Here is a 120,972-nt window from a genome sequence, read left to right on the forward strand (position 1 = left end):
CAGCCTGCATTTCTTTATTTCTAACCCTTCCAAAGAGCCAGACTTTTGTAACTTTTAAAAGTGGTCCTTAGTAATAACTCTATGGGCTTTCCGAAGGTCTTCTTCAGTCATTTTCAGTCTGTCTGTTAGGCCACCTAACACTGACCTATGAATAATACGAGCATAAAAAAGGCTAAACCAGCGTTGTATCTACAAATAACGGCCAGCTTCAAAAAGAACCAGTTTTTCAGTTGTATCTTTAAGCATGTTGTTACTAGCAACCATTTACAAAAACACATAGTTTGTTTCCATGTCTTTTGTTGAATCTAAATGCCAAAGATAACAATTTAAGAACCATAAAGTAATAGTTGTGCACCAACAAGATGATTCCCAAAGAGCTATTAAGTGAAATGTTGGCATATCTCAGCATGGTGTGAAGAAATAGTTGAAGAAACTGGACAAGTGGAGGATAAAAGAAGAAGTGGCACATGTAAAAATATCTGCAAAACATGAGCAGATGAACGCCATGTCCTTCAGAATCAGGAAAAAAAAGAACCCAGATGTTCCTGTCTACTATACCGGCCACTGGGTTATGCGTATATGCCCTGTGTGCTAGCGTCTTGCATCCTGTGGTTGTGTGCTGGATTGTCTCCGGGGTATCTGCACAGCCTGCTCCTGGGCTCTTGTCTGGTGAGTTAGGGTCCAGCGTCTATAGATCTTGTGCTTACAGTTCGTTCTTGTGCTGTTTTGATTCGTGCCTCTGTGCTGTCTTTCAGTCCAGCTTTCTTCAGCCATTAGTAGCATGTTTCGGTATCAGCCAGTAGTACGTGCCGTGCAGGGGCTCGTCCTTCTATGATGGTTCCTGTTCTTGCTTCTCTTCTTTCTCTGGTTTTTGCTGCCTGACATATTCACTAAGCACACGATCAGTTGTGGCCATCTTCCTGGTGTACTCATTGGTCTTTGTTGTTTTATCCTAGTGGTTTTGACACTCACTAGTCCTCGACCTCCTTCCTTCCACTTAATGTACAGCCTCAGGGTGATGGACTTGGGGAGAAACCCTCCTTGCATGGTAAGGAGCTTTCTTGTCTTAATGTCACAGGGTGCTATCGCTTCCTCTGACCAGCTTATTATTCCAGCAAAGTATCTGATGACCATCAGGGCATTGGTGCTGATTGCCCGGTTGTTGCTTTTCCAATTCAGCTGACTCCTCAAGACAGAGCAGAGAAGACCAGTCGCTGCACCACCGAGATTTACTACAAGAAAGCCTTTGATTCAATCCCTGACACGGGGATCCTGGAATGGCTTGAACTGTACAAGACCAACAGGGCCCTAAGAACCTTCATCAGGAATTCAATGTGGTCAACAACACTACAGGCCAAGTTCAAGACAATTGCACAGGTCACCATCAAGTGCAGGATTTACAAAGGAGGAGCCCTGTCCCCACTGCTGTTCTGCATAGGCCTGTTCTGCCTCAGTGAGATCATTATGGATACTGACTATGGAATGGTGCAATCGTTAGCTGCCTTCTCTACATGAATGACATCAAGCTGTATGGATCAAACTAGGATCTACAGCAACAACATCGGAATGTCATTCGGATCGGAGAACAACAAGGAGAGGGAAGGTAATCAGAACTGAGTGGATTGCACTACCAGAAAGCATACACTGAGGACAGCTACAAGTAGCTGGGAATCCCACGGGGAAATGGAAACCATGAAGAGGAAAGCCACAACCACCAAAAACCTGCAGAGAGTCAGGCAAGTCCTGAGGAGTCAGCTGAATGGGAAGAAAACAATCTGGGCAATCAACACTGACTGCTGGTCATCAGATACCCTGCTGGGGTAATAAACTGGCCAAAGCAGGACAAAGAAGTTACTGACACCTCCCAAGACCCCAGAAAGAAGAGGAGTTAGAGGAGGAACCATCATGGAAGGACAGGCCCCTACACGGCATGTACCACCGCCAGATCTGTGTTCTAATCAGTCTACTAAAAACTCACTTTAATACATTTAGTTCAGTTTTAAAGTTTTGAAATCACTTCAGTCTCAACTTCACACCAGCTGGTGCAGGTGCAGCAGGAGGGGAGGAGTCAGAGAGAAACTCGGTTCGTAGAAGAGAACCTGCCCGCGAGCAGGTTACGTCGCAGCGTCTGTTACCCTGGTAAGTGACTCAGGGTTAAAGTTAACTCTCGTTCTGGAACTGAGAACCCAGAATTCCCCTCATCTCGGGTCGTTAGCTAAACCTGTTTCCTGGAATAGGACCAAAATGCTTTTGATACCCATCAGCAAGCTTCTAACATAATTCTGGTTGGATATTTGACCACTTTTCTTATCTGGCTGGTTTACTGGTATGAACCTGACTTTTAAGTATAGTCCACATGCCCATGTATAGCCCATGTTAATGTCAGCCTAGTTTATTTATTCCAAAACCAGTTTTTATGTGTGTTTGGGATCATTGTCCTGTTGGAACACCCAGCTGTGTCTGAGTTTCCAACATCTGTCGATATGATGTAAAGTTAAAGAATTAGGAGGTAATCCTCTTTCTCCTTTATTTCACCCATTTTGTGCCACGTACCAGTATCACTGGCAGTAAAACAGCCCCAGTGAATCCTGCTTCAAGTTAAGCTTGAAGGTGTTGTCACAGTCTCCGTCCATGGCAATGTAAAGCTGGTTTCATTATGGGCGGTGATGCTGGCATTGCAGCAGCTTTCACTTATGGCAGGCTTGAGTCCTGGTTGTTCCTGAATATCCTGGGCAAATTCTTTTCTATCTGAGGACAAAAGTTTGGGTTTCTCCTGGGACTTCCAGAAAGATGACACATCTAAATCACTAATTACATATAACTGCTTGAACAGATGATCATGGAATCTGCAACTGTTTAGAAATGGCTCCAAGAGACCCTCCCACTTTGTGCAAATCTTCACTGAGCTCCTTAGACACATTGTTACAAGCGTTGCTCTCAAGCAAGTTATTTTTATGTTGCAAAGAGAAACTACCAGCTGTAGTCAGTCCTGATCACTAATGTGATTTTAAAAGGCCTGGGCCTTGTCAAATTAAAAGACATAAGTGAGTGTGCATCTATATTTGAGTCCATACGATTACTTTTGGCCATGTGTGGATTGGAGAAAATCCCAAATAAATTCAAACCCAATTCTTGTTTTTTAAAATGATTGAAGGTGTGTTCTGTACATTCATTCCACTTTGGAAAATCAACAGTTCAAAGAAACTGTTAAAAGCAAATTTACCATAACATTTATAATAATTGTGTGTACACTTCCGGCCACACAGCGTATGTTTTGTCAAAACTGTGGGAGTGTATTCAGTCTGGACTATTTTCAGCTGTTGATGCCAGTGTCATTATAACTCTGTATTGACAATAAATTACCTGTAAAAATGCAATAATGATAGTTTAACATTAATGTATATATTTAGATAATTCATTGTCTATGAAAAAAGCCTTTTGTAAAGCTTGGACATCTTATTTACTTTAAAATAAGTTTAGTCAGGATCACATAAAGTCAGCTTCAGTTATCAATGAGTCCATGAATTTCTTTTAACCAGTTTTTAAAAACATATTCATAGTTGTCCCACAGATTTATCTTTCTGTACAGCAACTTTAAAAAACTCCTCGTATTGATATCGACACGTCTCTGTGATTAAGCTTTCTGAGTAAACGTCGATAATTACTTTCCCACTATTACTAGACTTGATAAAGTGTTTGGTTCTGTGCTCGTCCTGTTGCATTAAATAATGTTGACCACTGTTTGATCAAAACTCAGATTATTAAACTTTTCCCTAAACCAACCAGTGGAACCAGCTCCCAGTTTGGACTGGGTTGACATCCCTACTTTTAAGAGTACACTTAAAGGTTTTCCTTTTGATGAAGCTCGCAGTCGGGGCTGGATGAGGTGATGCTGCAATGGGACTTGGCTGCTGTGGCTTCCCATGATGCAGTGTTTCTTTTTCACTCTTCATGTGTTTGGACACCACTACTGTATGTAATCATTAGTAATTAATTTTAAACCATGGGTCTCTTTCCCCTCACCCCCACAGGCAGCCTCGTTCTGCCTGTTTCTCTTTGTTACAGGAAACTTTCCTTCCTGCTTGCTCATGGGGTTGTTAGGGTTGTCTCTCTAATATTGTGGGATCTTTACTGTATAATATATGAATGTGAAATGAAATGGGATTGCACTGAACTTAATAAAATAATGTTATAGATTAGCTTGATTGATAGAATTAATCAATTAGTATTATTATTTTTTCTAATGCGCCATTAATTTTATGATTTTTTTTTTTGACCAGGATAATAGTCACTCTGACATTTAGTGTGAGGAAGAAGCTGTTTCCAGGTTTAGTCTTTGTTTTGCTTTTAATGCGATTTATTCACAGAAAAAAATAATGAAATAAAACGAGTAAATCAAAAATGACTGTTGCTGATGTTATTGATTAAAAGCATCACTAATATGGAATAATTTTCTTTAATGTGACAAACAAATGACTTGTTCTCTGACATGCTAGGCCATTTGGACCCTGGATACATGACCCTTTCAGTCATATGGTCAAAGTCTGATTCTTTTATATCAAAGAAATCTATTTTATTTCTCTGATCTCTGCAAATTTCTCTTGAGGTCTGCTTAAAGCAGTGGATGGAGCAGTATTTTCTTGAGCTGTACTGCTCCATCCATTATCATTTAGAATCAGCTAGTGAGTCGTTGGAGCATGAGCTGGCTGAAATCAGCTTTGAGCCTCACCTTGCCAATGAGCTTCCCTCTCTTGTTCATGCAGATGTATAGGTCAGTCTCAGCTCCCCTGATGCGCACTCGACTTCCAAAAGTATCTGTTTCCACAATGAGTTTAGCTACAGAGATCAGACAAAAGAGTTCAGTCAGCAACTACAACACAGAGATGGTTTCTGTGCCTTTTGTTAGACATTTTGCGTAAACATTAAATTCTGAATAAATGACTTTGCAGACTATGCAACCAGAAAAAATGAATCAAAAACACACACAAAAACGCTTGCATGTATTTCCAAGCATACACACTCATTCACAGGGAAGCCTATGGGACCATTCCTGGGGATTCATGCAAGTTGGAATTTTTGCAAAATGATAAAACCACGTGTCTCCTGAGCCTTTGAAACCTAAAGAGGCGATCCTGGCAGTCTCATTAAGACTCCCTTTTCAAATAATTCAGCACTGACCTCATGCATAGAGCGGCACATTTATCTCTATATCCTGAAAAGTACTGAAAGACATAGGAAATACAGGATTTTCATGTTTATGTTACTTTTTTACCCAAATACAAAAAATATTAGTAAATTCTCCTGTTGAAATAGTGCACCGTATTTCTATATCTCCTGGGTTTGCAGTGCATTCCTCTGACATTCACACACATATTATTTCAGAGCACCTTAAGACAACAGCAGATTGTCTATAACATTAAATAAACAATGTTTCAACAGTCACATTGTTTTAAATAGATTAACTATTGAGAAGCAGCAGTTACAGCTGAGCTGAACGATGGGCAGAGAGAATGTAGAAAGCACACAGACTTCCCCTTTCTCACTTTCTCTTTCATTCAAAAATGTACTTCAGGTGATCCTAGTTCGGACACACACACACACACACACACACACACACACACACACACACACACACACACACACACACACACACACACACACACACATTCTGCAGCAGCAACATTTTAGGCTCCTGTACAGACAGTAGTAAGAAGGACACTAAACACTATTGATGCTTAAAGAATAAGTAGATTAGCTCCATGGAAGACTCGAAATAAAACAAAGAGTGTAAAGCTCGATGAGGCCCATTAGATTCTGAGGCAGGACAGAGAAGGGTTAAAGGTGGGGGCTGACATGGGAGCAAGAACTATGCAGGAAATGTTCAGGAGGCATAAGTAGGATGGCTTCTAATAGCTCTTCCAGATCTGCATGATCTCTAGAGGATCGCCTCCAGCACCATCCACAGCCAACTGGACAATTTTTCTAGGCCTCTTCCCCTCGAATAGTACAGACTGAATTCAGATAGAGTGCAAAGAGGCTACAAGTAAGTAACTCAATACTAAGTAAATAATACTTAGTATTGAGTAAAAAAAGAAGATAATGTTGATATCGTTGCCTTTCTTGGGAAATTTAAGCATCTTCAGACAAGACAGAAACACACGGCTCCGGGATTAATGATTGAAACGAACTGACACATTTATAATGCACGTAATGTACTTGACGATGTTTAAAGGATCTTACTCTTTTAAAATAATTTCAGACATTTAAATACAAAAGGTGATTTTGCAACTATGTTAATGTTCTCTCTCATATAGTACAGTGGCCCACCTTTCACTGTTAACATGGTTGAATTACAGTGAGAAACAAAACCAAACAAACAATTGTGAAATATGTCAAATACTTCGGAAGCTTAAAAAAGAATGAATCAGGTTTCATTTGTAAGACTATAGTTTGATAAGCACAAATTATGGTAATGTTTAAAAGTAACTGAAATCTACCTAAATGAACGCAGATAAATCAGGTTCCGCGGCCTCTGCGCTGTGTGAAAGCGATTTTAGAGAGTTGTCGGTGCAGTTATTACAGCAGGAGTTACTGGATTTCTCTTACCGTGCGCATCTCCATCCTCGGCCATGGCGTTGATCTTCTTGTTGGGCAGGACCTGTACATGTTTGCCGCTGGTCCGGCTGTAAAGCTGGTAGATCCGGATCAACCTGCGGCTCGTGCGGTCCGTCACTTTGCTCTGTTCGCTTACATGCTGCGTGAAATTAGGCGGGGACTGATTGGTTACCTGTCAGAAATTAGACGGCATTACTTACTTATTTATTTAAAATTTACAAGGTCGGTCGCGCGGCTTCGGGTCGTTGACGGGACTGAAGCGCAGAGAGAAAACGCGTCCGTTTGTTTTTCTCACTTCTTTCTTTCTTTCTTTGGGTTTTTTGTTTGTTTGTGTTTTGGGGTGGTGGTGGGGGGTAACTGTAACAAGTTCCAGAAGAGCGGCTGCCAGATGAAATTAACAGGTTCCAAAAAGACGCACGGTGTGATAACAGGTTGTGCATACAGGAGAATGCGCGCCGCAATGCCCAGAAGAAGAAGAAGGAAAAAAGACGTCGTATGATTGAAATAAAAGCTCCACTACTCATTCATCATGGTGTGAAATATTATGAAACTACTTTAACTTCGTTCTTAATGTGTGTTTTTCTTTCACTGCACTCTCTCTCCGTCGCGTTCCGCTGTGATGGAATGAGTGGAAGTAACGGAAACGTTGGATCTTTCAACCCCCAATCTGTGCCCGAGCATCTTGTGCCAGGGCCAATATGTTCATCAGCAACCTGTCAGCAGGCCGCGCGCCGTGGGAGCCATTCGATACTGCCGTATTACAACATGTTATGTTACCTTTCCCCTCTCTTTATGATTGCTGCGCATCGCTCGCTTGGACTGACGGTTTTTAACCTAATTCTTATTTTTGCAACTAAAATAATTTGCAGTATTTTAAAGACAAATTGTAGTAATGACATACCTGCGCGTAGTAGAACAATGCAAATAAGTGCAGGAACCTGCAAAAGAAAGAATACCGTGCATTCAGTGACTTAATACGGGGCTGCGTGGAAAAACATTAATAGTGCGTAAAGAGTCGAGGTTAAGCAGGACAGCACTCACACACAGCTGAACCTGGATGGGATGGGTCGCATGTTGGATGAAGTCAATTTTTACTAGGATCCGTTAATAAGAGCACACAATCTACAAAATAAGCAACCAAGTCCAAAGATTTCAAAGGGATCCAGAAAACGGTCAGATGCGCTGACAGACAGGTTTAAAAAAGCACAAGGGACACATTCTTCATTACATCTGTGACCTTCGCCGACAAAATCTTGCTCAGTTGAAACGGCAGTTAGTGCTCATAATGTGTCACTAAGGTATAGCTGCCCGCGTCTGTCACAGAGCTACCCAAAGTGCACTTGGAGAAGAAAAGCTCTGCGATGAAGTTTCTTTCTTGTTTCTACGTACAGCCCGTCACTATATTCCTCCTGCTTTATAAATCCTCGTGGGTCCTCTACGGCCTTCAGGTGTGTTTGCAGAGTGAGCTTACTCGGTGTTGTTGCACTGGCTCGATGCTGCAGCTCCGCTCGGCTATGGCTGGACTACAGACAGGACTCTCCTCTCTCTGCTCTCATCCCGCAAAGCTCCCGTGTCAAGCCTCTCGCTCAGTGCTCACACACCCCCGGTAAAAATGGCAGACTGAGAACAAGCCCCCTTTTTCTACAGAACAAAAGCGACCCCCCACACCCCCAGCCCCACTCTTTCCTCCCTTGCCTTGATGCGAAACATCTCTTTACCTGAGTAGCGCTCCGGACTTTGTTGAGGAACAAAGAGGCGAGGAGGAGCCCTGGCTGCCCTAGGGACTGCATGAAAAATTAAAACCACCAAACAAATACAGTAAATTACAATAAGGCATCAGGGTGATGAACACTTTTCTGCGGGCTTTACCTGTTTGTCACAAAGGCGATTTGATGACCCCGCAGACGCTCGCGTTGATCAGTTCTGGGATGCAAACATTGAACAAACAAACCAAAACAAAAACACCCAAATACAAATACAAACAATTAAAAAAGAAAACAAAATCTGATAAAGACCACAGCCTCTCTTTCCTGCAACATTTAACTAGACTGCAGTGACTATCTGGCTTTTAAAGCCTTAATCTCATGGCAGAGGGAGACATTGGTTCATTAAGGCAAAGCAGACAGCAGCATGTGACCTTCGCACCTCACAGCCTCCCGAGTTATATTTAAGAAAGCCCTTAAAGACTTAAAATGGCCAGTGAGAACTTTATATTGCTTTGATGTGTGAAAGGAGGCGGTTGGATGAGGAGGTGCGGGTTAATTAGATCAGGTGGAGTCATTCCTCTTTTTTTTAGATTATAAGTAATGTCCAGGTTTGCTCTGATGAGTTTTTGTTAAGAACACCCTTAAACCTCATTAGACCAAAGCCCCCCAGCCACTGAAAGAAGATGGTTTCAGTGAAGCATGTCATACAGACTGAAGCCACCAGTGGGTGCTGCAGCAGAAATTATTAGGTGTAGGAAAACACTGGTTGCCCCCAGTGTTCGTAGTGACAGTATACTGAATGACAGTTTAAAAAGAGAGTGACATTTCATCTATTATCTGCTCTACTGACAGGCTTCATGTTGGCACATAGTTTGTTTTTCTGTTTCCTCCCCTCCCTCTCATTAGCCTCCTCTGCTCCGTGGATGTGCGCACATGTGGATATACATCTGTGTGCAGCGACAAGTTAAACATGTAACCTCAGTTGAAACATTACATGGGTCAGTGTGTGAGGTAATGTGTGTATTGTGGCTGAAAACTGTAATAAAACTTTTTGCATGTGTCCTTATGTGTATTTGTGTCAGTATTTGTGTTAGATGAGTGGCAGGTAGCTGCTATTCTGTGTCCTGGCTCAGGGTCCTGTTGCCCTCCCCTTAACCCTGGGGGCCCTGCATCCATCAGCAGCCCTGCAGGGGGCAAACACCCTTCCCCCTTTTCTCTTCCTCTCTCTCCTCTTCTTCCACTTGTGATCACAGACACACCATTGCATTTATGAAAGCGCTGTGGTTTGAAGACGGTGGAAATGCTAGGAGTTTTATTGGGAGAGACCGGAGACGACAGGATAAAAAAATGAGTATATTGGAGGGACAGGTCAGGTTGAGGAGTTTGGAGACAAAATTAGAAAGCCAAGGTGAAGATGGGTTGAACATGTACAAAGGTGGGATAGCAAATATTTTGGTCAGAGAAAGTGAAATATGGAGCTGCTGGCCAAGAAGAAAGGAGGAAAACTGGTAGTGCAGAACTTGCAAAGAGTTGGTCTGACTGAGGAGGATGCTGGGATGGCAGCGGATGCTGTGGTGACCCCTGAAGACAGCCAAAAAAAGAAGATGACGAAGTCTCAGGCTTTTCAGGGACCCCCTATCACCCCCTCTATCCTTTTCACTACTAAACATTTGCCTTCATTAGATGTTGTTAACTTTAGTCTGTTATTTGCCAAAGTTTATGTGCTTGTTTGTGGTATCACTTTTTCTTCGTTCCTTCAACATTTAACCAGCCTTGACAGATGAGTGCCTTCCTAAGCATCTTCCAGTAATCAGATCAGTGTCTGTGTTCAACATATGCAGGGTATCTTTCTGTTATGTAGATTCACTTCCCCTAACATTGGCGATCAGGATCAGTTACAAAAAAAGATCAGTCAAAACCACAAACAAAACAAAACAAAACAAAACAAAACAATCATTAACATTAGGTAAGTCCTTGTTAGAACGTGAATTAATAGTTGATCAACGTATGGATTCACTCTGCCTTACAGCAGGTTACCCCTGAGTCCTACCAACTGTCACAATTAACAAGTGGCATAGAAACATTTAACAGTATTCCACAAAAACCCTCTTTTGTCTGATTATTTACTAATTAAATTTAAATTTACAATAATGGATTACGCCAGTCTCTCACAGCAGGCCTACTTGTTGTTCCTAGAGTATTTAAAAGTAGAATGGGAGGCAGAGCCTTCAGTTTTCAGGCCCCTCTTCTGTGGAACCAGCTTCCAGTTTGGATTCAGGAGACAGACACTATCTCTACTTTCAAGATTAGCCTTCAAACTTTCCTTTTTGCTAAAGCATATAGTTAGGGCTGGACCAGGTGACCCTGAATCCTCCCTTAGTTATGCTGCAATTGGCCTACAGTTTCATGGTCCTCCCTGGCTCCCTGCTGGAGTTTGGTCCTTTTGCTTCTCTCTCCCTCTTGGTCTTCTCTTTGTTTATTTTTGTTCTCTCTGTCTGGCCTTTGGCCAAGACACCTGGGCCCTATTTCAGGAAGCCGGTTTAGAAAACTCAGAGTGAAAAATGATACTCAGGGTTGAGTAACCCCGAACTGTCCAACTCGGAATATTCGGTTTCAGAAAGGCTGATAACAAGTAGTTCAGTCAACGCGGAGTTGCTTTAACCCCAAGTTAAGCGCGCGCACGAGGATACATAAAGCCCTGATTAGTGGAGCACAGATTAAGCGAGTCACCATGGAGACGGAGGGAAAGAAGGCGCGGTCAATGTATTTTACAGCGCTTGAGGCCGAAATTCTGATGGCAGCATATGCCGATAACATGCAAATTCCGCGGAAAAAAAGTAACACAGGCTCAGCTGCAAAAGAAAGGGAGCATGCATGGCAAAACATAGCCGACAGAGTCAATGCGTGAGTGTTAATTTAAACATTGATCGAGGGATTTCCACCCATTTAACACGTTATTTTATTATATTTTATTTTTTATTTCATACATTTTATTTTGTGATGTGATGTGAGCGCAGGTGCAACCCAACAGGTCCCAAACGTTCCTGGCAGCAAGTAAAAATGAAATATAAAAATATAGTCCAAACAGGTGGTGGAATTGTATTATGAGCCATAGTGCTTGGTCTGTTTGTCCGATGTAAATCAATTGCAGTTAGAGGCTACATTAATTTCCCCTCTGTAAGCACTTATTGAAATTATCTGAGCACATTACAAGTACATATTTGCTTACTCTGTATGCTCAAATGTGACCCGTTATAGCCAACAGAAAAAAAGCGGAGGCCCGAAAAACAGGTGGGGGTCCTCCACCACCACCACCACTCACAGAGGCTGAGCAGTTGGCTTCCACATTTGTGATAATGTTGGCAGCATCACATATGATCTTCACAGTGCAGAGAACACAAATTAGCATCCATTACTATAATGAAATAATTTGTTAGTTTGAAATGCTACAGGGAACTATGTACCTGTACATTAATGCTGTGGAAAGACTTCCTGTTCACATAGTCTCCTTCATTTACTGAAGGAGCAATGATTGGAATGTGAGTGCCATCTATACAGCCAATCACGCCTGGGAACCGTGAGAATAAATGTAAAATTTAAGTAGTAGTTCAAATATCACCACATCATGAATTAAGTTTTGTTCATCCTGCTACCTGCAATTTTGTGGCATCCCTCTTTGATAAATCTTGTGGGTCTATGACCGGGGAACACCACAAACGAGTACAGGAGACGTTTCAGTGCAACTGTAACATTCCTGACTGCCCGACAGACGGTAGCCTTGGAAACGTGCTCAGCGTCACCAATATTATACAGAAAGCTCCCGTTTGCAAAGAAACGGAGTGCAATACAAATAATATGCAATGAACTGAGAGCATGTCCGCGATGTGTCACATGAGCAATATTAGGCCTGAGGATGTTATTCAAATAAATTATAGATTGTGCTGAAAAACGGTAACGTTCACACAGAAAATCATCAGGAAATGATAAAATGTCCGAACGCACTCTGATCACTCTCTCCCGGCGGAGAGCTCTGCGGAGAATTTGGGCTTCAACATCTACTGGCTCTTCAAGGAAGGGGCACGCCATGTCTGACACTTCCTACAGTCAGGTTTCCGACAAAGAGGCGGAGAACGTCAGGGTTAGTTGAAGTAAACCTGCTAGGGGGCAGGTTAGCTTCACGGAGTGTGTCGTCATAGTAACTCACTCAGAATTAATCTAAACTCGCTTTGTGAAACCGAAAACCCAGAGTTTTCGTTAACTCAGGGTATACTTACTCAGAGTTTGCACTAAACCGGCTTTCTGAAATAGGGCCCTGCTGACAATTAGCCACCTGCAACTGACACCTGACCTCATCACTGCTGCCACTACTTTAGGTGATGGCTGAGCTGCAGTCTTTGCTGCATCATTGTACTCACTCTACAGGGAGTGCAGAATTATTAGGCAAATGAGTATTTTGTCCACATCCTCCTCTTCATGCATGTTGTCTTACTCCAAGCTGTATAGGCTCGAAAGCCTACTACCAATTAAGCATATTAGGTGATGTGCATCTCTGTAATGAGAAGGGGTGTGGTCTAATGACATCAACACCCTATATCAGGTGTGCATAATTATTAGGCAACGTCCTTTCCTTTGGCAAAATGGGTCAAAAGAAGGACTTGACAGGCTCAGAAAAGTCAAAAATAGTGAGATATCTTGCAGAGGGATGCAGCAGTCTCAAAATTGCAAAGCTTCTGAAGCGTGATCATCGAACAATCAAGCGTCTCATTCAAAATAGTCAACAGGGTCGCAAGAAGCGTGTGGAAAAACCAAGGCGCAAAATAACTGCCCATGAACTGAGAAAAGTCAAGCGTGCAGCTGCCAAGATGCCACTTGCCGCCAGTTTGGCCATATTTCAGAGCTGCAACATCACTGGAGTGCCCAAAAGCACAAGGTGTGCAATACTCAGAGACATGGCCAAGGTAAGAAAGGCTGAAAGACGACCACCACTGAACAAGACACACAAGCTGAAACGTCAAGACTGGGCCAAGAAACATCTCAAGACTGGTTTTTCTAAGGTTTTATGGACTGATGAAATGAGAGTGAGTCTTGATGGGCCAGATGGATGGGCCCGTGGCTGGATTGGTAAAGGGCAGAGAGCTCCAGTCCCACTCAGACGCCAGCAAGGTGGAGGTGGAGTACTGGTTTGGGCTGGTATCATCAAAGATGAGCTTGTGGGGCCTTTTCGGGTTGAGGATGGAGTCAAGCTCAACTCCCAGTCCTACTGCCAGTTTCTGGAAGACACCTTCTTCAAGCAGTGGTACAGGAAGAAGTCTGCATCCTTCAAGAAAAACATGATTTTCATGCAGGACAATGCTCCATCACACGCGTCCAAGTACTCCACAGCGTGGCTGCAAGAAAGGGTATAAAAGAAGAAAAACTAATGACATGGCCTCCTTGTTCACCTGATCTGAACCCCATTGAGAACCTGTGGTCCATCATCAAATGTGAGATTTACAAGGAGGGAAAACAGTACACCTCTCTGAACAGTGTCTGGGAGGCTGTGGTTGCTGCTGCACGCAATGTTGATGGTGAACAGATCAAAACACTGACAGAATCCATGGATGGCAGGCTTTTGAGTGTCCTTGCAAAGAAAGGTGGCTATATTGGTCGCTGATTTGTTTTTGTTTTGTTTTTGAATGTCAGAAATGTATATTTGTGAATGTGGAGATGTTATATTGGTTTCACTGGTAAAAATAAATCATTGAAATGGGTATATATTTGTTTTTTGTTAAGTTGCCTAATAATTATGCACAGTAATAGTCACCTGCACACACAGATATCCCCCTAAAATAGCTGAAACTACAAACAAACTAAAACTACTTCCAAAAACATTCAGCTTTGATATTAATGAGTTTTTTGGGTTCATTGAGAACATGGTTGTTGTTCAATAATAAAATTATTCCTCAAAAATACAACTTGCCTAATAATTCTGCACTCCCTGTAGTTAGTGTAGCCAGTAACCACCTCGTGCTTTCATTGTCGTGCTTCTGTGTGCTAACGCATTTTTCCTCTCCCTGGATTATTCCCTTCCCTCTTGGACTGTGGTGAGCGTGTGTTCTGTGAGGGTGAAGAGTGCTGGAGACTGGATGTTTGTTAACGGTTACCTGGATCCCCGGAGCCAACCTGGTGGTTGCACTGTCAATAAACGCACTTCTAATTGTGAAAGTCTCGAGTCCTGCATCACTTGGAAGTAATAAATGCATGAACTAGTTTTTCAGCTTCACTCTGAGACAGGATATTTCTAACTTTAGAGATGTTGCACAAATGGAAGAAAGCAGTCTTACATATTTGTTTAATATGTGCGTTGAAGGACATGTCCTGGTCAAACATGACTCCAAGGTTCCTCACAGCGTTACTGGATGGCATTACCTTGGCCTCCAGTAACGCTGTGAGGAACCTTGAAGTAAGCTTTTGAACCCTGTGGAACTCCATAATTAACCTCAGTGTGTGAAGAGGACTCTCCATTTACATGCACAAATTGGAGTCTATTAGATAGATATGATACAAACCACTGCAGTGCAGTACCTGTAATACCTACAGCATGTTCTAATTGAGTCAGGTACTTCTGATTAGAGACCTTAGTTTTCACAGGAGCTACAGTATCCAGAGTTGTACGTAGTGAGGAGGTGAAATTATTAACAAGATGATCGACCTCTGTTGGGGCAGCGTTCAGATAGCTGCTCTGCTCTATGTTGGTACAGGGCATTGAAGATGATAACAGTGGGTGGATTATATTCTTAAACTTAGTTACAGCGCTTTCAGAAAGACATCTACTGTGATAAAGTCTACTCTCCTCTGCTGTGTAATCAATTATTGTAAATGTAAATGTTATCAGGAAATGATCAGACAGGAGAGGGTTTTCAGGAAACACTGTTAAATGTTCAGTTTCTATGCCATATGTTAAAACAAGATCTAGAGTGTGATTAAAGTGGTGGGTGGGTTCTTTTACATTTTGACAGAAACCAATTGAGTCTAATAACAGATTAAATGCCATGTTGAGGCTGTCATTTTTAGCATCTACATGGATGTTAAAATCACCCACAATAATTATTTTATCTGAGCTCAGAACTAAATCAGATATAAAGTCTGAGAAATCAGAGAGAAACTCTGTGTAAGGTCCAGGTGGACGATAGATGATAACAAGTAAGACTGGTTTCTGAGTTTACAGCTGGGGTGGACGAGGCTAAGCATCAGGCTTTCAAATGAATTAAAAGTCTGTCTGGGTCTTTGGTTGATTAACAGGCTGGTGTGAGAAATTGCTGCCACACCTCCCCCTCGGCCTGTGCTTCGAGGTTTCTGGTAGTTAGAATGACTCGGGGGTGTTGATTCATTTAAACTAACATAATCATCCTGCTGCAACCAGGTTTCTGTAAGGCAGAGTAAATCGATTTGTTGATCAATTATTAAGTCATGTACTAACAGAGACTTGGAGGAGAGAGACCTAATATTTAATAATCCACATTTCACTGTTTTACTCTTTGGTTCAGATGTGGATACTGTATTGTTCTTTCTTTGTGTTTTTATTTTATTTTTTTATGTTTAAGTTGTTTATTTCAGATTTTTAGTTTGTTTGTAGTGTGTTTGGGAGCTGGGGGTCCCCAATTATCTATGAAGCCCACATCGTTTCTGGGACACCACTCAGACAGCCAGCAATTTAAGGAGAACATGCAGCTAAACATGTCACTCCTGGTCTGATTGGGGAGGGGACCAGAGAAAACTACACTGTTAAAAGTCCCAACATTGTTTTGGCAAAGTTGCACACCGATTCAATATTGATTTTAGTGACCTCCGATTGGCGTAATTGGGTGTCATTACATCAATTGGATCACAAAAGCGTGGATAAGTTTTTCAAGGTCCCTGTGTGGTATATAATGCTTAGCTTTAGAAATCTGGCACAATTGAAAGAAGCCAGATTTAACTGCAGATGACACTTGCTCATCGAGCTTAAAGGAGCTGTCCAAATAGACACCCAGGTTAATTAGAGAATGGCAGGGCGACCTGAGTCAGCAAATACAAGAAGATCATTGTAGACGCTTAGCAGGGCCGTTTCAGTACTATGGTGTGACTGAAATTTGTCAGTGATATTATTTGCTACTAAGTAGGCCTGTATTTGGAGAAAGACGACTTTCTCTAAAATTTTTGATACGAACGGAAGTTTAGAGATTGGCCTATAATTTGCAGGGTCTTTCTGATCGAGGTTACTTTTTTTAAGCACAGGGTGCACTGCCGCATGTTTAAAAGCAGTCTGGACACAGCCCACTAACAATGATAAATTCATTAAAAATAAGATGCAAGGCCCAATTTCCACAAAACCTTCCTTGATAATGTGGGACAGAAGGATATCGTGCACAGAGTTTGAGCTTCTCGATCGTTCAATTAATCCCTTAAGAGTAGGGAGTGACAACAGCTCTCTTACTTTATTGACATCAATTTAAAACAGACATTAAACTAAAAGAGCCATTAATTCAGCTGCACATATACTGTTCCTTGATTCAGAGCTGTGGTTTACCAGTGTGCAAATGGGAAGCCAGATGAAGACAAGGACATGGAAGATCCCAACACCAAGACACCCAATCACTTCCACTTTAGGTCTTCGGCTTCTGAATAAGAAAAACACAAGTTGTTAATATATTCAAAACATGAAAACAATCAAATTAACCCTCTGTGTAGCTAACCCTACTGCAGCAACACACTAGTGATATGCATAAGTTGTTACTCAACTTTAAGGACCTCCTTAAAGTAACAACAAAAGCTGGAATTGCATGGATGTTAAATTTACGGATTTCGGTACGTGTCCACACAGGGCTCTAACAGTGGATGTTAATGGGGAGGCAGTGTAGCTAAATAAGTGTAACATGTGAGTAGTCTGAAGACTTATTCAGCCTTTTCAACCACCTGCAGCTATTCCAAAGAGGTTTTGTCTTGTCAAAGCTTGTGGTCACAGGTGAGGGCAGGAATTAACCAGTAAATCTACAGTGATCCTGTAAATGTCCCATTCCAATCTCCCCTTACTTCTGAACAAGACTTGACTTAAACTACTCCACTTGGGACAATTCCAACCTGGAGTGGCTGCTCCACCCTTTCCCTGCTCAGAACTATGGCCTCAAACTTGGAAGTGCTAATTCTCATTCCCACTGTTTCACACTCAGCTGCATCTGACACAGTGTGAGCCAGAGGTTACTGCCTGATGAAGCCAAAATCACCACATAATCTGCAAATAGCAGAGAGGAGCACCTAAAACTTCTGTTTATAATTGGCTCCAGCTGGAAGTGTACTGGGAATTATTGTAACTTCCTACCAGCAATACAAACCAAGCTCCCACACCTCTGGTTTCCCAGACGCAAACAGCGATTGTTTAGCTTTTTCTTCAGCTTGATGACCATTTTCATGCCCTGTGTCCCCTAGTTCAAGGATTGTCACCTCAACAGGTACCAACCACCTTGCAGCAGCAACTACTTGTAGCCATTTCAGCAATGAATTCTGTTGTCCCAGGCTCATCTGTATGGAGGACCACATGGTTCGAATTTGGTGCTTAAATAATGAATTGTAAAATAAATGATGTATATGTAAATAAATTTACAAATGTATTTATTAACTTATTTTATTTATTCAAACATTACTTAATAAATGTATTATTTAATAATTTAATTTAAAATAAAAACACTATTTTTAAGTAAATTTTTCAAAATGAATTCTACATCAATAAATACTTCACAAATTCTCAATAAAAACACAATCCCAAAAACCATTTTTGTATTCCAAATAGAAAAAAGGATTTTGTTGAAATAATTTTCATAGAGGTCTAAAAATCACTGCCGATAATCTGGTTGTTTTAAAACACTTAAACATTTTTAAATGTTTTTGTGTGTCTGTAGGTCTGTTTGATGATAGTTTGGACTCCTCTGGGAGATGAGGACACACCCACATCCGTTCCATACCACAGTCATGGTCACAGCTCTGAGTCAGCTTTGTGGCATCAGACAGCCACACAGGAAAACCAGCACTTGGACTTCATATGGGAGAGAATTTACTTAGGAAGTCTGTAACTTGTACTTTTATTTGTTTTATAAGTTACATTTAAGAAAAGTAAAGTTATTCACAAATTTTTATTCCTTTGTATTATGTACCACAGTCATACTGAACTTTACAGACCAGTTGTCAGCCACCTCCTGTACATGGATGACATCAAGCTGTATGCCAAGAGTGAACGAGACATCGATTCATTGATCCACACCACCAGGATATACAGCAATGACATTGGAATGTTGTTCAGACTGGAGAAGTGTAGTCGGATGGTAACAAAGAGAGGGAAGGTAGTCAGAACTGAGGGGACTGAACTACCAGAAGGCAACATTGCAGACATAGAGGACAGTTACAAGTACCTGGGGATCCCGCAGGCGAATGGGAACCATGAAGAGGCCGCTAGGAAAGCTGCAACCACCAAGTACCTGCAGAGGGTCAGGCAAGTCCTGAGGAGTCAGCTGAACGGTAAGAACAAGATCCGGGCCATCAACACCTACGCCCTGCCCGTGATCAGGTACCCTGCTGGGACAATAAGCTGGCCAAAGGAGGAAATAGAAGCCACGGACATCAAGACAAGAAAGCTCCTAACCATGCATGGAGGGTTTCACCCCAAGTCCAGCACCCTGAGGCTGTGCACTAAGCGGAAGGAAGGAGCCTGGGGGCTCAGGCAGCAGAAACCCAAGAAAGAGTAGGGAGAGGAGGAACCATCATGGAAGGACAGGCCGCTGCACGGTATGTACCACCGGCAGATAGAGGAGGTGGCTGAAATTCAGAAATCCTACCATGAAACCAGATAACAAGCCAATTAGTCAAACTGCTCTGTGTAATACGGTGACTACCCAAATACTTACCCTGTATGGCATTACTTTGGCCTCCAGGAACACTGTGAGCATATGTCCTTCCATGTGCATATTAAACAAATATATTGCATTGTTTTCTTGCAAACTTAGAAAAATTCTGAGTGTGGCTGAAAAATTACTTCATGTGTTTATTATTTCTGGGCTAGACTATTGTAATTCATTTTCATCATGTGTCCTACAAAATCCCTGAAAAACCGTCACTTGAGCCAAAGTGGTACTGAGCAGGAAACAGAGACTATATTCATTACATACTGGCCTCTCGTCACTGGCTCTGCACTGAATCAAATTTAAAATCCTTCAATTCCTCAATTACAAGCTCTTGAGATAACATCCCATCTTATCTTAAACATCTTATAGTACCCCAAAAGAGCAATTCACTCTCAGACTGTTGGTTCACTTGTGGTTCCTAAAAGTAGTACGTGAGGCAGAGCCTTTGGGTTCCACACCCATCATCTGTGGAACCAATTTGATTAGGGGGAGTGCCAACCCCTCAGTTTTTAAGATTAGGTTCAAACTTTCTTTTATGATAATATTATAGTAAGGGCAGAACCCTGGTTCTGCCATGGGTTGCTTCCTGTTAAAAGGGAGTTTTTCCTTCCCACTGTCACCATGTGCTTGCACATAGTGTGTTGTCTGATAGTTGTCTTTTTTCTTGTGGCCGAAATGTGGTCTTTGGGGTCAAGGTCATTCACAAGGATGAACGCAATTGGGATCGCTGGTTATGCCCTCTGTGGTTTGCAGTGCAGGAGGTTGCCCCAGGCCTCCATGGGCAAGGGCCCTTCATGGTGACATGGCGAGTATGCGATGTCGAATCAGAAGGTCGGTGGTTCGATCCCAGGCTGCCTCCTGGCTGCATGCCAAATATCCTTGGGCAAGACACTTCACCCGTTGCCTACTGGTGGTGGTCAGAGGGCCCGGTGGCGCCAGTGTCCGGCAGCCTCGCCTCTGTCAGTGCGCCCCAGGGCAGCTGTGGCTACAATGTAGCTGCCATCACCAGTGTGTGAATGTGTGTGTGAATGGGTGGATGACTGAATGTAGTGTGAAGCGCTTTGGGGTCCTTAGGGACTAGAAAAGCGCTATACTTTACGCTATGCTTTACGCTATGCTTTACTTTTACACTAAGCTCTCTGTTCACCACAACAAACCTGTACAACATCTCTCCCAATCTCAAGTGGACACTTCACCCTTTTCCAACTGAAAGCCATGGCTTCAGACCTTGAGGTTCTAATTCTCATCTAAACTGCTTCATGCTTGGTTACAAACTCTTGGTATGAGCTGAAAGATGTTCCTCGGTGAGGCAGACAAAAATCAGATCATCAAAAAGACGAGATGCTAAGACCACCAAACCTTTCAGGTTTTACAGCTATGGCTAAAAATGATTACGACTAAGAATTGGTGACAAAGAATGGTAATAAATAAGTAATAAATGGTGGATGAAATGTGGACCGAGCTCTCAGTGCCTGTGTGTGGACCTGGTACTATTCAACAAGGGGCCTGACCCCCATATTAAACAAAGAACTGGTGCAGTGTTCCACACTGTTCCTCCCTGATCCACGGTTTGACACCAGAGCTCTGGCACAGACCTTCCCAACGAGGCTGAGAAGTGAAAACTCCGAAGTTGCAAACACGTCTTCTTCATTTTAAAAAATCTACCAAAGGAATCTAAAGTGACCAGTACTGTTAAAGAAACATGAGGATTACAATATTGATTTCTACGTATGCTTTAAAACAAAAAACGAATATTTAATTTTTAAAATTTATTTATTTATGAACCAAATGTGTAATGCAGAGCATAGGATGATCTGATATCCTCGTGTTGGTGTTGTTCCCAGACCATCATGAAAATGTTGTTCCAGGTTCAACATTGCAAGTGACCAATCACATTGTTGTGACGTTATTCTTTTGCGCGCCAAGCCATTCGTGCATTTATGAAATTCCAATGTTGCAAGGACAATATCAGTTCTGCTTACTGTTTAGGGTCAGGGTCCGTTGATCGGCGGACAGAGGCGGTTTCTCGCAGCTTAAGTACAGTTTTTTGTTTTACGCTGGTTTTTCCCGAAGTCGCAAAAGTATGACGTCACAACATTCTTGATTGGTCACTTGCAGTGTTGATCCTGGAACAACATTTAGTATGATGATCTGGGAACAACACCAACACGAGGATATCAGATCGTGCCAGAGCATATGCCTCCTATCCAGTACTAACAGGAAGGAATTATTTCACTGATCTTTCTGTAACTGTAAGACAGACCAAGATAAAGGATTTGCTATGTGATGGTAAGCTAAATGTTTTGGCTGTTCTCTTGGTGTGTGTGTGTTCATGTGTGTTTGTTGGGGGTAGGAAGTGGGCTGTACTAGTTGATACATTTGATTTGGGATGAGTCGCCTCTGACAGCAGCTGTCACAGGAATAGCAGGGGATAGTCCTTATCAATCAACCCTCCCCCTAGCTGCCAATCAAATCCCCTGACTACAGCAACTAGGGACCTGTTATCTACACAGCTGTCAGCCCTCTCTCTGCCCAACATGAAGAATGATGCAAATGAGTCAGGGATGGGACAGCGTCCCTCTGGGCCTGACATAATAAATGTGTCTTTTTGTTCTCAGCGTTATGAATCTAAATGTGAAACTGTTAAACTGGGAAAAGTTTTATTTTCCCACCATATCTCATTAGAGACCCCTCAGACACTGAGACGGTGCATGAAGCTGCATGGCTGTTTAAAGGAGAAGCCAACATGAATATATCTTTGGGCTGTTTCCTTCATCTGTGTGCATACATATTTACAAACAGTAGAATTAAATTGACCTGAACCCTCTCACAATATTTGGCAATATTTCGTTTTGCTCGTTCCCAAAGTCATGATAGAATTAACAAAAGAAACGTTTAGAATCTCTTTTCACTGGAATAATGCACACAAGGATCGTTATCGTTGCAGGACAGGTTTGAGAAAATTTTACTCTTCATTGAGGTCATAGCGCTAAAATTGGTTACACTGCACAGTTTTTAAAAATGTGTTACACAGTGTGTCTCTCTTTCACACACACACACACACACACACACACACACACACACACACACACACACACACACACACAAAGACACACACACACGCACACGCACACACACACACACAAAGACACACACACAAAGACACACACACAAAGACACACAAAGACACACACACACGCACACACACACACACACACACACACACTGCACTACAGTAACAGAGAGAAAGGCAAACTATTCCTTTTGTTGAACTGCAGCAGAATGAATATGTAAAAAAGGCCTCATCAGAGAACTGAAAGAACCCCAGCAGAGTCTGTGCTGACACACACACACACACACAGACACGCACACGCACGCACACACACACACACACAAAGACACACACACACACACACACACACACACACGCACACACGCACACACACACACAAAGACACACACACACACACACACACACACACACACACAAAGACACACACACACACACACACACACACACACACAAAGACACACACACACACGCACACACACACACACACACAAAGACACACACACACACACACACACACACACACACACACACAAAGACACACACACACGCACACACATGCACACGCACACACACACGCACACACAAAGACACACACACACACACACACACACACACACACACGCACACACAAAGACACACACACACACACACACACGCACACACATGCACACACACACGCACACACACACACACAAAGACACACACACGCACACACACGCACGCACACACACACACACACACACACACACACACACACACACACACACGTACACACACACACACAAAGACACACACACACACACACACACACACACACACACGCACACACACACACACAAAGACACACACACACACGTACACACACACAAAGACACACACAGTGGTCTTCTAAGGGACAACCAGGATCTAGCAAAGGTCTATATTTGAGGGATGTTTATGGATCAGTCGGCTTGGATGAAGCTAACAGAACGATGCATGTTGCCTCCTTCCCTTCCCATCTACCTAGTCCTGGCCTTACAGCAGTTATCTACTTCACCTCTGCCACCATCAGGGTCCCACTTCCTGCCATCATTGAAGACTTTGTATTTCAATGAATTCTGTTAAGTTTTTTTAAACGATTCTTCGTCCTTTTACAGCTGCTCGCTTTAGTGTCACCACAGTGGATCATAACATTTTCATGATTGTACCCATCTCACCATATCCCCCTGTCTTCTTCTGTCACAGCAACCCCTTTCCAAGTCCACTTGGTCTTTCTCTTTTCCACCTGCCTGGCTGCTCCATATCTAATATTGTTTGTCCAGTATGGCCAGTACCCTTCCTCTGTACATGTCCCAACCACCTCAGCCTTGCCTCTCTAACTGTCTCCAAACACTCAACATGAGCTTTGTGTCTGATATCCTCATTTCTGATTGCTGTCCATCGTTTCACTCCCAGTGAAAATCTTAACATCGTCAGATTTGCCACTTACAGCTCAGCCTCCTTTTTGTCAGTGCCGTCATCTCCAAATTATACATCATAGCAGGTCTCACCACAATCTTGTAAACCACACTTTCAGTCTCACTGCTACCCTTCTGTAACAAAGCACCCCTGACACTTGTCTCCAGCTACTTTAAGTTGTCTACACACGTGTGAACTTTCTGGCAGCTGCGGCTCAGGTTGTAGAGCGGGTTGTATAGTAGTCAAAAGGTTGGTGGATTGATGCCCGTATCCTTGGGCAAGAAAATGACCCCACTGGAGTATGAGTGAATGTTAGATAACACTGCTGTGGTAGCAAGTGCTGTGAGAGCTTCGATTGAGTACAAAGGTGCTATATAAGTATTGGTTCATTTACTGTCAGTCGTTTTAAATGGTTGACCCCAAGTATTTAAATTCATGCACCTTTGTTGTCTCTACTCCTTGCTGCAGGAGTGCGGTCGGACAGCAGGACAAGCTCTGAAACACAGCAGATCCACCTCTGATGGCGAGAAAAAGGTTTTTCAATAGCTTATAAAAGTGAATTGAATTGCCACAGTGTGTCAACAAAGTGGATTGTGAATCGGTGCAAAGGAAAATCAACGAGCAGAAAGTGTGTGTTTGTGTGTGACTGTGAGAGGAAGGAGAGGTTCAGCATAGCAACATAGTTGAAATAGGTGATGTCAGTTTTTGTAGAGTCGGAAACGCTGCATAGACACATGTGTGTGTGGTCATGTGTTTGTGTTGCTCTGCAGCCGCACTGTGCTGTTTGTCTCCAGTCTGTGGATCCCCGCCATCATCTGCAGAGCCCTGCCAGCCTCTCAGGCGTTCTCTCTCCAGCTGTGTCCCTTCAGTATTTCAACTTTGGCCAGTTTTATCGATTTATTTGCAACAATTATGAATCAGTCAAAAACATTTTGAGGAAAATTAAATTATGCCTTAGAATTTCATTGTACAGGGTGGGCCGTTTATGTGGATACACCGTAATAACATGGGAATGGTTGGTGATATTAATGGTTGGTATATGTGTCTTTCTGGCTGCTGTTACAACCAAATTTCCCCTCGTGGGACAATTAAAGAATTATTCTATTCTATTCTATTTTATTCTATTCTAAAGTCCTGTTTGTGGCACATTAGTATATGTGAGGGGGCAAACTCCTCAAGATGGGTGGTGACCATGGTGGCCATTTAGAAGTCGGCCATCTTGGATACAACTTTTGTCTTTTCAATAGGAAGAGGGTCATGTGACACATCACACTTATTGGTAATGTCACTTCTGTACAATTAAGAAGTACTGCTACTTAGTGCTGGCTGTTACTGCTTTCACAAAGGACATGAAAACTGGACTGACATCATATTGCAGTCTAAGCACAAGACAGATTAAACGTGGTCAAAGCCACAGAGGCCCTGATTTCTAAGAATTGGTTCCAGCACCAGAAAACAAGAATTTTGCATTAATACAGTTCTTTATCTTCCCTCTGCTGTCCCTTTGAAACGCCATCACGTCTGGCCTCATGTGGTAACCTTTGGTTTCCTGCTTGCATTAACCTTGATGACATCAACAATGATGTCACTGGATTTTTATCACAAAAGTATAGAAAATACAGTGACAAGCAGCACATTTATTATATTCGTCCACACATTGAGCTTTCATATTCTCTTCTGCTCTCATTTTCCTCCTACCAATCCTGCCAGCTCCCACCAGTCATTATTGTGGCCTCCTGGCCACTGCTGGTGCTGTAATCATCATAGCTGTGGTGGCCTGCTCATTACACAAGGGCTGAGCTGTGATTTGGACAAATTGTGATGAGATGTCTTCTCTTTTCCAAGGGTAAAAAACACTGGTTGGAACACACGAAGCTGGATCAGGAAAAAAGAATATAGACTAGAAAGGGAAGAGAATGTCGTTTTAGACTTAGGCCCTTATTTTTGGATATTCATGCTGAAGTGCAGCCATGTGACAGGGTGTTGCCTGAATACCTGTGTCTGTGTGTGTGTGTGTGTGTGTGTGTGTGTGTGTGTGTGTGTGTGTGTGTGTGAGGTAAGAAGAAATAAGCTCCATTCAAAGACTTCAAAGTCAACTAATGAACAAACATCCAATTAATGGAAGTTGTGTTGAACACTTTGGTGTTTTTATTTTTATTGACTGAGTCAAGTCTCAGTACTTGACTGAGACTTTTTATGGTAAATGGTAAATGGCCCGTCCCCCCTGGGGACCCCAAAGCACTTTACACACTCAGTCATCCACCCATTCACACACTGGTGGAGGCAGCTACAGTTGTAGCCACAGCTGCCCTGGGGCAGACTGACAGAAGCCAGGCTGCCATATCGCACCATCGGCCGGGGCTCGAAACGGCAACCTTCCGATTACAAGGCGAACTCCCAACTCTTGAATACATAATCATAAAAAGTCTCCTAACCAGTCTCCTGGATGGATCCGACTCAGTTACTTTACTGTATTTAATGTTTTTATTAAGAAAGTCATTGGTATTAAATCCAAGTGAGTTGGACAAAACGAGCTACAGCCAAGTCCGATGTCCACAGCAGTGTATTTGATTTGTTTCTGAGCTTCTGACCCTGTGTTTGTGTTCCTCATTTCATGTTACACATTTCTCAAAGCATACATTGGGACCTCATCCAGAAAAACGTTGTTTTTTATGATAGAATACTGGCTTCAGAGTTCACCTAGGTCAACCTCACAGATCGTCTTGGCCAGGTTCAGAATGTGGCCATTGTTGAAATCATAGGTTAGACCTGGTCAGTTTGTGCTGGCCTTTACGTGGACCGAGCTGCACCCAACAAGGTCGGACACACCTCTGACCGCAGCGCTTTGGGCCAAACCCACACTAACTGCTTTTGCCTTTGTTGTGCTGTTGTACAGACCATGTCATCCACAAACACAAGTTAATAAATTATTTGATCATTTTAAAGTTTTGATAACTTGTCTCGGGAGTCTCAACTAAAACTCTTGGAAAAAGAGCAAAATAACCTTTTGATCTTCAACATGTTTACTCATTCGAGCTTTGATGTCCTCTGCTGTGCAGTTTCTTCAGTGCTATTCAAATATCCACATTATATTTGACTATTTCTCTCTAGACAAACAGAATTAAAAGAACAAACTGTTGTGTGTCATTGAATGCAGTGTCCCCCAGCTCGTGTTTTTGTTTGTGAGAGCTGTCAAACACCATTATAGCTACTGAGAACATCACCACCTTCTAGCTGTCAACTGAACATACTACCACCTGCAATTGTCTCCCATCAGTGGAAATTGTTGTAATTTTCCTTCACACAGACTTGTACTCTGAAGACCATTCACTATGTAAATGTCATGAACATGTTGACAGGCTTATCTGTCAGGTAACGTTTGAACGTTTTGAGGCTGCAGTGCACGAGTGTAAACAAATCTGGAACTATATCTGCTTTGAAGGTTGTTGAGTTTGAATGTGATATCAAACATTTAGATGTTAGCCTTAAACATGTAAAGAAGCCGCTGTTAACAGCCAATCAACCCAAGGAGGGAAGTGTACTTTTACATCCATCATAGGAGAAACTAGAGAGGCTGCTATTGTTGTGTTTTGTGCATTAGTGACCATAAAGAGCTCTCAGAGGGCCCAATAGACCCACTGCTGGATTCCTTACACGGGGTCACAACTGTGAAACTGCATTGTTATTCAAAGAGGCTGACACTCAGGTCTTCTTTTTGAGGGCTGTTGGGGGATCCAACATTACAGGTAGTTGTGAACTACTACTTGTTGAGATGAGAACTTAGAATACAATGAAGTGCTGAAGGGCACAATGACTTCAAATACACTTTAAAGCAAACTCCCCTTGCACAATAGGAGGGCTGAGGCACTTCAAGTCACAGACACTGAGCTGCTTTAGGTATTGAACTGTATATTGATGATTTGTTGTTCTCTGGGTTTTTAATGTTGTAAACGAACAAAATAATAGCACGTCTGTGCCACATTTACTAGTGAAAGGAGAGTGAATGGAGGTGGCTCTGGTGATGTTTTTGTGACCCTGCAGAACAATAACGACGTGAATAATGCTGGGAAGCTGCCTGAGAGCCTGGTGCAGTTAGCAGCAGTGTGACTGAACTGTAAAGATGCTGTCACACGTTTCATTTCCACCTGCTGCTCTTTTGTCCTCGCAGCACACACTGTGTCATTAACGGCCTCTAGTGGCAGTGAAGTGTAGTTCAGGACAAGTCACCTCTTCATCTGTCTCCAGTCATTACACCACTACATACAGGGTGGATATATAATGTAATTATGTTTGTGGTGATGACTAAGTTCGGATAAATAGCACTCTCTTTAATGTTGTGGCTCATATATAGAGTTTTCTCAGTAATTACCTGAAGTAGCTCCAGTATGATTGTTACAAAAATACTGTGTTTAATGGGGACTACTTATTGTGAACTGAATTATTTGCATTTGGAAAAAACGTGTGTTGGTCAAAATACAGAGTATGTATTTTATAAAATATGTCGTCATTGTTGGCCTGAATACTTATATCTACAACATCTTCACTCTTACGCTTGATTTGTTTAGGGACACGTGTTGAATGAACCATGCCACATTCGGCAGCATTCATACTCTAGGCTACTTTTCTTAGTTTCAGTCTATATAACAAATACAAACATGCAGACACACTAGCACAGGACACTGATTGGAGTGCAATCAAACAAGTTACAGCAGTTTTTTCATGACCGGGTTAAAGAAAATCTCCCCTTCGTTCAGGGTCCAGCTTTATAGGTAAGGAATTCCACATGTTGATATCGCTAACAGGAAATGCTGTTTGCCAGATGGAGGATTTCTTGAATTGCACCTTGGACTTTCCTACAACTCTGCACTGCTGAACCACAGAGTCATTGGACACTTGGAGAGCTTATGTTTGGAAATATTTGTATATTCGTTTTAGATTAGCAAATATAATGAAATTAACAAAGCCTTCTACAGAACACTGCAGCTGCAATATAAAAACAAATAGGGATATGACTTGATTTTGACTGACAAGACCAATTATGTGATCTAGGACTAGTTCTGAAATAGTTTATTCATTAAACTAAATTATGATGCCAATTTTTATGGCCTGCAAATATTTCTATGTAAAATATTTATTAGCAGTTTTATACAACTGACAAATGAAATGCTTGAAAGCACATCAGTTTTTTTGGGAAACCAGTAAATGGTTAATCATTAAACTGACCCTGACAATAACTTTACATCTTCACTCTCACAACACTAGACATCAAAGCTAACAGGTAGAACAAGGCCCTAACACATACACATTGAGGAATGAAAGGCTACGGTCAATATACGACTGCCTTTGATGACGCAGGAGAATAAACATGTGAGCAGTGAAGGAGTCAGCCCTCAGATGTTTATTGGGAAGCCTTGTTAACATGTCAGCCTGTCTGTGGCCCCAGGGCAAAGGCAGTGCAGATTATCATTGAAAACTGAACCAGGACCAGTTAACACAAAGGTAACACAATCTGGCCTTCGCTGTAGATCCGATGCACTGCACAGGTTTGCAGAACAGCACCTGTAACGTACAGACCAACATGTATGTGTTGTAACGTGTTGTAACTGGCAGTGTGCACTTCTTTCATCGTGACACCTGCCCTTGTTTCCAGTGCAGTGAAACTGTTGCAAACTATTACACCGTGCCTTCAGTTTAGGTTTTTTCTTGTTGTTATTTGCATACAAGCGCATCTTTTCATCCACTTAATAGGTTCAATTCCAATATTGCTTCTCTCACTGCAGATCTGTGACACACAACAGAGGGAACTGGCCTTTTATTTATGTCGATGTTTCTTTCTGAAATGCAGCATGTTACCCTGTAAGCTTTGTTGTTTCTTTTAAAAAGAAAAAGCTGTTCTTCTTCTCTTGATGATGCGTACAAGCCTCAATCCGAACTCTTTTCATTTTAAATGTGAAGGTTACAAACCTTCCTTTGCTGTTGAGCTTTGACGGTGAAAAATATAATGAAATGGTAAATTTAGTTGACAGCAGCTTAAAATCAATCAGGTATCCACCAAGTATAAGAAAGGATGAAAGAACTGAGAAGTCTTGTAAAAAGTCGCATTATTTACTATAATAACTTTTCGTAAGTATCTCCCTCAGTGTGTCCCCCCCCCCCCCCCCCCCCTTTGTTTGTTTCTGTGAGCTGGTTTTATATTAGAAATTGAGGTGTTGTTAATTTTGCAAAAATGACAGATTTTGAGCAGAGGTCTTCTTTAATTATTAATTCTTTAATAGGATGAAAATTTAAGCAGATAAACCAAATCACATCATTATGGTGTTTATCAGGAGTTTGGCCCCTTATATCCAGTAAATGTTGCTAAGACGTTTTGAACAATTCCAGGCTCCCAATAGCAGCAAATCTACAAACACAACCGGAAACCCTCTCTTAGCTCACATATAGTTACAGTTCTTAGCAGGTCAACATCATGTTGTGGTTTGTGGTTAAGAGCAGTTGTAAAAGATTTTATATCTGGATTTGTGAGTACTGCTGTGATTCACCTTAAAGCTGGCCGATCAGTGTCTGTGTGTGTCAGACTGGCTGTAGGAATGTGGAAGATAAGAAACGTGTCTCTAGCCAATCATCATGCATGAAGCACAGAATCATTCTTTACATTGAAACTAATCAGACAATAATCTAATATAGGTTAAGCAAGATAATGAATAAGCAAATATATTCCGAATATTGAAATGATTCTAACAACAGGCCTCTGGAGGAGCTGGTTTGTGCTAGATGACCTTGGGGTTTGTGTGTAAGAAGGATGGGGGGGGGGGGCTTAATTATAACGTAACGGCTTAATTATTGTTCCGAGGATGTTTAAAAGTAAGTGGGCAGGCAGAGCCTTCACCTTTCAGGACACTCTCCTGTGGGACTAGCTCGCAGTTTGGATTTGGGAGAGAGACACCCTCTCCACTTTTACGATTAGTCTAAGAACCTCTCTTTTAGTTAAAACATGTCTTAGGGCTGGACCAGGTGACCCTGAATCATTTTAGGCTGCAATAGGCCTAACTGCTCGGGGCTTCCCTTAATGCACTGAGCATTAAGACTAAGTGTTTATACACCACTCATTTAGTCATCTTTGGGCGGGGCCTTGTAATTGCCAAATTAATGTTTTGGTATCAGCCTGAGGAACTTGGAAACAACTTGAAGTTCTGGACTTCAAGTATCATTTCACGTCACATCAGAGAAGCTTCCTTAGGTCTAAAACCAAATGGTGGAGAGTCACAGACATTTAAATCTCCATCTCATTTATTTTCACTGTGGCGTGTGAAGACCAATATAAACTATCCGATTAAACACTGTAATTAAATAAAATATTTTCTTATTCAAATGATTACTGACATATAGATGAGAGAAAGAGAAAGGGAATCAGCACTACTGGGAATCAGCACTACTGGGAACCAGCGGCGGAGCCAGATATTTGAAACGCCCGGGGCTTAGCCCAAAAGGGTAGTATGCATGTGGGATTTGGTTGTTTTTTTTTTTGTTTTTGTTTTTTTTTTTTTGGGGGGGGGGGGGGGGGTAAGAAATGACTGAAAGATTAATAGGCTCTGTTTTGAGTTTTGTTCAAAAAAGAATGACTTCATATAGGGAAAAATATATATCACATGTGCAGGACACCTTAAACTAGTTTTTTAATTAAGCAGCGAGGCAGAACAAGGTCAGGGCTGCATCAAGACACGAGGACTAAACCCCAATTCAACCAGACCCAGAACTGATCCAGAATTAAATCAGGACTACTGAGGACTTAACCAAGACAGAACCAGAATCAGAACTAGATGATAGCAGCACTAAAAATCATCATAGACCTGCACTACACTATTTTTTTAATTCTACCAAAGTCCAATATTTAGATTGAGAAAAGTTTATATAATTATTCAGCCTTGTTGTGCAAACAAGCTGCAGAACTTAATAAATGTAGAATTTGAAAAATAACAAACCTAAAAAGAAACACTAGGTACGAGATACATGAGGACCTATGATACGATGATACTTTTGGTAAACAACCATTTGACTAACATGTGTGTCTCACCTGCTCTTGTTCATCTGTTCTGTCCTCATTCTCCATCTCCCTCTCTCTCCCTCTTTGTGCTGACAATCATCAAATATACAGTTGAAACCAGATATTTACAAACTCTTCAGATAAAAACACTTTTTTAATTGTAACATCAAGCCTGGGGCTCGCTCAGGCCACTTTGGAGGTGGGGTGCCCCCGGCCTCTCGGCCTGGGGCTCGGTCACTCAGGCACAGCTGGCTGCCGGCGGAGCTCACGGGCGCGTCACTGCAACCCCCCTGACTTCTGCTCCGCGGCTGCTGAGTGAGCCCTCAGCTGGGACTCTCCCCAGCTCTTACTGGGACAGTGGCGCGGCTGCCCCTCTGTTGGTCTTCCTTGGTCTCTTGTGTTCTGGGGGCCTCTGGATGTCTGGAGTTTTGATCTCCTCCATACCTGCTTCATACCCTGGAGGACGGGGCTGTGGCTCCCCACACTCCCTAGCAGATCGTTACATGGAGAAACCTTTGGAATGCAAGCATGCTGATCCACACAGGTATGCACACAGGTGTACACACGGGTGTTCACAGACGCGGACTACAGCTTTCTTGGCTGCTGCCTCAAAGCACACTGTGCGCTGTCTATCTTGCATGCTGCACAATATCGTTTATTATTTAGTATCTACTGATATCTACTGCTAGCTAGTTTATTGTGATTGTGCCGTTTTTTTTTATTATGTTGCTCTTTGCTGTTTGCTTTCTCTTCTGTTTTTTTTCTCCATAGAGGTGACCCAGGTGCTTTTTTTTTTTTTCTTTCTTCCCCCCCTTCTCACCGTCTCTTCTCCCCTTTGGTTTTCTCTCTCTCCTTCTTTCATTCTTTCTCCCTGTCCTATCCCCCAGTCATGTCTGTCCCGTTTGTAGCAACTGAAAATAAAACAAATTCATAATTATAATAAAGGTCAATCAAATGGACCAATATGGCAAGGCCATGATGATCCACTTGGTAAAATAAATCCGCTTGGCATCTTTCTTGGCCTTAAGACAACAATTCTGATGCTAAAGATCCAAACGGGACACAAAAAAAGAAAAAAAAAATTGTAACATAAAATCAGACTAAATGTTTATTTTTTTAGATTGATAAATATAAAAAACATATTTGTTAACTTTAAGCGTAAAGAGAGAAACTGTCTGCATTTCTTAATTGTAAATGGCACCAAATTGTATTCAAACTGAGCCACACTTATGGAGCTCCACAGTTCTCTTCCTGGTGTTTTGTTGACATCTCCTGATGTCCCCATGTCACAGAAACAGGCTCTGTGTTTTGCCTTATATGCATCCACAGCTGTGCCACCAGTTTACTCACATGGACTCTACTAACCTATCAGAAGCTTCTTCAGCTCAGAATGGAATCGTCTGGAGTTTCTTATTAATTAACAAACTTAGTGTATATGTACTCCTAAATTGGATCCTATGGATCAGGGCTGACGGGAACTCTCAAAGTGTAATCAGATTACTGTGAAATCATGGTTCCAGCTCCACAGAGGACCAAGCTTTGTAGATTTAATCACCTTCTAGTGCCACCCTCTGCTGTGATTAGCAGAGCTGCCTCTAATAAACATTGTACACTCAAATCTACCTCAATCGTTACAATAAACGTTCAGTGATAATAAATAGAAGCTCTGTCTCTCTTTATTCTGACATTTAACTAATTCAAAAGATGTTTCAATATTTATCTAAAACAAAAGTTTACTCTAAATTGATGTTGTGCAGTAAAAATGTTTTATGTTTTCTCCCTAAAGTGTAAATATCTGGTTACAAATGTGAATATCCTGCTGTGTACTGAAACCCCTCTTGGGCTACGTCCACACGTACACGGGTATTTTTGAAAACGGAGATTTTCCGCTTCCGTTTAAAAAAATAATCCCGTCCACACGTAAAGGCAGAAATGAAGGAAAACGCTGCTATGAACATGCCAAAGCAGCAGGTGGCGCTAGATTCCTAACTGTGTAGAAATGTTGGCCAATCAGAAGTCGGCGGGAAAAAGTAAACAAAGCTGGGGCATAGAAGCAGAACCGTGTGGAGGGACAGTAACTGTGTGCATATGTAAGCATTTAAACACTGCAGAGAGTAGAATTAACAGTAACAGTATTGTAGAAATTCATTTCACCGAAACAATAACGTGGCGCACAGTGTGACGTCAAAAAAGGCGCACATCTTTGACGCTGCGTTTTCTCCATTTTTCTCGTCCACACGTAAATGCAAAAACTGAGTTTTAGAAAATATCCACCCTGCCCGGAGTTTTTAAAAATCTCCGTTTTCAGTGACCAAAAACGCCGTTTACGTGTGGACGAAAGGTTCAAACACATAGAAAAATCTGCGTTTTCAAAAATACCCGTGTACGTGTGGACGTAGCCTTGTTTTGCATAGAAATATACTGAACAACATACAAAGCATAATATATAAAATAACATTTACCTGAGTTTTTTCTTTGAAAGAAGCCTCTCATGTCCATTCTTATCTTTCAGTGTGTAACCGGTGTGATTCTGCGTTGTGTCTGATAAAAAAGGTAAAAGAAAGAAAGACCTCCAAGTAAATAATTTGCCCACTCCAGCTCCTCTCCCACAGGGGAATTGTAGAAAAAGGGGAGAGGCAAAAGGGGTACACTGTATTTATAGTATTGCACCAAAGAAGAAGAAAAGAATGAGGAGGGGCTCTAACTGATAATGAACACAACTACAGGCTTGGAGGTCCTAAAAGTCAGGTATAAAAGGAGCAGTTTGGGGGTTTAGAACACATTTTGTGTAATTATAACAATGTTATTTATGACTCTGTTACATTCACCCCCCAAGAATTACACAAAATCCTAAAGGGTACACCAAAAAAAAAATATAAACCCACAATAACAGATACAGTGGCCTCAAACAAATTCACATCGCATATACAATGAATTAGATCAGCAACATAGCTTCCTCCAAGGAGGATAAGAGACCTGAGACCTGCTCGGCGCCTAGCAAGGTCCCAGGACTTTCTATAGACAAAATGAGGTGCCATTTACACCACACAAAACAGGCCATAATATCTATGGGCGTCACCATCAGACTGCACAGACTGACAAAATACAATGAACTCTGTGCCTGTATTATTCTTTTCCAAAAACAATAGCAATGAAAAACATACAGAAATAAGCAAATTCACACATCAATAACCGCTGCTTGAACAGGTTCAACACCAAGGAGTGTTTCAAGTTGAGCCATTGATTCAATCAAGCGACGAACTGGTTTAATGATTCTACCAAAACGTGTGGTAAGTCCTTGATCCACGTCCACATTTTTGGGTTCAAGAGAATGAAAAGTGTGGGACGGGAAAGCAGCAGGGGAGCCTGGGGAGGCTCCATCACCAGCCAGCCCACCAAGATCAGAAACACCCATTATGGGAGGGGTCCCATGAACGCCATCTTCATCCGGGTCACGGCACCAAGTGTAACCGGTGTGATTCTGCGTTGTGTCTGATAAAAAAGGTAAAAGAAAGAAAGACCTCCAAGTAAATAATTTGCCCACTCCAGCTCCTCTCCCACAGGGGAATTGTAGAAAAAGGGGAGAGGCAAAAGGGGTACACTGTATTTATAGTATTGCACCAAAGAAGAAGAAAAGAATGAGGAGGGGCTCTAACTGATAATGAACACAACTACAGGCTTGGAGGTCCTAAAAGTCAGGTATAAAAGGAGAAGTTTGGGGGTTTAGAACACATTTTGTGTAATTATAACAATGTTATTTATGACTCTGTTACAAGTGCATAACTGAAACCGATTTAGTCGGGGAGGGTAAGAACTGAGAATATGAAATAAACACACGTAAGCTAAGACTCTAAAAAAAATAGCATTTGTTCGGCTTTTCATTTTGCCATTTGTTGATTCACTTGAAGAGCAAGTAACGTAATATTAGTCTAGTGATCAGTTTGATATCAATCTTTCGTGATGCACCGTCATATTTACATTATTTGTACGGTACGAATGATTTGCTTTGGTACCTGGTCAAACTTAAGCTCTCCTTAGTATGGCTGGCTCCGTCTCTCCAACAGCGCACTCACAGGCGGCAGCTGCCCCGCCCCCTCACTCAGTCGCTTAGTGCCTGAGCTCGGATCATACCAATATCAGGGGGGATTCACGCACAGTCGTAAATTCCCACAGTGTGCACTATGTGCTTCGAATATTGTGTGTACTTTTTGTTTTATACAGTTGTCAGCCAGGCATCTAACTATGAAAAAATTACACTCCAAAATACCCCGGGCTTAAGCCCAGTAAGCCACCCCCACGCTCCGCCCTGCTGGGAACCAGTTACCAAGAGACAAGTCAGAAACAGATAGAAGACAAAAACCTAGAGCAGAAGCTAAGTAGGACTGAGGGACCATGACACTGCCTGCTTATAGAGTCCACCTATTGGTTCTTGCTAGTGATGGTGTGATGAAGCCCTGTGAATGTGCCGAATCTTTCCAGCCAAACTCCAACTTACAACGCCTCCTTCTCACCTGCACCCGTTTTGCACACACCCTACAGTAAAATGGAAAATGACAAAGTTCACAGGTTGGGGTCAAATGCCAATTATACATATTCTCTCCTCTGTAATATGCTTTGTCAATATTTTTGATATTTATAATTGAGTGATTTGTATATATTAGTGCTATTTCTTGAATTTGTAAACTCTGCAACATATTGTATTGTGTTGTAGGAACTGTAACCCACACAATTTCCTTAGGGACTAATAATGTGATCTGATTCTGATTCCTGATACTGAATCGAGCAGATCACACAAAGACCTGTTTGACAGCTCATTTGGATGTACTGACATCTACTGGTTATTCGAAGTACAGCAGCCCTGTTGTGATAATACATGGCTGTGTCCCAATTCAGAGACCGCACGCTTGACGTACGCATTTTCACCGCCACGCGACGACGGCTGTCTCAATTCGAAGTGTACTTCAAATGCGTACTCCAAATGCACCGTCGATTTCCCCAAGCGTGGTCCGGTGCACGCTTCGTGGTCCCATATATCCCACAATTCATAGCGCGGCGGTGGGTGTGGATAATTTTGCCGCAAAATACCTCACAAGAATGGCGCTCCCAGTGGCTGCAGCCAGACCCTCCAAAATATGGCAGACAGCAGAAGAGTGAACTGTCAAAGTAAGCACTGAATATGATGTCACTTACTTATGTGCAAATGTTTAATAACAAAGAACATTAAAACATTACTGTTGGCCACATGTCGGCAAAGTTATGTGACATTAGTGATGTTTGTACTTTCAGCGTTAACTTGGTTTTAAAGCCTCTCTCTCTCTCTCTATATATATATATATATATATATATGCACTAGGGCTGCCACAAACAATTATTTTGATAGTCGACTAGTCACCGATTATTTTTGCGATTAGTCGACTAATCAGATCATCATCCATTGGACGTACAGTGTACAGCTTATTGCACCAGCAGCATCTGCTCTTATATAACTATCATTAGCTTACAGCTTGAAGTGTTTGTGCTAACTAAAAATAAAGACAAGATGATAGTTTATTCAATTTTAATGAAATTTGCAGATTGTTTCGGTGAAGTTTAATAAACTCCTTGCTATCTAAAATATAACAGGACACCGGAGTAAATTCTCCAGCGTCTCACACTTCTGATAATCAGCTGTCTGCTTGACAGTTTTAGCTGTGCAAAAACTATAACTTTAATCTCAGACAAACCGATTTACTCAGGAACAAATAAAATACAAAAGAAAGCCAAACAATAACATTTTTAAGTTATCTAAGTAACTTATATATCATGTTTAACCTGAGTAGCAAAAGACGGCGGTGGGTTTGAAAACGATTTGCCGGGAGTCCGGTGTTCTCACGGCTCTAGTGACCTAGCCCCCGGCTAGCTATCGAGCTAGTGGGTAACAGACGTCTCCGAAAACGTCGGAGCGCTTTTGAAAATATGTGGTGTCCTGATAAACTGAGCAGATATTTGAGGTTTACACAGCTACATTCTCGCCTGAAAATATGTTAAACGTTTATTTTGTGACCCAGAAAGAATAATAAGAGTAAAGTTAAAACTAACTAGCTGCCGCCATTGTTGGAAACTGAGCAGGGCTGCGCTATGAATTCTGGGACACAGCTGCTTCTTCTTCTTCGGGGTTTAACGGCAGCTGGCATCCTTGTACATGCAGTGCTGCCATCTTCTGTTTCAGTCCGTTATTACACTCTTAAATCCTACTACTCATTCCTGCGTCCTTTGTGATCTTACAAAGCTTCAAACGATGTGTCGACTATTAAATTAGTCGTCGACGATTTTAATAGTCGACGTAATCGTGACTAGTCGACTAATCGTGGCAGCCCTAATATGCACACAAGGGCAGCACGGTGGCTAGCACTGTTGCCGCACAGCAAGAAGGTCCTGAGTTCAATTCCACCATCAGGCCGGGGTCTTTCTGTGTGGAGCTTGCATGTTCTCCCCGTGTTTGCGTGGGTTCCCTCCGGGTACTCCGGCTTCCTCCCACCGTCCAAAGACATGCAGCTTGTGGGGATAGGTTAATTGCTTAATCCAAATTGCCACTAGGTGTGAGTGTGAATGGTTGTCTGTCCCTGTGTGTTGGCCCTGCGACAGACTGGCGACCTGTCCAGGGTGTACCCCGCCTTTCGCCCTATGACAGCTGGGATAGGCTCCAGCGCCCCCCGCGACCCTGAAAAGGATAAGCGAATGGATGGATGGATGCACACATAAAACCTGAGATAATGAATTTTCATCAGCTTCACTGAAGCTTCAGGTATTCTAGATCTTTGGGTTATTTAACTCTCCATATGTGAATGAAAAGCAGATATTTTGTTAAGGCTTGAACACACATTTGATTGTGTTATTGAAATTTTCTTTAAATGTATATGATAAAAAAGACGAGGATTGTTGGCCCCTGGATGCTTTTTTCCACATGCAAACAGAGCAAGTGTGGGTACAGGTGCACAGTTCTGTTAATGGGGTCACACTATTTCAGCAGTCAGAAGGTAGTAATAGGCCAAGATAAGCAGCAGTGCTTAAATATATTTTTAAAATGTGTAAATGTTCATAATTTTGGCATTGTTTACATTGTTTACAAGAATGGTTTTTTCAGTTAGACTGGACTAGCAGACACTTCTTTTCTGACCACTAGAGGTCAGCAGGGAGTTAGATTTGTGTTTTTGAGGGTGAATAAAAAATCCAGTGCCTTGGATTCTTTTGTCTTTCCTACAGTTTAGATATGTTAGTAGCATAATTTTCTTATTACTGTACAATGCTGCTGGAACATGACAGTCAACTATGCTTGGTAATGAAAACACAGAAAGCACAGTGGTATAGGACTTCATTTATGTAGTTATCTTTTGACAATTCACAACTTTTAGACTTATGTACACATTTTCATGTATTTAAACTGTTTCACTTTCTGTATAAATTATATTTTAGCAGACTTTGCAAAACAATTCAACCAGCACAGCGTAATGACACAGTCTAAAATATCAGGACCAACTTGAGAAAACATCATGTTTAACATCAGGTAATATACATATGGAACAAATGGTGACATTTAACAACATGCAGTTTGTTATTTGGATTTCTTAGATTGTGACTTACTGACTACAAAAGATTAAAAAAAGATGTATTTCTGTCATGTACTGTGTGTGGTACTGTGCACAACCCGTTTCTTACAGGCTGTTGTGTCTACAAGCTCTTGTTTCCTACTGAAAGGAAGACAGTTTATTCTGTGCATGTCCGATTTCATTTCACTCATGCTGGCTAAAAAGCCAATTTACAGAATTTACCACCCAAACTGTCTGCAGTAAGCATCTTTTAAAATATACATAAAAGTGCAGTAGCAGTAACAGTATCCACAGCATCTGAGGTTTTTCATGATCAAAGAAATAACAATTTGTTTAATATTTATTATTTCTATAAAGCTGGGTCAATCTCATCCTCTCATGTTTTCTTTGTCCCAACAAAGATCTTATCTAATTAATTGCTTCCCATTCCACATGCTAATGCTGACTAAACAGAATATGAACTTGTCAGTTGTAAGAAACTAACAACCTAAACAACCATCAGCTGCTTAAACCCAAAAAATGTAAAATGACACACAAAAGGGACAAACAGCTGGTGTCTGAGCTCCTTCTGGGACAATTATTTTTTCACTTGTATTTTGGTTAAGTGTAGAACCCAAAATGACTGGTTACAGTGAGGAGAGAAATGAAGTTTACCTTTCAGAAGAATTACTAGCTGGGCTTTATTTGAAAATGACCTGTTTTTCCATGACCCCAGAGGTCATTTGTATTTTAGTTTTTCATGAAAATACTTTCCCTTCCACAGACAACATAATTAAAACGGTTATTATTTTTTTAAGTACAGTTGTGGTTACAATTTCTTGCAGTTGTGCACATCACTGCTAACATTTTTCATAGCACCGTACTCACCAAGATAATCAAGGTTGAAATCATGACTGACATAAAAACATATTTATTTGCTGGGTCGAGATAGAACAAGGGCACTTACCTAATGTACCTCAGGGAAACTGAAACTAGTATTTTAGTGTAGAACAACCATTGAAACTCTGTATAACACTCTCGTCTATTTTCTTACCCAATTATCAAACTAGGGTTGTTGGGAGTTACAGTCCGTTCCATAGGCAGATCTGGTCCATTACAGCAGGCCAAAGAGGAAATGGGTTTTTCAAATGTAATGACATTTGTCTTAAGTCTGCGTACCATACAGGTTGATTGTTTCCAACCTGTCTGGCTGTTTCACTATATGTATAGTCCTGTGATGTCACCATGCTCCCAGAGTAATACTTTTGAATTAGCACCCATGAAGTAAATTTTCTTACAAATCTTGGATATAAATATTCAGTTGACAGAATAACTTCACTCAGCTATAGCACACTGGGTACAGGTGAGGTGTTGTTTTGTTACAATGTACATACCAAAGGAATGAATTGGCTGTGAAGTCTGAGTTAAGGTACAGACAAAGAGCTGTCAAACTCCACCGAAGCATGTTCTAGACCACCGTAGCCATTCAGCTTCCGCAGCTTTAGCTGGTCAACATGGATCAGACTCTGGGTCTCTAAGACTGCTTCTTTCTTCGAGAACATCTGGCTGATTTCCATGAAGGTCTTGTTTTTGGTCTCTGGGATCACAATGTAGACATAGACGGCAACAGATGCACAAATGGTGGCAAACACTAAATAACAGTAAGCTCCGGCTGACATCTGGTGGTTGGTGTTGCAGGTAAATGGAAGAAAGAAAGAAAAGGACAATTGGTTTTAAATCAAAGGTGACCCATGTCACTTTGAGTAAACTGACATTGTGTATGTCAGAATAGGTAGTTACTCTTACACTCTGACGTTTCCTTGGACTACAGGGAGTAAGAAACTGAGAAGGATTTCTGAGGCATTCACAGTGATATATCGACTTGAGGGAGATAAAACAAAGCGTAACACTGCATTACTCCCATTATGCAAACTGAGCATTAGTTCTGAAGTCGAGCTCAGCCAGCAGCACATCAGCTCACGACTGCACCGGTGTCCTTCTGTCTTCATTTAGCAGGATCGATGTAGGCGAAGCACTTTGAAACCTAGAACTACCCCGGTCTCCTCCACATGCTGTTAGTGGCTTCACCAGTATCCTGTCTGCTGTCACTGACAGCTGCTCTATTCCATCCTGTGTGCTCCCCCTGATTTAACAGCTCCCTGACTTTATGCTTTTAATAGATTCTTAAGGAATCTATTAAAAGCATAAAGACCTAAACTGGATCCTGGATAAGTGGGTACTCGAGGACTACATCAATCAGTTCTCTGCATACTACGTTTGTAAAGAAATCCACGACCGTGTATAGCTTCTACCTGTAAGAATGGGAAGACGAATCCCACAGTGAAGTTGGACAACCAGTTGAGTGAGCCTCCTATGATGTAGGCTGCAGGTCGGTGAGATTGTTTAAACAACTCTGCCGTGACCAGAAACGGCACTCCAGCTGCAACAGGAAAAAGACAGGACTTACCAAACATCAGTCACACATTGCTGTTGGATGCTCTCGCAGCGACTTCATAGTGTTCACAAGTCATTTAGTCTCACATTTGAGACAATTTATAAGTAACAAACACAATCTGACTCTTTTGGTCTCTAGTTCCAAAGTTCTTCATCCTATAGCTCCAATTATTGATCAGGATAAGGCACTTTGTCCACCTTACATCCATATGCAGCTTTATAACATGCACCTGGATGAAGCCGGAGCATCCAGAGGAAACACAGAGATAACAGATAGTTTTTATGGCAAAACTAATGTGCAGATTAACAGGGTGTGTGCAAGCAATTATATTATTTATGTTCATGATTTTATAATACATGTTCATTTATCATCTCTCGTACCAATACAGCCTTTGGGCCTAAAAATCCGCATATGGACACGAGAAACGTGTCAAAGAATGCATATCATTAATATTTAACTGTTATAGTCAGTAAAAACGGCTTTATTTGTCTCTCTTACAGAAGGTCCTAGAACCTAGAGTCAAATATACAGTCAGGGAACTTCAAATTAGAACATTTGAATGCATATCACTTTTATAAATAATTGCATTTATTAAACTTTTAAATGTCTGAATAAATGAAAATGTAACTAGAGCTGCAGTACAAAAGATTTTCAGAGACAAATTAGAGACAAATTTTTAAAGGCATGACCTGCAGAGGGTGCTGTTCAACCACTACACAGAGCAACCCAAACCTCCTGCAACTCACAGGTTACAAAAGAATAACATCACACATCAGCTGCAATCAGAGCAGACTACACTCACCTGTTTACTACTCTAGAAACTATTGTCATCCACCTGTACAAAAGCTTAAATTACATTCTGGTTTATATAACTCTTAAAACTCTTTTAGCAGCAATCAGTGATAGTCTGTTTATCTGAGATCATGCACGAGTCTCTAAACACCAGAGGTGGGACCAAGTCATTGTTTTGCAAGTCTCAAGTAAGTCTCAAGTCTTTATCCTCAAGTCTCAAGTAATGTCAGGCAAGTCAGAGTCAAGTCTCAAGTCACTGGTGTAAAAGTCCGAGTCAAGTCACAAGTCTGAAATTTTGAATTTCAAGTCCTTTCGAGTCTTTAAAAAAAACAAACGAAAAAATAATGTTGCAGTTATGCTAAATGTAAATATTAGACCATGTAATTTTAAAATCTGTGTTTTTCTCAACACATGACAAAATAGTGAACTTAGAAAATATACACAAATTGTGAAATTGCACCTCTTTAAAATGCAGCTCAATTAAACCTAGCTCCAAGAATAATTTTCACCGACAGTTCTGAGATAAGCTGCATGTTATTCTTGGATGCGGTTGTAGGACCGGCTTTAAAATCGCATGACAAAAATATCATACATAAATAAATGATTTTTTTTTAAAATATCATTTAAAAAAAACTGCATCACCAACGTAGCCTGGACAACATTTGCTAGTTAGATGAAGTCAGCTATCTCATCGTAGCATATTTATATGCATATTTATAATTATACGGTTCTTGGAGTGAGTGCATACACTCATGAAGTTTAGTAACTTCCGGTCACTGCAACAAGCCCAGGTACAGTTTACCGACGGATGGGTGCAGGACCTTGAAATGCACCGTGTAGAACGAAAGACCATCGTACGTATCATAAGTTTACCAGTCTCACAAATCGTCCTCATAAATACACATTCATTAACCGTTTATTAATAGGACCTTTGAGCTCAACGGTAATTAATTAGTAGTGGAAATAATTTCTGGTAGCATCACAGAAATGTAGCAGTGACAATAATACTGTATGCTGTAATCGTACTGGGCAATTAGTGATACAAAAAACCTGTTTTATCCTGTGAATAAAAGTATATGTTTTTGTCAGTGTACCATAATAACAGAAGCGAAACGCAATATTGTGTCAGGACAATTCACTATTTATGCACAATAAATAAAGGAGCATAGCGCGACAATTTCTGTTCTTGCTTGTAACCTATATCACCAATTATGTTAAGAAAAGTGACGTACTAACTACTAAAAAACACTGACCTTCGTGTAAATGCTTGGAGCAGACTAACCTGTGAGCTGGAGTGTTCTGGGACGTTATATTTGGTCTTTGAATGGCTGCAATCCAGTCGCGTCTTTGTTACTTCGGAAACATGAACAATTTCTCTTCAACGACGTAATCCGATAACAACCGATCTCTTTACCCGTCGGCTTCCCGTGGCTGTCATGCGACCGGCTATTGCAGTTAATAATACAACGGCTTCTTGACATTTTTGTGTTTCTTTTTATCGCTGTATAACTGATTTTAATTGAAAGCCTGCGTGCGCTAGTACCGCTTGCCACGAGTTCCCAGAATCCTTTGCGGTTCTACCCGTGAATGACGTCACATTTTCAATCTCTATATAATATGCATGTTAAATTTTATATTTGGGGTAAAATATCAAGTCTTTTCAAGTAAACCGGTTCAAGTCCAATTCAAGTCCCAAGTCATTGGTGTAAAAGTCCAAGTCAAGTCACAAGTCTTAGAACATTTTTTCAAGTCAAGTCTAAAGTCATAAAATTAATGACTCGAGTCTGACTCGAGTCCACACCTCTGCTAAACACACTATTGTTCATGGCTCTGCCCAGCAATAGTTCACATATAACCCATCCACAAATCCTGGCTAGTAAAAGATTCCAGTTTCCAAACACACGCGTTTAAATGGATATTAAACATACCAAAAATTCCAAAGGTTTCTAAAACATGTGGGAAAAAGAAAATCGTTTCGCCTGTAGCTGTATGAATGCCATGCCTGCTGACATAATGTTGTCTACTTGATATTAACCCTCTCCAGGCAGGCGTTGCCGATTTCCAACAGTTAAAAACTAACAACCTGATTACCCCACATACATATTTTATGAGTTTCTTTTACCACTGCAGGACTTGGTTGTGCATTAGCAACAAAAAACTTGAGCCTGAGGGGGTTAAAACCATTTAATCACTGTCAAATATGAAATGGGCAGCAGTTAGATTTTTGCAGGCAGCCACCGCTTTGATGCATCAACTAGTTTGTTTTTTGGCTCTTATGTTTTGATTTTTTCGTTTTTTGCTTCTGTCGACATCATGTGATAACCACACCAAAATAATACTTTGAACAGGTAAATCTGTTAATAGTTGTCATTTAAATGAACCAGTCCTTTAACATGCAGTATAAAGCAACTTGCCTGGGCCAATACAGAAGCCAGCAATAATGCCCACCACACAGCAGACACTGATGTAGCGCATGAATGACAAATGAGCCTGCAATGAGAACAAACAGCAGAACATTGAAGAAGTCTGACAGTATTTATGTAGCTTCTCTAAGCGAAAATGAGTCTTTTTGTTAAACACTGCTTTAAATATGTATTCTCTCTCTCTCACACACACACACACACACACACACACACACACACACACACACACACACACACACACACACACACACACACACACACACACACACACACACACACACACTTACCTGTAAAATGAGGGCCAGTGTTATCCCAGTACTGCAGATACCCATCATAGCAAAACCCCCAATCATGAGAGGCCTGCGGCCCAGCTTCTCTATAGTAAAACACTCAATAAGGAGAGACAGATGCTTTATTAGACACTACTGAGTGGAACACATGTGTTTGTGTTTCGACTCAAGGTGTGTTTACACCAACTTAGCATACAAAATGAGAAGCACTAGCCTAGCTCACCTTAGAAATACAGAGTCAATGGGCTAATGATGATGTTTAAAATAGCAGTTTGGATGGTCGTTAGGTGTGTCGCAATACTAGAGTTTCACATTTGATGCTAATATACAGGATACTTTGGTACCATAGGGGGGAAAATGACGACAACAACAAAAAAACATGCTGTTGCTGATCAGGGCTTCGTTCCTTTTGCTGGAAGCTGAATGTTAGGACTTGGAATGATGTCACTCCTCAGTTAACCAAATGTCAGAAGCAGCATGAAAGAACTTGTGGAGCCAATCATCCATTTGCACCACTGTGACAATCTGTTTTTGTTCCAACTTAAATGCAACATCATTTGAGTTGTTAAGGAACCTATGGCGTTATTTTTGTGCCACTATTCTGAGCGCATGTAAAAAATGTTTGCAGGTGCAAGTTTTGCATTTTGAGGAGAAATTTACTTTGAGCGAAGAAAAACTAAATTTGAATGAACAAAATTCATTGCTGCGTGCAAAAAGTGTATTGCAGTGTTTGCTATTATCCACACACACACACACACAACAGCAGCCCCTCTCGCTCAGTTTTTGCATTTGCGCTCGCTCACAACGTGTTTCTCGCGCTCTCAACATTTCTGCCCGTGTGCGCTCAACTTTCTGTACACCGTTATATTTGTGCCACAAAACCAGCCAATCACAGACTTGGATGCAAAAAAATCTGATTGGCTGTTTCCAGCAAACATCCGCTGATACTAGAAAGTAATATTAAATCAATTCTAACAACAGCTGATCAAGCTTAAACGTGCTGCTGTTGTTCAGCGCGACATCCACTGGTTTCCTCTTTCTGGCGCAAAGTGGGCGATAAACAAGAGAGACGGGACTTGTGATCTTTGATCAGTTTCATGACTGAAGTAACAACAGGAGAGGGAGGGGAGAGAATGAGAGAAGAAGAAACAGCTGTGCAGCAAAAACACAGAATAACTCCAGCTTTGTGTCTTTTTCATTGTAGCTGAAGTACCACACAAACTGTTCCTCTTCCCCTCAATACGGATGTGTTAATCAGTGTTGGTCAAGTTACTTGAAAAAAGTAATCAGTAACTAATTACTGATTACTTCCCCCAGAAAGTAATCCAGTTACTTTACTGATTACTTATTTTCAAAAGTAATTAATTGCTTAGTTACTTAGTTACTTTTTAAAAACACGATTTACAACCTGAAGAGGTGATAGAGCGATAGATCTTTCAGCCCAATTCTACTTTTTCTGCATAATCCATCATACAAAATGTAATCAAATGGAAAAGTCTCTTTTTAAAACTTGTTTTATTAGTTTTAATCTTTTAACTTTATGCATCAAGCAAAAATTTAATTATCTGCAACATTCTCTGACTGGAATAAATTAGTTTAACATTTAAAGCTATTTTCTGCACATTCCAGCACATAAAATAAAATATTTTTGTGTTTACACTCAGTCTTTCAAATAGATGCAAGTAAAACACAGCAGAAAATAAATAAAGTCAAAGACTCAGCGGTCCTGTTGCTCTATTTTCACCTGTAAAGCAGGAGTGGGGTAGGCGGAGGTTTACCCTGGTGCAGGTGTGCCGCGGTCAGTGGAAGAATCCGCGAGTTTCTCTGTGAGTTTCCCATTACGTCGTAGCTACTCGGTGCTTGTTGGAAGTTTAGGGGTTTTTTCGCTGTAAAAAGAAGTTTTCTTCCCACGCACAGCGGACACTAATGTTTTTGTCACTTTTTATGGAATCAAACTCAAAGTAAGGTCAGTACTTCCACGCTTTAAACGCTGCACGCTCATACTCTCTCTGCACTCGATATATGATCCATTGTTGATCTGCACACAGCTGTTGTCACGAACGGCGCACTCGCTTACGTCACTGTCCTGAGACATTCTCGCAGAAAAATCACGGTTTTAGTAACGCAGTAACGCAGCGTTCCTACGGGAAAGTAACGGTAATCTAATTACTGTTTTTGCAATAGTAATCCCTTACTTTACTCGTTACTTGAAAAAAGTAATCAGATTACAGTAATGCGTTACAAGTAACGCGTTACTGCCCATCTCTGGTTGTAATTGGTCCAGCCCAGAGTTGATGATGACCAATTGACTAATCCACCACCTTTCATTGTTTATACCAGGGGTGCTCACACTTTTTCCGCATGTGAGCTACTTATAAAATGACCAAGTCAAAATGATCTACCCACTACAAAAATCCAAAACATATACTTATTTATAAATATATTGAGGATTCTTTATATCTACAATGTATATACATGCATAACCGCAATATCCAATATTTCACAACACAATTAACTATGTAAATTTTTTGTCATTACCTGAGTTTACTCTGATGACTTGCACTGAATTGAATCAGCCAGGGATGCATAGTCCGGACAGTAGCTGCTGACGGCCAGGTTTAAGAGAAAAAACCGAGAGCTAAAAATTGGAGTTAACTCGCTGACTAGCTTGTCAGTTTTACTACACTTCGCGCCGCTGTTTGCGCATGCGCAGCGACCTAAGCGTCAGAAAAAATCTGCTGTCATCTGACTGGCTTCCCTGTATCAATCAAGTGACGGGATGGATGATAGGCTGGCATCTATTTTTTTTAATGCCATGCGATCTACCAATACTACCTTTGCGATCGACTGGTCGATCGCGATCGACGTATTGAGCACCCCTGGTTTATACTGTTACAAAAACAAACAAACATAAAACTTTGGCCAGTCCAGCTGTGCGGTCAGCTGGTGGGTAACAGGCATCTCCGAAAACGTCAGAGCACTTGTGCAAATATGTGATGTCCTGATGAATCGAGCAGATATTTGAAGTTTACACAGAAACATTCTCGCATGAAAATATCTTTAAAGTTTATTTTGTGACTCAGACAGAGTAATATTTCAAACTCCGCCCCTCTGTGTTCCTCCGCGACTGCCTCGTTTGAGTTTTGGACAAATGCATTCTGGGATATTGCATTTCGTCATTTCGAGCTGATTGGAGACCAAAACAGCCAATCAGATTTTTTTGCATCCAAGTCTGTGATTGGCTGGTTTTGTGGTACAACTATAACGATGTACACAAAGAGTTGAACGCGAACAGGCAGAAATGTTGAGAGCGCGAGCAACACATTGCGAGCGCAAATACAAAAACTGAGCGAGAGGGGCTGCTGTTGTGTGTGTGTGTGGATAATAGCAAACACTGAAATACATTTTTTGCAGGCAGCAATGAAGTTTATTCGCTCAAATTCAGCTTTTCTTCGCTCAAAATAAATTTCTCCTCAAAATGCAACACTTGCACCTGCAAACATTTTTTACGTGCGCTCAGAATAGTGGCACAAAAATAACGTTGCTGGTAAACTTTTCTCAGACGTTTCCAGTTTCAGTTTTGGACATAAGACTTTTTAGACAACAAATATTAGTATTATGCTATCATGTGATGACTGTGTATTCGCATTAACATATGGGCAGTATGATAAACTTGCTTCCTTGCTTAGCACTGGTTAGCACCATTGCATGCACCAGTTTTTTGGAGCCATTCTGTACGGAGTCTTCATGCACTCCTACTTCCTTTCACAGGTCAGAGATGTGTTATGTTAATTGGTGATTCCAAATTTTCTGTTTCATATACATTACCTATAAAGGCCTATCAACAACTGGATTTTCACCATTTGACCATTTGTCTGATAAATACTTGCAGCAGCATTTGCAGTGTTGTTGTCAGCTACTGTTCATGTGTTCAGCTTTGCGCCACCTTGTCTGCTGCAATGCAGTGTGAGTCAGTGTGTGTCAACTGGAGGACGATGGTGCTGTTGCTATCGACACTGTTGCAAACTAGTACCTAATGTGATGGACTGATTCTTATATAGTGTTTTTCTGATAAACTCGAGCACTCAAAATATTTTGCAACAATGGAAACAGCTAGGCAAGGTGTTTCTCTCTGCTTCCCTCCTTTAAGCTAAGCTGGCCCCAAAATCACTTCCTGATTTCAGTTCTGTACATGATGAATATCTGTTTTTGTGGAAATAAAATGCAATACAACACTAATACAAAGGTAACATCAACTGCTATATAATTGCATGAATTCTAATTTGTATGCTTACCCCAATGAGTCCAGCAATGATCTCTATAATTCCTGTTCCTGCTGTGGTATACTGGATCTCTGGAGCTGGAATTCCAGCATTTTCAAAGATGCTGTTGGTGTAGAACCATATCTGTGGTGAAAGAGAAATGCAGGTAAATATCTGACAGTCAGTCAAGGTGTGATTGAAATGCTCACTTCCATATTTAATACAGTGGGTTAAAGACAAGTATTGCATAAAGTGTATGGAATATTTCTACATACAATGAACAAAAATATTAACGCAAACTTTTGTTTTTGCTCCCATTTTCCATGAGCTGAACTTAAAGATCTGAAACATTTTCTACAAACACAAAGAAGCCATGACTGTCAAATATTGTTCACAAATCTGTCTAAATCTGTGTTAGTGAGAACTTCTCGTTCGCCGAGATCATCCATCCCACCTCACAGGTGTGCTGATTGGACAGCATGAATATCGCACAGGTGTGCCTGAGACTGCCCACAATAAAAGCCCACTCTGAAATATGCAGTTTGATCACACAGCACAATGCTACAGATGTCGCAGCTTTTGAGGGAGCGTGCCATTGGCATGCTGACTGCAGGAATGTCAACCAGAACTGTTGCCTGTGAAATGAACGTTCATTTCTCTGCCATAAGCCATCTTCAAAGGTGTTTCAGAGAATTTGGCCGTACATCAACCGGCCTCACAATCGCAGACCACATGTAACCACACCAGTCCAGGACCTCCACATCCAGCATGTTCACCTCCAGGATGGTCGACCAGGTGGAGACCAGCCACCCAGACAGCTGCAGCAACAATCGGTTTGCATAACCAAAGAATTTCTGCAAAAACTGTCAGAAACCGTCTCAGGGAAGCTCATCTGCATGCTCGTGGTCCTCATCGGGGTCTGGACCTGACTGCAGTTTGTCACTTTAACCACCTTGTGTCAGGTTTCAGTTAACGGACTCAGGCGCAGACCGGGACTCCTTACAGGATTTACAGATTTTATTTACACAACAACACCAGGTGATGCTATTTACAAAGTGCTGGAGGGAGGGGAGGGGGGTCCAGGGTTCCGGGGTGTGTGAGGGAAAAGACGGGAATCTGACGCCCTCCAAAGGCTCTCTCTCTTCACTCCCCACACTGGGGAAACACCATCCACTCACTCGTCCACGGGATGACAGGCCGGCTGGGAAAGGTCCGGGATAGATCTGTACACAGAGATTATAGTTAGAGGCGAACAGACGGAACGAACTCACAGATCCTTATTTACAATCTACTGAGCGACTGACGCTGATAACTCAACGATCCAGCGACGAGTGACACAGTGCTGCTGTCTTAAATCGGCCTTGTGATTATCCCGATAGGCAGCAGGTGCGTGGGCCAGGGGCGGGAGCCCATAATGAGCATCGCCCCGGCAGGAGAGAGAGAGAGAGAGAGAGAAAACATGTTGCCTAATACAGAATCAGCTGGTGAGGCACAGGGACCATGACACCTTGAGTGGGCGAATGCTCTCATTTGATGGCGTCTGCCACGTTGGAGAGGTGTTTTGATGACAGATGTTTTTACTGTGCAGGGCAGATGGCAGACAGCTTGTGGCGTTGTGTGGATGAGCAGTTTGCTGACGTCAGCGTTGTGGATTGAGTGGCCCATGGTGGCGGTGGGGTTATCATTTATCCATGACCATAAGCTCATGTTACAGCATGATAATGCACGACCCCATATTGCAAGGATCTGTACACAACTCCTTGGAAGCTGAAAACATCCCAGTTCTTGCATGGCCAGCATACTCACCAGACATGTTTGGGACGCTCGGCTCGGCGTATACGACAGCGTGTTCCAGTTCCTGCCAATATTCAGCAACTTTGCACAAGTATTGAAGAGGAGTGGACCCACAATCAACAACCTGATCAACTCTATGCCCAATGCACACCATTTGCCTCACGCAGGCAACACATCTCCATTGGATGTGTTGCACTGTGTGAGCCAAATGGTGGCCACACCAGATACTGACTGGTTTTGCGACATCTGTAGCATTGTGCTGTGTGATCATACTGCATATTTCAGAGTGGGCTTTTATTGTGGGCAGTCTCAGGCACACCTGTGCGATATTCATGCTGTCCAATCAGCACCATGACATGCCACACCTGTGAGGTGGGATGGATGATCTCAGCGAACGACAGATAACACAGATTTAGACAGATTTTTGAACTATATTTGACAGTCATGGCTCCTTTGTGTTTGTAGAAAATGTTTCAGATCTTTAAGTTCAGCTCATGGAAAATGGGAGCAAAAACAAAAGTGTTGCATTTATATTTTTGTTCAGTGTAAATCCCTAACAGTTTTGGTCTTTATTATTTTACAAAAAATTAACAGATGGAGATCTGGAGTTTATTCTTTAGTGTTGAAGTTCTATTTATTAGCTCTTCCTTTAGAAAACATGTTAAAAGTGGCCAAATCACCAAAAATGTAAACAAATGATGATGAATGCACTTCAGCAGCAATAAGTGTCATGGAAAACTACAGTAATCCTTCCTTGGTTAAGTAAAACCCCTCTACAACATCAAGAGCACTCTTAAGAAGGTTGGCATGTCATTGTCAAACTAACACCTTGATGCATGTAAATACAGAAGGTTTACAAGGTGCAAAACACTGGTCACACTCAAGAGGATACTTTACTAAAAAATATAACTAAAAGAGCCTGCACGGTTCTTGAAAAAAAATCTTTGGACAGATAAAATCAAGATTGGCTTATACAAGAATGATGGGAATGGTATGGAGAAAGAAAAGAACAGCGCATGACCTGATATACACCACATCGTGTTTTAAACATGGTGGAGGCAATATGGTGGCATGGGCATGCTGAGACGAGTAGCAGGGGGAACTCTGAAGCGTAAATAGCTACACTGCTCAGATTCAGCAAAATGTTGCAGATCTGTTTGGACAGCACTTCACAGCACAGGGATAATGTTTGTGGCACTGTCCCTTTGCTTTGAAGAAGCAACCCAATAGTTTCTCAAAGTAAAGACACAGGATATTGTTCAGGTAAATAGGTCACCTGATCTCAACCAAGTAGAGGATGCTTTTCAGTGACTTAAAAAACACGACTTAAGGCAGAAAGTCATCTTTACTGTCTACAGTAAAGGCACTACAGAATATCAGTCATTTTGTTGAAGAAAAGCAAATGACAAAAGTAGTCCGTGCAGTCAACTTGTTGTATTTTTTTTTGTGTGATTTATTAAAGAAAGGAAATTGGTCATTTTGATTAAAATTATATATATATTATTAGGTTAATAATAATAATAATGATAATAATTTCTTAATAATAACGTCTGCTACAGAACTGCAATACAGTGCACAGAGAAACTCCAAGGGCTAAATCTCAGAGTTCTTGTTTTCAGTTCATAAATGTAAAATTAAAAAACAAAACTGAATATTTAGCTTTGAAAGAGTCACCAGAAAAAACACTAACAGGAAAAAGAACATTGCAGTATGTTTTAGCTTTAGCTGCTGAACAAACCACAAAACCTCTGGAAAAATGTTGCTTGGACAGATGAGACCAAAGTGAAGATATGTGACAATAATGCACAATGCACAGCAAAAACACCTCATAGTGCTTTGTAGCCACAAGACCCAGGCACTTTGTAGTCACTGAGTAATCCATAGGCTTGTCTGAATACCAGAGTATTGTAGAGTCAAAGGTGAAGTCATCTGTCCAACAGCTAAAGCTTGGCCAAAACTGAACAAACTAACAGGAAAATAATCCCAAACTCAACAGCAAATCTAAAACAGGACGGCTGAAAATGAAAAGAATCGAGGTGTTGCTATTGCAATAACACAACTTTTTCAGCTAATATTTTAAAATAAGTATCATGTGATATATCACATTTTTGTTCATCGGAAGTTGTGTTTACCTTATTTAAGTCCTTTAAGACCAGATTATGACTTATTATGATTATTATTTTATTAGAACTGGAATTTGCTTGTAAAAAAAAAAGGCAAAGCAGGCCATTAAGGTTATAATGACAATGGTTTTTAACTTTTTTTCTTTAAAAAATAAAATAAACATAATTCAACAACAAAAAAATCAACACTATTAACCATATAACCATTAACCTTTTTTTTATATGTAAATTTTTATGTAAATTATTGACTCTCCTCAATTGTGCAGTTATTTACCTCTTTTTTTTAAACTTTTTTTAGAAGAAGTACACACACACACACACACACAACATATATACAAGGCATTTACCACTCTGATATCTTTTTTTTTAACATTGGTGACCATTCATCCAGAGACCGTTTTTAACTTTAGTCTTTCAGCAGTTTTTTCCACGACATAGACGGCCGTCAGACAGTTTTTTCACTCCTTCATTAAGATCACATTAAAATACATTACTAAATTAAAATACCTCCCCTCTGTAAACCTTTACCTTATCGTTGTAGAGGGGTATGTGTGTCCCTGGGATCCCAGGGGGAATCTTGCTGGTGGGCGTTTTGCCCCCTGGTAGGTATCCCATGGGAAATTGGTCTTGGGTGAGAGACCAGACAAAGAGCGATTCAGAAAACCCTATGAGAGCCTTAAGGGAACAGTTCACACTGCCCAGGATGGGGTTACCGCGACCAGGGCACTGCCATGGAGCCAGGCCTGGGGGAGGGTGAGCACCTAGTGGCCGGGCCTTAGTCCATGGAGCCTGGCTGAGTGCAGCCCAAAGATGGGGCATGAGATCACACTCCTGTAGGTCCATCACCTGCAGGAGGCACCGTAGGAGTCAGGCGCAGTGTGTGTTGGGAGTCGGACAAAGGCAGAGACCCTGGCGGACCAAAACCCAGCTTCAGAGGTTGGCAATGGGGACATAAAACCTGAAGGGGAAGGACCTGAACTAGTGTGAGAGGTGACAGATTGAGAGGTACTGGCTAGATATACTGTAGTTGGGCTCACCTCAACATAGAGCTTGGGCTCTGGAACCAATCTCCTGGAGAGTGGGATGGCTGGTTGAGGGTGCTCCACCTGGGGACTTCTTACTGGGAAACTTCAGTGCTCATGTGGGCAATGACAGTGAAAGCTGGAGGGTTGTGATTGGGAGGAACCAACCAGTCGTACCTGATTCTTTGCACAGTTCTCTTCTGCAAACCACAGTTTGTCCATACTGCACACCATGGTCAAACAGAAAAGTGTCCATAAGTGTACATGGGACCAGACCCCCCCGGGCCGTACGTCGAGGATCAGCCATGGCTGCATGTTCTGGAGGCTTGGGTGAAGTGAGAGACTGAGCTGTCAGCTGATCACCACTTGGTGGTGAGTTGGATTAGGTGGCCAGTGGAGGACACTGGACAGACCTGGTGCACCCAAACATATATGGAGGGTGTTCTGAGAACTCCTAGCAGAGGCCCATGAGATCATCAACTCTCACCTCCGGCAGAGCTTTGACAGGATTCAGAGAATGAGGACACTGAGTGTCAATGGACCCTGTTCAGCCCCATTCCTGAGGCTGTTGCACTGAACTGTGACTATAAGCTGGTTGGTGCTTGTTGTGGTGGTAACCCCCGAAGCAGCAGAAATTACATGCTTACTCACAGCAAAGTGGCTTTTCCTGGGCTTTCTCTCCTGCAATTGCTTTGCAATGTCTAATTAGTTCTTGGTATTTAAGAACCAGCTGTTTTCCACCAGATCCTTGTCACCATCATGGTGACCGTGATTCACAGTTTATGTTTTTTGCTCCGTAGTACTCTGTTCTCATTCATTCCCTTGTTCCTTAGCAATTCCAAGCTCACTAACATGCATTCCTTGTAAAGTTTGAAGAGCACTGTCAGTTTAACTTAACTGAGTCAAACTGATAGCTGCCACTGCTTTAAAAACAAGGACACACCTGCTTTCCCACTTTCCACTGAACCACTCACCTTTCCTCTTGATTTCTGCCCATTCGCTGTAAACCCTCTGAAACATACTGTAAATCATGCAAGATACTGTCTCCAGTTTCACCATGGCCACAGTTAACTTCTCCTTTCATCTCCTACAGACACTCAGCTCTGCTCTGCAGATTGAGTTTTTTGGACAGAGAGGACAGATGGTTTGAAAGAGGAGTGAAAGAAGCATCTATGTCCACTGTGAGCGACCATCTTTGAACAGAGGCGGGGTTTACGACACCAACTCTCTGCCATCTATAATCCAGTTTTGAGATCCCTTCCCAGACGCCTTAACGCCCACTCACATCCTGGGCCATCTGACCTCAGGAATTCGCATGATAAGGTGATAAGGTGGGGCCAGGTTTCACAATGAACACACCCGAAACTCTGGCTGATTGGGACCCACACCCAGTTTCACACCTTGGCTCATGTGATTAGAGGATCATCAGGGGGTCCTTTTGTCCCTCTGTGGGGGAAACTCCCACTAGGTTTATATCTGGGACTCTCCACCATTTGACCTTAGAACTGAAGAAGCTTCTCGGATGAGAGGTGAAACGTCTTCAAGCAACTTAAAGAAGTCCAGACGCTTTTCTTTGCAAGCTCCTTTGACTACGATGACCTGGATGACTGAGAACCTTCACAGACATACTGAGTTTTCTGTTTTCCAGCCTGAAAGTTCAGAGTTTTGTCTTGTGCAGGTTCACTCATTCACATCTTGGCGTTTACAGAGCCTGTGCCTGAGTCTGCCAACTTAAAGACTGTTAATTGTGCTCTTGGAACAGTCCTCTCAAAAAATATATTTTTTGTGTGAGCTGTGTGGAGGCTTTTGCTTCTCCCAGAGTCGAGTGCCCCACTAATCCCTGTCTGAGCCTGGGGCAGAGGTCTCCATGCAGCCAGCAGACTCTATGCTGTCAGCGTGTGAGTGCGAGCGCTTCAGCGCCAGAGCCCGTTCCACATGGTCTCCACATTCCAAAGATTCCTCAGTCTGGGTCATTGCAGTCCCAGACTTCAGTGGACTCCACACTGCCATGAATCCACCCAATGGCAAGGGTTAAATGCCTTCCGCGTAAGATGAAAAAAGCAGACAGGACTACTGGGAAGTCAGCAAAGAGAGATGGCAAAGGAAAAAGTTTATGGGGAATTGTATGTGAGGCTGGACACAAAGAATAACAAAAGGATTTCTATTCAGTGGCTAGAGAGGGAGAGGTCAAGCTGGGTGTGCAGCAGGTCAGGGTAACACTGATTACATGGAAATGTACAAATGAGTACTTTGAAGATCTGATTATGAAAATGATGAAGACAGAGAGGAGAAGGAAGTGCAGAGGATTAGGGCAGCTAGGAAGAGGATGGAGGTCAAGCAGAAATCTGCACGGAGTATTATTTAATTCAATTACATTTCTATTAATTCAAATCAGAACAGCAGTCGCCTCATGGTGATATTTAGATATATACTGTATTTATATTGTAAAGTAAAGAACCTAAAATAATACAGAGAAAAGAGTGAATGCCAAGACATGATGTTCACAAATAACACTGTGATATGTAGAGTAGGAAGCAGGTAGAAGAGAGCGAGTCAGTAGAAGTAATAAATAGCACATGAAAATGACAGAGAGACAGGTGTAACAGTGTAGATGTAACATCATGTTGGGGCTGGTCCTAACAGCAGTAGCTGCTTCAGGCTCTATTTGTGAAGAGCACATTAACTAAATAACAATGGTAGTAAGATAGTACTGCTGGGATGTCTTCTAACAAGCTAACATGAGCCTCATGAGTCATTTGACTTACTGCATTTTAAAAAAGGATTTTGTTGAGTGTTTAATGTTTTTTGTGTAAAACCTTTTTTTGTTTGAACAATTAAATGATGGATGAATAATAACGTATTTAGAAATATTTATTTATAATTACACATATTATTTATTATTCGTTAAATTCTCACATGATTAATTTAATGTCTCACTCCACAAATTACGTTAAAAAGTCATTTGTAAATGAGTTTCATATTTTATATTCATATTTAACTGCAGACTTGCTGATCCATTCATAACATGCTTTATTTCAATGTGCGTGACTCTCTTGCTCCTCCATGCTTTAACACCTCAGCAGCTGTAAAAATGCAAAAAGGTTGATTTCTGCTACAACATCTACACGTGTGTATAACTATTTACTGTTCTTACAGCGTCGATGCCAGACAGCTGCATGCCAATGTTGATGACCACCACACTCAGCACCTGCCATCGGACCGTGTCATCCAGCATCAGTTTCCATACTGACAGTGTTTCCACTGAGAACAGGGAACGCTGCTCCTCCTGCATCTCTTCAATCTCAGCCTGGATGTTACATTTAGCTCTGTACCACTTCAGAGCTAAGAGAAAAGAGTAGCGTGGTTATAGTGCATCGTTTAAAAATACACACACACCACATATACTTACCAATATATATATATATATATATATATATATATATATATATATATATATATATATATATAGTGAACTGGGGAGGAGGACTGTGGTCTGAGAGAAACTCCCTGGATTTATGAGATTTACATATAAATAAAAAAATAACAATGTTTCTGTAATGATTGCAGACAGCTTTTGAACTCCTCTGGGTTTCCACCTCAACACCTGAGAACACTGGACTTTCCCTGGCCTCAGTCAAACCTAGAAATAAAATCTTGTTCCCTGCGACTCTGACTTCCTCATCAACATGCATGTTGCATTTCCTGTTTATTAGTGGAGTATTGGTGATCTGAATCTTATAAAACAACGACAGCTGCACCTTTCAACCTGCCTGTATGTCTGAGTCACATGTTCTAACAGTTGTGTGAGATTTTTGGTTGAGAAGTCTACGACACGTAACACTGGCTGGTTTTTAACATCTTTTTTTTGATAAATAATATATACTGTAGCTAGGGCTGGATCAGGTGATGCTGAATCCTCTGTTACTTATGCTTCGAGGGGCTTCTTATTACATCGACATGACTAACATGCGTCAACGTTTTCGAAAGTCTCCGTTTTCACTGTCCACACTGCGACGCGAAAGCACCGTTTTCAAATGCGTGTGTTTTCGAGAGCGTTTTCCAAACGCTGCGTTTTCCTTGAGCAAAAACGGCTTCTCAGTGTGGACGGGCGGCCAAAACGGAGAGAAAACGTGTGGACGTAGCCTTCGTGTCATCTGCCCGTTGGTGAAGCGATTGGCCAGAAATGCAGTATTTGACATATTTGTTAGGGTTCATCACACCATCACTATCATGTGATTGTAGCTGCTACCTGAGCATCCCTCTCTGGCACGCCGGCTGCTGTACGTACCCGGGGCTTCGGTCACCTGACCTTCCTAGCTGTTACAGGTCACATCCATGCCGCTGCTACTTCAGTCTGAATATGGTTGTTGATTGAGGCTGCTGGTCCTTTTGTTGTGATTGCCTGCAGATTATTTTCTCAGAAGCGTTTCCTCCATGGATTACTGGTATGTTCTTATTTTGTCCAATGAATTTAATTACTTTACTGGGGAGTAAACAGGTGAGTTTATAGGTCGTAGCTGCAGAAGCATATCGTTGGCCGTTTTTTATCTGGGACTCGAGCAGAGCAATTTGATTGGTATATACTTTTGTCATTTTTACCTTGAATGCAAATTTTACTACATATTGCAGGATGTTTGGGCCTCGGTGGGAGGCTCAGGCACAACCCACTGGATCTCTGTGGTGACCCAGAATGTTTAAGTCTTTGTAATCCCTCTTTTACGATTAGTTGATTTTGTGTTTTCTGTGGTATGCAGCTACTTTTGCACCCCTGGTTTAAGCTGCACCTTAGTGAGAGCTCATGTAAAGGTTGATGATTCTTCGGACTTCATCATCATCTGGCATCCCCACTAATAAGCCACAACTCTGAATCAATTACCAGTGTAGATGCAATTAAATTAACAACTTTTATTTGATGTCTGTTTTTTACATAGCTGGCAATAAACTATTTATTTTACACCCTGAACCACATTTCTGTCCGAAGCATAACAGACCTGAGTGCCTACTAGCATAGTTTGAACTAGATATTCCCAGGGTGGCATTTTGTGGTGTCCTTGTGATTGTAAAGCTTTTAAGCTCCCAGTCACCACACCACCGTCTCAGTGTGTGTGAATGTGCCGTGCTCATTGGTTTCTTTTCCTCATCACACCCCCTGGCCACACTAACAAAGTGGAGCTTACATTATCACGGCTTCATCATCACTGGTGTCCAGTTCCAGCCTTCCACACTGTCAAACAGTCACACAGGTACCTTAGAGCTTTGTGAAAATTTCCTGGCTGTAGATTTTAATCAAGACTGGTTGCCTTTTCTCAGTTTTAAATACACATGTTACTTGTTTAAAACTGCGAGACCACCTCAATCCAGGATTAAAACTGACTGGTGAAAAGGAGGCTTTCTTTTCTTTTGAGCTTCTCTCTCTGTCATGGAGGTACACGAAGCTTTAAAGCTTTTGGTCTTGATAAACTTGATCCTTATTTTCTTAAAGTTGAGCCACTAACTGATATTTATAATCTTACCCCCATGAACAACAAGATTCCTGACATATGGAAAAATAGTTTTAAATACATAATTTTAATCTCATATATTCAGATTTTTTTTCTCAGAATATAGCACCCCTGTCCCAGCTCCATCTTTTTTAAATCAGGTCAGCATCTATTGCAGATCATTACTATAATACAATCAGTTCTACAGCTTTCTTTAAGCTGTCACACAAGCTGCTGAAGCACAGTAAAGAAATCAATGTCTCCACTGAACACTTCTGTAAGTCTAACCCTTCCTACAGACACTGTGCCGCTGTTTCATCCCCCAACCTAAATAATGTTGCACTAAAAGCAAACTGACCTCTGATGGTACCGTGGATGTTGTGCTTCTCAATCAGCAGGTACCTAGGACTCTCTGGGAACCATGGCAACAACATCAGCTGGATGAAAGTGGGCACAGCAATCACTGAAAGAAAGAGGGGCCAGTGCTCCTCCTACAACAGTAACACAACAGTTATGCTTACCAACAGTAAGTGCTGAGAAAAACACCAGCAATAATTCATTAATAGCAACATTTTGGTTTGGCAACAAATCAGTCACAAGCCTTTGAACATGGGGGGACCATGTATAACATTGTCTTTGGTTCCTAAACAGTTTTTAGAGCACATTTTGTAAAACCTTCTGAACGTTTGAAATTGAAAGTCTTCAATCACATCTTGACTGTTTGATTTAAAGTATACTGTTAGCAGTGTATGCTACAGTCCAGTCCGCACGCAGGTTGCTTGACTACCTTTCCTAGAAGCTCGTGTAGACCGAGGATTTGGGCAACAAAAACTCCAGTTCCAATGAAGATGCTCGGCACAAGGCCAAGGAAACCTCTCAAGTTCTTTGGTGCTATCTCACCCAAGTACATTGGTACCACACTTAGAGAGATGCCTGCAAGAATAAGAGCAAAGAAGAAGATTGTTATGATATTACTCTGATTCACTTTTAAACATTAATTTAATTGAAAATAAAGTATATAAAGAGTTGGGAATGAGGATGTGTTTATTACAGAAGAGGATTAGGGCTACTGGGAAAAAAAGAGTTTTTTATCACGGTGCTTTGCCAATATTTCTTCCTCTGCACACAGGGAATGGCCTTCCTCAGACTGGTGTGTGTGTGTGTGTGTGTGTGTGTGTGTGTGTGTGTGTGTGTGTGTGTGTGTGTGTGTGTGTGTGTGTGTGTGTGTGTGTGTGTGTGTGTGTGTACCTGAGTGGATTCCTGTGATGAAACGGCCAATGATGATCATCTCAGGTGACCCACATATCCTGCTAAAGCCCATGAGTAAAGCAGCAATAAACACCAACACTGTTGTGTTTACCACTGTCCCCTTCCTGAAAGTACACGTACAAAGCACATAAAAGTAAGTGACCCAGAGGTTTATGAAACAGCAAGGGCAATAATGGAAACCCCATCCCCTGATACACACAGTCATAACCAACCCAGGATCATTGCAAAATGTTTAATAGACACACCGGTTCACTGCGTCGGTTTCACACTTTGCCTCTCAAAAGCATGAAATGGACATGCATGCAGAAGCTGCAGTAATAGCAGAGGGAGACACTTCATTTATTCAATAATATAGGAATGTGTGTAAACAGGCATTGTTAGCACATGCTCGTGTAAATACATATTAGCTGCCCAGCTATTCTGGCAGTTCAGGACTCTGGAATGTAGTGAATTTTGTTCACTGCTGATTTCTTGGTTTTAAGTAGCTTTCTCTGCTGGAAATGCAACTCCTGCATGTGTGTTCACTTTGTCAGGGTTCCTGGGTCGTTGACGCTGCATTTTCAGTTCATGTTCACTGTTTGTTTTCCTCATGTTCCATTTCTGGATTCATTATGTTCAGCCGTGTACTCACCGGTCTCTCATCATCATCCTCGTGAGTCGCTGCATTTAAACCCTCAGTTTATCTCGGTTCAGCGTCAGTGTTGCTGTTAGGTTGTCGCCATATGCTCAGTTCATTCAGTCAGCCAGTCATTTCCTGTTCGTTCAATAAACACCAGCTTTCACCGCGAGTCCTGCATTTGGGTCATCTCTTCCTCTCCTCCACACACGAAACTCCCGACACATTTCATGCTTTGGATAGTGTGAAATGAACACGGTGGACTGGCGTGACTATTTCACGCTGATATCGGGTTGACACACATGCAAAGCTGTTTAAGTCCCAAATAGCCACAAACTTTGCTCATACGCTGTGATTAACCATAAATCTGAAGAATGTGAATGAATGTGAAGAAATTGATCAGCTTATAAATATGATTTTATTTTCATTTAAATGTAGACTGACAGGAATGTGGAAAAAAGGAGAAATGTGTCACCAACCCATCATCAGAGATGGGCAGTAACGCGTAATCCGATTACTTTTTTCAAGTAACGAGTAAAGTAAGGGATTACTATTGCAAAAACAGTAATTAGATTACCGTTACTTTCCCGTAGGAACGCTGTGTTACTGCGTTACTAAAACCGTGATTTTTTTGCGAGAATGTCTCACGACAGTGACGTAAGCGAGTGCGACGTTCGTGACAACAGCTGTGTGCAGATCAACAATGGATCACATATCGAGTGCAGAGAGAGTATGAGCGTGCAGCGTTTAAAGCGTGGAAGTACTGACCTTACTTTGAGTTTGATTCCATAAAAAGTGACAAAAACATTAGTGTCCGCTGTGCGTGGGAAGAAAACTTCTTTTTACAGAGAAAAAAACCCTAAACTTCCAACAAGCACCGAGTAGCTACGACGTAATGTGAAACTCACAGAGAAACTCACGGATTCTTCCACTGACCGCGGCACACCTACACCAGGGTAAACCTCCGCCAGGTATTATGGTGTTTTTAAAATTATTTTGGGGGGATTTTTATGGAATTATATTGTATGTTGCATATATGAAATTTCAGCCCACACATACCTGGACGGTGCTAATGCGTTAACGAGCTAACAGTGCTAATGCGTTGATGCCGTGCAGTCCCGCGCACGGGGCGATCCGCGCTAACTCGCTAATGGAGATTTGCCGCGTTAATGCGGTTATGGCGTTAACGTCATTTTAACAAGATTAACACTGACAGCACTACTTATCATATGTACAGTAGAAACTGTTGTATACTTCTCAGTAATTAAGTTTAAAAAAAAATGAAGACGAATGTTTTACCTGCCATAGCGTGTGACCAGCATCCCCACAATGAGTGAGCCCAGCAGACCTCCAACCGCAAATACAGACACAGTCAGAGAGTACATGAGGGTCAGGGTCTCCTCACTGAGTCCTGTTCCATTGCGTCCCACCACTGTCTTGTTGTAGAAGTCCTTGATGTACTGACAGTGTGAGGAAGAGCACAAATAGGATGCATTTAGATAACAGACATACAAATAAGATCAAATAAGAATAGAAACAAAAAAGTATGAAAGAAAGACATGCATCCACCCATCCATTCATCCATGACCTGTACAGCGTCGACATCCTTCCAGCTGCTGTCTGCTGATCTCCCGCTCCCCTCACTCGTGAACAAGACCCAAAGATATTTAAAGTCCTCGCGTTAGGCAGTCACTTGCCCCTGACCCGGAGTGGGCACTCTACCCTTTTCCGGCTGAGGGCAATGGCCTCTCCACCACTGATGAGAGCACGTTGGCATAAGAATTAAAACCTCTTCTTTCACTTTGAAACAAAGAGCCCTGACACAGCTGAGGCGCTTCCACCAGCCACTGCTCTCTCGTCTTCCAGGAACACCAGGTGAGGCAGGTGCTGAAAGCTGTGAACAGGAAAGCTGCTGGGCTGGACGGAGTACTTGGTAAAGAACTTTGTGCCTACGCTGACCAGCCAGAGGGAGTCCTGACCAGGATGTTTAACCTCTCACTGTCACAGTCCACTATCTCTCCACAACCATCATTCCTGTGCCAAAGTCATCTGCTCCAAAGTGCTCAGTGACTACACACCCACTGCCTTAATGTGTGTAGTCATGAAATGTTTGGAGAGGCTTATGCTGCTATCCGGTCGTTAATTCTGACGTCACTAGCCGTGTCTGGGCCTAAACTCCGCTGCAGGTCCATATATCAAACGATCACTATGGCATTACTGAGAGTTGAAAAACTGTCTAAAGTCTTTCATCTTTAATAAAATGATCAGCGTTCTGCTCTACCAGGTGTAACAACTGAGTTTAACATCCAGGCATCCATGAAAACGGAATTTATGACATTTAACGGAGTTAGAAGTTAGCAGGGAGTTAGCTCGCTAGCTCGCTAGCTTCTATCTAAATACAATATAGCATGTCCTGACTGCGGGGTTTTGGAAACAAATTAAAACGTACAGCTTTCTTATCACTTCCAACATAAATGAAGACCAAAAACTAAACAGCAGTGACGTTTGTAGGGTTACTGAAGTTGGGCTAGCTGGTATATAATGATGTGCTACGTGACCGCTAGCGACACAGCTATGTTAGCATAATATAAACAAGCTAACTTTTTTTCCACCCGATAAAAGTTAACGTGAGTGTTCTCGGTGGTCAGGAACAAATGTAATCGCATGGCAGGATGCTGTAAAAGGACCAAACTTCAGCCAGGAGAACAACTGAGATAATCCATCCACAATACGAGGTTAGTCATTACGTTCACAAGAACCAGACGGTTGGGTCTCAGTTTGTCCGTTTATTCGGCACATAAGCAAGCGGGTTGCTAACTCAGGGGAGAGCGCCCTCGTGCTACACCTCTCTTCAGCCTGGCACCCACACAACACAGAACCCAGGTCCCCCCTCCCCTTCCTCCACACCACCCTCCCTACTTCCTGCAGCACAACCAAACATGAATCTTACAGGAACAACAACAGTGTGCAAAGATAACCAACATGTACAATAACACTTAACCATCGTTACACTGCCCCCCCAGCAATAAGTTCCTCGTCCCCGAGGGAACGACACAGTCTCTGAGGCGGGGTGGTAGCCTACGTTCCCTCCTTGACCTCCTGAGCCCCTGAGGTGGGCGCGGAGCGTCGGGGCTTTGGGGTGAAGAGTCCGAGGGAGGGGAACGCAGCCCCGGTCGGGGGCCCCTCTGAGCAGGGTCATGGACGCTCTGTACACGTCCCTCTGGAAAGGAGGGGAGGGACTGCCCTCTGTAGGGGGCCATCCGGTCTCTGTGCAGCGCTACTATCCTCCCCCTAGGAGGCAACTGCACCCTGTAAACAACCTCCCCCACTCGCTCTAGGACGCTGCAAGGCCCCACCCAGCTGCTATCCAGTTTAGGACACCGTCCCTTCTTTCTCTTTGGGCTGTAGACCCACACCAGCTCCCCAGCACGGAAGTGCCTCCCCTTAGTGGTGATGTCATAATTCCTCTTTTGGCGCAGGCCTGCCTTCGCCAGCTGCTCCCGGGCGTAGGAATGTGCAGAATCCAGCCGGTCCTGCAGCTTCCTTGCGTAGTCCCGGCCTGGTGGTGCTTCTGGCGCGTCCGGGGGCTTCCCAAAAGCCAACTCTGCAGGAGTTCTCAGCTCTCTCCCTAACATGAGCAGGGCAGGCGTACATTGGGTGGAGTCTTGCACTGCCGACCTGTAGGCCATGAGGATAAGGGGAAGATGGTAGTCCCAGTCCCGTTGGTGTTCTGAGGTAAGGATGGCTAGCTGCTGGGCCAGCGTCCTGTTAAACCTTTCCACCAGTCCATCGCTTTGGGGGTGAAGTGGGGTGGTGCGGGTCTTCTTAATCCCAAGGCGGTCACACATGGCAGCAAATACCTTGGACTCAAAGTTACGCCCCTGGTCACTGTGGAGGGTCTCTGCTGTTCCAAAGCGGCTGAACATCCCCTCCACTAATACATCAGCGACAGTCTCAGCCTCCTGATCTGGGATGGCGTATGCTTCCGGCCACTTGGTAAAATAGTCCATGGCCACAAGAACATAGCGGTTTCCTCTGTCTGTGCGAGGAAATGGGCCCATGACGTCCACAGCTACTCGCTCCATTGGAGCCCCTGCTGGTTGCTGCTGAAGCTGAGCCCGGGACTGGTCCTGTGGCCCTTTGTGTGAGGAACATGCATCACAGCTGCGGCAAAAGTCCTCCACATCCCTCCGCTGTTGACCCCAGTAATAGCCCTGGCGGAGGCGGCGGAGAGTCTTAGAGACCCCAAAGTGGCCGGAGCCAGTGCTCCCATGGCAGGCTTCCAGCACCGCTGACCTCAGCGACCTTGGCACCACAACCTGCCACCTCTCCTCCCCCGTGGCAGGATCCTTCCAGGCACGCTCCAACACCCCCTCCTTCAGCCTGAGAGCTGCAAACTTGGCCCATAGCCCCCTGGTACAGATGGAAAACCCAGTGACCTCATCCCAAAGGGGTTGCTCCCCCTTCTCCAGCCACTGCAGGACCGGCAGCAGGTCTGTGTCTTGTTCCTGCCGTGCCCTCCACTCCGCTGCATCCACCACCAGAAGAGCCCTGCAGGCGAGCTGTGCTGCTCCGTCTATTGTCGTGAGTTCCCGCTCTATTTCCTCTCGCTTCTCACAGTAACGGCAGCCAGCTGCAGCACATGGGCGGCGAGAGAGGGCGTCTGCGTTAGAATGGTGCGTCCCTGCTCGGTGCTCCACAGTGAAATTGAAGGCTTGGAGCTCCTCCAGCCAGCGAGCCACCTGTCCCTCTGGCTCCCTGAAAGACATCAGCCACTGAAGGGCAGCATGATCAGTTCTGATAACAAATGCTGTGCCGCACAGGTAGTACTTAAAGTGTCTCACCCCTGCCACCACAGCCAGCAGCTCTCGTCGTGTGACACAGTAGCGCCGCTCACTCCTGTTCAGGACCCGACTGAAGTACGCCACCACCTTCTCACCTTCCGGCCCAACCTGCGACAACACAGCTCCCAGCCCCACATTACTTGCGTCAGTGTCCAGGACAAAAGGCAGGGTGGGGTCAGGGGGGGCGAGGACTGGGGACTCTGTCAGCGATTTGCGGAGGGTGTTGAACGCCTGCTGACAGTCCTGGGTCCAGATGAAGTCACGGTCCTTCTGCAGCAGGTGGAAGAGTGGTGCGGCTATGGAGGAAAAGCCCTTCACAAACCTCCTGTAATAAGACGCCAGTCCTAGGAAGCTTTTGAGCTGTTTCTGGTCTGCTGGTGTGGGCCACTCGGTAATGGTGTGAATTTTTTCCTCCAAAGTGCTGATGCCCTCACGACCCAGCTTGTGGCCCAGAAACTCCACCTCCCTCCTCATGAAGTGGCACTTGTCGGGATGCAGCTTCAGGCCTGCAGCCGCCACCCTCTCCAACACTTGTCTCAGGGCATCCAGGGCAGCATCAAAGGAGCTCCCGTGCACTAGAAGATCATCCAGGTAAACCAGACACCGTTGCCGTGGGACGCCAGCCAGCACACTGTCCATAAGCCTCTCGAAGGTCGCAGGAGCGTTGCAAAGACCAAAGCTCAGGACTTTGAACTGCCATAGTCCCCTGTTAGTGCAGAAGGCTGTCTTCGGTCTGGATTCCGGGGACAGTGGCACCTGCCAGTAGCCACTCCGCAGGTCCAGGGTGGAGAACCAGGAGGACCCGGCTACTAAGTCGAGAGACTCATCAATCCTGGGAAGGGGGTAAGAGTCCTTCTTCGTCACTTTGTTGAGTGGTCTGTAGTCCACACAGAAACGCATCCTAGGACTTTTTTTCTTAGGCACCATCACCACCGCGGAGGCCCACGGGCTATCAGATGGCTCTATGATGCCCGCCTTCATCATTTCACACAACTCTCTGTCTGCAGCCTCCTGATGAGCCAGGGGCAGGCGGCGTGGGCGCACTTTAATAGGCTGGGCATCCCTGGTCTCAATGACGTGCTCTACCAAGTGTGTCAAGCCAACATCACTTTCTTTCAGGGCAAAAATGTCACTAAACTCTTTTAGTACCTGCCATAGACTCTCTTGCTGCTGTGGAGTCAGCCCCTCACAGTTCTTTGACCAGATACTCCTCACTGCTGAGAGCCTCTCCTCCTCCTCCGCTCGCTGTTCTGCTGGCGGGTCTGCAGGGGTCTCTGCGGTGGAGGTGGACGCCGCAGCAGATGCTGTGCAGACCGGGGGGGGAATAAGCGGCACCTTCTTCCCATCAGGGAGTGCGAGGAAGCCTTTGCCTAAGTCCAGTACACCACCAATGGCTCGTAAAAAATCCAGCCCAAGGATGCAGGCGTCCTGCACGTCAGCCACCCAGGCAGCATAAGACACACCGAGGTCCCCCACCTTGAACTGGAACACTCCCCTCCCTCTCATTGGGGCCAGATCACCGGTCACAGTCTTAAGTTGCACATTAGTCGGTTGCACAGCAGCTCCGGGTGGGACAACATCGGGTCGGACCAGCGTTGCATTGGACCCCGTGTCCAGCAGGGCCGTACAGGACACCCCCGCAATCGTCACTGGAACATGGCAAAAGCCGCCAACCTGGGTCCAGCCCACAGTGATGGCCGCACCGGGTGGAGGTGGCGGTGGTGTGGGGATGTCGTTCTCCCAGGCCCGTGTACTCCCGCCTACACGGGCCCATGGGCGTTTCCCTGAACCGCTGCAAGCTTGGGGCACTGCCTGATGAGGTGTCCGACTTGTCCACATCCCCAGCAGCTCTGCAGTCGGCGGTGTGGGCCAGCCCGAGGGGAAGGCGACTGCAGCGAAGCCGCCTGCACCAAACTGCACAGGCCCGCTGGCGTCTCCGTCTGTTCCACAGGTGCTGACACAGCCCTCACCACGTGTGCGTCATCAGCGCCCCCAGAGGATCCCGCAAGCATCTCCCTCTCCAACGCTAGCTCCAGGGCTGCACTGAGTGTGGCCGGCCGAGCAAGCTGAGTTTGCATACGGAGCTCTTTAGGGCTCAGGGCCTGCAGGAACTGGTCCGGAGCTAACTCCGCCTGCACTGATGGTGGCATGCTGTCATACGCCCTCCGGCAAAGGCACTCGACTTCATGGGCCAAAATGCGGAGGGGCTCACCTGGCAATCTGCGTCTGTTGTGGAACTCCGACCTCAGCAGCACTGGTTGGTTATACTGCCCGAAGCGCCTCTGAAGTGCTCCGACCAGAGCATTATAATCTCCCCTCTGCTCCTCGGTTAGCAGCAGCAGGCATGCAGCTGCATCCTCACACAGGCACAAAGCCAACTGGAGAGCTTTATGTTCCTCAGACCAGCCAGCTGCAACAGCTAACAGCTCGAACTGTGCGATAAACACTTCCCATGGCGTCTCGCCGCTGAACTTAGGCGTTTTTATATGCGCTGCAGCTTGCTGGGCGCCGCCATGTTTGTTTACATCACGTGACGGCGCGCCAAGCGAGGTCGACTCCTTCCCGCCGGAATCGCGGCCACTGTGCGAACAGTTCCCGAGCCTAGTCAAACCTGGAGAAAATCCAGCCTCGGCAGACAGCCGCAGCGCCGTTTCCCTCACTCCATGGGCGGGCGAGCGCGGACGAACCTCCCTCTCCTCCGTCTCCTTCTTAATCCTGCCCGGCAACATCCTCGTCTCGTAACGGCAAGCGTCGCCAGCAACAGGGTGTCGGGCGTTCTGGGGTTCTTTTTTCTTTCTTCACTTCTGACACCAATGTAACGTTCACAAGAACCAGACGGTTGGGTCTCAGTTTGTCCGTTTATTCGGCACATAAGCAAGCGGGTTGCTAACTCAGGGGAGAGCGCCCTCGTGCTACACCTCTCTTCAGCCTGACACCCACACAACACAGAACCCAGGTCCCCCCTCCCCTTCCTCCACACCACCCTCCCTACTTCCTGCAGCACAACCAAACATGAATCTTACAGGAACAACAACAGTGTGCAAAGATAACCAACATGTACAATAACACTTAACCATCGTTACAATATACTGCTGCATGGGCTGGGCTGTAGTTACATCCTAAGGTTTTAAAAACTGAGCTTAAATAAATGATTAGCGGTAATAAAAGCCGAGGGAGGTCAACAGTGATCACTGACTGTTTTAGGAGCTTTTTGAGATCAAATAGAAGAAAATACAAAACATTAAACATGTTAACAACACAAAAGCCATATTAAACGCAGCTACTTTAGACCCGGAAGTAGGATTCGTCACGTCATCACTTAACGACCGGATACATAAAGGCCTGTCTTCCACATAACCGGGACTCAGGGTAAAGTCAAATGGACAGGGGACACCATTCCCACAGCCCTGCACACATTCCAGAGCTTTTGTTGTATCTCTTTTTTTAGGTTAATCTTTTTGTTTATAGTAATCCTGCATTTTAATTTCTATTAGCTTTACTGTCTAGTTTCTGTTCGTGATTATTATGTGTATTGTGTTTTTTCCTTTAGCGTATTCTGCCTTCAGTGTTTCCCTGTTACCCTGTTGGTGTTCCCTGTTTAGTTATTTCCTGATAGTCATGTGTTCTTATGAATTGCATTCAGTTTTTGTCCCATTTGATTAGTCATAGCTGTGTCTCATCACTGCCTATTTTAGACTTTAGTTTGTCTGAATAAAAATGAATAAATAAATTCTATTACTGGCTGCCATTGCACAGTCTGCTCACGTAAATATTTTTTTGGGAAAAGGTTTTTAAGGTCAGATTTTGTTACAGAAATAAAAATCATTTTAGAGCAGCTTGCTAAAGGTGGCCCAAAACGTTCCAAGACCCCCTCAATATACTGAGGTGGTGTGGGATCATATTGACAACAAATGTTTGAGAACTATTCATGAAGTCTAAAAGAAATTACAAGAAAGCTTCCCAAAGGGTTCAGGCTGTGTTAAAGAACAAACGGGGGTAATACCAAATATTGAATCAAGCTTATCAGAACTGAACAGTTTTTGCCTTGGATACTGTATTTCTGTGTATATTTGTACATTTCAATAAATAAATGCACAAATTTTCCATTTTCCATGCAAAATATAAGGAATCTATACATGTGTGAATTCATCAGATTCCTAAATACAATTCAGTAAAAAAAACCTGTGTTTGTATCATGTGGCTTCGACATCATGGTTACATAAGAGCAAGACAGACCTTCAGTTTTCACTCTGATATTTTGGAATTAAAGCCACAAGTCTTGTCTGACCTAAACCTCCTGATCATCAGTTTACATGTGCCAGCACGTGTTAGCGCTAACTTCAGTTTCCCCTGAACCATGTGTCACGTGCCGGGAAAACTGACAGACACATGCTGCTACTCGAGCATGAGCATGAGCAGCGTGCCTGGTTTTTCAACAAAGAAGATCATTTTTATTTGAGATTTTCATTACCCCCGTGTGAACTGAGACCAGCCATGGACCAGCATTTTCAAACCGAATATTTACTTGTAACAGATACGAAAAGATCTCTCATGACTAGCAAGAGCACTCAAAGACCAAACTCCTTTGGGTTTCCTGATGATCATTATTATCAGATATATTTTTCAGTCAGTAAAAGCAGCAGTTTATTTTGTGAGAAATATACAGATATCAGGTGCCAGCACCTACCCCTTTATGTGAACATTTATATTACTACATTCAGATAACTTTAGCTTGAGCAAGCAAGGTAACAGACCGAAGCTTCCTCTTCTTGACAGAGCTAACCACTGTTAGCTCAGATTCTTGGTTCTAACCCCAGCTGGGTTTATTCTCCTTTGGACCCTGACTTTTTTCCAAATGCTTACATTTTTGAATATCTAGTTTGTGTGTTTACATCAAGTTGAACAGTGCTGAATTAGCAAAACCAATCAGCTGCTATTATATTTATATTTATATTTATTTCACCTCTCTTAATGTGACTATCCAGAGACCAGGAAACAGCTTCTCTCCTCCTGTTACCCCCCCAAATAATTTAAACACTAAAAAAAAACCACAAAGAAAGAACAATATATTATCCACAACTGCACTAAAGAATAAAGCAGTGAAATGTGAATTAATAAACATTAGCTCTCTCTCTTCTAAGTCCCTGTTAGTCCCTGTGAATTAGCAATTATTTGCAAATTGATTTACGCTGCCTTCCAGAAACCTGGTTACAGCAGGATGATTATGTTAGTTTAAACGAATCAACACCCCCGAGTCATTCTGATTGTCAGCTTCCTCAAAGCACAGGCCGAGTCTCTGATTTCTCACACTTTTTATCTGATTTAGTTCTGAGCTCAGATAAAATAATTATTGTGGGTGATTTTAACATCCATGTAGATGCTAAAAATGACAGCCTCAACATGGCATTTAATCTGTTATTAGACTCAATTGGCTTCTCTCAAACTGTAAAAGAACCCACCCACCACTTTAATCACACTATACAGGGTGGGCCGTTTCTATGGACACACCATAATAACATGGGAATGGTTGGTGAGGTTAAAGTCCTGTTTGTGGCACATTAGTATATGTGAGGGGCAAACTCCTCAAGATGGGCGGTGACCATGGTGGCCATAGGGCTTCGGAGTTGACGTCACGCCGCAATGCATTGTGGGAGCGCAGCTCCATTTTCGGGGTCTACGATCCAAACAAATACACTGTATTGGAACGGCGACTACGACAAGAAACATGCTTAAAAGCAGCTCGAAAGAAAACGGACGGTATAGAGATCGATTGCGTCCAGAGGCGAAGCAGCGGTATTTGAAAAAAATAGAGTGCATCGCAAATCTGGACCCATACGACATACGGCAGTGGAGTAAAGACCCAGACGACTTACCGCCACTGTCCTACCCCGATATCTTCACCTATCTTGTTTGTGGAGTAAGTGCTTACACTGCGAACCAGTTTCGTAATTACAAGTCACTGGAGGCGCACATCCAATTTACAAATGGCTGGGTGCAAGATTTGGCTATTTTCAAGCCGCCAAAATCTGAGTACGTCGTCATTCATACCAAGGTAAGTCAGCTGGAGTGCATCGAGTGACATAGCCATTTTCCACCCCCCACCATAATTAATGTTAAATCTTTATCATTGAACTGTTAAAATATCGTTATCATATTATTAGAAGTCGGCCATCTTGGATACAACTTTTGTTTTTTCAATAGGAAGAGGTCCATGTGACACATCACACTTATTGGTAATGTCACAAGAAAAACAATGGTGTGCTTGGTTTCAACGTAACTTTATATAACATAACATTTACATTCACAATAATTGATTACACAGCAGTGGGGAGTAGACTTTATCACAGTAGATGTCTTCAATTAATTCATGCTTGAGTCTTAAATATGATCAACCTTTCTCTGTTAATGGGTTGTACCACAGGCCTTTACACGCAGTAATTAAACCTTTACTTAAAAAGGCATTACTTGACCCAGTTTCTTAGCTAATTTAAAGCCACTCTCTAATCTGACTTTTGTCTGAAGATTTCTTGAAGGACAAGGTGTAAAACAGCAAACTGATCATCTGCAGAGAAATGCTTTATTTAAAGAGTCTCAGTCAGATGAAAGGCTACCAATGATCTTCTTATGGCTTATGTTTCTGAACAAAATCATTTTTAACTGCGCTGCTAATGTTCTTATATACAATACAAAATTGAAATTAAAACATACATTTAATTTATTGCTGGATGTTGTGATGCCCAACAATTATTGCAATGCAAATATTTCACGCAGAGATCACTCCTCGGGCTCGCTACTTGAAACTATTGGAAATCTTCACTGTTCACGTTTTCCAAATAAATGAACAGTTATAGTGGTAACGATCCCAGTCACATCTGCTTTCTTGGTGGAAAGCATTACTCAAGCTATCTGCCACTAATCTTAGTATATCTTTAGTATATCACCTTTGCGAATTATTTTAATACTCTGGTTCCAAACCTTTGCACTGTGAAAGAGACACAAATCCAACAACTGGTACATATCCCACAAATAAGTGTCCAGGCTGAACTATTTCTTTCTTCAATGATTTGGTTAGCTCGTTATACGTACAAAAGCTCTATGTGCTTACAGGTAGGAGAGGATTAACCTTCAAATTCAACCTGGTCTTAATGAGCGACAACGGATTCACAACAGATTCTTTCTTCACACATCAGGTGACCAAACAGCCACCACAGAAGCCAACGACTTCCACACCCAAATATTCTCTCTATCCTATCGCTGTGATTGTAACGTATGAAGTATTTACAAAACACTGGGAAAATAAAAAGAAGAGGACCGTTTTCATAACAAACTTTATCACAATGTTAAAATGAGGGACTTCTGCTTTTCTAATTTTTGTGCTTGTTGTTCAGCTGCCAAGTTTAATTTGAATTTTATTGAAATGATCGTTGCTTATTAATGATGGTGAGTCTTTCTACAGACAAGCAGCAAAGCCCCATCTCTGCATGTCTGGAAATCTTTCTTAGTGAATGCCATTGATGTGTTTTGACCTTTAATAAAAAATAATCACTGATAAAATCCTGTTTTCAGAATTATGCAGTTCAGAGTGTGTTATTACAACTGTTCTTAATACATCTGCATTTTTAACAGAGTGTAACTTAAACATGTACAGAAGTAATTTCGACTTGATAGGATGACTTAACAGTCACATGCCAGAACATACCTCTTCAATTTATTTAGATCCGCTGAGTCGGAGAAACAGTTTTCATGAAAACTGCGACATCAGAGTATGAGTCTTATTTTTATCTCGGGGTAACTGTGAGGGCACGTGCTCCCCTCCCTCAGACAAACTGTCGTTTTCAACAGAAAACACCAAAAATATATATATATATTTTTTTTACAAAATACCAATACTTTGTGTTTCAATAAAGAAAGAATTCCAAGTGCACCAATCACACATTTACACATAAATAAGCTAACCAATCAGCAGTTAAGGGGGTTGTACTGGCTGACTGGTTAAACCCAATGGTTGTACCACAGCCCAAATGGACTGAACCACTACAGATTTAAAGGGGAAATGGTCCCAAACTTAGTTAAATATCAAAAGTGCACAGAAAAATGCAAACAAGTTAAAATTACACACAGCAATCACAGGAGCTATAAATAAAATGAATAAGAAAAATCTTTGTCCTTTTCCATCTTGGAAGCTGTGCCAGAAATGTTTGGATATCTATGTTGGCCGAAAGCGGCAACTTTGAGTGGCTGTATGATTAATCGATATTACTGGGACTACAAACTTAAACACACTGAAACCACAAAGCTTCCAAAACCAAATTCCTGGCCAGTAGATCATGCAGATTCATATGCAAGATCTGGCCATGCAGAATATAACGGCTGTTATAAACAAATGCACTTCAATAAGTTACTTTCCAGATGTGTGTGTGTGTGTGTGTGTGTGTGTGTGTGTGTGTGTGTGTGTGTGTGTGTGTGTGTGTGTGTGTGTGTGTGTGTGTGTGTGTGTGTGTGTGTGTGTGTTACCACAGCAGGGGAGTTTACCACAGCCAGATTGTACCCATAAAGCATAGAGCTCCCAAAGGAGGTAAGGAATGCCACTGCCAGCAAAGAGGCAGTGAGGTGCTGCAGACAGAGCAGGAGAGACACATGCAGAATATGATGGTGAGCTCACAGCTTCTTAAAGTTAAGACAAAACATTTTATACGCTGTGTGAATAAAAAAATCAGTTAAGTTTTAAGTTGTCATTTTTTCACCAACATTCACAAATCTCTGATTGTATGTCACATAAGAAAGTTGGCATGTTTGTGTAAAGCAATCAGATTAAAAACATCTTAAAAACAAGTCTTTCACACACACTTTCTTTATATTTAGCTCTAATGAGTCAGACTTTCTTGTACTTTCTGGAAGTCTTTCAGTGCTTTTCTTTGGACACCGGCTACTTTTTATTCATTTTCAGTGCACTCATTGCACCTGACTATCTTTTAGAGGACTGTGTGACTCTTAAGCTATTTAACACTGACTCTTGAATCGCTCAAGCACTGATAAGGCACCAAGCCTTTCCAAGAGAATGAACTGGTGTGTCTATACGTAACAGACAACTCACCAAATTACTCATTTAAAATTGTATCTTCAGACTCTGTGTTTCTATATCATGTTGTAAAAAAATATATATAATGTATTACTGTCAGTTTGACAGGCATACAATTGTACTGTTGCACCAACAGCAGTTAAATGAAAACTTGCATCAGCACGGTGTGTGGTGCACCTTATAAGGTTATAGGGAATTGCACAAGTGGCGGACATTTAAAAAAAGGACGATGAACATCATGATGAACAGAAAGTGACGGCCTTACATAATATTGCAAACGACAGATGCAGCACCAGAGAGATGCATTTGATCCATCTACTGTTCACCAAAGCTTGCTAAATTACACAAGAATAGACCTGAACATCAGTGCGATGGGTCTTATGGAGCGATCAGGTGCAAAAGTAGGTACGAGGTACAACAGATTGTCTACAACCATGTCTATAACATGATGCCGTGGCTCCTTTGAAGTTCACTGTTACTGAAGCAGTATAGGGTTATCTTAACAACAAATAGAAAAATAGTCTGGAAACATGGAAAGAAGAGCTTTGGACTGTTCTTCAAGAAGCTTTTGTGTTTTGACTCCTGGCTCCACCTGCTGCCGCACGGTGCTACATGACAAAAAGGGTTCAGACTGTGTTGAAAAATAAAGGTGGTCATTCCAAATATTATCTTTCAAGCTGTTTTTCCCTGTACATTGTATTTCCATGTATCCTGACACATGCTTCAATCAACCACCATACCTTTCCCATTTTCCTAGCAAAATATTAAGAAATGAACAGTAGCTTACACACAATACTACAGTATTGTGTGTAAGTCTTAACAAGATGTACAAAATCTAAATATCTGCAAATGTCTTTAACTGTATATAAACTTAACACAAAAAGTAAAGGAATTTGTGTTTAGTTAATTATCTTGTTGTAACAATAGCTCTTGGCAATAAAACACATGTTTCAAAAACCTGCTTATTTCCCTTTAAATACAGCCACATTTGTAAGGACGATGACAATGTTTGAATTATGACCACCAGCCATAATAAATGGTTCGCTTTTGGTCAAAAATCCTGATTTTCCTTTGTCTGTGTTTGGGTCCCTAAAGCTTTATTTGGTGTAATATAGAAATAAAATTAAAAACAGATTCTTACAGCTGAGAGTTTTCATTGATTTTTTACGAATGTACGCGACAAATTAAATTCAGAATGCTTTCTGTTCAGTTATTAAGCTCGACCCACTGAAAACATTATTTTGTTTACTCAGTTTCCAAAAATGAGTAAATCTTGTGTCATTTATTTAAAAAAAAATAGCGATTTCTTTTTACGCAATAAATTTGTTTCAACTTTCAACCTCACTTAAATAATAACACTAAATAACTTATAAATAAGAAAGCAGAGGCCTCTTCTCAGTATTAAATGCTATTAGCTGCTATAATTAATGTCCAGCACTGGATGGGATCAGTCAGTTGATAGTTCTGCTTCTGTTTAGTGCCCGTCTGTCTGGACTTACCGAAGTGATTTTCCCCGACGGTGGAATTAAAACCTCCTCAGCCATTTAAGAAACGTGTCAGCTGGTCCCAAAAAGTAAAAAGAAAAATATGATTTCTCTACACTGCAAAGAATCTCATCTCCTTCGCAGCAGATGTGGTCAAACAGGCTCTCAACCACAGACTGAAGTATTCCAGGCTTTTTCTCCAATGAGCAGTCTGTTTGCCCCCAGTAACAAACCCACATCGTATCATCACATGATGGAGAGCAGCGTGACACAGTTGGAGAAAAGCCTGCTGGAAGCAATTAGCTCTAAGTCAATTCACTAAGAAAGAAATCGATGCTAGAGAGAGGGAAAGAAGAGGAGTAACAGAAAGGGAACACCAAGTCAAACAGGTTCCACATGTGAGACAAGACAGACGTCGAGAATGAAGGCAAAGAGGAAAGAGAAGATGAGAGACCGTTTAAGACAACATGCTTTCCAAAATAAACTCTGTGATCTGCAGTGCACGGCGTATATACTTATCGTGTCAGTAAAAGAGAACTGTCGGTATTTCTTCTGCATTTATAGGAACCACCACACAGTGAGACTGTTAATCTTTGAGTGCATTTGTCCTCAGTGAACCTTCCACCCCGCCCTACCCCCTGTAATCACAGTCATCATGTGCTCATAATTTTGGTTGTAGTTGAAAGAAGAGGGGCAGTGTTTACTGTGACCGTGAACAATCACCTGCTTTGCATTACACATTTCTTAATCCTGTGACTTTACCTCTATTGCTGTTCCTTGAAAAGCTGGTTTTGTTCTAAAATCCAGCCTCCTGGCACACACGAACTCTACTGCACTCATTAACTGCGATACCGCTAGATATCTCTGAAATTTGCCCGAAAGTTAAAAGAAATTTTTTTTTGTGGTGTTGGATTAATAATAATAATAATGGATTGCATTTATATAGAGCTTTTCAAGGCCCTCAAAGTGCTTTACAATGCCACTATTCATTCACTCTCACATTCACACACTGGTGGAGGCAGCTACAGGTGTAGCCACAGCTGCCCTGGGGCAGACTGACAGAGGCGAGGCTGCCATATCGCGCCATCGGCCCCTCTGGCCAACACCAGTAGGCGGTAGGTGAAGTGTCTTGCCCAAGGACACAACGACCGAGACTGTCTGAGCCGGGGCTCAAACCGGCAACCTTCCGATTACAAGACGAACACCCAACTCTTGAGCCACGATCGCCCTAGGAAGGATTCGGAAGGATTCAGAAGAATTCGGCTTACTGTACTTTTGTACCTGCATGTTGGTGCAAGCTCTAGGTTACATTAGAACAGAAGGCATAGTAGAAATAAGGTTTGAGACAAAGAATTGCAGAATTATGAAGGTTATATGTGCCAATTTCTGTCCTTTTTAAAACATGCAAAGGCCGAACAGTGTTCTTCGAGTACAACACAAGTCTTCTTGCTGTTTTAGTGCTTAAACAGAACTAAAAGTACACGTTAGGTGTGTTTGTAGGACAACACACATCCAGAACAGCATTACCACTTTTTGCTTTTGGCAGATTAGTCCTACATGAAAATCATTTTTAGAAGACAAATATAGAAGAAGACATAAAGTCTGCATTCATTTTTGACTCCTCCTGGAAACTTTTTTCATGACACGTGGAAATTCATTTAGTATTTTTAGCCCATTATTTATTTTATTTTATTTATTTCAGGTTTAGCTGGCCACACTGTCAGGTACTAAAACTACTTGAACAGTGTTAGCTAAGGGACTGTAGTTTTAGCTAAAACACACCTTTTCACCGTGGTAACCACTAAGATTACCACAGTGATTAGAAACTCATTTTCAACCCTTTCAGTACCAACTGTGACTCCTCCAGCTGACACACAACTTCACACCTCACCAACTGCTGAGTATTTAACATTCATTCAATTTTAGTTAACACTACACAGAACTTTAGGTTGAAAAGGTCAGTAAGGCTCCTGTTTCAAAAACACTGAAGTATTAAACAGTTGCCATAAATGTTAACCTGCTAGCACACATGGTAACATGAGCTATTACCTGACGATAGCAGCCATCTGTTGTAAGTAGCAGCTAAGAGACCGTAGAGAGATGAATAATTATGGCGGACTGAGCAGGTGGCAGATGTAATATTGAGTACATTGTGGACACACAGAGAACAGACGGTTGCTTGCTGCACACAGCAGCAGAGGAACTCCAGTTGAACCGAGCAGAGAGTCCAGACTGTGGGAACGACACTCTGGGCGAGTAAATCTGGAGCAGACGAATCAGATGGCTTTCGGGCCTGAAGAGCTGAGTACGTGGAGGGGTGCAGACTAAGCAGAATGCAGCTGAATGCAGGATGAGAGAGAGGCTCCAGTCATTTTTGATTTTGTTGTAACCACCTGTGTGTTTATCATAACTAATACAACACTTTATCCAAAGTTCATTTTTAGCTTTTCCAAAATGCTCTTCTTCGATCATCAATCAATTTCAATTTATTTATAAGCACATTTAAAAACAACAGGTTGACCAAAGTGCTGTACAAAGTAGAACAAACAAACAAAAAGAAAACCTCAGCCACAATAATTAATTTGAATTCATAATTGAATTATGTAGCCGTGTTAGATACCGTGCTCTTTGTTTAGGTTTTACTTTCACAAACTGTAATGACATTACCCAAATATTTTGTAAAATCAATAAAACCATTAAACTTCATTTTCATTACTTATTTCATCCAATCGAACTCATAATTGGAAAAGAGAAATGTTGAAATTTAACAAGTTACCTTTTGCACTTCTTTGCCATTACTTCTGTTGTTTTAGGACAGGGTCAGATCTTCCCCGTGTGTGTGTGTAGATTGCTTTCCTGGGTATCTGTACTGAGTTTAGAGTCTCAGCATTACTATAACAACCCCGGTAAGCACAAATTAGAAGGACATTTTTAGTAAACTAGGAAAACCCTCCAGCAAAGCTTTTGCAAGCAGTTGACATGGGAACATTTTTTATTTAAAAAGTCAGACATGCTAGGAGGATTAATACTAACAATCTACCAAGAAATCAAAGTCTCTCAAATTTCACTAGCAATTAAATTCCTTGAGAAAAGCATTAAAGCAGCTGTGTTTGCCTCTGTATGTGAAAAATACAAAAACACTTCAGAAAGGACCGTAAGTCATAAAAACTACTGATGCAGTGAATAATAACCAAAACGGGATGACAGGCACATGCTCCAAGCTGTGCTAGGCATGTGACACTTATCTAAACCAGAGAGACTGCAAACATCAATCGAGACCAGATAACACTCGATAAGGACAACAGAGCTGTGTTGTCAACAAAGACACAAAGTCTCCAGAACTCCAGAAGCAAGAAATGTCAAACTAATTTTACACTGTGGACACAAACAGCCTGCTTTGATCTGAAGTGGGCCAAACTAGTGAAACTAGTGAAAAACAACAACAACTTTAGTGTTGAGAAGTAATGACACATTTAATGTCAGGGTGTGGTGTGTGGCAAGCAGAATAGGGCCCAAGTGCAGGACTCGCAGACAACAACATAATGAAATGAATCAAAGGTGACGGCTTTAATGCTGTCACTCTGAAACCTGAAAAGAAATACAAAAACACTGAAACTAAGATCTACGAACTGGGAAACTATTCATAGGATCATTGTAATACATAAAACAAATTTAACAAACTTTCAAGTCAATTTTATTTATACAGCAGCAAGTCACTCAGAGACAGGATATTTCTAACTTTAGAGATGCTGCACAAATGGAAGAAAGCGGTCTGACATATTTGTTTAATATGTGCGTTGAAGGACATGTCCTGGTCAAACATGACTCCAAGGTTGATAAGGTGGGGCCAGGTTTCACAATGAGCTCACCCGAAACTCTGGCTGATTGGGACCCACACCCAGTTTCACACCTTGGCTCAGGGGATTAGAGGATTATCAGGGGGTCCTTTTGTCCCTCTGTGGGGGGATACTCCCACTGAGTTTAAATCTGGGACTCTCCACCATTTGACCTTAGAACTGAAGAAGCTTCTCGGATGAGAGGTGAAACGTCTTCAAGTAACTTAAAGAAGTCCAGACGCTTTTCTTTGCAAGCTCCTTTGATTGTAGCCAATGCAATTTACCCAACAGTCGCTTGCTCGCTTTCTTGTTATGATGGAAACGACTGCTTTTCACTTGGCTTGTAGGATCTGCTTTTATCTGATTTTATGTACTAATGGTTTATCTCTAGGTAAGCTAATTTCAAACTGATATTACTTTTGCCTGGAATAATAAAAGGGAACACTGTTTAACACAGTCGTTTGACACACGTAAGTTCTGCCACACAATCATCTCCATCACAGCACAGTTTTAGGTAAAATTCATCAAACATCACTATCTGTATTTATATGTTTCTACATTCACCATGTTGCCAAACGTATTCGCTTGTTGTCCTTCAAACGCGTTTGAGCTTGAGTGACATCCCATTCTTAACCAACAGGGTTTCATATGATGCTGGTCCACCTTTTGCAGCTTGAACCCTTCTAGGAAGCTTTTCCACGAGGATTAGTGTGTGTGTTTATGGAAATATTTGACCACTCTTCCAGAAGCACATTTTGTGAGCTCAGACACTGGATGACCTGACTTGCAGTCTCCAGCCCTAATTCATCCCAAAGATGTGCTGTCGGGTTGAGGGGGGGACTCTGCAGGCCTCTGCAGTTCTTCCACTACAGGCTCGGTCATCCCTGTGATCTTTATGACCTTGCTTTGTGCAATGGTGGTCACTGGAACAGGAAGAGGCCGTCACCAAACTGTTCCCACAAAGTGAGGCGCATGAAGCGTTAATAGCAGGTTTCACAGGAACTAATGGCCTGAGCTCAACTCACTAAAAATGACACCAGACCATAATCACCTCTCCACCAAACTTTACACTTGGCACAGTGCAGTTAGACATGCGCCTTTCTCTCAGCAACTGTCAAACCCAGACTCATCTATCGGCTTTCCAGTCAAAGAAGCATCATTACTCACTCCAGAGAACATGTCTCCACTTCTGCATCCAACATTTTGCATCATTCTTGGTGATTCAAGGCTTGGATGCAGATGATTGGCCATGAAAACTCATTCCACGAGGCTCTCTGTGCACTGTTCAGAAGCTAAGTTTGGAGGTCTGTAGTGATTGACTCTGCAGAAAGTTGGCAACCTCTGCAGACTATGCACCTCAGCATCCACTGACCGTGCTGTGGCTGAGTTGTTGACATCCAGTGTGTTATAATACCACTAACAATTGTCTGCTGAATATTTAGTAATAAGGAAATTTCACGATTAGACTTGTTGCACAGGTGGCATTGTCACGGCGGGGTACGCCGATGTGTTGTGAGCAGGACCCAGAAGCAGATACTGAGAGAAGAGTTGCAGGTGAACAAAAGGCGAGGCTTTATTTTGGCTGAAAGCAGCAAAAACCATGAAAACTAGACAAACTATGAAGAAAAGTGTGAATGCAATGAGAAACTATGAAAACTGTGGCAAGAATAACAGACGACCTGACAATGAAACACAAAAAACAGAGGACTTAAATACACAGGAGGTGATCAGGGGAAGTGGGAACACATGGGGAAACAGCTGACACACGTGGATGTACATGGCTGACAACTATACTTAAGTACGCTGATGTATTTAAAAGATTCTCATTTGGTAGTCAGAGGCCCAAAGGTACAGTGGACACGTGTGACCTTCGTCACTCATCCAAGTGACTTCTTCAGTCTGACTGAAGAAGTCACTTGGATGAGTGACGAAACGTTTCTCCCACAAAACGCTACGTCCAGATGAACACAATCAACATGTAGCCTCGGGGGGCTGGCCAGGCAGACACAGGGAGCATGACAGATGTCTTTAATGATGGTGACATTGTCGACATGTCATCTGATGTACACGAGTACAGTAGTTTTGTGAATTTAAGGAGCTTGGAAAAAAAGGTGACTGGTATTCTTCTAGGTCCTGAGATGAAAACTGATTCCAGTTTGTGCACTGGAAGCGGTCCTATAGGTGTGAAGTTGCTTTTCAGGACGTTTGCTGTTTGCTGGATTGGAGTTAGAAAGGTGACAGGTGCTCTAAAGGTTTGAGCTCCAGATGTTTTTTTTAGGTGACCGTGGCTCAGGGGGTTGGGAATCGCAGGTTCAATCCCGGTTCGATCCCTGGGCTCTCTGTCCTGGTCGTTGTGTCCTTGGGCAAGACACTTTACCCTACTTGCCTACTGGTGTTGGCCAGAGGGGCCGATGGCGCGATATGGCAGCCTGGCTTCTGTCAGTCTGCTCCAGGGCAGCTGTGGCTACACCTGTAGCTGCCTCCACCAGTGTGTGGATGTGAGAGTGACTGAATAGTGGCATTGTGAAGCACTTTGGGTGCCTTGAAAAGCGCTATATAAATCCAATCCATTATTATTATTATTTTTGAATAGCCCCAGGTCTCATAATATAATTGTTTAGCTTTACTCATGCATCTGCTTATGACAGGCCTGGTCACACGTGACACACTCCCATCTGTGTCTGACCAAACTACCCGAATCATATCAGCACAGCCGATCATCCCTCTGGTACGTCCAACCTAATATCAGCATCTGAGCTCATGGTTCAACAAACTGAACTGAACAGTGTTTGTGCTGCTGATCTAGTGATGATTAGTTAGCAAAACGTTCAACAATGGACAGAAGAAGTCTCCTTAAAAGCAAATGAGAATAGGTGAGGTGGAGAAGGACCTGCCTTTGTTTGTTGTTGCAGCAGACACAGGGCATGAGATGTGTCTCAGATACAAACTCAGCTCAGTGAATCGGAGGCCTTCAGTGCTTTTAAACAGATTATTGTTACAGGTCACACACACGTCCATTTTGTCATGTTTGCCTAATCAAAATATTCATCACTCATAACAAAGTTGTTAAGAACATCAGGAGGACAAGCGATCACTAAAGGGTAAGGTTGTTCAGGCTACGGGAGTCCTTGCATCTGCTGTTGTGGTGTGTAACATCACATCGCCTGCTAGTTTGATAGCTGCGTCTCTGTCATGGCTCCATGTGATGCTGTCCCCACCATCCTCCACTGTAGTCACAGCATAGGCCTTAGTTCCCTCAGACCATGTCCTGAGAGTCCTTCAGGTGCCTTTTTGCAAAACTCCTGGTGGGCTGTAATGTGCTTTTTACTGAGGAGTGACCAGGCCTGACTGGTGTTGCAGAAATAGATGTCTTTCTGGAAGGTTGTCCTCTTGCCATAGAATAATGCTCATCAGAATTACTACCTGGTTCACTTTGCCCTTCCACCCTGATCCAGACCTACAGGCTCTTCTACTTCAGTCACTTGAGCTGGTCGTGTAGCCACTGAGGTTTGGCCATGAATAATCCTTTTGATTCCAAACGTCTTGCATTTACAGATGAAGAAGGCCACTGCGTCATACTGTAGAACTGTTTCTGTATCATTACCAAGATCTGTGCTTTGATAAGATCATATCTGATGTTGTGTTGGGCTCTTGAATAAAACTCCCACTCAAGCGATAACATGGAGCAACAACAATCTTTCTTTAATACAGCTTACTCTCGTGCTGTTTTACATGCCACACACTTCCTGTTGAGTGGGTAAGTACTGCCACCTAGTGGCGCATGATGTACATCAGTATCGATTACACCACATCCCCCTTACTGAAGTTAGGCTGGTACATTCGTTTGCTCTTCAAACAAAACATAACTGCATAATATTTTTTTCAATACAGACATACCCCAGCATTTCAGGAAACATAAACTTTGGTATTTTCATAAACACTTTCTCTTACACTCTTAACACAAGTTAAACCTTGTCCTTTTAAACATGCTATTCTCAAAAATGAAACTTAGCGTTTCGAAATACAACTTTTCCCTTTCCAAACAATCAGCTTCACAGATCAAGTCTTTTCGGTTTAATCACTTCTCTACAGACCAGGTTCTAACCACACCTGCTGTATGGGGTGCGCTTGGCTCAGAAACAGCCTCTATAGGGGTGGACTGGATCTGTTTTGCGTCGATTTGAGTCTCTGTTTGGGGGATCGGCACAAGATGACCGCAGTTCCTTCTGATTGTCCCTTGGGGTCCACTGATGATGTACGATGAGAAGTTGAGCCGGGCTGTAGCCATTCACCAGTGCTGTTGTTCTGCATGCCAGCAATGCCTTGTATGGATCGCTGGCTTTCTTGAGGAGATTTTTGATGGTCTGGACGCCTCTCTCCACCTCGCCGTTGCTCTGCGGGTACCTGGGACTACTGGTGACATGCTCAAAACAGTAGTCCTTTGCAAAGTCTTTCATTTCTTGACATGCAAATCGTGGGCCATTATCGGTAATCAATGCTTCAGGTATTCCATGGCGTGCAAATATTGACTTTAAATGCACAATCACATTGGCTGAACGAGTTGGACTGAGTTGAGCAATCTCGACATATCTCGAGAAATAATCTACTACCAACAGATAGTTTTTGTCTTTTAGTGTGAACAAATCAGTTCCTACGTTCTGCCATGGCCTCTCAGGTAAACGTGTGGGCACAAGAGGTTCCCTCACGTTGACTCTCTCCTGTATGCACAGCCTGCACTTAAGGACAAGTTCACGGATCTGATTACTTAAGCCTGGCCACCACACTGCTTGTCGGGCACGTTCTCAGCACTTAACTACCCCTTGGTGACCCTCGTGTATTTTGTCCAAAACTGCATTTCGCATGTTTGCAGGTATGACCAACCTTGTGCCTCTCAGTAGTAGTCCATTGTGTACACTCAAAACTGCTCTTTCTGACCAGTAGTGTTTTACCACTCCCTGCAGCTGGTTCCTGTCAGGCCAGCCCTCTGCACAGAACTTCAGACTGTAGCTGCTCGCGGAGATCTGCAAGGTATTTGCTGCTAGTAGGAAGGCCCTCCAGCACTGCATCCACGTAAATATTGGTGTCCTCCATAAGATCATTGTCTCTGGGCATCACGCTGCCTGCCAGCGGTACCCGTGACAGCTTGTCGGCTGTGGTGAGGCTTTTGCCTGGAATGTGCCTTATAGTGTAAGAATACCTCATTAGGCGCATGCGGAATCTCTGTATCCGCGGTGGAAGCAAATCCAAGGCTTGCCCTCCAAGTAGGCTCACAAGTGGCTTATGGTCGGTCTCAGGCTCAAAGTGTAGCCCTAGAATAAAGTCACTGAATCTTTCACAGGCCCAGGTGAGCGCCAGCGCTTCTTTTTCCAGCTGAGCGTAGCGCTGCTCTGTGGCTGTCAATGATCGTGAGGCACACGCGACTGGTGACCACACGTCATTGTCTTTCTGTAGCAAAACTGCCCCCAACCCGTATGAAGAGGCATCTGTGGAGATCTTTTGGGGTTTGTTTGGGTCGTAAAGCTGCAGTACTGGAGCGGATGACAGTTCTCCTTTTAAACTGCTAAACGTGTTTTGTTGCTCGTGCCCTCAGTACCACGTTTTTATTTGAAAGCAAGTCTTTCAGTGGTTTGTCTTTTTTTCAGAGAGGTTTGGGCTGAATTTCCCCAGCTGGTTCACCATTCCTAAGAAGCTCCTAAGCTCACTCACGGTGCTTGGCTCTTTCATATTCTGCGCCGCACTATATTTGTCAGGGTCAGGACTCATGCCTTCAGATGACACAATGAGTCCTAATAATTTCACTGCTCTTTTGCCAAACTCACATTTTGACATGTTCAGGGTGACGCCCGCCTTCTCTGCACGGACGAGGACAGCGTGGAGTCTCATGTCGTGCTCCTCTCTCGTGGATCCCCAGACAGGGATGTCGTCCATGTGGCACACGACTCCCGCGAGGCCGGCTGTCACTTCCGTCACCACCATGTTTTGGAAATGCTCCGGTGCACTGGAAATACCAAATGGCAAACGATTGAAATGGTATCTACCAAAAGGCGTAATAAATGTGGTGAGGAGAGCAGATTCTTTGGCCAGCGGTATTTGCCAAAAGCCCGTGTTAGCATCGAGCTTGGAGAAATACTGCGCACCTGTGAGCATGCCTAGTGTTTGGTCTACAGAGGGGAGGATCTTTCACGACACACTGACTCATTTAACGGTGTCATGTCCACGCAGATGCGGACTTTCTCTTTGTCCTTTTTGGGGGCTACGTCCATGCCGCAACACCAGTCTGTTGCTCTTCCACAGGACTGCGTGTTTGAGAGAAACAGATAAAAAAGAACAATGTTTTTTAAAATGCAGAAATGTTTAAGCAGGCTTTTCAAGGCTTAATATCCTGAAAGTAATTTTCTTTGATCATTTTAAAAAGGGCTCAAGTTGGTTCAGTGATTTATGAAAAAAGCAGAAAAACATTGTCGTTTGTGGATTTTACGGCAGATTTTGTGCGTGTACATTTCTGTCCACGGAGGTGTCGAGGCGGGCACACGGGCCAAGTATTCAGAAGCTCCAGGAGAGGGCGGTGAAGTCATTCGGTGCAAAAGGAAACTGCAATAACAACAGAGAAGACCAGGAAGCAGCTGCAAAGATTTGCGCATGCGCCATACACTGTACCAAGTTAAAACTAGAAACGACGGTGAGTTGTTTGTCATTCTCTGCATAAAGTGTAAAACTGCGTTTTTTCTTAACAGCGTCTGGTCTGTGAAGTTGTTGCGACTTGTGACTTTGTTCGCGGGCAGCTGGAGCTCTCAGTGCGTGGGCGCTCGGAGTGTGGTTACACGCCGTGCTGTCAGCTGCAGCATCCGAACTTACTCTGTAAGATGAAGCTGAACTTTACCGGAACCTGCCTTCTGCTCTTGTTTAAAATACGCATGTGCCGTTAACAGTCCAATCCACATGGCCTTAATAAACAGAGGAAGCCCCTAAACCCGAGTGGGTGATAGTGGAAAAGGGCTGTGTGAGAGGGTGTGGGTCATCATCAAAAAGTGAGATTTGAGGCGTTACGACGTTAAAGGACGTGAGGGGCCGTGGGTGTAACAGGGAGACGCCGAAGCGTCCTCGTTAATGCTCTCAGTGCGACGCAAAGAGCCAGCTGGGCTGTTTAAACGATTCGGTGTCTTTTCTTACAGAAACGTCAGTAACGGTTAAAGATGACGACCTCGTGGAGCGACCGTCTGCAGAACTTCGCTGCTCTTCCAGCCAACATGGACGGTGTGGCCATGAAGAAGTATCGTCGTGAAGCCCACCACAGGTAGATGGTAGTCTGTCCGCTGATGCTCATAAAATGTGCAGTTACACAGTGCTGCGTGAAAGTCTTGAGCCGCCTCTCCTTTAGCATAGTTTGCATGGAGAATGTGTGCAGTTGTAACAAGCTTGGAAGTCCACGTTGGAGTGAGCACCTGCATGCTTTCAGCTTTCCGGGCTTCGTTCCCGAGCTGTTCTCCTGATCCTGGCCGTCTTTGTTGTGTTCTGTCAGCATCACTCTGCTACAGGATGCTGTGTGTTGTTCTGTGCAGGTCTGCTTTTACCTCATTGTCCAGTGTTTTGGGACTGTGCTGAATGTATGTGTGAATTTTAAGATTGTTTGTGAGTGCTCTAAAGTTGCACACATTTGTTTGTGGAGCATATATTACACAACTGTAACCAGTATTCCAACCAGCGATGCTGGGGATGTTGATCACTTGCGAGTTATGAATGCAGAAAATCCACCCTCTGGCAACAGCTGCAGTTTTTAGCCGCCAACCTTCTGATTAGTTGATGATCTGCTGCCCCTCCTGAACTACAGCCACCCAACCCCAGGCCAGTTCTTGTATATATAGAATCCACAGCATGAACACAGTGTTTTAAACTATTCACAAAATGTGCTGACATCCACACATAAATTCAATACAGTTTGACTACATGTAAAAGTATTTTGCAAAGACCAGTTCTGCATTCCATGAGGGTACATCTGTCACCATCTTACAATATTGTGATTGTAGCCGTCCCCAACTCTCTGTGAATGGGACTCATGGCCATTGATTCAATTCAACTTTATTTACACAGCGCCAAATCACAACAACAGTCGCCTCAAGGAGCTTTATATCGTACAGTAGACCCTACTGTAATACATACAGAGGAAACCCAACAATCATATGACCCCCTATGAGCAAGCACTTTGGCGACAGTGGGAAGGAAAAACTCCCTTTTAACAGGAAGAAACCTCCAGCAGAACCAGGCTCAGGGAGGGGCGGGGCCATCTGCTGTGATTGGTTGGGGTGAGAGAAGGAAGACAGGATAAAGACATGCTGTGGAAGAGAGACAGAGGTTAATAACAAGTATGATTAAATGCAGAGAGGTCTGTTAACACATAGTGAGTGAAGAAGAAACACCCAGTGCATCATGGGAATCCCCGGCAGCCTACACCTATTGCAGCGTGCATCGAGATATCGGGTCGTTAGTACGCTGCTGCCCTTTTTATGTGTTTCATGCAGCTTTAGTGCCTGCAGACCAACAGACCAGATTTAGAAGATGGCGCCTGTGTTTGGCTTTGCTGACCTTTGACTTTGTTATTTTTACTCTGTTGTGTCATGACTTTAGCCATTTTTCTCTGTACCCAAATATTCAAGTTCGTACTTGCATGTTTGCTCAGAAGGCTGTGGACTGGGAGGATGCAGTGTCATCATTCTTTAATGACATCACATCAGGTCACATGGGTTTTAGACCTGCCCCTTCTTCTTTTGTCCAGTTTCCTCAAATATTTTGAAGATGGACACAGTGTCAAGTTACACTAAGTTTTAGCTGACTGGCTGAAACGTTCCTGTGAGAATGCTGGATGGAGTGAAATGGGTGAAAAGTGTTGTTCAAAATCACATTTAAGAAATGATCAAGTCGGGCTCCTTGGAAATAAAACGTAACGAAACTAGCACCGGCTCAAGACTTTTGCACAGTACAGTATTTCAGATTGGATATGTGATCAAAAAAAAAATGGACGTACATTTAAGCAGCTTAAAGAAACATGGCACATAGTTAACTTCAAGCAGTTGTAGCTGAAGTTAAAGCAAGTTGGTAGAAAATACACACGAGTACTTTATGTACAGTTTTCCACTTGTCATAAATAAAACGGCAACATTTAAATTTCAGCATGAAGTGAATTTTACGAGTGTACGGTGTCTTGGATGGGAATCCATTAGAGTTTAGTGATTCTGATTCCCTGATCAATATCACGCTCTCTCATTGGGTTCTTATTGGCTCTGCTTGGAGAGCCGCCGCCATTTCTGCAGCATATCAAAGACTTGAGTTGCATGCTGCGTGGTCAAATGTTTGTGCACGTTGGAGGTCTTTCCCGTCTTTGTTGTGCTCGGTGTTGGGTTTATTACGCAGAACACTAAAACGTAATGCAGCACATTGTTTAATTACTCCCAGGAGAAATGAATCCATTACACTGTCTCCCTAAAATGACACGAAACACGTAACATAATTACCACTGAACAGTACAAACCCCCCCCCCCAATTTTTGCACATGTCGAGGAGCGTGTCAGGCTACATTTCACTGTGTGTTATACTTGTATAACTATGCATGTGACAAATAATAAAGAACCTTGAACCTAAGGCATGAACACAAAGCCAACAACAGTTTAAAGTGATCGTCACAGTGATTCTACATAAGAAACACGAACAGTAGAAACGAAGGTTGCAGCCTCATCCATTTGTTTCCCGTTCAAATTCAGGGCTGGTCGCTGGGCTGGGGCCACCGTCGCTCTCGGGTCCTTTTGTGTAATGGTCACATCCACACTGTGTCGCTGCTCTCTTCCTCTGGCACAAGAACTGAAATCAGCCGATTGTAACAGAGAGCACAGAGCAGCAGGGCGACAGCAGGGCCAGCCTGGCTCTTGTAATAAGGGGTTCTGTCTGACTTCAGGTTGTGCACTGCCCTACCAATCGTTACTCTGTCATTCATACCCAGTGCATACCATTCAGACATGTTCATGAAGAAAAACACACCAGTGCTGTAACAGAGGCCTCGTCCTGTTGGCTGCGGTCAGCTGTGAGCTAATACAGGAAGGATCTAGTCTTTGCAAAAGAGGAAAAAAGGGAAACAGAAGTGGACGTCTTACAGAAATCTATGGCTGCAGCAGTTCTCTTGACTCATTCTTTAAATATCCAAAGCATCAAAGTGACAGTATTACTGCAGGGTCTACCTTACAATATAAAGCACCTTGAGGCGACTGTTGTATAAATAACATTGAATTGAATAGTTATGGTTAATTATTCAAATAAATAATGGTTGAGCATAATAACTATGATTTTTAAGGCCTTTAAAAATCATAATTATAACTTATACATATGGACTATTAACCTTACTGTAGATTCACAGTTCAATTACTGTCACCTCAGATTAAAAACATGCATATCGGTCTGATCAGTTTGTCATTATCCTGAGTCTCTGTCTCCTAGCACAGCTGCTGTAGCATCGGGGGTTTGCTAGAGTTGGTGTCGGTTTTGTTGAGGCGCTCTCAGCCAGGCAGGAACTCGGATGGAAAACGTACAAGTTCAAAGGAAAGTCCTTAATCAGCTCTTGTTTTCCACTTTATCATTTAGTCAAAGCTCAACCTGTGATATCACTCTGGCATGACCGAAGGATAAGAACAAGCAACCAAAATGAAATAAGACTGTTTCTTCTCATTCATTCTAACCAAACAACACACTGACTCGTCTCAGATGTGTCACTTATAAAGCCACAGACCCGGGCTTTGTTATATTGCTACTCAGATGTATTCAGAACTGTATTAAAATGTCAGCTGTGCCTGTTTCTTGTATGTTCATAATTTTAAACAAATAGTAGGTAATGAAGGCAGATCTAATTACTTTTGTTAAGAGATAAAAAGACTGTCTGCAGTCAGAGAGCAGCAGGAGTGGTAATATTAGCACTTCTGTGGTAATACTGCGTGTATTTTCTATTACAAAGCTTTCCAAAGGATCTGGCTCAAAACCATCCTGCAATGAGGTATGCCGTCCTATTGTTACTGAAACTGTGAATGGTGACGACGTTACTTTTGAGTTGTGATGTCTGTGATGTGGTTTGACCTTCCATGAAGCTCTCAGCTCATGGAGCTCCATAATATTAATGATTGGGATTTCTCACTGTGAAGAGAGCAGCTCTCATTGTGGGTTCTTGGATTTGCATTTCTCTTCTTTCTCCATCTGCCCTTTTATCCTTTTATTCCATTATTATACATCAGATGAACTAAAATCCAAAATTACAGGTTATTGTCAGTTCCAAAAGTGTCTTCCGTCGTTATTTCGCAGTGTGCCAAATGTTTTTAGCAGATGAAACGTCTCGACTGCAGAGAGGCCAGTTCTGTACTTTCTGCTGCCGTGCTGGTATAGCTGTACTTTGCAATTTAGCATTGTCATGTCTAAATATGCAACACCTGAAGAAGATGTCTACTTCAATAAATCACTTAAAGCACTTATCGAAGTAGACATCTTCTTCAGGTGTCACTTAATCACTTAAAGCACTTTCTACTACAAGTAGAATCCAGTCACACATTGGTACGGCCCTTCATCTGTGCTTTTTTTTAAAGATTTGTTTTGGCTTTATTGGACAGAGAAAGTTAAGACTGAGGAAGACATGAGGCAAAGGGCCGCAGGTCGAATTCGAAGCCGGCCGCGCTCAGCCATGCGGCATGTTCATCCAACTGAGCTAAACTGGTGCCCTGCTTAAGCACTTTTAACTTGAATCTACATGCGCACTAATAAATTGTGGGTTCAGTAGTTTTATTTCAGTAGATTTGCATGTTATTGCATTCTGTTTTCTCTTTATGTTTTCAATTTCCCCAAACTTTTGACGTTGGGTTTGAATCTCCATCCTTTAATCTGTACGTCTTTTATTCTTTCCGTATACACATTTATTTGGATTTGGATGCTGCTTCATGGAAAATGTTGTCAAGTCTTTCAGATTTTTCCCATTCCTGCTTGGATAATACCTGAAACATCCAATTTTCACGTTCCGCAAGTAGAAAAATCCAAGATTTCATTTGGGATTGTTGAAAATAGTTGATGGCAATGTGCATGAGTTTGGTTCTCTGTTGTGAGCTCCCACTGGCTCATCTATTAAACTGCAGTTTGTGGCTGGTTAGCTGAAGCCAGCCTGTGTGATATGAGTGGCTTCCATGTGCTAAAGTCATATGTTGCCTTTATACAACATGTTGGTGTTAGAACATTCTGGTAACAGTGTTACCAACAAACTGCAAATGGCAAAAATCAACTGGAAACACTGGATCTGGTACATCTGGATTTCTGCTTTAGCTCAGGTCACATTATCAGTTCAGTGAGGACGATATGAGCTCACACATTTGTCTGCTGTTTGGGTATTTGGTGACTAATCTGAGCTTTACATTACTTCCACTTCTCACACTGTAAAGCTCATCGCTGACATCGCTGGTCCAATCATCTTCCTGCTCGCCTTCTTCAGGCCAGTCAGCCTCTACTCTGCATGTTCACTGCTTACCCGTCATTCTCCCTTGCAGATGCCTTCATGCAACCAACTCCGTCCCGTTTCCGCCTCTCCCATGTTACTCAGGCTCATTCAAGCCTCCATCTTTATCTGCACCACCTGTGTGTAGACTCTGGGGGGTCCTGCCCTAATTCTTATAACCGCTGGGATTCCATTCTGTGATGGGCCATCAGTCTAATGGCCACATAGCTTCATTTTTACATCGTGGGAAACTCCCCCTACTGTCAGTGTAGAGAAGTTACATATTTACCAGTTTGTCTACATGATAAAGAAAAAGCAGCTGTGACAAAGACAGAAAACAGTCAGCACGACTCTTTGGACTTAAACTGTAAGAACCAGTTAATGGACTGGTTCTTGTTAATGGACTGGTTCTTATAACGCTTTTCTACTCTGAGCACTCGAACACAACGTGCCTCATTTACCCAGGAACGTTTTCTGTGCTCTTTCTATGTGACTGCTTTCTGGCTAACATTCATTCTCCTATGGATGCATCGGAAAGCCGGGTTATTATCTTGCCCAAGGATATTTGGCATGCAGACTGGCACAGATGGGAAATGAACCACCAACCGTCCAGTTAGTACTACCTGAGCTACAGCCACCACGCTAGCTCACTGCTCAGACTGTCCAGGTTTTTTTGGTTTGTTTTTTTTAACTGATTTCGTAAAAACAGAGGGGCAGAAATTTCTGCAGTTGAAAGTCAAAACGGAGACTTTTCTCTCGTGTAATTGTTCGTTGCATAATGACTTTGTGTAGTACGATTGGCAGTAAGGGATGTTTTCATTAGAAAGTAGTTGGGCATAGAAGAAATAATTGAATGGGTGAGTGAGGCTTGCAGTATAAAGTGCTTTAAATGCTCGAGTAGAGTATAAAAGTTTTTATATAAGAAATAGTCTGATGACATTTTTCTGACCCCTGACCTTGAGGCCGAGGTCACTGAGATTCAAACTCATCTCAGATTTGTGGTAGATACACGTATGATGTTAATTTGAAAGTCCTGCATCACATTACCTGCCCAGCAAGGTGACATCATCAGCCTTTTCCAGCTGATGGTAATAACAAGCGTGAGTTTTATCTGAGGGACTGAAGCTCGGCCTGCATCGTGCATTAAGACTTTGCACTGTTCTGTAGTTTCTGTCCTTGCAGACTAATTTGTTGACTGTTTACTGTGGTCTGGGTGTGTGTTGTGGGAAAAGTAAGCAGTGTTGTTTCATTTGAGTTTTAGATTTCATTACACTTTCATCTGCCGTGCAGTCGCTGACCGAACGATTCTCCTGTTTCAGAGTGTTTGTTAATCGAAGCCTGGCCATGGAAAAGATCAAGTGTTTTGGTTTTGATATGGATTACACTCTTGCAGGTGAGTGAGTCTTTTCTTTAATGTAAATTCCACTTATTTATTTTAGGTCATCCTCCTTAACTCCACATATATGTGTGCAGCGGTGGTATCCCAAACTGTTTGGACGAATATGTCGACCATCAACGATGGTGGGAGAGAATCAAAGAGAAACTGGCTTCTTCTGTGTTTATCTGTCTGACACACTCGACCCAACAAACAAATACAAAATTAAACAAAAAGTTAAAAATCAAAATGTCTCTTCCAGTGATCTTAAAAACGCTGTATTATAGCTATATTAATACTGAAACAAACAAGAAAAGAAGGTCAGATATTCCCTCCAAACAAAACGTAGAAATTCTTTGACAGAAAAACGAGCATGTTTTAGCCGCGTGAGTCACAGTATTAGCTGCGGTAAGCTGAGCACAGCAGGATGGTGGACACGTACATGCTCGTGCAAGTCAGCCGTGCTCGAGTCCTTTGCTGGCACCGTGCGTCTGCACCGCTTTGGTTTCATCCTCAGGTTTCTCTCTTTCATCCAGTTTAAAGTTAAAGAATTCCCAAATTGGCGACTTTGTATTTTTTGGCAGCTAGTTCCTCCATGTTTGGACTTCTTCTGTGTTCTAAACAGTCCGTGCATGATCACGTTGCCCCGCCCATCAGAAAGTGGCCTGCGTGAATATATCGCCTATCGTCAGAAGAATATTACAGAATGTTATCAGCTGTAAACAAAAGCCCTCCCTGCACCTAAATCTGCTGTCAGAGAACACGACTGATTTAAAGCACCGAGCTGAAGGAACTTCCTAGATAATGCCATCATCTACGTCTACCTTAATTACGTGATTATTTAAATATTTAGACAAAACCTATGACGCTAGGAACCTGAAATGTTCCTTTTTTTGCATTTTCTGTATATCAGTCTGTGAAGTTAACTTTTAGAATTCACATTATAAAATAATAACAGAATATTAAGTGGAAATATCCACCCCCACCCAGCCACAGGAACCGCTACGTTTTATGTAGAGTTTAAATAAATATGATCCCTAAAAACGTTGCCAAAGCACAAATGTGTTTGTTTGAATTTATGGGCATCAAGCATGCAGTGTGCTCGTGGGAGATATGACCGCGATGCAGAAGAAGACCTTGCTAGCTTGTTGTTTAAACGATAGAAGACACAGTTTGGTTTTGTTTGGACCGCTGTATGAATAAGACTCTTTCCATGGTGGATACAATGACATCCGTTACTGGAAGGATTGTTGTGAACCTGAGCTTGTCTCTCTGCTTTTTTAGTGTATAAATCTCCTGAATATGAGTCCCTGGGCTTCGACTTGACAGTGGAGCGCCTGGTATCCATTGGATATCCACAGGAGCTGCTGAACTTTGTCTACGATCCCTCCTTCCCCACCAGGTAGGTTCACAGATCCCAGCTTTATTATTTCACTTCACCATTGCACCGAATGGTGAATGTCAAGTGTTTATGTTTTCACCTATTTCCGTGCTTCACAGAGGTCTGGTGTTCGACACAATGTATGGGAACCTGCTCAAAGTTGATGCCTATGGAAACATTCTGGTGTGTGTGCATGGGTTCAACTTCTTGAAGGGGTAAGGTCCATTACTCCCACTTTGCTTTAAACTGGGCAATTATACAAACCTGTGTCTTTAAATTCAGCTTAGGTGATAAAAACTGTTGAAACTTGACTGTCCTGTCAAGCGCCGCTCAGAGGAAGTGCTGCATGCCGGTGTTTCTTCAGAGCACGAAACCTTTCGCTGGTGTTCACCAGTACGTTCACTGGTTAAGCCTGTTGGGGGGATTGTTGACGTTGTCGTTGTGCTTTCGAGGACGTGATTGTGGATCAGGTCAATATTTCTCTACTTCAGCAACCAATGAATTTTTCTGTGCTGAAGGTCAAAACTCAAATACAGGTGCTGTGGACATCTTCCAAGTACAGCTGAGGCAGGCAGGAGTTTGATTACAGATTCTAGTATGATGGTGCTGCTGAGCTAAAGCACCCAGAAGCCATTCAGTTCTTTAGCAGCTTAATTGTGGCTAAAACGCCGCTACACTGGTTTATCTGTGTGTCTGGCTCATGAGCTGCACATCTGGGTGAGCTACAGACCGAAGAACTGAGCACACTGGATTTAATCTGCCAGCAGTTTTCTACCTGTGACTGACTTCTTGGACTCATCCCTGTATTCCTGACATCTTCCCATGCTGTGTGCCACACTCGCATCATGTTAACAAGCATGCTGGTTTCAGTGTAGAGTTTGGACCGCTGCAGAGGGAGATGATAATGTTGTGAGGTTTGTATGCTTGTATTTATATTTGCTACTTCTTGGTTACTATTTCTGCTCAGACCTGACATCAGAGAGATGTACCCGAACAAATTCATCCAGCGTGGAGACACAGACCGCTTCTATATCCTCAACACTCTCTTTAACCTCCCCGGTAAGTAAGCAAAGCAACTCTGGAAGTTTTCTGATCTTAAAATTCAAACCTGAGCCTGATGCAGTCTGTACAAAAAGGATATAATAAAACAAAACATGCATGTCTGCAGAAAGACTACATGTGCTTTATCAACCTGGGAAAGGCCTTTAACTGTGGGCCAGCTGTCAGCCAGCTGTTGTATACCATTTACATACAGCTGTGGTGAGAGCTGGGTTTGCATTGGCAGCATTAATGGGGACTCTGTAGGTCGGGTTCATCGGTGGTAGCACGTTGGCGCTCCATGCTAAAGATGGGACTGCCTGTTTTAACCACAGGGAGCATCTGTTGTCAGTCTGTCAGAGGCAGTGTCGAAAATATAACACGTGTCGGGCTTGTGTGGAGAAGAGTAGAGGTATGACCGTCTATGGTGTCAGCTTCTTAGGCACAAACAAAATCCCGTTGACATGCTGGATTGAGCAAATATATTTAGCAATATCAGTAGATCGTCTAATCCAAAGAGAAGCAACCACAACGGAAATCTGGAGTTTTCTGATGGTGCTCAGGAAGTGATTTCATTAAGTGGATTTTTTGGTGTCACTCCAACCAAAGCAGACATGACGCCAGACCACCAACCTCTGACTCTCTCCCCTACCGACGTAGGAGCGGTGCTGAGCAGGATCAATGTCCACAAGGCTGCAGGTCCAGATGGCATCCCCGGGCGTGTTCTCAGAGCGTGTTCTGGGGAGCTTGCAGGAGTGCTCACAGACATATTCAATCTGTCCTTGGCCCACGCTGTGGTACCGGCCTGCTTCAAATCCACCTCCATCGTCCCGATACCCAAAAACTCCAACCCATCTTGCCTCAATGATTACCGCCCAGTAGCACTCACCCCCATCATCACTAAGTGCTTAGAGCGACTGGTCCTAGCACACTTCAAATCCTCCCCCCCACCCTGGACCCCCACCAATTCGCATACCGCCGGAACAGGAGCACAGAGGATGCAGTCTCCATCGCACTGCACTCTGTCCTCTCACACCTGGACAACAACAACACCTACGCCAGAATGCTGTTTATAGACTTCAGTTCAGCATTCAATACAATCCACCCCTCACAACTCATCAGGAAACTGACAGACCTGGGCATCAGCTCCCTCATCTGCAAATGGTTACTGGACTTCCTGACCAACCGGCCCCAACATGTCCGGCTGGATAACCGCTGCTCATCTACCATCACAATGAACACCGGTGTACCACAAGGCTGTGTGATGAGCCCTTTCCTCTACTCCCTCTTCACCCACGACTGCAGACCTGCTGATGGTTCCAACACCATCATTAAGTTTGCAGATGACACCACGGTGATTGGCCTCATCAGTGACAACGATGAGGCCGCCTACAGGGAGGAGGTGGATCGTCTGGCTGAGTGGTGCGACAGAAACAACCTGTTGCTTAACACCGAGAAGACCAAGGAGCTCATCGTGGACTACAGGAGGAATGCTGACCCACATCCACCCATCCACATTAAGGGGACGGCTGTGGAGCGTGTGAGCAGCTTCAAGTTCCTGGGAGTCCACATCTCCGAGGATCTCACCTGGACGACCAACTGCTCCAAGCTGGTCAAGAAGGCTCACCAGCGCCTCTTCTTCTTGAGGACTCTGAGGAAGAACCACCTGTCCTCAGACATCCTGGTGAACTTCTATCGTTGCACCATCGAGAGCATCCTGACCAACTGTATAACAATCTGGTACGGGAACTGCTCTGCCTCGGACCGGAAGGCGTTGCAGAGGGTCGTGAAAACTGCCCAGCGCATCGCCGGAGCACCACTTCCTGCCATAAAAGACATCTACAGGAAGCGGTGTCTGAAAAGGGCTGGGAAAATCATCAAAGACCCCAGTCACCCATCACATGGACTCTTCACCCTCCTGCCCTCTGGGAGGCGCCACAGGAGCCTCCGGACTAAGACCACCAGGTACCGGAACAGCTTCTTCCCCACAGCTGTCAGACTCCTGAACTCTGCCTCCTGACATCTGACCCACGTTAACTCATGGACTGAACATACACACACCCACAATGGACAACTGTACCCTCAAACACACAATAATAACATGGACTGAACCACCACTCACAACCACTAGCACTTTATATAGCCTCTGTAGAAACTATCCACATATCTCACTTATCTTAACTGCACTACTGTATAGCTCTGTGTAAATAATCATTCTGTACATTCGATAATCTTTAATCCTACAACTGTTTACAACTTGCACAGTTCCCATTTCTGTATAGCTGTATATCCCAGATTCTGTAAAGTTATTTATTTCATATTCTGTATAGTTTTTCATATTTATATCCTGTTCATAGCCTGTACATAGCTTGTACTCACTACAGCCTGTACATACTTATAGTTATAGAATATTCACAACATACTTCATACCGTGTACATTATAACATACCATAATAGACCCATTTCTGTAATATACTCACATATCTATATTATTGCTAATATATATTGTAATATATCTATATCACTAAAGCACTTCTGGATGGATGCAAACTGCATTTCGTTGCCCTGTACCTGTGCATGTGCAATGACAATAAAGTTGAATTCTATTCTATTCTATTTCTAATCTTTTTTTTTTTCTTTAGAATATTTTCTCATGAACAATCATTGCTTTGTCTAAAATATTATAATCCAAAGTTTCAATTTATATCCAATGATTGCTGTTTAATTTTAGCTTATATGGCAAATCTTTTTTTTTTTAAATCTAAAGACTCATCATAGTGATAGTGTGAGGAAGCTCACGCTGGAGCACTGACACCTGCTGGTCATTCGATGTACTGCATCATGTGCTCACATGTTTGTGATCCTCAGAATCACCTCAGGTCCAGTTCACACAAAAACAAATTCTTGCATCTTTAACAACCTAAATAAAAAGGTCGGTTTTAAAGCTTTCAGTACATGCAGATTATTATAAATACCCCAATAAATTAATTGCAGTAAATGTTTATGTAATGATTCAAAAACAAATAAAAGCAAAGCAAAAACAGTTTGTTACACTTGTGCATAATGTTAGTGCAAGGACAAGGGCGTTTACTGTCACAAGTGACCTCAGGAATCAACCCTGCAGACTGAGGATCAGCTGTACACTGCTTGATCCAGTCTATGACGCGTGAGTCAAACCCAAACGTATGCAGAGCTGCTGATGGGATTTGCAGTTCTTTCTCTGTATGCAAAGAAAGATGTTCAGTAGCGTTGGCTGAGTGTACCTTTGATGCTGACATGAGTGAGAGTGAGCGGTGGCTGGATGGGAGGGTAGGATCTTCGCTTGTGTTAAGAAGCAGAGTTGATGTTTAGAGCGGCCTCCTCTCCATCTGTCGTGTTGTTTACACCTTTGTCTGTCTCTGACTCCTGTTGGGACTGCTGCTGCTCCTCCTGCACTAGTGTCAGCAACAGCGACCGTTGGTGACGGCTTTGTTTGAGATGGTGCAGCCGCTCACACGTCAGTAAATGTGATTTCATTTCTGTCTCTCACGTTTACTTTGCCCTTTTGTTTGTCCATCTTTATCAGCCTCTTGTTCCACATCAGACTCTGCTCAGTGTGTAACGACACCAGACCCGATGACAGTTTGATTAACTCACACGGTTGCTGTTACAAACACTGCAGCTCGCAGCGCCACACAAACACCACCACAGACAGACGGCTGTTTATGCTGTCGAGCGTGATTGCAGATGCCGAGCACGTGCGTCCGTCAGCATCCAACACTCCATTAGTTTAACCTCACTGAGCTTTGTTGCAGGGAAGAAACGAGGCTACAGGCTGTTGACTGGTTACAGGCAGATATTACTTTGAACAGGACGCCCACATCCACAGCTCCCTCACACACTCAGCCAAAGAAAGAGGGATGGTCGTGTTAATTTATAGAAAACTGTAGACGTGAAACAACTAATACGAGTTCTAAATACGGCTGTGAGGAACATTATTAAACAGTATGTGAGTGAGTTTGGTCTTTGCTGGTGTCACCGCCCTCGCACCAGTGCACCACTCACGCCCTCGCACCAGTGCACCACTCACGCCCTCGCACCAGTGCACCACTCACCGCCCTTGCACCAGTGCACCACTCACGCCCTCGCACCAGTGCACCACTCACGCCCTCGCACCAGTGCACCACTCACGCCCTCGCACCAGTGCACCACTCACGCCCTCGCACCAGTGCACCACTCACGCCCTCGCACCAGTGCACCACTCACCGCCCTCGCCACGACTACTTGTTAGCTGGGCTTTTTTCCTGCAGCAGACTCGGGTTGTGTGCAGGATTTCAGCTCATGACTCAGGCAGTTCATAAACTCCAAGCCCAGAGCTCGTCGCTCAGGACAGCTCAGAGTAGAGATGCAGGTATTTATCCTGAATGTCTCCGGAGTGAGGTCATTAGGGCGTGTCCGCCTGGGAGGAGGCCCCAGGGCAGACCTGAGCCACACTGGAGTGATTACAGCTCCCGGCTGCCTTTGACGGCTGGGAGAACTAGAGCAGGGGGCTTTGCCTGGGTTGCTGCCTGTGACCCGTGCCCAGGTATCCTGCAGAAAGTGAACAATGACTGCTGTGTTTCTGCTGGTTTTGGTTTGTTTTTCCAATGAACGGGTGCAGACTCACTCTCCCTTTCCTCAGAAACCTACCTCTTTGCCTGCCTGGTGGATTTCTTCAATAACTGCTCCAGATACTCCAGGTACTGTAGGCTGAGTGATTCAGGCAGCGAGGGGCAGCCGCTCCTCTGATGATGATCTGTTAATGACTGATATTGCTGTAGTGTTTCATCATCATAGTATTCTTTGAGAAACATGGAAACGCTGTAAACATAATGTGTCCCTGTAGCTGTGAGACTGGATTCAAAGACGGGGACCTCTTCATGTCCTACAAGAGCATGTTCCAGGATGTCCGAGATGCTGTGGACTGGGTTCACTTCAAGGTAGAGACTCCTGTGTCCTAGTTCCACGTCCTTCAGTCCCTGCTTGGTCCATGAATGTCCTCAGTAACCTGATTTACTGTCACAGGGCTCCTTGAAAGAAAAAACCGTTGAAAACCTGGAGAAGTACGTGGTGAAGGACGTAAGTGGAGCAGCTCCGATTCTACAGAGTGAAGCTGTGGTGGTGGTGACACATATTGTTGAGAAATGTATAAATGAAATGATTTTAATGATTCAGTTTTTGATGTGTTTGTAGCCGAAGCTTCCTCTGCTCCTGAGTCGCATGAATGAAGTCTCCAAAGTGTTTTTGGTCACCAACAGTGATTATAAGTACACACAGGTAAAGCTCACAACAATAAACAGCTGTTTTCATCTTCTTCTGTAGAAAACCTCAGAATGAAGAAGTCTGACGGCTGCATGAACAACATCATCGAATTAGTGCATCATTTATTAACTATTAAACTAGTCTTTTTTCCTTTACAGTTTAACTATAGGTCAGGCTTATCTCCAACCTTTTAATCTCAGAGATTAGTAGAAAAATCTCTACTACAGAGAAATCGATGCTGGATGACAAACACCAATTAGTTAAACCACAAGAATTGTATTCAGCCCGAAAACCTTAGAAACAGGGTGTCTAACCAGACACTTCCTGGGATTAGCTTTGTCTCCAGTAACTGTGAGGAAGCTCCCGCTGAAGCACTGACACCTGCTGGTCATTCGATGTACTGCAGCCCGACTATGAGGCGGCTTCGACCTGGATGCTCATCGTAAACAAACATGAGTGTCTGCTTTCTCTGTAATTAGAACCTCAGAGTGACGCTGAAAATGTTTTCAACTCTGAGCACGCTCGCTGCTGCTGCCATGGAGATGCTGCCACCACCAGTTTCCCTGCAGGATGTTTACCAGTGTTGGTGTTTGTCACTAAACTGGAGAAGCTTTTTGTCCCTTTCAGAGCTTTCAGTGCAGTTTGACTCCCAGCAGGCTGAGGGAAGAAGCCTTGTAGGCTGTGCCTAATACATGAAGCACTGCTAAGATGCTTCCAGCAGGTTCTCCCACCTCTGCAGAGGATTTGTTTTGTTAAAGTGATTTTTGGAGTCACCTTCTCGTCTAAGGACCTTCTTCTCCGGTTCATCAGTTTGACCGCAGAGCCAAACATCTTCAGCTTCACAGCTGTTGAAGCTGCTGTGGTCTTTAGATCCCCACAGTCTTTGACACTGTTTCCCTCTTCTGTCATTTACCAAGTTCTCCCTTCAGCTTTGATCTATCCAGGGAGGGAGGAAGAGAGGGAGGGAGGAAGGGAGGGAGGGAGGAAGAGAGGGAGGGAGGGAGGGTGGAAGAGAGGGAGGGAGGGGGGAGGGAGGAAGAGAGGGAGGGAGGGGGGAGGGTCGTCATTGTGGTGTGAAAATGGAAAATTTCAAACATGATTGATGAAAAAACTCTTGTCTTACAGAAAATTATGAGCTACCTGTTTGACCTCCCTCATGGTCCAAAGGTAACACGGATGATTAAAGCTTACGTACACATTTGACCTACACGCTCAGACTGATGTGTTATTGTGTGTGTGGATGGCCTTGCAGCCGGGCACGCCCCACCAGCCCTGGCAGTCCTACTTCGACCTGATCCTGGTAGATGCCCGTAAGCCCGTCTTCTTCGGGGAAGGAACGGTGCTACGACAAGTCGACACTGTGAGTGTACTCGAGTGTAGCCGGCTGCGTTGTTGCCGTGTCTTTGATACGACTAGCATGATGACGAGTGCCGTTTCCAAAGTAACGTCCTGTGCTGTCACACGCTCGATGCATCTTCACCACACAACCGTTCCTGTGACGGTGCTGCAGTTAGAGCCACTCACCGGTGCCCGAGTGTACGCTTCCTCCCACACAGTTACACCAGCCGCTGAAATGTGGCTGATGACCTGCAGCTCACTCAGCACCAGGCCTGTGAAGACATGAGAGATGTGGTTTTGCCTGGGCTTCCTCTGTGAGCTTTGGGTTCTCATGTCAGGGGAAATTCTTCAAAGTACCTGTGATACTGAGCTTAACCCACAGATGATGTTCGCTGGCTGCCCGCTGATACTGAGCGAGAGCAGGAACTTTCATTTGCACAAAAGATAAGTTAGTAAATGCTGCTTATGTGACGTGTTGTCTTTCTTTCAGAGCACAGGACGGCTGAAGATCGGCACGTACACTGGACCTCTTCAGCACGGCATCGTTTACTCTGGAGGTAAATTTCAAAAACAGAGCTGTGCTGATGTTGGACAGGATCTGATGTTTAGATGTTCTGATCAGTCAGGACTTTGTCGTATTTACAGTCCTGACCTGTTTTTGAGTAAAGGGCTCGTTCCTTAATCCGTGACTCTCACTGCATGATGTAAGAGGTTCGTCTCTGAAACAAACAGAGGTGATGTGCAAACATGTGTGAGCCGAGTCACAGCTCCAAACCTGAAGCTGATGGTTGTTCCTGGAAAGCTTGCGCTTACAACAGCTCAGTTTAATCAGACCGATGCTTTGTTGTAGAGTCAGGTTCTGTCGCTGTGGTTCGATGGCTGTCCTCGCTGGTTTCCATCATGCATCCAGTGCTGTGAATATTTTTGTACCCTCCTTCTGACCGATCCCTCTGATGCTCTGTAACCATCTGCAAACGTTTCGCCTTTTTTGGCTCAAATTGTAAATAATTCACATTCCAGGTGAGAAATGTTTTGAAATGATTGATTATGGTCATTTTAAGAAGTGTTTTTTCTGTCCTTGTTTTTGTGTCTCAGGTTCTTCAGACATCGTCTGTGACCTGCTGGGCGCTAAAGGAAAGGACATCGTCTACATCGGAGACCACATTTTTGGCGACATTCTCAAATCTAAGAAGCGTCAGGGTTGGAGGACGTTCCTGGTGATACCTGAGCTGGCCCAGGAGCTGCATGTGTGGACTGACAAGAGCTGTGAGTCTGGGCTCACACGTGTGCACATGCACATAAGAATAAGCATGTTTATCCTGTGGGCTACAGGCAGCACAGACAGAGAACTGTGTGTGTTTGACTCTTTCTTTTGTTTAAATCCGACACCGTTGCAAAGCCAGTTTGTTCCTGCCGAGGTCGATGTTGCAAAGTGTTTGTAGAGTCAAAGGTGAGACTGTGTAGAAACAAACTGCTCAGCTGCACCCGGGTCTCAAATTCACACATTCCCCGGTGCGTTGGTCACTCTGGCATGAACAAGTGTTCAGAGGGTGACGGTCAGGAGTGTGGGCAGGCCGTTCCTCCTGCAGGTACAGATGAACTGCTGGGCGTGCGGGGGCAGAGGTGTGGTCATCTGGGATGACAGTTTGGTCCCAGACTATGGACACGTAGGTTTGCCACTGGCTCTTCTCTTCACATCCCTCTGCACTGAAATTGCCTCCAATCACGACAAACCTGTTTCCAGCGAGGGAGATGCTGCCGCCACCTGATGTTGCAGCAGTCGCTCCAGCATTCTCCACCTTTGAACCTACGATCCAGCTGCAGTAGGCAGAACTGAACTCATCACTGAACATAACGTTCTGCACATGTTCAGGTTTCAGTAAGTACATGTTGCCGACAGCGGCGCAAACAGGCAGCGAGGCCAGAACTGCAGCTCTGTGCAGATCAGATACCAGCTGACCGGTGCAGCAGGCGCCTCAGCGCCCGGGTACCGGAGGTTTAAACTGTGACAGGAAAGATTTGGTATGTTCATGGGTTCAGCTCACACACTCGTCTGCTGTCCGGCCCACAGATGCATTGTGCTTCCAAATGTGGCTCCGTGCACGGAAACATTCCCACAGTTTAAGATTGATTTCCAAGGAGCGTTGCTGCAACAAAGAAATAATCACAGTTCCCGTGCTAAGTATGTATGAGTGCAAGCTTTTATACAGTTTGTTCATTTAAACAAAATAATTACTGTTAATATTTAATTCATGTTAAATGTTGAGTAGGCAGCTCGGCACCACCTCAGCCCATCAGTCATGCGCGTGCCTTTGAAGCATCGATGAGGCCGTGATGAATGAAGTATTCTGATGTTTCAAACTGTAGATTCAGTGCCTGTGTCCATCGTTGGTGTGTGGTCTGTGGAATAGCTCAGCTGTACTACGTTACCTGTCTGTGGAAGTGTGAACAGTAAAGATTTCACTGATAACTCTGTGAAGGAAATAAACTGACACTGTTTTGTTTTCTAGCCTTATTTGAAGAACTTCAGTCACTGGACTGTTTTCTGGCAGAGTTTTACAAGTAAGGTTCTTCTTTTGTCTGATAAGCAATTTAAAAACAACAAGAAAACATGTTGTGGGCTCGGATGGGCCTCAGAGTTATATCTGCAACACTGATATTTACAGCAATACAGAAAGAAATGTTGAGTGTTTTACCACCGATCACAGCAAACAAGTATATTGATGACAGATGAACAAAGTGTGAGTCTGAGGCTACAAGCCTCCAGCAGCATTGTCTTGTAGTAGCAGCGGCACAGCATAAAATGCAAAGTTAAATATAAGAACCAGTGTAGGTAGCCTGGGAGGTTGGGCAGGTATCGAGCACAGATGTAACAAACCTAAATATATTATATTGCCTTTAACCAGGAATCATTTCGAGCTGTTAACAGAAAGATCAGTGCAGAAGCTTCAACCTTCAGCTGTGGAAACTACATTTCAAATGACTTGTCCTCAGGCACATGGACAGCAGCAGCAACGAGAGGCCTGATATCAGCTCCCTGCAGAGACGCATTAAGGTACAACTTCCTCTGAGGCTGGCTCAGCACAGCATCACTTCTGTTATCAAATGCATCAAATGTAAGTCGGTTCTTTTTCTAAAGACATGTTAAAGAAATGCAGCGTTTACAGAAACACAGGTATAAAGGTTTTTGCACCTACAGTTAATGTCCAGTAAAGTGAAGTGTATGAACAGTGACAGCATTGTTAGAATTTCCCTCTGTACGCTTCCCCACTGGATTTGTAATCCACCAGACGGAGGCATCAGTCTCAGCTCATTCACAGCAACAGTCGCCTCAAGGTGCTTTATGTTGTAAGGTCGACCCTACAATAACACATACAGAGAAAAACCCAACAATCATATGGCCCCCTGTGAGCAGCACTTTGGCGACAGTGGGAAGGAAAAACTCCCTTTTAACAGGAAGAAACCTCCAGCAGAACCAGGCTCAGGGAGGGGCGGGGCCATCTGCTGTGATTGGTTGGGGTGAGAGAAGGAAGACGGCATGCTGTGGAGGAAGCGCATCACTCAGTAGAGCTGGCCTGCTGGTCTTTAAAGCACAATGTTCCCTGGCTTAGCACGCTGTGTGTAGCTACGGTTGAGCATCGTAGTCTGGGCTGGCAGGTGAACTGAAGCGGTCTGTCAGTGGGATGGCCATGGGCCGGACCTGTTCCACAATCAGTCTCCTCAGTGTGTGGTGTGTGTCATTTAGGGTCATTTAAACGTGACCTTTTTTTGACACAGGCACGAGGCATGACCTCTTTCACAGCACGGGAACCCTTTGTAGATTCATGCTCGCCCTGAAGATGTGATGCGACTGTGGAGTGGAGGTGTGGATCTATACAGCGTTCCACAAAGTTCCATAGTTTCCCAGTTCTCAATCAAAGTTTTCCTGTGGAACGCCCCCTGAACTAGGATTTAAAATCGGACAGGAGTTACAATCTAGTGAATCAGACACAGAAACAGGTGTCAAACTAAACCTGTGTATGTATGCAGAGCACTGAGCAGGCTCTGCTGCAGCCATGTTCTTAGGTGCAAAGACAGCAAGTATTATGGGATGTTGCTAGTGATACATGAATAGCTCTACCTTCATAAGAATCCTGTTTTTTCCTTGTTTTGCCAACTTTCCTGTTGGAACACACTTGAGTTGTGCACTATGGTGCAGAGTGCAGTTGGAGAAGGACACATTAAAAGGACTTTAACAAGAAGAAGAGGGACTGTGAGGTGGGGGAGGGAGAGAAGTGTTTATATGTATGCATGTATATACAGTGGATGCAAAAGTGTTCGGCCCCCTTGAACTTTCCCACATTTTGTCACATTACAGCCACAAACATGAATCAATGTTATTGTAATTCCAGGTGAAAGACCAACACAAAGTGGTGCACACGTGAGAAGTGGAACGAGAATCAGACATGATTCCAAACATTTTTTACAAATAAATAACAGCAAAGTGGGGTGTGTGTAATTATTCAGCCCCCTGAGTCGATACTCTGTAGAACCAGCTTTTGCTGCAGTTCCAGCTGCCAGTCTTTCAGGGTCTGTCTCTACCAGCTTTGCACATCTACAGACTGAAATCTTTGCTCATTCTTCTTTGAAACAGCTCCAGCTCAGTCAGATTAGATGGGCAGCGTTTGTGAACAGCAGTTTTCAGATCTTGCCACAGATTCTGGATTGGATTTAGATCTGGACTTTGACTGGGCCAGTCTAACACATGGATATGTTTTTTTTTTTAAACCATCCCATCGTTGCCCTGGCTTTATGTTTAGGGTCGTTGTCCTGCTGGAAGCTGAAGCTCCGCCCCAGTCTCAAGTCTTTTGCAGACTCCAACAGGTTTTCTTCCAAGACTGCCCTGTATTTGGCTCCATCCATCTTCCCATCAACTCTGACCAGCTTCCCCGTCCCTGCTGAAGAGAAGCCCCCCCCAGAGCATGATGCTGCCACCACCATATCTGACAGTGGGGATGGTTCAGAGTGATGAGCAGTGTTAGTTTTCCACACATAGCGTTTTGTATTTTGGTCTCATCTGACCAGAGCAGCTTCTTCCACATGTTTGCTGTGTCCCCACATGGCTTGTGGCAAACTGCAAACGGGACTTCTTATGGTTTTCTGTTAACAATGGCTTTCTTCTTGCCGCTCTTCCATAAAGGCCAACTTTGTGCAGTGCACGACTAATAGTTGTCCTGTGGACAGATTCCCCCACCTGAGCTGTAGATCTCTGCAGCTCGTCCAGAGTCACCATGGGCCTCTTGGCTGCATTTCTGATCAGCGCTCTCCTTGTTCTGCTGTGAGTTTAGGAGGACGGCCTTGTCTTGGTAGGTTTACAGTTGTGCCATGCTCCTTCCATTTCTGGATGATGGCTTGAACAGTGCTCCGTGGGATGTTCAAGGCTTGGGAAATCTTTGTGTAGCCTAAGCCTGCGTTAAATTTAAATAACTTTATCCCTGACCTGTCTGCTGTGTTCTTTGGGCTTCATGGTGTTGTTGCTCCCAATGTTCTCTTAGACAACCTCTGAGGCCGTCACAGAGCAGCTGTGCAGCTGTTCTGCAAAGAAGAATGGGCAAAGATTCAGTCTGTAGATGTGCAAAGCTGGTAGAGACAGACCCTAAAAGACTGGCAGCTGGAACTGCAGCAAAAGCTGGTTCTACAGAGTATTGACTCAGGGGCTGAATAATTACGCACACCCCACTTTGCAGTTATTTATTTGTAAAACATGTTTGGAGTCATGTATGATTCTCGTTCCACTTCTCACGTGTACACCACTTTGTGTTGGTCTTTCACCTGGAATTCCAACAACATTGATTCATGTTTGTGGCTGTAATGTGACAAAATGTGGGAAAGTTCAAGGGGGCCGAACACTTTTGCATCCACTGTATATACATAACTTAAGTGACCAATCACAATAGGTTTGGTCTCCAAACTAGACATCACTGAAAGACAGGAGGACGAGCTGCAGAGCTGAATATGCTTCGATTTTTATTAGAAGTGATCCAGATGGGAAGGATTAGAAACCAGTATGAGAGGGACAGGCTGAGGGGTTGAGCTGGTATGGACGTACGCAGAGGAGGATGCTCTCCTGTGGTGAACTCTAAAGAGAGCAGCCAATAGAATAAGCAGGAGGTTATCATAGAGTAACCAACATATTACTGTACTGTTACCAACTGGTGTTGTCTTGGGCATCACACCACCTGTTCCATAATGCTGGGATGAGGAACTGCGTATCCTACTGGTTTGATGCTAACAGCAGCTGGGACCTTTGACTCTGCAGCACCAGCGAGTCTGACGTGACTGTGCATGTTTGTGACCTTTTCAGAAAGTGACTCATGACATGGACATGTGTTACGGCATGATGGGAAGTCTGTTTCGGAGCGGATCCCGGCAGACTCTGTTCGCCTCCCAGGTGATGCGCTACGCTGACCTGTACGCTGCCTCCTTCATCAACCTGCTCTACTACCCCTTCAGCTACCTGTTCAGAGCTGCACACGTGCTGGTGAGAAACCTACACCCGTAGTTGTGAATGCAGTAAGTCGAAAAGCTCTCAGGAGTTTCAGATTCACACGAAGGTCTATCGGTGGGTTCAGTTCAGTACGTTAGACATTTAATACTTAGGCAACCATTTATGTCGAGTATAAAGACCCCCCCCCGTGCCCACCCACACCCCATGGGGGTCGTTGTTAGAGACGAGAAAGTGATTCTTGATTTCTGTCACTCACTGAACCGTGTCCCTCCCAGATGCCTCATGAATCCACAGTGGAACACACACACGTCAACATCATGGACATGGAGTCGCCGCTGGCCACAAGAGACCGCCACGACGTCGACTTTAAGGAGATCGAGTGCAAAAGACACCAGCTGACCCGATCCATCAGTGAGATCCAGCCGCCGCATTTCTTTCCTCAGGCCCCGCAGGAGATTACCCACTGCCACGATGAGGATGATGACGAGGAAGAGGAGGAGTAGGGGAGGGCCGTGAACCTTTCCCCAGAAGAGCCTGTTTCCATTTTTACGTTTGTCTTTACTTTGATTCGTAGCTGCAGCGAGCGAGTGCTCACAGAGAGGGACTCTCAGTCCGCGCTCTGCTTTTATCTGGGCTTATACGTGCTGTGCTCCATGCTGCGCAATATCAACGGTTGGTTCTCACATGTACCGATTGTGCACCGAGAGTTTGTGCCACGCTGCAGTCACGGCGGACTTCTGCTGTGACTGTGGGAGAATATCAGAAGTTCAAACTGGGTTTGTTGTTGCTGAATATCACGGTCTTCCACTGATGTTAATCTGTGACCAGTCTGAAAGGGCTCTCATTGGTTCAGCTGTCAACATGTTGCAGATGTGCTGTTCCTGGAGTGGGCTGAGATCAAAGTGCCTCAGTGTTATTACAGATGCTGTTCAGTGTACACGCGCTTTTCTTTTCTCATGTTTTTATGCTGCTGCCTTGATTTTAAAGAAACTACAAATATGTCCGACCAATAAAGCTGCAGCGAGGGCCTTAAAGGTTGTAATTTGGCTGTATGCTGGAGTTTTCAGGGGCAGCGTTCCTGCATTGGTACAGATGTGCCAGAGGGAGCAAGACTGGTGCCGACAAACGGGGCTCGCAAAGTATCAGGTAAGATACTTAGATCTGACTGCCAGAAGAGGGAGACAGGCAGCATGTTCAGGGTCGCCAACAGGGTCAGGCTGCTTCGGCTGCTGCTAACGAGCGACTGCAGTGATCGTGCTGCAGGCTGAGACGGGTATTCGTCCTCTGCTCTTCTTTTCTCCTTCCTGTGGGTCAGTTTGAGTGACGGTCCTGTGAGGTCTGAGCTAAAATCAAAGGATGCTTTTTGAACCTGGACGTGCCCAGGAGGACTTTCATAGGACGGACTCATCATAATCCATGAAGCTGAAAGCATGTTTTTATGTTTTATTCAAATTTCATATGTCAGCAACAGAGAGTGCAAATGCTTTTTTTATTTTGAATTATGCTGGGGGGGAATGATAACATGCATTGTTCTGCAGTTGACACGCTTTTTCATGGCTGCAATAAAATATATTACATTGCTGCTGCGTTTTGATTTTGCTGTTAAATTTGCACTTAGAACAGAATAATCCTTTAATTGTGCCACAAGGGGAAATCTGGTTGTAACAGCAGCCAGAGAGACACACATACAAACAAACAGCACACAAACATGCACATTTCTTTTACATTTTTACATCAAGGACAGCAGTTACCAGAGTACTGCACTGTTATTACATTAAATAACTACAGATAAGAGGCCGACCTGGTTGTCGTGTGAATTGGTTGATAAAATAGTGAAAGTTACAGCACTGATGTAAACATCTGTTTGTTGGGAGCAGTTCTGATTGTGCAGTCTGGCAGCTGCAGGGAGGAAGGAGCTGCAGAAACGCTCCTTCATGCATCGAGGACGCAGCAGTCTGTCTCTGCAGCAGCTCTGCAGCAACATCTACATGCATGTAAATGTTGGGAGACTCTGTCCATCAGAGATGTTATTTTGGCCAGAGTCCTCCTGTCTCCCAGCACCTGCACTGGGTCCAGGGTGCATCCCAGCACAGAGCTGGCCTTCCTGATGACTTTATCCAGCCTCTTCCTGTCAGCTGCCGATAAACTGCTGCTCCAACATACAACAAGTGTTCCTGTAGCTCCTGATAAGCCTGGTTGATGATAAGAGGTCAGCTGTGTTATCAGACTTTATCTTTTCTACTAATGTTTCTCCTCAGTAAAGTTTTCCTTGGTTAATTTCATTGTAACTGGTTCCAGTTGTCCCTTAATGGGACGGGTCACTGCAAACAGCTTTTACATTTTTGTTCTGATTGTGACAAACGTGTGAATCTCGTGCTGCGACCTTTTCACTCATTCAATCTGAACACGCTCTGACACTTAGGGAAGGTTTGGAGCCAGTGTGAGACAGAATGATGAGATTTCTTCTGCACCGCTGATCTTCATCCCACCTTTAAACGTCCCCATCAAAGGTTTAAGACCACCTAAAAATGGCAAAAAATGATATTTTTCATGGTTGGATCTCAACAAGCTTCAACAAGAAGAAATGGAGGGAGACAAAACGTTTTTTCAAGCATTTATTAAAAACAAAGCTTAAACTGAAACGGGCTGTTTTGCAGCTGATCAAGGACCACACCTCCAGAAAAACATAAACCCCCTAAAACAGCTGTGCAGCAGTATATACACATCTGTGCTGGAGGCCCCGGGGCCGACCCAGGACACGCTGGAGAGATTGCATGATGGTGGATGTGTGGTCTGTTGTTGATGGTGAATAATAATGACCGAAACACAAATCAAGCTGTTGCTATGGAAAAGTGCAAACTGTATTTTCACAGAACTATACATGAACTATGAGAGTGTGTGAAACTCAGACAACCTTGTGATTGTCTGGAACCAGTAACGACACTGAAGTCTCGAGCTGATAACAGCATTGAGGCTGTGGGGACGGTTCCCACAGGACGTCCTGTTGGCCTGAGCTCGTTACAGACATCTGACAGAATGTACTAGAGAAGGTCACGATGATACTGAGGCCCCCGGGGCGAGATACTCAGAGCTGGAGTGAATAAGACTTGTAGAAGGAAGACCTTTGAATGCTTGAATAAAATGGTACGACCTAAGTTGATTTACTGTGAGCACATGATCTTTCAGGGAAATTCTTTTGTAACAGCAGCTGAAATGATCAGTCGTTCTTATTATTATTGGTGTTTTATATTCTTCTGCTTAGAGTGGCGGGGATGCTGGAGCCTGTCCCAGCTCCCTCACAGCGAGAGGCCGGTTACACTCCGGACCACAGCATCACACCACAAACAGTTTCTGTAGTTTTGCAACAACCTGCACACAGACTGTACTGATGGCCCCGCTACGTGCCTAGCCTTGGATTTCGCCTCCTCAGCAGCCTTGTTGAAGTCTTGTTGAACACGTGTGAACTCAGGAGCACGGCTACAGGGACACCGGCAGGGCTAAGGAGCTGTTTGGCCTTCAGCTGCTGATAAATTTGTCCTTTTGCTCCGTGTCATCAGTCAGGGATGATGAAGAGCCAGCGTAAGAGAAAAACGTCCCTCAAATCTGAGGACTGTTTTTGATAAAGGCTTTGCCCATAATTTCATTTTGTTCCGTTGAGGTTGCCAGACTACAGCCTGGTATGTGGATAAAACACTACGTTTAAACTTTAGTTTAATATCCTATCAGATGAAAACGTGGCCACAAATATCCCTTCCTGTTCAAGAACGGGCACAAAAGTGCTGAAGCTGCAGGTGACTGCAGGTCCCGATGACTTGGCTTCACTTCAGCCTTTTATTCGATTTTGACTATTTTGTACGAGCGCTGCGTTCTGTGGTGCAAGCAGAATCATCTGCAGCTCAACCTGATAAAGCAAACGACTGTGGACCAGCTGAGGTCCTTTAACATGTGTAGGGTGACACCCTGTTGAGGCCAGTGCGTCCTGGATGCTGTGACATGCTGGAGCAGCAGGTTGAGGGTCGCAGATGCCAGCACACTCAATGCACTGATCCACAAAGCAGGTGATGCTGTGGGTGTGGAGCCGGACTCTCTAAAGGTGCTGTTGAAGAGGTGGATGTTGTCCAAGATGAGGAGATGCTGAAAAGTATCTCCCACCCACTCGGTGACGCGCTGGCCGGTCACAGGAGCAGCTCAGCGTCATGTTTCTCCTTAATGCAAGACAATGGACCAGCTCATTTAGTACTTTTATTCAGGTCTTTGATGTTATTGTCACACAGCCGTCCCACAGGTGTACATATAGTCCAGTATGACAGAAGCATGTGTGCTGTTTGATGTGACTTTAATGAACACAACATTTATGTCAAGTATCCCACGGTGGTTCACTGACGCAGAGACGCGCCTCCCTTCAAATGTTATCTCGTTTGAACTAAAAGTCCAACAGTGTCCTGAGACGCCGTCTGCAGACCGTGTAAACACAGCATGTCCTCTCCGTTACTTCAACAGGTGTCTCAGCTGGTCCTGCAGGTTTTTCGAGTGCTCCACACTGGAGGACAGAGGAACAGAACCAAGCTTACTGCTGAGAAATGCTCCAGCTGTTTCTCTGAGGCATAAACAGCTGTGGTCACACTTACTTCTTCTGAATGGCCTCCTGCCTTAGACAGAGACAGACAGAGAGACTTTACAGCAACCAGTTTAAGCAAAGCCAACAGGTTTCATACATGAAAGAGACGAGTGCTACTTACTGGTACTGTAAATGTGTGGTGATAATGGACATTTTTCTCAGGCTCTGCAAGAGATGAAGAGAGAGAGCAAGAGCACAGACACAGTTTTGGACCTCAGCGAACACCGAGTGTAAAATTGTTTTTGAGGATTTTCTTTCTCCAATAATGAAGCACATCTCATGTGATCGTGGAGATTTCCTCTGACCTATCAGAAGACTACTCACGTCCTCAGAGTGCAGGATAGCATCCTCCTGAATCACCATGCTTCTTGCTGCTTGACCGAGAAGCTGGAAGAGACATCCGCGGCAACGCAATCGTTACGATTATTCAATCAGTACTTCAACTGAGCAAACAAACCTCTATCACCATAGTAACATCTCACAGCTGTTTGTCACAGAAATATCAGGACAGCCGTCTGCAGTTGGAAACCCTGCGACAGACGGGCAGCGCGTCCAGGGTACGCAGCCTGTTGCCCTGTGACAGCTGAGCTTTGCTAAAGCAACCGTGGAAAACTCCACACCCACAGCACATTTAACAGAAAATCCTGAAAACAGGGAAACTCCTCAGGAAAAGGACAGCAGGGTTTTGTTCACTAGGCAAAAGTCTGTTTATTCCACATTACATGGTATTCTGGGATTTGTATCTCCTCCTGGGATCAAACTGGGATCAGGCAAACACTCAGACCCACTGGGTCGTGTTAGCGTTGGACCAGAAGAGTCAGTGTTTGTTTAATATATCGATTTGAAAGATTTGGTTAACAAAACAAAACGAAATTAAACCAGACGCCAGCTGTGCAGACGCACACTAACAATCAGGACTTACACATTTTTAACAAAAACTTCACTTCTCTGGCTTTTAGAAACAGATCTGTTAGGAAGCTTCGTTGAACTTAACTCTTAACTTCACAACAAAACAAGATTCACACGTCCGTGTGTTCGATGAATATCACAAACCTGACTTCCTACTATTATCATGAAGCTGCTTTAAAACAAACCTGCCCAAGTACCTGGAGGAGTTACTGAGATAAGTACACTGTGGCAACGTGCACACACAGACCTGCCACCAGTCGGGATTTCTCCCCACAGTCCAAAGACATGCGTGTGACGTGTAAACACTACGTTCACACGGTGCTTTCACATGAGTCATCTGCTTTATGTTCTTTCATTACAGATGTTTGTAGTAACAGACGCATCACATTTAGAACTGAAAACACGGAGTTCATACAGGACAGTAAATGTCTCTGCAGCTCAAAACTCACAAAGCTGCAAACTACCAGCAACAGAAGACCGTGAGTGAGCGAGTGAAGCACTGCAGCAGGTCAGTGCCCGAAGCATCAGGATGGCCCCAAACTTCTTCCCTCAGGCCATTTGGACTAATGTCACAGTGATATGTTCATGATCCCAGCAACATCCGCTGCTTCCTGCTTTAACTGTTAAACCTAATAATCCTCAACTTTCTACATATGTTCCGCTTTTAATCAGCAGGATTTTCAGTACAATACACACACGTGCGTTTAAATGAAGTCAGGGCACCACGTGTCGAATTTGCCAGAACAACAACTGTCAGCTGTTCACATCTGAAACACCTGGCGCCATAAGACAACTCCAGCTGTCAGAGCAGCCGTCCACTCGTGTCCTGTTTGATTAATAAACAATGATCAGCTACAGTAACGCATATATTACAGCAGCGCTCGTCTTTTGGTGGGTTTTATTTTCTTTGTCAAATATTGAACATAACAGGCTGAATCCTTCCAGCATACACACTGATCTAGTTCCTGTAGTGTTTCCGTTAGCTAACAATGGGCTTTCCATTAGCTAGTTGCTCAAAGCAGACGCTAAAAATCACTAAACTTGAGTTAAAATCACTTGCGTGGCGATACCTCCTGACTGCGGGATCCTTTTAGCACTTGACGTGTCAACGCGATAACATCCCCGCTGCAGGAGCCCACTTTATCGGATAACAAGCCTTTGACAGACTGTCCGAACCGCGGCTGGGAATCAGCTGAAGCCATTTTCCTATGTTGGCTAGCGATGGTGCGCGGGAAAGGACAAACTACACAGCAACGAGTTCAGTAGATTAGATAGGGCTCCGGTGCAGACGCGCAGTCTGGCTGTGTGCAAATAAACTCCGCGTGTTTCTTTCTCACTTGCATACAGTAAAATCACTTTTACTCCATTCTGTTCATCTAGCTTATTATTGACACGTTTCAGATGCGTGACGCTGATTAAAGTTGTACATAGGGTTGCCAACTCCCTGAAAAATAAATACGGGACACCTCGTGGCCAGGGCCGGGCGACCCAGTTGTCTTCACCCTTCCCAGTGTGGTGAATTTTCTAGCTCTTTTTTTGTGTGTGAAATTATTTTTTTTTAACCATTTGACTTGAATTTGATTTAAGTAGATGCATATTCTATTCTTTGTGATATGAACACATGTGAAACAAATGATCATTTAGCCATTTATTTTTAGCTCAAAATGACAACATTAACACAGTAAAACAGGTCTCCTTCTTAAACAGAAGCCTGTCATGCTTAACTTTTGAGAATATAAGTAAATCTTTCTTTAAAAGAACTCTGTCCTGCTTAACTTAAAATAATAGAAAACAATAGAAAGAAAAACATTCTTGTAACAGTGCACATTTAGTGCATTTAGTACAATTGGCTTCAGCTGAGGTATTATTTCAGCTTTTCTAATGCTAATCAGCTGCTCCTGTTTGTAAACCCGCTTGTTCCCATGATTACGCATCTTAACTCATCATCATTATTCATCTATGTATTACTTTTATGTATTAGTCATCTATTTGTTGTAATCATCTATCCTTGCAGTCGTTTATTACACAAAATAAATTATATTATCACACTTCTGGCCACATAGCGCTGATATTCACTGCACATGCCCATATTAACGTTTTCCAGCCAGGTGTTTTCCTTTTCCCATTCTTCCCTTTCTCTGAGGGGAACAAACATTGCTGCTCTAACGCTGGGCTTACACTGTGCGGTTTTAGGCCCATTTTGAGCCGATTTTTGAGTGATCGGACCGATTTTGGCCTTCATCGTGCGTCGTGTAGTATACGTGGGGTAACGAGAAGTGATTAACACCTCACGACCAGCTCCCGATCATCAATCGCTCGTGAGGGTCTCACCACAGCCGCTCACACTGCTCACGCGCAAACGTTGGTGTAAAAGATGGAGCAGCACAGCTGTGCAGCGTGTGATCTGGACACAAGCGATGGAGGCACAACTTGTAGAACTTTGAAAAGCTCATCCGAGCCTTTTCGATGTGGCATCACAAAATTATCACGACCACAACAACCGTGAAAATAGTTGGATCTACACTGCTGCTCAATCACAGCTGCCTGATCATGTTTTTCATTAGCAATTTAACAAAGTTGATGGTGGTGTGTCTGTGTGAGTGAAAGACAGAGAGAGCGAGCGACAGATTCTCTGTTATAACCTTCATGTTATGGAGGCACAGTGTGAGGACTCAGGTCGCATCAGAGCATCGGGCCGTATAGTGTGAGACCTGCATCGTGACCTATGAACTTCTAACCCCTGCGAGTCAATCGTGCAGTTTGAGCAGGAGCTGAATAACGTGACTGAAAAAATCGCACAGTGTTTGCCCAGCTTTAGGTGTACTGTCGTCCGAGACTTGCACCGCAGTGTCGGCGTTTGTTTCCCTGTTGGCCATGCTTCTTGTTGAGGTCATCTGTTGTCTTCCGGTATTTTCTCCGCAAGCGACCTTTCCTCGACCAATGAGATGAGCGGTAATCTGAATTGTCATAAGTGTGCTGTCAGCTCATTGGTCACAAAGCAGGAGAGGGGCTGGGAATTATGTTTTCAAACAAAGCGTTAATTCCATAAACATTTATAGACTACTTTTGATTCTCACTGTATTACGGGACAAAGTGCGTCCCTTATTAGCTCAATACGGGACGTGTGCTTTTGTTTCTAAATACGGGACGATTCCGTATTTTAAGGGACGGTTGGCAACCCTAGTTGTACAACATCCAGATTTAAAATGAAACTGTGGTCACATCATATCTTACAGCAAATCAAACTAGGAATGCTACAAAGCAACACATACTCCACCACAAATTAACTTCGTGCATTCGGCGTTTTCCTGCGTGGTTCCCATGCCTTTAATAGCTAACTGGGTCTTCTTTATGATGTCCTGCACAGTTATACACGCTTTTACATGCGCGTACTCGCTCATTAAACTGACGTAATACTCACTCTACTAAGTAACTAAGTCCTTTCACACTGTTTCCTGTGTGTGCCTTTGTCTTGTTTTCTATATATTTCCTTTGTTTGCTATTTATTGATTTTACTTTTTCACTCCTGCACAGTTGGTGTGGAGCTCCTGTAATTTCTTTGTACGTGTACAAAGTCAATAAATGGCTATTCTATTCTATTCTGTTCTGTTCTATTCTATTCTGTTCTATTCTATTCTGTTCTGTTCTATTCTGTTCTATTCTATTCTGTTCTGTTCTATTCTGTTCTATTCTATTCTATTCTGTTCTATTCTATTCTGTTCTATTCTGTTCTGTTCTATTCTGTTCTGTTCTATTCTATTCTGTTCTATTCTGTTCTGTTCTATTCTGTTCTGTTTTGTTCTATTCTGTTCTGTTCTATTCTGTTCTGTTCTATTCTATTCTGTTCTATTCTGTTCTATTCTATTCTGTTCTGTTTTGTTCTATTCTATTCTGTTCTGTTCTATTCTATTCTGTTCTATTCTGTTCTGTTTTGTTCTGTTCTGTTCGATTCTGTTCTGTTTTGTTCTGTTCTGTTCTATTCTATTCTGTTCTATTCTGTTCTGTTTTGTTCTATTCTGTTCTGTTCTGTTCTATTCTGTTCTGTTTTGTTCTGTTCTGTTCTATTCTATTCTGTTCTGTTCTGTTCTATTCTGTTCTATTCTGTTCTGTTCTATTCTATTCTGTTCTGTTTTGTTCTATTCTGTTCTGTTCTATTCTGTTCTGTTCTATTCTGTTCTGTTCTGTTCTATTCTGTTCTGTTTTGTTCTATTCTGTTCTGTTCTATTCTGTTCTATTCTGTTCTATTCTATTCTGTTCTGTTTTGTTCTATTCTGTTCTATTCTATTCTATTCTGTTCTATTCTATTCTGTTCTATTCTGTTCTATTCTGTTCTGTTCTATTCTATTCTGTTCTATTCTGTTCTGTTCTATTCTGTTCTGTTTTGTTCTATTCTGTTCTGTTCTATTCTGTTCTGTTCTATTCTGTTCTATTCTATTCTGTTCTGTTTTGTTCTATTCTATTCTGTTCTGTTCTATTCTATTCTGTTCTGTTCTATTCTATTCTGTTCTATTCTGTTCTGTTTTGTTCTGTTCTGTTCGATTCTGTTCTGTTTTGTTCTGTTCTGTTCTATTCTATTCTGTTCTATTCTGTTCTGTTTTGTTCTATTCTGTTCTGTTCTGTTCTATTCTGTTCTGTTTTGTTCTGTTCTGTTCTATTCTATTCTGTTCTGTTCTGTTCTATTCTGTTCTATTCTGTTCTATTCTGTTCTGTTCTATTCTATTCTGTTCTGTTTTGTTCTATTCTGTTCTGTTCTATTCTATTCTGTTCTGTTTTGTTCTATTCTGTTCTGTTCTATTCTGTTCTGTTCTGTTCTGTTCTATTCTATTCTGTTCTGTTTTGTTCTGTTCTATTCTGTTCTGTTCTGTTCTATTCTGTTCTGTTCTGTTCTGTTCTATTCTGTTCTGTTCTATTCTGTTCTGTTCTATTCT

General features: G+C 43.2%; 4 protein-coding genes across 6 annotated transcripts in view; 1 reads left to right on the top strand and 3 right to left on the bottom strand.

The window, feature by feature from the left end:
- Positions 1-8,246, bottom strand: part of fgf8a (fibroblast growth factor 8a) — a 10,237-nt gene extending 1,991 nt beyond the window's left edge. The window contains exons 1-4 of one of the 2 annotated variants that reach the window (XM_080868440.1): positions 7,657-8,246; positions 7,517-7,553; positions 6,607-6,754; positions 4,730-4,836 (exon numbers count right to left, since the gene is read on the bottom strand). In XM_080868440.1, coding sequence (XP_080724566.1) covers positions 4,730-4,836; positions 6,607-6,754; positions 7,517-7,553; positions 7,657-7,688 — 324 coding nt within the window. In that variant the 5' untranslated portion in view covers positions 7,689-8,246. Of the gene's footprint in view, positions 1-4,729; positions 4,837-6,606; positions 6,788-7,516; positions 7,554-7,656 lie in introns of both variants that reach the window. The other variant, XM_080868439.1, reaches the window with a different exon arrangement.
- A 30,885-nt stretch (positions 8,247-39,131) lies between these two features.
- On the bottom strand, positions 39,132-77,771 carry slc2a15a (solute carrier family 2 member 15a). The gene is made up of 12 exons (XM_080868441.1): positions 77,296-77,771; positions 75,232-75,330; positions 63,173-63,333; positions 61,237-61,361; positions 60,776-60,921; positions 60,347-60,479; positions 57,663-57,850; positions 49,603-49,713; positions 45,305-45,406; positions 45,009-45,084; positions 41,660-41,787; positions 39,132-41,026 (listed from the first exon to the last, which is right to left on the bottom strand). Exons 1-12 carry the CDS (start codon positions 77,338-77,340, stop codon positions 40,772-40,774), a joined length of 1,569 nt encoding a protein of 522 aa, XP_080724567.1. The 5' UTR covers positions 77,341-77,771; the 3' UTR covers positions 39,132-40,771.
- Positions 77,772-87,475: 9,704 nt separating this feature from the next.
- On the top strand, positions 87,476-112,113 carry nt5c2a (5'-nucleotidase, cytosolic IIa). The gene is made up of 18 exons (XM_080869557.1): positions 87,476-87,795; positions 88,289-88,410; positions 94,938-95,011; positions 96,278-96,395; positions 96,494-96,589; positions 97,342-97,433; positions 102,073-102,130; positions 102,277-102,370; positions 102,456-102,509; positions 102,624-102,707; positions 103,818-103,859; positions 103,945-104,052; positions 104,521-104,587; positions 105,126-105,296; positions 106,541-106,592; positions 107,025-107,085; positions 110,374-110,550; positions 110,793-112,113. Exons 2-18 carry the CDS (start codon positions 88,310-88,312, stop codon positions 111,018-111,020), a joined length of 1,677 nt encoding a protein of 558 aa, XP_080725683.1. The 5' UTR covers positions 87,476-87,795; positions 88,289-88,309; the 3' UTR covers positions 111,021-112,113.
- Positions 112,114-114,746: 2,633 nt separating this feature from the next.
- On the bottom strand, positions 114,747-117,381 carry borcs7 (BLOC-1 related complex subunit 7). 2 transcript variants are annotated; one of them, XM_080869559.1, is made up of 5 exons: positions 117,115-117,290; positions 115,460-115,522; positions 115,257-115,300; positions 115,146-115,166; positions 114,747-115,057 (listed from the first exon to the last, which is right to left on the bottom strand). In XM_080869559.1, exons 1-5 carry the CDS (start codon positions 117,244-117,246, stop codon positions 115,006-115,008), a joined length of 312 nt encoding a protein of 103 aa, XP_080725685.1. In that variant the 5' UTR covers positions 117,247-117,290; the 3' UTR covers positions 114,747-115,005. The 2 variants fall into 2 exon arrangements, with proteins under 2 accessions (XP_080725685.1, XP_080725686.1); XM_080869560.1 differs by lacking the exon at positions 115,146-115,166 and having other exon boundaries at positions 117,115-117,381.
- Between the last annotated feature and the right edge of the window lie 3,591 nt (positions 117,382-120,972).

The sequence above is a fragment of the Rhamphochromis sp. 'chilingali' genome, assembly GCF_963969265.1.
Source record: "Rhamphochromis sp. 'chilingali' genome assembly, chromosome: 20".
NCBI lineage: Eukaryota > Metazoa > Chordata > Actinopteri > Cichliformes > Cichlidae > Rhamphochromis > Rhamphochromis sp. 'chilingali'.

Bases quoted from the DNA above. Each gene is read 5' to 3' on its own strand.
- slc2a15a (XM_080868441.1), bottom strand. From the start codon at position 77,340: ATGGCTGAGGAGGTTTTAATTCCACCGTCGGGGAAAATCACTTCG. The intron at 60,480-60,775 runs GTAGTCAAGCAA...TTACTGTTGTAG, and splicing joins TACACGAGCTTCTAGGAAAG to GAGGAGCACTGGCCCCTCTT. The intron at 49,714-57,662 runs GTAAGAACAGTA...CTTTCACCACAG, and splicing joins AGCTGTCTGGCATCGACGCT to ATATGGTTCTACACCAACAG.
- nt5c2a (XM_080869557.1), top strand. From the start codon at position 88,310: ATGACGACCTCGTGGAGCGACCGTCTGCAGAACTTCGCTGCTCTTCCA. The intron at 96,396-96,493 runs GTAGGTTCACAG...CGTGCTTCACAG, and splicing joins GATCCCTCCTTCCCCACCAG to AGGTCTGGTGTTCGACACAA. The intron at 104,053-104,520 runs GTGAGTGTACTC...TCTTTCTTTCAG, and splicing joins TGCTACGACAAGTCGACACT to AGCACAGGACGGCTGAAGAT.
- borcs7 (XM_080869559.1), bottom strand. From the start codon at position 117,246: ATGGCTTCAGCTGATTCCCAGCCGCGGTTCGGACAGTCTGTCAAAGGC. The intron at 115,301-115,459 runs GTGAGTAGTCTT...CATCTCTTGCAG, and splicing joins CTATCCTGCACTCTGAGGAC to AGCCTGAGAAAAATGTCCAT. The intron at 115,167-115,256 runs GTAAGTAGCACT...TCTCTGTCTAAG, and splicing joins ACCACACATTTACAGTACCA to GCAGGAGGCCATTCAGAAGA.